We start from the raw sequence: 144,179 nt of genomic DNA, 5'->3' as shown, positions 1-144,179 counted from the left end.
GTGGAACATGTGACATTCTGTAATGATTTGCAATTGCAACTTTTTTCATCATGCTCAGGTAACAAAAGGTGCACCCACATCTGCCATAAAAATGCACATATAACAACCAGACCATTTAGTATTTTGCCATTTTGAATCTGGCCACTGAAAATCCAATATTGGTTGACCACTACAAAGAATGAAATCATGAGGAAAAATATATTAAAATGCCTTAAATCACAGTCTTATATCTAATGTTTAAAGGGTTAGTTCAACCAAAAATGGAAAAAATAAATAAATCTGTTAATCATATAAAGCGATCGTGTCTCTTCAGAAAATGTGTACTAAACCGCTCAATTCATGTGGATTAGTTTTACAATCTCTTTATGAACATTTTGAAGCGTCATAGTGGTAATTGAGTAGCTGTCAATAGAGGGACAGGAAGCTCTCAGATTTTTATAAAAAAAATCTGAATTTGTGTTTAAAAGATGAACGAAAGTCTTACAGGTCTGGAACGACATGAGGGTGAGTAAATGATGACAAAATTGCATTTTTGGGACAGTCATGTGTACCGCTCATACATCTTTTTTTTTCTAGGTAGAATATGGCAAGTCTTTTAGGCCCTGTTTTCACCTGGTATTAAGATATGTTTTGGTCGAGTTGTGCTTGGATGGGTTTTTGTTTTCACACTTGGATTGATTCTTTGGTTCAAACTAGAGTTTGACTCACAAATCAAATTCATGGGCTACTGTTATCTGGGATTTAATACTGTTTGTGTTCCAGCCCAAATTCTTAATCATTAAGCTACCAAAACCCATACATGAATGTATGTGTCTGGCTGTGCTAGATTAAATATATTTTTTTGTTAGTTTTATTCATACAAATAGTGGAGAGAAATGTGTGAACAGTCATCAGCTGGATTGGAACATGCATGCTAAACGTTATCTGAAAATGTTTGATGCTTCTAAGACTATGTTCACAGTCAGCCCATTTCTGATTATTTGTGAATCCAATTGGATTCTGATCTAAATTATCCACATTGTCCACACTGTGCATTGCAACTGTTCAGATCCAATTTGTGTGTCCCGTGGTGCTCTTTCATTTTACAGAATATCTGTGTTGGCTTATGTTTTCTATGGCAATTACATTGTGTTGGTATGGACTAGGCTTGGGCGGTATTCGAATTTTGAAACCGTCAAACCGCCTCCCTATTTTACCGGGGTATATGGTATTACCGTGACTAATTAAAAATTATGACATAATGGGCTCAGACGGCGTCACCAAACTGTTGGCTTGTGCCTACACCGTTCAGAAACTGAATGCCAGATCGGGCAAAAAAACAACAACAAAAAAATCAAGCCCAACCCCTGCACGTTGTGTCTGAGTCCGGCCGACGCATTAACTGTTATTATGAGCCGGAGCCCACCATTATTCAACATAATATCTGTGTGCGTGCAACAAGCAAGAAGTGCCTTTGTAATCCGGTGACGCGTGTCCATTGATTTTTATTAATAAAACTTTTCTGCAAAGATGGAAGTTGACGATCGCCATCTCTGTAGTGAACGCGCCTATAGAGAGAAGTGCACATCATTACACAATCAGAGAGTGGCCTTTTTCTTTTCGTTTTGAATTGTTTCGTTTAAAGAAATTGACGATCGGCATCTCGAACGCTATAGAGAGAAATGCACATCATGGATTACAGAGAGTAGGCTAGTCTATTTATTTTCGTTTTGAATGGTTTCGTTTAATGAAATTGACGATCGCATCTCCGTATGAACGCGCCTAGAGAGAAATGCACATCGTGGATTACTTAGCCTAATCAGTGAGTAGCCTATTTCTTTCGTTTTGAATTGTTACATTTAAAGAAATTGACGATCGCCATCACTGTAGTGAACGCTATAGAGAGAAATGCACACCATTGATTAATCAGACTATATTTCTTTTCGTTTTGAATTGTTTCGTTTAATGAAATTGACGATCGCATCTCTGTATGAACGAGAGAAATGCACATCATGGATTACTTAGCCTAATCAGTGAGTTGCCTATTTCTTTCGTTTTTAATTGTTTCGTTTAAAGAAATTTCAAGCTTTATTTATTTGTCATGTCTGTGAGACATAGCCTTTTTTATGAGATTTCAATGCAAGTGACAGCGGCATGCCCATCATGTCATGATTAGCCTATATTAAATCCAGGCAATATTGGTTGATGAAAATTTTATAAAAATTTAGATACAATTTATACAAAACGAAATTCGTTTTAAAGAGGCCTTTTACAAAACTAAATTTATTGAAGTGGTCAAATCGTCTGACTCCCGATGCATCCCATCTTATTTGTGCTGTTCACTTTTCATAATCAACAAAGATGGAAAAAATAACATTATAATATTTTAACAAATACGAAACTTAATGCGCTTTTGTATCCTGGCAGCAGTGAGTGGGGTTTTTTTCCGAGATGCGACGTTAGAGGTGTTTACATCTCTCGCGGTCACCTTTTTATTGCACAATTTACAAATTGCCTCGTCAGTATTTACCGCCTCTCCCTTCTCATTCGGTTGGAACCAGAAATATTGCCAAACTGCAACCACACATAAGCATTTTTTAGGCAATAAATAAATTATATATATTATAGGCTATATAAGTGCCGGTAATGACGGTATTGAAACTGATACCGGTGCTATTTTAAGATCCCGCGGTATCCGATATTACCGTAATACCGCCCAACCCTAGTATGGACGGGTTTGACTGGTTTGAAATGTTGCCTAACAATATGACGATGTAAAGCTGCAGCGCTGGGCTACTGCATCTAATGAAGAAATATAGGAGGCTGGCACGCACGGCTTTATTTTGCGCTGTCGTCTCCGTCACACAGTAAAAGAAGTGAAAACACCTCATCGCTGGACCACGAGATGTCTCCATTATATTATAATTTTCTGTGCGACCTGCACATCAACAACAATGCAACACAACCCTGCTTCTGCAACGACATCTGACGCATTTACATTTTATATGCGTGAGACAGTGAAATGCAGGCTAGCTATGTGAAATCCGGTCAGACTGATACAGACTTCCAGAAATAAGATTTGAGTTGGATTTCAAATAACATAATGTTGCTTGAAATCGGATTTCATGTGATTTTCTTGCCGTTCACACTTGCTAAATATAATCGGATATGAAAAAAAAATTGGATTTGGACTTACAGTGTGAACAAGGCTTAAGACTTAAATACTCTTGTTGACCATAACCGTGAGTATATACCTTGGTCGGAGTCGGATTTGTCGGAAGAGATGGTGGATCCCATGCTGTCCATACGTGTGCGCTCCACACCCAGCTGCTCCAGGCGTCTGCGCAGGTGCCTTTGTTCTCTTTGCAGCTGGTCTATAGCGTGCTGGGCCTTCCGCTCGCCATCTTCCAACCTCTGCAAAGACACAAATGTGCTCAAGTCTTATTGTAAAAAAGATAGTACTGCCAACAAGCCGATTTACATACACGTGTGACTGCGCATCAGTTCAATTCTGTATTTACACGTTTGAGGTCAGTAAGATAATACGTTTATTCAGAAGTTAAAGCAATTGAATTGATCAAAAGTGACATTAAAGACATTTATATTACAAAAGATTGAATAATGTAACTATTGTTACTGTATTTTTTATCAAATAAATGCAGCCTCGGTGAGCACAAGACTTTCTTCAATAAACAATTAAAAATCTTACTGACCCAAAAGTTCTGAACGGTACTGCATGCATCAGACTTCTAAAAAACATATAGTAATGAACTAACCTACTTTGTGTGCGTGTAAGAATTGTTGGTAACGGTAACAATAGTTAATGCATTAACATTAACAATGAGCATTGCATAGTTTCTGGATTGACAACCGTATTTAAATGCACAACTGAATCTAATTGACAGCGATAACCATAGCAATGGATGGAACAAAATATGATACTGTATGTCAAATACATCTGCTACTTTTTCTATGTAATGTGTTATTTTGTGGGTCATTTTATTACTAACTTTTCAAATCAGTCACTTAGTGATTTTTTTACATCTAAATTTACAGATTTTTAAATATAAATTAGTTCTAAGCACTTTGTTTTGTGATCTGTCCTGAAAGTGAGTATTTATTATTTCTTCTGTTTATTATATCTGTTTCTTTGCATTTATTTTGGATTTATTGTCAGTACTGTGTTCGCAGTTCACATGGGTAGGGTACTTCGTACTGTGTATGTGGATGACTGTGTTCGTCCGCCACCACCAAAGACCCTTTTTGACCCAGGAAAACCCTGTTAAGCTTTGGGGGCTAAAGCTCACAGGACGTTTTAAGCACTTCAGGGTCATGCCTAACAACAACACCACTTAACTGTGGTAAAATCTCAGTGCCTTGTGACTTGCTGCTTTAATATCAGATCATTGCATTTTGGTCTTCGGAGAATCGTCTTTTGCTTTTATGCACAATATGAATTGCCAAGGGGATGTTGGCACATACCTTGATGTGTTCCTTAGCCCTCATAAGTAGGCTGAGGGTTGTGTGCCTGTTTGAGTCTGGTCCTAAGGGCACGAGGGATTTCAAGCGTTCCAAACACAGTCTTAAATGTGCCCTCCTGGGTGGTTGACGTGAGGAAAAGAGAGAAAGAGAGTTAGTCATAAAAGCAGTGCAACTACAATACATTCAATAAGCAGTAGCAAACAACGTGAATCATAAAAATAGGAAGAATGTGACTGCGATCTGCAAAGTTAACACCTTTCAGTTTGTTTCTCACATAATAGTATCTTAAGAGTTCAAAAGACTAGGAATATAGTGCATGATTCATATCGACTAGTTTTATCATACTTCTATGTCATTTTTGAAGCTTGAATGCTTTAGTTCCTGTTCATTATAACTGCATGGGGGCAAAAAACAAGCACAAACTAATTCTTCCAAAAATCTGTTACACATAAGAAAACGTCATACAGATTTTGGGGAAAAAATGTTGGATGAACTATTATGCTTTTTACATTTTCAACTTTGTTTAGTGTGTAATGTTGCTGTTTAAGTATCAAAAAGACCTGCAAAGCACAATGTTCACTACAAAGGGAGTTATTCTCTATATCAGAAAGCACTGTTTCTGAACTCCCTGAAACGCCTTGATTGCAGTCATGAGTTTTCTTCCAGGAATGTTCACGTCACAATATTCTTCATTTAAATAATTCCTGCCCAAGGCATATGGACAAAAAAAGGGGGGTGGGGTGGTGGTTGCGAGGCCTAGTTTAGTTGCGTTTGTAACGTGTTCGAACTCGCAGTTATGGTGAGGGACGAGACATTTCTGCAACGCTTGACCAATCAAAACACACCTGTCCAGCCGACCAATCAGAGCACAATGTGCTTTTCTGAAGGAGGGGCTTCATAGAGACCGGAACTAAACAGAGCGTTACTGACAGACTGGGAGGAGAGGTGCTGCAACAATGTAAAATATGTGAAAATTAATGTGTTTTTTGAACATTGAAGCATGCAAACCTATTCAAGTAGACCCAAGTCTATTCAAATAAAAAAAGTGTTCAATAGGTCCTCTTTAATAATGTGAAATGCCTAAGATGCCAGTAAATAAGCCAATGAATATAACATCAATACATTATTATTCTGTCATTCACATTTAATGGTACGAATCCAACAAATAAACCTGTTATTTAAATAAGGATCATTAAGTTCATTCCTCCAAACGCTTCTCTAACTTCCTCTCCTGTGCGTGCCAAAGGGATTCACAGCTGCTGGGGTGTGGTGATGATAGGTGCCAGTGGCCACATGACCTATTATACAACCTGCCAGAAACTGCAGACTGCTTTGCTTTCCTGCTGTATTTGTATGGAGGCGTGGGTCACAACCCAACTATTTTACTGCTGCTGCTCAGCGGCTGCGTATGAACGTCTGCATGTTAGCAATGCGTGTTCTGCCAACAGATAAGTGTGTACGTGCTGGCTGTGGGCAGCTCTTTCTAAGCTACTGTAGTTAAGCATGTAATCATTTAAATATAGAAAATGAGGATGTAAAATGAAAGGTGTCATTTTGCAATATGCAAATGTTGAGAAGATCACACAAATTGTGTGGTCACAAACAAATTACTGTGAAAAAAAAACTAAAATACTATTCCTACCTTGTAGCAACAAGATTCATAACTAACTACAAAAAAATTATAATTCCAGCTGTACAGAAATACACACTAAAATACACGATAATACAGTGGAAAAAAGCTTTGCAACTGTTGCTGCAAAATTTGTTATTAATATATCTAATATTTACAAAAATATGAATAATAACTAAATAACTTGCTTTTTATAATTTACTAACATAAAATTCATATCTCAAAACTAAATGTAAAAATAATTTGAATTAAAAAAAGCGTCTGCTAAATGACTAAATGTAAATGTAAATGTAAAAATAAAATAAATCTGGTAAACACATTAATATGAAATAGTGGCCAATTGTGTTTCTCTTAAATGTTGCTGCTGCAGTTCAAGACCAGTTTAATGCAAATTATTAAAAAGAATGTGCAAACACAGGGTAAATAAGAGCAATATCATAATGCCAAAGTTCAGGTTGTGTGTACACCTGCCTCTCCAGCAACACGCGTACACATAAACATGCGCTGGAGAACACACCCAGACAAAGGGTAATGTTTGCATACAGTGCGAGGTTAAGTGGTCCGAAGGTCGGGAATGCTATTACATAACTTCAGAATTTGCCACCAAAGTGGTGACATAACCTTGGTGTTTGTTAAATACTTTGTGTGCCGTCCACCATTTACACACAATGGGTGTTGATGTCACAGGGTCACTTCATAATACGTGCAGATTTGTTTCTCTTTCTCAACCGTTTTCTCTCTTCGTACACTACTGTTTCAAATTTTAGGGTATACTATATATATATAGTATTTTTTTTTTTTTAAGAAATCAATACTTTTATTTAGCATGGAAGCATTAAACTTAGAATTTTCTGTTAATCAAAGAATCCTGAAAATTTCACAAAAATATTAGGTGTTTTCAAAAACTGTTTTCAACATTGGCAATAAGAAACATTTCTTGAGCACCAAATCAGCCTATTTCTGAAGGGAATCAGAATGATTTCTGAAGGGTCATGTGACACTGAAGACTGGAGTAATGATGCTGAAAATTCAGCTATATTGCTGCATTTTTGATCAAATAAATAATGCATTGGCGAGCATAACATTTTTCTTTTTAAATCTTAGCGACCCCAAGCTTTTAAACGTTATTGTACATGGAACAGGATATTCCCAGTCCTCAGTCATGCTGTGTCCCTATACAAAAAAGACCACCCCAGTTCTGTGGGACACCATATATCTGTTCTACCATGATCCTTTAAACAGGTCAGCCTCTATCTATTCGAGCCATATGACTTTTAGCATAAATCACCATCCTCTCCCAGCCTTTGACTTCTGACCTCTCAGTAATAGTATTAACCCCACTAGAGAACAGTACATGCCAATGCATGTGTGGTGGCCTGGAGCTCAGGTTACAGATTTAAACTCTCTCTCAAGACAAATAGGCCACTGGTATGCGATGTCCATCTTGAGAACAAACACACTGCCTCGCAGGCAAATTTAACCTGTGCTTATGTTTGAGATGGTGTGTGTCTGCTATTGTGGCTCCTGTTGACATTGGCTCCAAAGAACATTGTTAGCAGCAGTTGTTTGCATATTCTCTTAGGCAACCCTGCACTGTTAAACAAACAAACAAAAAAGTTCACTCTGCCTATAGGGTGAGTGTGTATGACATTTAGCCCATAACTGGTGCAGGGTGAAAATGCATGCCATGTGTGATATTGAGGTCACTGGGACAACTGTAACAGTTTTACATGATACAGGTGTGTGACATTTTATAAGACAGGGGCATTTCAGGTGAGATTTTAACTTCCACAACAGATTTTTTTAATTCAAATGACACAATGCTAAACTATGAGCCAGGTGCAAACAAAACTTTTCACAAACATTTAGAGATTTTCACTTGGTGGACAATAACACGGATAAAAAAAAGAAAGAAAGTAAAAACATAAAAAAAATAAAAATAATGAAATTCATATTCAGGGAAATCATATAATCATATATCACTAACCCATGAAATGGATCTGGTACAACAGTGGTCAAAAATTGGGGTCAGTAAGATTTTTTTATGCTTTCTTTTATGCTCCCCAAGTCTGTTTATTTGATCAATAATACAGTAAAAATAGTTATACTGTGAAATATTATTACAATTTAAAATAACTTTTCTATTTGAATATATTTTAAAATGTAATTTATTCCTGTGATTAAAAAGCTGAATTTTCAGGAGCCATTACATGATCCTTTAATATGCTGCTTTGGTGCTCAAGAAACAGTTCTTATTAAAATCAATGTTGAAAATGGTTGTGTTGCCTTAATATTTTTGTGGAAACCATGATACATTTTTTCCCCCAGGATTTTTTAGATGAAGAACAAAGGAACAGCATTTATTTGAAACAAAAATCTTTTGTAACATTATGTCTTTACTGTCACTTTTCATCATTTTAACGCACCCTTGCTGAATTAATGTATTCATTTTGAACAGTAATATATATCTGCTAACCAATCACAGTACTGACTTGGCAGTCGAACTGACTATGTTACAACATAAGCTGTCCAGAAATATTCATACACTGTAAAAAATTATAGTGATTTTAATGGTAAAAGACTGTAAAAATGCTAGGGTGATGGATTCCGTACTATATACGGTAAATAACTGTAATAGATCTTACCGTACATTTAGTTACATTACGGTAAAATACCATTAAATTTAACGTTTTTGGAAGTGAAAAAGAACAAAGTCATTGTATAATTTACAGTGAAAAAACATAATTTGACATTCCCAGAATTCCCTGCATGACACTTTACATTTGATGTATTTTCATTGAAATAACTGTTTCTTCTTAATTTTTTTAAATCAGTTATGCACATTAGGGTTTTTTTTTATGTCGTGTTACCTTGATGGTGTTTAGTGTTTGTGTGAATAACACTGTGCACCTTCTATATATTAGTATTTACCTTTTCTTTTGTAGGAAAGCTGCTTGTGATGAGCTTTGATTCATCATTTGACTTTCTCATCCCCACCTGTTTTTGGTGGTTGTTAGTGTATTACAAAAGGTACAAAACAGATATTAAAACGTCAATAGGTTGGTAAATTAACATTATATCAGTTAATGAATACGTCTTTTTTACTGTAAATTTAAGTAAAATCTGTAAAACCTAAAATGTTGCTACTGTATTTTTTTATGGTAAATTTCTGGAAACCACAGTTTTTTTGTTTTTTTTTACAGTGTAGCACATTGTGGTCTTCATTTATAAGTTTTACTTCTAGTTATTCTTTACTTGTAGACAACATATCTAAACATCCAAGTAATTTAACTCAGCTTATTTACAGCATCACAAACTGGATTTGATGTAATGACAAATTAATTCATAGTAATAAATTCACAGATACATGAAAAAAAAAATGAAAAAAAAAAGAAAATCATTATAGCTTACGGCCGTACCACCCTGATCTCGTCCGATCTTGCAGGGTTGGGCCTGGTTAGTACTTCGATGGGAGAAATAAAATAAAAGTAAGAGAGAAACAGTGGGAATGGAATCAGGAAAGAGCCAGATTCAAACTTGCATTTTCCGCACAAGTGCCAGGGCTTAATGTCGAAATAACATGCGCTAACTGCTCAGCTAAATTCCTACCCTTGTTATATTTTTTTTAACCAGAGAGGTTCACGGACACATGAATCATCACAACACAGCTGTGCTGGTTTCACATCAGACATGCTGGCCATTTATTCAAATCTGCATCACAAATGCACTCCCACTTGAGTTGCTTTATGAATATCAGCCCATTCTCCATTTTGAGCCAGTGTGAAACAAAAGCAGTGACGTGGGGAGCCTCGTTTTCCTTCTATGGATTTCTAAACAGTAGATGAAAGCCGCTCTTCAGAAATGAATAGCGGATCAGTTGTCTGCAGCACTATGACCTCAGAGCTTTGGTCTGATCTGATGTATACAGAGACAGACACACTTTCCTAGGCAAGAATGGGAGGGGAGTGTGACTTAAGCTGTGTGCATTGTTAGGAGTGTAAAGTCAAAGTCCAGACACCCTGGTTTTGCTCATTGCTAAGCCTGACGGCATGTATTATTCAAGGCGTTTGGCAAGCTGAGCTCAGAGCTCGGTGTGCACGTGTTACCCAAACCACATCGCGCTGGAGACGTTAAGCCTGGTTCATTAGCGAGATCTTTTGCTTTCAAAATTTCAGGTCACCCATTTATTGAGGGTTTATCTCTAGGGTCAAAGCTGAATGGATATATCAGCTGATTGACTGACCTTAATACTTATCTCTGAGCAATATCTGGGTGCTAGTGGACACACGTGAAAAGAAACGGCTCCAAAAAAGACTGAAATGAGGCATTCGGTCACATTCCCTGGTCGTTTTGCTTTCAATTATAGAGGTTTAATCTTAATCTAATCGGTAAGGATGTAATGAGGTATAATCCTGCAAGCTTACAGATAAGAACTAACAACTGTGACAATAACATGAAGGTTATATGGACATACCTGTTCTTCTCCATCTCGTTGTGTGTAGACCTGCAGAGACGGAAAGGGGGAGATGTTAGGAATCACTGTGTCTTTTTTATTAACATTTACACTTATGCATTTGACAGACTTTTTTAACTAAAGCGACTTGCATTGCATTTTATCAGTTCATGCATTCACTGGGAATCAAACTAATGAGCTAAATTGACTTGAAAATTGAATACTTGAAACCCCTAATCCTAGTATTAAACTTTAGAAAGAAACTTGCCCCACATTGTTTGTGCTACGGACATGAATGATACCTCAAATCATGCAGTTTGTAAAGGAGAGGTGCATTAATACTTTTCTAAATGATCAGACTCACAATTTTTGCCTGGTGGACTATAAAATGAGTGAAAGAATCCAACAGACTGGAATGATATAGAGACTTGAGGGAAGGCTCTTGTAATGTGAACCACCTAGCAACTACACAAAACACCCTAGCAACCATGCAGTAAAGCCCTGGCAACCACCCACAACACCCTAGCATCATATCAGCAGTTTTCTATAGAAAATTGTTAGAATATGTTTATATTCAGACCTTACTTTAAAGGAACACACCGACTTTTTGGGACTTTGGCTTATTCACCGTATCCCCAAGAGTTAGTTAAGTCCATACATACCATTTTCATCTCCGTGCGTGCTGTAACTCTGTCTGACGCACCCACCGCTAGCCTAGCTTAGCACAAAGACTGGAGGTAAACGGCTCCAGCTAGCATACTGCCTAGAGCCCTGCACGGAGCAAAACATCCAGCCCTAACCGAGACCTGGCCCGTGGTGTTCAAGCCCTAATCCGGCCCCAGCCCGAAACCGTCTGCAATTTTTCAGCCCGAACCCGACCTGAGACCAACATCAATATCACTTTAAGCTCTCTCTGACCCGCGCTCTCTGATGCGCGCTGTCTCTGCTAGACGCACACACATACACACACGCTACTAGGTAAAATTTTACAAACATAACTACCACCACCGACAATTATGCCCACAAATATTAATACAGACTGTCCATTACAGAGAAGCATAAGCATGCAGTAGAGATTATATAGCCAAATGTGATCCAGCAGTAAATAAAGATTTACGGCCTACCTTTCTTTGATGTCAAGTAACTTTACTGAAGAACAACGTTTCAAAGAACTCTTCGCCACCTGGCTAACGTTAAATAATAATAAAAATATAATAAAGAAAAAAAAAATATCCGTTGAACTGAGTAGGTTCATTCACTGTTTACTCGCGCTCGTTGTGAAGAAAAAGAATAGCATCCACTGTTGAAGGCTTCAGGCTCGGTAATCAAAACTCTTTCAAAATGCAGCTTTTCCTGAAGTATTGGGAACGTTTAGCAACTCCTTACGCTCCAACTTCTCCCTGATGCTCTGCATGGTCAACTGTCACCTAATGCGTTACTCGCGTGATCGCATATTGCGTTGCATATTTATAATATTATCAATATAACAATATTTCATACAGTAGCCTGCGCTCTGCACGTATATTATGGGCACGATGAAAGGAGAAAAGCTCAATGAGCCCGAGTTCGACCAAAGCCCAATCTGTAAAAAAAATTAATTATGCCCAATAAGTGACAAAATAACGCCAACATTTTCCTATTTACATGTTGTGATTTGTATAGTCACAGCGTGTACAAATAACATGGTCACATATTCTCAGAAGGCGAAGCACTGCTACTTGGGCGGAGTGATTTGCTCACAGCGCCTGAGAAGCCCTGTGGTGAGGAGCAGAGAGTTCGCTCAGAATTGGAGTAAATCACTCCGCAGAAGTAGCAGTGCTTCGCCTTCGGAGAATATAGTTCCCAGTATGTATACGGTTAGAAGATGGTTGTGTCTCATGTGACCTTGTTATTCGTACACACTGTGACTATACAAATCACAACATGTAAATAGGAAAATGTTGGCGTTATTTTGTCACTTATTGGGAGCAGTATGCTAGCTGGAGCCATTTACCTCCAGTCTTTGTGCTAAGCTAGGCTAGCGGTGGGTGCGTCAGACAGAGTTACGGCACGCACAGAGATGAAAAAGGTATGTATGGACTTATCTAACTCTGGGGGATACGGTGAATAAGCTAAAGTCCCAAAAAGTCGGCGTGTTCCTTTAACGAGGCAGTGAGAGAGAGGATATGAAACAGAAAATTAAAGCAAATTTTAAATTAGTTTTAAAAAAAATCTAATTTAAAATATTAAATCAAATGTTTAAGTATATAATAATATAAGAAGAAGATACATATTATATACACTGTCAACTATCAAAGAAAATATTTTGCACTTTTTTTTTAAACAATTTACAATTTGTCAATGTTATTTAACAAAAGGACAATTTAGAAGCCAATTATTGGGGGGGAATGTCTCCATGTTATCACATACTTTAAAAAAAATATATAATTTAAAAAAATAAAATAAAAATAAAAGAACTCCCCTTACAAGGGTATCCTCATATTTGGGGACTCTGAACTAATCGAAAGGCTACGGCTCCAACATCACCTCCATGTTCTTAGGTTTGAAAGGCACACAGAGAGTGTTCTGTGCTCACAGCTGACTTGAATGTTCAGTACAAAGGTGAACTGGTGTGTGTGTGTGTGTACGTGGTGTAAAGGCTATATAGGAACAAACTCCAAGATTTTAAGGGCCCCTGGGCTTGTTTAGTGGATGCAGGAGTTGCCAAAATGCTAATTGCTGATCACAAATGTACTCCGTCCTCTGTGTGTCTCTCTCTCTCTCGCTACGTTTGCAAAATACATAGAGGCTCTTGGCCCCACTTAGCAACAGTAACTAGAAACACAAGCCTGAGACAAAAGACAGCAGTGGGGGGTAGAGTCCTCACACACCATGTGAATGAAGGCTCGCTTCACAGAGGCCATTTCTAGATCAACAGAGAAGTGAAAGAGAGGCAAAGCAGAGGAGAGAAAGATGAGGAAAAAACAAGAGCTCAATAGACAACAAGTCCAATATCTTGCTTTTGCTGCCTTAAAGTCATGACAAACTGGTCAGATTCATGAGATTAGTGCAAATGATTTCCACCACAACATCATAGCTGCCATTGGGAGCTTGTTTTCCATTCAAAATGTGAATGTTGACTACAATTTAGATTATTTGGATTTTACATACAGTTGAAAACATGACACATTTCCAATGGCACCACAAGAATGATAAAACACACCAATTAAGCTTTACTTCAAATAAATGCAGATCTCTTGCTTTTCAATTTACTGTCGTCTTGCTAAAAAGCTTCCTTCTTTCGTTGGGAAGTGGAAAAGAGAAAAATACACTTTTGTTCAACAGTTTGACGTCGGTAAGATTTTTTTTTATGTTTCTGAAAGAAGTCACTTATGCTCACCAAGGTTGCAATTATTTGAGCAAAAATGCTGTAAACACAGTTATATTGTGAAATATTGTTACAATATAAAATGACTTTTCCATTTGAATATATTTTAAAATATTCATTTATTTCTGTGATGAAAGCTGAATTGTCAGCAGCCACGCTAATCTGGTGCTCAGGTGAGATTTCTTATTATCATCAGGATTATTTGATGAATAGAAAGTTCAAAAGAACAGCATTTACTTGAAATAGTCTCGTTTCATTGTAACTTGTAAAATTAGTCAGTCACTTTTGATCAATTTTAATGTGCCCTTGCTGAATAAAAATAGCAATTTCTTAAAAAAATTATAAATAAAAAAATCTTACCGACCCTAAAGTTTAGAACAGTAGTGGAAATAAAAAATTAATAAATATGATATATGTAAGAAATTCCTGCAAAAAAACGTGCAAATCACATCATAATTATGCTAATGATTTCCAAACTGAAAAGTAAGAACTTTCAGTCACACTTTAGATTCGGGTCCAATTCTGACTATTAACTAATTAAAAAGCAGCAATTAGGAGCTTATTGAGGCAAGTAGGTAACTACTTGCCTCAATAAGCTCCTAATTGCTGCTTTTTAATAGTTAGTATGGTACTTGTTAAGTTTAAGTATTGGGTGGCATTAAAGGATGTACAATATAGTCATGCATAATAAGGCATTAATATGTGCTTTATAAGTACTATTAAACAGCCAATACCCTAGTTATATGCATGCAAATAGGCAACTAGTTAATAGTGAGAATTGGACCCTAAACTAAAGTGTTACCGAACCTTTCCAGGAAATTTGAAGGCAGGATTTCTATTCATCAGCAACTCAACACTCTTGCCAAATCAAATTAGTGGACTGGAACTGGTATAAGGTGGACCTTGCACCATTGAATACTACCTGTCCAAGAGCTTACATGAGCACTAGAGCATGGGTCAGGGTTCACTGTAAACGCCACAACCTGCAAAAAGCACTGGGACTCGAAAAGGGAGCTTAGAAGGATCGTATCATCGCTCTCTCATTCATCCATCCTTCAAACTGACCTTATGACCCCTTCTACAGTAACCCTCACTCTAAAAATACCTCCAATGTTGGAGCAGAAGACATCTCATGTCAGAGTCGCACAATAACTGTACCCCTTATGCTACAGACTGTGTGATTTCGGCAATCCTATAAGATCATTACAAATTACACTGTACGACAGGGATCTAATAAACTCGGGTACGACATGTATGTAGACTGTACGTGGTTGACACCTATGGAATCGTAGGCCGATGCACGTTAGTATAGAAGAATAAAATGTCAACACTAGCATGCGCTAGTGGTAAACAAATAGAGTAAGATGAATCACATTTTGTGCGCTGAAGAAAAGAAAAGGAAGCGAAAGAGGAGAATATGGATGCGGTCAAGGCTCGGGAAAAAAGGCCAACAATGGCTAGTCAGTAGGTTGTAGCAGTAAAAACACTGTGAGATGATCATGTAAAATTTCTGACACTGTGAGAGAATTATTGCAGGCGATCTTTGGTCGCAAGACAGTGTAAACTGCCGTCTTTGAACCTCTCTCACTGTACGACTTACAACCACCGTTTAGGAGCCACGACCACAGAAATCGCCACGATTGGACTTCTTTCATCTGGGACAGCCCGGTATCGTACAATGTGTGCCAGGAATTAAAGAAAACTTCAAAACGCTTCTTATCACATTTATTGTTAATGCCCTTTGTCTGGGTAGACACCATATTTAAATTGACAAAGCTGTGAAGGATATACGGACAACAACACTGCATCTACCCTGACTACGGTCCACAATTGCACTTTGAATTTATAAACAAGCTTCCTAACATTAGCGCACCCATGCGAAGAGATCAGCTGATCTGCTCGGCTGGCATCTCGCTCGGGAGGTGGATTTTGTGGGGTCAGTGAAGGGGATCGACAGATACCAGTGACATAACAGCCCGTATCACTGTGTAACGCCAAGTTGACTCCCCTCGTTGCTACTGTCCTTGCCAGACCACCTGTTCCAACACATGAAAGGACAAGCAGTTTCTTACAATATATTTTGTCCGATTAGCTGCATATACATCCAGTTCACCATGTGATGGCCTAAAGGCATAACACTGCATTCGCACTGCAAAGAGTGCATAGTGAATACAAAAAGGACTCGAGTTGAAATATGGCACCAGTGCACACATTCATACAGGAACAAGAGGAGAACCCACGGCTGCTGCTATGTGCATTAGCCCACATACCATCTGAACGTAAGCGAGAGGTAGGAGGAGCTCTGTCATACAGTATATATAATGGGGGTGTTCAAGCTGCTCTGGTTGCCTGGATCGAGGAGAAGAGAAGTGAAGGGGGGGGAGGGGAGAGGAGGAACCAGCCCACCACTCTTACACGAACACAGATCAGGGACACACACTGCCACCCTTCCCCCACGATACATCAGGAAACGCAACCACGGAAGGCTGGAGGGGAAGGCAGGTTTGCAAGGGAGATCCACTATGTAGGAGATCCACCTGACCTACATATAATAAACACAACGTCTTGCACAACACACACTCAAACGTAAATGGCATTCCAGAGATGCTTTTCAGTAGCTCTGTCATCGAATGCACACTCAAAGCTCAAGCGACTTTCCATCCTTCAAGCGGTGAATGGACGGGAGAGCCATCTAATGAGTCAGGCGTGCAGTTGGAGAGATGTGAGGAGTTTATTCAGCGCAGAAACACCGGTTGTGCTCTAGAGCAAAAGCGCTTCATGCATGATGCATTAACACCAGTGCTGGTGTAGTGAATGTAGGTTACTTGCATATTCTGAGGCTGTGCAGATGATTTCTGATGCATTTGGTGCACTAAAACTTCTTGCTATACTAGTTTAATTTTTTTTTAATGTATGCTCAAGTTCACAGCAGCCAGATTACGATCATTTTGCACCCACTTGCTTTCCACCACCTGCTATTCTCAAAGTGCCCTTATTATGGCCCCTAATATTCCCTTTCATGCAGTGTATAATAGAGCTGTTTATGAATGTAAATTTTCTACAAAGTTGTTAAGTCGAAAGTGCACAATAAAGTTATTGTCTCCCAAAAGAAAGAATCGTCTCTGAACCTCCTAAACGAGTAATCCATATTTCGAATCCCACTGCGTTACGTTTCTACGCCTCTAGACAATATGTTTGCATAATGCCTGTCTATGTTGTACGTTGTCCGCCCGCGAACAACTTGACCAGCCCTCAAGCGTCATTACACTGACGACTGCTTCTCAAATCTCGGAGTTCCAACGTGGGATTCGCAAAACGCTTGCTCCTGAAAGATGGGTCAGAACCCAGTTTATTTGGACCAGCTTTCTCCTCAGAATCACAACCTGTAGGTATGAATAATTATTGATGTTTAAGTTTTATTCCGGGTGTTCATAATATGTAGTTTTGTTTTTTATATTGTGTAATTTTCCGGCTAACTGGCTAAATGTTATTACTGTCTTACTGAAATACTTCTGCTAAGCAGGTGTGGGCGACTATTTCCTAAAACTGTGTCTATTAATGCAGATTGACTGTCGTTATTACCACTTTGAATAAAAATAAAGGATGAAGCCAGATTTAATGTTACAACAGTCCTTCACGTTAGTCCTCGGCCAACGTATGCACCATTATTGATACAGTTCCCGCATGTGGACCGCAATATATTAGAAATATACAGATCGGTTTGTTGATGGACATACTCTTGTTAATGCTGATGGTGAGGAATTACAGTTGCATCTCATAATCTCATAATGTACCTCAAAATGAGTAGCGTCTCACTGAGAAACAGGTTCAGGTTGAATGACTAGTTCTTACAATGTTTCATTATCGGACTAGAGCTCGGATTGATATGGTCAAATCAACGTCATCGTTACTGTCTTTACAGTGTGTACAATCGCTGAGGACTGAGGAAGCATCCAGGGCTGAAATTCAGTTATGGTAATGAGCGTTTAGCTAGCAGTGGACCAATCACAACAGACTGGGCCATCTGGCCAATCAGAGCAGAATAGGCTAACGGAAAGGAGGGATTTAGAGAGACTGAATCTTCGGACGAGTTCTTTCAGAATCATTGAAAAATGTGGTGATGTGCAATGTATATTATGAGAAAATGAAAGTGTTTTTTAACTCTTGATGCATGTAAACCTGTTGTAGGAGACCTCTAAAACGAAATAAGGAACCTTTAATATAGCATAACCAGGGCACTTTAAAAGAAATGTAAAAATGTAACATGCATAGCATGCTATATGCAAATAAATGTATTGCAACATGTAATTTCCAGAAATTAAAGACATATTGTCCTGTCTGTAGCAGTTAATGGAAAGGAAACACATCATGGTACCATCATGGTTCTGTTTAAACTGCTGTGCCAAAGAGTGGAACAGGACTACAGCTTTGATACTAATAGCAACAGAAAATGTTGTGGTGAATATTAGCAATAGTCCTTTTTGTCATCCCTCTAAATGATGACGAGTACATCAAAATACAGGCTACAAAAACTGGCCATATTTTGTATATATACATGGTTAAAGTCAGCATGAAATGAAAGTTTCGAGTCTTTGCTTCCCTATTGTGATGTATATTCGAGCAGTATAATCAGCTCCTGGGATGAGAACAAATGTTGGGCGGAACTTGATTTCATCCTTGGGAATTTATTGGATCATAGGAAGTTGGGCGTTGACAACTAAATGGAAGTCAGTTGGGATATTTAGTCCCACCCTCTGCAGAGACACACGTCATGAAGAGAACAGATGTTGTTTGGAGGGGAGGTTATCGTTTTTGATTAATGATTACGAGGCCATGTGAATTAAAAATAAATAAATAATGATATGCACTGATGAATAATTTATAATAAACTGCAGCATTCTTTAAAAAAAAGAATTGTCCATTTTGATTTCATGGTGACTCTACATACTATCGATTTTTTTGTGTGTGAAAGAAATCAATACTTTTATTCAGCAAGAATGCATTAAATTAATTAAATTAATCAAAAGTTATAGTGGAGACTTTTATGTTAAACAAGACTTCTATTTCAAATTAATACTGTTCTTTTTAATTTTCTATTCACCAACGAATTCTGGGGGGGGGGGGGGGGGGGAAATAGCACTGTTTACACAAAAATATTAAGCAGCCAACTGTTTTAAATAACACACACCCCACACACATACACATATATATATATGAAGAGTTCAGATGCAAAAGCCTCTAAGTGCCATCTGAAATTTTCTTCTAGAATGATCATTTTTATTAAGCTCGTATATTTAAGTTCAGTATTTTCACTTAAATAGCAATGAAAATTACCTATTAATTGTCATTTAAGAGAAATTACTCAACTTAAATATACAAGCTTGATAAAAATGACCATTCTAGAAGAAATTTTCAGATGGCACTTAGAGGCTTTTGCATCTGAACTCTTCATATATGTGTATGTGTGTGTGTGTGTGTGTGTGTGTGTGTGTGTGTGTGTGTGTGTGTGTGTGTGTGTGTGTGTGTGTGTCTTGAGCACCAAATCAGCATATTAGAATGATTTCTGAAGGTAATGATGCTGAAAATTCAGCTTTGACATCACAGGAATAAATGATATTTTAGAATATATTAAAATTGAAAACAGTTATTTAAAAATTTTATTTTTAAAAAGAGTTTTCTAACCCCTTATAATATAAGGTGATGGCAACAAACGTTGGGTGATCACTTGTACTCTGCAATGGCATGTCATAATGAGACCTGTTACATTAAAAAGACAGCTCCTACGATTTCTTTATAAACTAAACCAACATTTAAACAACGACTTCCTCTGTACGCACCATAAGGCTGTATATAAATAGCTACAAACCCAGTGCTACCCTTGTTAGGCCTTAATATCCAGTTACAAACCACATAAACATCCAGACACAGATTAGAGTTGGGGACTGTTTTCAGCAGGGTCACACAATAACTAGATTTTTATCCAAGGTCATATTCCTAAAATCCATGATTCAGAAGCAGCAGCTTTAATGACCCTCTGCTGACCTGCTTAAGAGGAACCTTGTAGCCGTGAATCAGTGTGCAGAGTATGACAGCAACATGTGCTGTCAATCAGCTACAGTTAAAATATCTCCCCTTAGTGTAAGAATAAAGTTGATCTGTCCCTAAAGCCCTGCAAACCTTTATCAGACCAGATTCAGAGTAACACCGCATCCTAGCCAATAAGAACATATTTGATGTTTAATATACAGTTGTGTATATGGATCAATGACATTTCACTGTGGGCGGGGCTAATCAATGCAACACCACAAAAAGAGAGTGCAACAGTCAGGTTCTGTAAGTAAAAATCCAATTAATTTTCCATATAGTGGAAATGATTTTGAACAAAAACTTATAAGCCTTTAAAAGAGGACCTACTGTAAGCAACAAGCTTGTTTAACAATGGTATGTTCTTTTGTTAAAGCCATCAACCTGCATTATTTTTATTTATTTTTATAATAATAGCAGAATTCCTGATGAAAAACTACATTACCCATGATTCTGCAAAGAAAATCTCCACATATCAGTAAATCACACCCAAAACTTTAGTGTAGAAAATATATATACACTGCCTGGGCATGTTTATGTTTCTAGCATATTATATGCTTGGAAACAGTTCTTCTAACCCTAACTGATGGAGTGAGTAGCTTTTCACTTCTTAAACCACCATGTAGGAAGACACATCATGGCCATATTCCAGGATAACAATGTCAAGATTCATAAGGCTCAAATTGGTTGGAAGGAGCATGAATATATATATATATATATATATATATATATATATATATATATATATTTTGCAATAAAAAATACATTGTTTTTATATATTATTTAAATTTTCAACTTCTTTAAATCAATATATTTACATTTCGCCATCGTTTTTAATTTTATTATTTCATTTGCAAAGCTTCATGGGATTGTAGTTCCTTCACTCATAAAAGCTGTTAAGTACACAGTCTTTTAGTTTTTGTCTGATTTTTAGATACATTTTTTGCTTCAAGGTCAAACTTTGCAATGATGCTTTTTTCTAAATCACTATGGGAAAAATACTACCAGAAACAAGGCCACCAAAAACGAATGCACTCTATCGAAACCAAACAAAAACTCGTGTCATGGTTGCAGCTGCTTAGATCAAAAACCTGCATTGATATGAAAGATTTATCGCTTGTCACCTTATCAAGTTGCACCAGTTTAGAACATAGTGTAACGGAACATGTTCTAGAACGTGGAGTTTAAGATACACGGCTCACATCATAATGAGAATAGAGTTAAAGTAGGCATAACGCTGAAATACTGATGATGCTCTCCTTACAAGTTTCTCCAATGAAATGGAAGTAGTGACAGGTCTTTTTTTTTTCAGATTATCTGTTGATTGGACTTTGAGATGTGGGCGTTGCACTCAAATGTGGAGGAAAATGAAGGCAAGCCTGTGGGGTTTAAGTGGACTAAGAGAGTCGCCAGAGAGAAGCTCCAGTTATGACATTTTGATTAAACATGATCAGGTTCTGTCATGAACAGTTCTGTCTGATCAGATTCAGAAAATGGGGTGAATTTCATTTCATGCTGACTTCAAAGCATTCATTGTGACCATGTCTGCTATTGGTCTGTCTTTTGATGACTTTTTAAATGTAATTTTAGTTTAACCTCATGCTGATGTGAGCAATTACTGCCAAATTCAATACTAACGAACATAACAAAACAATCCTGAGTTTGAAGAATGGTTCACTACTGATGTAAACATAAAAACAGCATTGCCTGATAATAGGTGGTAAACAAGTCATTTACATTAAACAAAATAGTAATCAGCTCTACTTTGAAAACAATTTAAGGCAACTGATTTCACCCACTGACAGGCGACGGACAGTTCCAGGCCCACTAATCGGATGATGCTGATGAAATCTGAGGTGTTGAGTAGTGAGTGAGTAAATTGTGACTGTGTGACGTGGGTGGTGAGAGTCACAGGGAAAGAATCGAGCAGCATGTGAGTGTACGTCTCTCTCCATGTTGAACGTGGGACGGCGTGTTCTGACTGCATCTGCACGGAGATGAATCAGTGGGTGTGTTTGTGTCACGCACACACACACGGCGCAGATATGTGCATGTCTAATTTAGAAATCACTCGCGAATGATGTGTGTGAATCATATTCATGTTGGTATCCGGAGGGAGAAAAACACACACTGTACATACAGTGCACACTAATAGATCCGTCATGATGCTAATGAAATCATATTCGTTTTCGTAGAAACTAGGTGGAAGTACCTGCTGCTGCAATTTTTCTTGCTTTTGATTTTTCGTTTCAAGCCATCCCTCTCTTTGTTGCTGGTGAAGGGTAACATGGAGGCATAGCCGTGCTCCGCTTCTGCAAATTCAAACAGAGACATTTAGAAGCTCATTAGACCACAAAACACATTGACTACCTGAAAATCAAAGTGATTGATTACAAATATTGATTTTTTTTTTTTTTTTTTTTTTAGGGAGAAAAGTGGTTATTATATAAAACACAATGGGACCATTTCTAGACAAATGTATTGCTTTTGGGTCAATGATGTCATCTGAACTGGAGTAAACCCAGTAGCCAGCCGAACCACAACAGATAGGGGGGAAGGGGGATGCACAGGAAACCCTCCACTGTAAACCAACAGCAGTGCTTGAAAAATGCATTTCACTTCCACATATGCACACAAATATGTCATCAAGCACCATTAAAAATATATAAATATGCCATATACGCTTGGGTTTTTCCCTAGAGAGTGTTAACAACACATTAGTGTCCCCTGTGAAAGACAAGTGTATGGTGACTGACCATCACACAGTCTCAGACAGCTGAAGTGGACACTTCTCGATGTCTTGATCTTCCCCAAATATCATAACAACGGAAAAAACCCATCTGCATATCATGCATTCACTTCTAATAAATAGGTCGAAGCACCATTTTTCTCTATTTAGCAAACAAGCACCTTAGCAACAGTGTCAGGATTCATTTGCATGCCAAAATATAATGATATATGTGTATGTATGCGTGCATGCATATGTATATGTATATATATATGTATGTATGTATGTATGTATGTATGTATATATATATATATATATATATATATATATATATATATATCATATTACGTCACTTTACCTCTTTCTCTTCGATCAAGGTATTCAGCTGCTTCGATCAACATCTGCAGTTTCTCAATAGCCGTCATTTTAAGCAATAAACAACGATAAAAAACGACAATCCGGGTCAGAAATAAACGAGGAAAAAAACAAAACAAGCTGCAGCCTTTCGTTCCTTCACGGTTCTTCTTCCTCCAGCGTTTAGAGTAAAAAAAAATCCAGTCAGACGAATTTACAAAATGTTTTTGTACAAGGCAGCGAGGGAAATGTTTAGATATGGGGCTTGTTGATAAAATGTGCGGAAAAAAATGAAGAGAAAGAAAAAACTAACACAAATAAACACGCTGGTTTCCGAATAGCTGGATGATAAAAACCGAATAAAAATGTCCCTCAGCTGCCAAAAAATAACTAAATTAACTAGTCCTGTTCATATTAAACGAGACATTGGACATTAAATGTTAAAACTGTGAGAACACGACACGAACAACAACAACAACAACAAAAAACCTTCCAGGTTTGCAAAATCTGATAACTCTTCCTGAAAGCATGTAAGTGGTGACACTCAGGAAGGTCTAAAGACTTTTATAGATGAGCTGAAAAAGATAAGAGCTTTAGTTCTGCACTTGGTCAATTTTTAGGCTCTGATACTGACAGCAAACGCTGCTAACTAGAGACCATCGCTGAGTCTGGAAAAAATTGGCAAAAAATACTGGACTGACAGCTCGGTCAGGGCACTGGTTGCCAGATTGTATAAACTGACACTCACAAAAAAAGTGTATTTGCGCAGCTGGTGATATTATTTTTTGTTAATAATCTTTGAGCTTTGGTGCTGGTTGGAAAACAAACAGCGTTTCCTTGTTGTTGTTGTTGTTGTTAAAAAAAGAAGACAATTTAGATATGTCTGTCCAGCGAGGTGGTAGGCAATATTATGTTGTATAATAAAAAAGGAAAAAATCGTTGAAAAAGAAATGTGCTGAAAAGAGGCTTTAAAATAAAATAAACGGCCTCGAAAAGTCCAAACAATCGCTGGTTTCGATATTTCAAGCGTGACAGACGATCTGGCTACTTATTAAACAGCTCTAGTTGCACATGCTAAGCTGTGGCTGTGTGCAACTGAGGAAAATTAATCAAAAATAGGACAAAAACACACAGCTAGCGAAACCATAACGTCGTTGAGCCAGGCAGATGAGATGTTTGCTAGCTGCTGTCATGTTACTGTGTATGCCTGTCAGCAGTTCTGGGGAACAAGCGATACTATTGGATGGACGATACAGGAAGCGATCATCTCATTGGATGCGTTTGCCGTCAATCTAAATGCTCGTGTCTAGAGAGGGCCAATGGCTGAGGTGCATTATAAAACGTGAATATATGACTGCTGTAATGCGATTCCGCAAGATAATGGTGCAACTAAGCATCACTGTAGCGCCATTTTGGAGCGAAGGTACAACCTGTGCCGTAGTATTCTGGCATTTGCTCCTGAGCCAAAATGGATTATGCAAATCGTGTACTGTTGTTATGCTATGATTGGCTGGACAGTCACAGCACTGTCGCCTGTGATTGGACGCCTTTCAAATGTTCCGGAACTCATAACAGACACACCTCCCTTGTACATGCTGATAGTTAAAATGACTTCACATGATTTGTACGTTTTAAACATATAGCAATGGCATTGTTATTTCTTCGGTTGTTTTTAGACCAATTAAACACCATTAAAATATGTGATAGCCAATTTGATTGTCATATATTTTTCAATAAACACAATTACTTTAAAATTGCACAATAACAAAATAATGGACAAAATCATTCATCAAGAATTCGCCTTTATTTAGTACTGCAATGTTTTTGCTAAATAAGATATTCAAGGAAATGTATCCACAATATCAAAATCCTTTTTAAAATTAGCTACTACAAACTAAACTACATTTACATCACAGGTATCGACTGAAAAACAAAACATATGGAAAAACCACTGGAACACATATTTACATAAACTCAGGGAAGAAAAAGAAATATACATTTCATCAAAAAGACAAAGTCGTTAAAACACGGTTCCTGACGACTCCATCAAGCAATGAAATCCAAGGGTCTGTTAAAACCACCTTTCCTGTTCATGTATTGCCTGCAAGAGAAATATGATTACATCATTGATCGCCTTCCTGCACCAAAACATTACATCACTGCCCACCAATGAGAACGTTCGTCATTTAGTTGTGCAGTACCTGCAGAGGTGATTGGCCAAATACGGTGCTGTTGCTGGGATATTAACTTAAGTTAATTTTCTTAAATCAAATGCCGTTTATACATATAAAAAAAGGATAAAATTACAAAATAAAGCCAGGAATTACAAATCACAGAACTCGTATCATCAAGTGGAGGATCTGGGGTTCAGGCAGATTAACTATTTAATCTCAGAAAACAAATACTGTAAATACACAGACCTGTATTTTCTCTTCTGTGACACGTTAATTGCAAACGAAGCAACATTTCCTTCTTTCTTTTTGCCCTGTTGATTAAAAATGACAATCATACACCATACATTAATTTTTAAATGATGTAAAAATAACTCTGCATTAATTTAAAAAAAAGAAAAGAAAGTGTATAAGAATATTACAGCACAGAATATTTAAGATTTTATTTTCAAGTTAATTTGGTTTTCAACAGGAATATTTTTAGCATGCACTCTGTCTAGCTGTGCCATCTTGTGGTTATTGGGATGATCAGCTTTGCCATTTAAAGCTTTGCTTTGTGGAACAGTATGTACTTTTGCCCATGATGACCAAAGGCCAATACAGTGGCCAATGCATACTAACATACTAAACTCTATGTGATTGACAACAATACAAAATACTTATTACAAAGTGCGAAGAACATCTCGCTTGGTCGTTCTTGTAAGATGCATTCTAACATGATTTAGCAGTAAAGAAAGTGACCTCACCTTTGTGCTGTCAAAGGATCCAAAGCCCATCAGTTTCATCATCTCTATTTCCTCTTCAGTCTTTCCCTGCATGTCCTCAGCTGTACGAGCAATCAGACGAGAAAGGACATCAACTTATAAGTGCCATGCCTGGGTACATTCAAAGTTTGTTCTCAGCATCATGATATCAGAATGAAAATATATTCAAGATCAAAACCCATTTTACTTCTGTATTTTGACCCTTTTGAGGAGGGTTTTTGACTGAGAAGTGTAGGCTGAAGGTCATGTTCAAGCATGAGAGCATCTTAAAGAATGAACACTATCATTCAGTCTGGAGTCAGCTAGTTTTTTATTCAGCAAGGACACATTAAACTGATCAAAAGTGACAGTATAGGCATTTATTATGTTAAAAAACGGTTTCTATTTTAAATTAATGCCGTTCTTTTGAACTTTCTATTCACTGAAAAATAATGCATCACAGTTTCCACAAAAAATATTAAGCAGCACAACTGGCTTCAATATTGTTGAGAAGAAATGTTTCTTAAACAGAAAATCAGCATATTAGAAAGTTTTCTGAAGGATCATGTGACACTGAAGATTGGAATAATAATGCTGAAAATTCAGCTTTGCATCAAAAGCAGGAATAAATTACATTTTAAAATATATTCAAATAGAAAATGGCTATTTTAAATTGTAATATTTTACAATATTACCATTTTTACAGTATTTTTTTGCAGCCTTGGTTATTCGCTATTACTGCCATAACTTTTATTACATTATTGGGAACTAAATTACTGTGGTTGAACTATTGGAAATATTTGTTGATAAACATTATTCACAATTTTTCGCATGGTTTAGGTGTGGTTCAGTTATTTCCGAGGCAAAGCAAGTTGTAACATTTGATGAATGATTGTGAAAGACTACTTTTTCTTTGGAATAACGTGAACTGATGAATCAAGCACATTACTGGGAATGTGTAGCTGACCTGAGGGGGGAAAACACATTTCACTGCCTATGCACAACGTGTATGTGACAAATTTTATATTTTAACTTTATTAATTAAGCAAACAGTGAATATTGATGGGTCATTGACTTTAAATTATTTTCTCACCTTCCTGAAAAAAAGTTTATGTATATCATTTTGCTTAGACCGTTTAAACAGTTCTAATTTGGAAAATCCAAAGATGTAGATAATGCCGAGTTCAGACTACACGATATCAGCCCGACTGTGGCACAATTTATTTGACGGTGTTGTGGTGATTTATAAACTACAATGGGTGCAGAGGATGCAAGAATTGACTGTTATTATCTCATATAGAGCTGGTAAGTCCCGCCCCTTCCGCTAACCCCACTGGACCTCTAGGTTGAAAAATCGTCAATGCAAGTGAATGGGAGAAAATAATTATTTTCTGGTCCCGTTTGAATTGTGCCATGAATGTGAACATATGTTGTCTGTGAATTTTTTATATAATTTTTCGTGTGAAGAATGCTACAATTTAGCGGGTAGAAGTTTGATACGGTTAGACTTTGTGTGAGGGCACTTTGTGGACTACAACTCTTCGCTGCTTTCAACGAGTTTGAAACGTCACCACCATTCGCACACGGACACTAGCTCACGGATCCCGCTAAACATGGCTGTGTCTTTGGTGCACTTCACCGCCTTCTTTCAGGGAGAGGACAAAATCACGAAAACCACGGGTAAGTCAACTTTATGGGGTGACGTCACATAGGCAACATGTAGTCTTTCTCGTTATGCCTTTTCCACAACTGCTAGCCGAAGAATCATACCATATACTGTCAAACTCGTAACATGAAAAATTATATAAAAAATTCACAGACAACATATGTTCACATTCATGGCACAATTCAAACGGGACCAGAAAATAATTATTTTCTCCCATTCACTTGCATTGACGATTTTTCAACCTAGAGGTCCAGCGGGGTTTTACGGATGGGCGGGACTTACCAGCTCTATAGTGTCTCATAGTGAAAAAAAAAAAAAAAAAAATTTTAAGCATGTTTCATGACAAGTTCTGTTACATCTGTGACATTGACCAATAGGAGCAGAGAAGCTTTTCCGTACACAGCTTTCAAACATGGCGAAACGATAGAGAGAGAGATGATGGTGTTTGGTGCTGCTAGGTAGCCTAGAAATCTAGACGTGCCCTAGCGGCAGCAACATTTATTTTGCAGCCAGTGCGGTCTAACAACTCTCCGTTGACTTTCGAGCTGGAAAAACCAAACTCAGGTCAGGCCAATCACATCGTGTATAGAGTAGGCGGGGCGGGCTTAACATAATGACGACAGAGTTGCGACAGTTCCCTGCTACTTGAAAACAAAGATTGGCTGCTGCTGCTGGCGAACAGCGGTCTTTCGAATCGGCTTTGGCCGGCGACTCTGGAGGACTTGGAGTTAAGCTTTTCTTTGAGAAAAGAGCAAAGAACGGCACTTAAGTCATTTTTAAAAAAGGAAGATGTGTTCGGAGTTTTGCCGACTGGATAGGGCAAAAGTTTAATATACCAACTAGCCTTCTTCGTTGCTCTGATTGGTTGTAGCGTTATCCTATTGCGTGCAGAGGGATTTTGAGAGACAACCGTTTATCCCGCCCCTCGGATTGAGCCGTGCCAATGGCGAGTTGCCAGACCTAACATCTTGATGTAGGTCTGGCTTGCCAGGCTAGCTGCTAGGTGGAATTGTGCAATTTTCTTTATTTTTTTGGTCTTTCTGATGACAAGACAGCCAGTACACAAACCCGGCGATTCCGCAGCCGTTGTTTGTTTACACTCGTTTCTAGGCACTAGTTCCGCCTTCTCGATGACATCAAGGAGGTAGTTAAGGACGGCAAGCGATGATTAGTTGGGAATGTTGTAGTCTGGCATGTTCTTGTCCGTGACACAATAATTAATTATCTGACACAATGACTATCATAACAGAAAGTATTTTTGTAGGCTAAAACCCAGAAACGAGTTTGCATTTTAGCACTTTCGCTTCCATCATTCTGAAGTTAATGGGTTTTTGGATAAATACCAGAAATAAGGTCTGTGGTGAACACAAGCTTAAGATATTTTAATTTTATTCTACTACATAAAATTTAATTTAGGCTTTTATTCTCATTTAAACATTGATCAGCGAACATAAACAGAAGCTCAACATGCTTGAGCTTCCGTCTACCACAACTGATGTGTGAGTTGATGAATGTTTATATGTGAATAAAAGCCTAAATTAAATCTGTTCATCATATAAAGTGATCGAGTCTTCAAAATTTGGACTAAACCACTCAATTCATATGGATTAGTTTTACAATCTCTTTATGAACTTGTTAAGCTTTTGCGTATCTGTCAATGAAGGGACAGAAAGCGCTGAGATTTCATCAAAAAGATCTTCATTTGAAGATGAACGAAAGTCTTACGGGTTTGGAACGACATGAGGGTGAGTAATTAAGGACAGAATTTTCATTTTTGGGTGAACTAACCCTTTAAAGCTTTTACATCTTGAAAAAGGTGGTTGCTAACGAGTGGCTAAACGTGTGAGAATAAACTTTAGTTGGTCACAGAGCTTGTTTTCTGCAATAATCCAAACGTCAATGGAAAAATCCTATTGTTTTTGTGTCAAGGGAATCAGGGTGATGCTAACTTCACTGCAGTAATTTTATTGTAGGATAAAATAAAGTGCTGCACCTGATATCTGATGGACCTTTGCCGGCTTGTCTTTAACTTCCTTCCTGTCATCGTCCCGTCTGTCCTTCTGCCGCACTGGAGACAGAGATGAGGAGCGGTGTCGCCGTGGAGACCTACATAAAAAAGACAGGCACACAGCTGGAGGAGGGGTTATCAAAAACTAAACATTGAGCCCAGAGCTCCACTTTTTATCTAACCAGATTCACAGGCCTGTTATGTTCGACACTAATCAAATGTGTGTACAGCTAGTGTCTGATGCCACAAGCTCACCTGGATCTGCGCCTTTGGGGGGAGCGTGAGCGCGACCTTCGTCTGTCTCTGTCCCGGGACCTCTCGCGCTCCCTGCGCCTCCTCTCACGATCTCGTGAAGACGAGCGTGAACGCCGTCTCTCTGGAATGAGAAACCACAAAGCCGTTACCAACAAAAGGTTGGAACAAAAAAAGTAAAATAACCTTTATGTTTGAATATTTAAATTTGCCAGCTGCCTGCAAAGTCCATTGTACCCTTCATCTGGTTCTTCAAAAACTTAACTATAATTAAGCATTAGGATGAGGTCAACCAGTGTTTAAAAAAGCAAAACTGAATAATTACCATGATACAAATAATATCCAATGGAACTACTACACTAACCAGATTATTTTAATTTTCTCTCCATTTTTTGCATTGTTTGTGAAATAAACATTTAAGAACAAAATAAATCTCTTATAGTTAGTAATAACAAGATGTTAATAAATAACAGTCAAAGAAAAAAAGAAAAAAATCAATGTGACCTAAAAAGATACAGTTAAGAAACCAATTAAATGCTATAGGCTAATGCTAGTTTAATACTTCCACTTGTAAAATGATTATCTGTATTACATTGGGCTGTAAAAAATATCAACTCGTAGAAAGAGCTTGATGAAGAAGAAGAATGTGTATAATTATAAGTACAAGTATAATTTGATCCGTTTTTTTTTTTTGGTGCGCCAGATGCGACGTTAACAACAGTAGCCAGTCACACGTTAAGTTACCATCAATATATTTAAAGCAATAATTGAATTCAAACCTCGTCGTGGTGGTGGTGGACTTCGGCTCCTGCTTCTCACCATTATTAGATTAATATGAAGCTAACTCCTTTCTTTCAAACAGCGCTTTCACAAACTTGCAGAAATTTCCAGAATCAAACGTCTGCAGGTCGCCATCAACTGTGCGCCACAAAAAGCAATCCGGAAGCCTTCAAGGGTTCCTTGAAAATAGTTCCTATCACACATTACGCCCCTTAGTGAATGTAGTTGCGATGTCAAATGAAAATAAAACCATTATGTATTTGTTTTTCAGTTAAATACTTCGGAAATACATTAACATCAAATATGAACTGGTTGCAACATATTTGTACTTGAAAGCAAGCTCTTTAAAGTAAAAGGGTTAGTTCACCTATAGAAATTCAAATTCTGTCATCATTTGCTCACCCTCATGTTGTTCCAAACCTGTATGTATGAGTTTCTTCTGTTGAACTAAAAATATATTTTGGTAGCCATCAAGACAGTTGATGGTAGCCCTTGACTTCCATAGTAGGAAAAAAAAAAGAGACTTGAACTTGGAAGTCAATGGCTAATCTGATTACCAACATTCTTCAAAATATCTTCTTTTTAGTTCAACAGAAGAAACTCATACATACAGGTTTGAAACAACATACGGGTGAGTAAATAATGACAGAATTAAAAATGTTGGGTGAACTATCCCTTTAACATGACAAGAAAAGAAATGTCACCTCTGATTTTCTCAGTCACAATTAAGTTGGCTATTGTTTTGAAATCCACCCCAAAGACAGACTACAACAACTTCACATGGATGTGATCTTTAATGAATGGTACATCCAATCCTAGCATTTTACATTCTAATATTGACATGGAATTAAGTTTATAAACCGGCTAATGTACACACAGATGCATTTAAATAACAGTGGCTGATCATAAAAATAATTACAACTGCAAAGAAGTCTCCGGCGCACATACATACAAAATAAAGATACTAAATAATAACAATTAAAAAAAACGTATAAATAATACAGTTATGCATTTAGTGTTGAATTTTCTTTGCAGCAACAAGCCATTGTCTTGCTTATTTTGGCCTTTTGACATGTATTGTTTGCAAGCCACTGCGATCATGATTTCCAGTGAATGAAACATTTTCAATTAGTTTATCCCTGCGATTAAGTGAGATGAAGGATGTTTATAGTGGTTAAAAAAGATTTTAGTCAACAGTAATGCCACATGTAATTATATAAACATGATAATGAGCAACAATCAGAATCGATAGACGTGAACAATCAATGCTTACTCAATGCCACATTCTTTTTTTTTCTATGCAAGTACTAAGTGCAATTCATTTTAAAGCAAGGGGAAGGATCATATTCAATGTGCATTAGTGAAGCATTGTGAAATTTGCATCGGCGTGGACAGAGTGTACCGAAAACATGTTTCAAGTCACAAAACCATAATCAGAAACTCGTATGGCATGTAAAGATCGGTAAATGGATACACAGTGGATGTGAAGATGTGTTTGCGTGTAAGTATTAGTGAAGAACACTCGTCTGAGTTCAAGATTCTGCTTTCTCTTTCTGTTTCTTGCTTTTCTTTAGGAAACAGGGGGCCTTGAACTTCTTTTTTTTCTTTGAAGGAGATTTGGAAGGTGACCCCTCTGGGGTGTTTCCTGCAGGCTTGTTGGGCGGGGCAGTGGGCGGGGCCGAGGGTGTGGTTTCAGAAGTGTCAGTGGTGGACAGGGCCTTCATTTGTTTTTCTAGCTCCTCCTGCTGTTTCTTCTCATCGCCTTTATCGTTCTGCACGGCATCTGTGGCTTTCCCATCTGCGTGCGGATGCAATTGAAATAAAAAATGGAAAAGAAATAGCACAGTGAAAATAATAAAGGAAACAAAACAAAACCAGTTAGGCAGTTGTTTAGGGGTTAACCCATGGCACAGAAGCAGCTACAGTTTTTGGCCAACATGCTCGTTCAAGTTGTGTGCAATGTCTTTCTATATATACTCACTAGTGAGACAAGATCTCAGTACCAAACGACTGTCCTACAAATTATAATAGAGGGACAGAGACAGACAGACAAGGTGTGAAGACAGATGGAGACTACAGTACAGAGCTGAAAATGTCACACATAAAAATAAAAAATTATGACAGTTGAAATGAAAACACTGACACAGACTTGAATACAGACATCCCATGTTACTGTACATTACTCTAACAGTTAAAGGCATCGCTCACCCAAAAAGGAAACTTCTGTCAGTATCATTTTTAGATTCTTCCAAAAAATATTCATGGAAAATAACAGTATATGGGTAACACTTTACAGTCAGGAAATCAACCATTCTTATGTTTTTTTGTGGAATATTGCTGAATTTATTAAAAAGTATTTATCCGTGCACATTATTTAAAAAAATAAATAATAATTTAATTTTGATCTTCAATCAAAATAACTTCCCCTCCCTCTTGCAAAACTCTACTCTTCTCTGATGACGAGTTTACTGGCGCGAGGGCGATATAGATGTCGACCAATACCAAACCACAATCATCAAATCAATTCCCAATGGACAAAATAAGGTCCTGCCTTTTCACTCATATATACGTCACAATAGGGAAGAAAAGACAATCGCAACTTCCGTTTCATGCCAACTTTAACCTTAATGCATTAACTAACAATGAACAATATATGTTTACAGCATTTATAAACTTTTGTTAATGTTAGTTAATAAAAATGTTTATGTTAGTTCACATTGCATTAGCTAATTTGAACAGATATAACATCTGATCTTAAAAAAAATGTCAATGCTGAGATTAACATTAACTAAGATTAATAAATGCTTTATAAGTATTGTTCATTGTTAGTTCGTTAATTAATGTAGTAAACTAATGTTAACAAATCAAACCTTTTTGTAAAGTGTTAGCAATATATGCACATGACAAAATAGTCATTTTTGGGTAAACTATTCCTTTAAGGTCATTATTGATACCAGATTATAAAATAAATCTGCATTAAGCTACATCAGTGCATATAGAGAAAAAAAACTAACAGTAGTACATTTATTAATCTTAGTTAATTTAGGTATTTTCAACATTTACTAATACATTATTAAAAATAAAAGTGTTGTCTCTGTTAACAATATTTAATGGACCTCAGCTTACATGAACTAACAATGAAAAGTAGTATTTTTTTAACTAACATAAACAAAGATGAATAAATACTGTAACGAATGCATTGCTCATTAATGTATACCTTTTTGTAAAGTGTTACCGAAGAAAAAAGCACTACTTTTTATTTAGCTTGTAGTAACAGGGGTTGTGATGATGCAACACACAGATCAGCATGTGTGACCATAGCAGGTGTTTTTCGGCAGTGTCATGTTCTCATGCACAGGTGTGAGGGGAAGCACCACCGGGTCTCACCTGACACTGGGCTCTTTTTGGGGGAGGTAGTCGGGGAAGTCCCCGTGTCATTCACCACCTCCTCCACACCTTTTACACAACATCAGGGTAGAGGGAAGAAGAGGAGAGGAAACAGAAATAGAGGGAGATAAGGAGGAGGTGTGCAGTGAGTAATAACCAGTGTTGAGGAGTCATTTATTAAAAATAGCGTTGTTGCTAAATTAATCTTTTTTTTTTTTCAGCAGTGTGACAATTGCTCAGCTGATTTCAAAATAATGGAGCTTTTCTGGTAACAAGTTCATTTTTCCATTTGAGTCCTTGCTTGTCATTTCAATTCAATATTAATATGCCTGTATTTTATTATTATATGTGTTTAATAAAATTGTTTAATTAAGATTCCCATCGTTTTTGTACCAGAAAAAATGCTGCCAGAAACAAAATATATGTATATATGCAGTACCCTTCAAATGTTTGGGGATACAGTAAATGAATATTTTTATTCAGCAAGGATCCATCAAACTGAAAAGTAAAAGTAAAGACATTTATAATGTTACACAAGATTAATATTTTAAATAAATGCTGTTCTTTTTATCAATTAATCTAGGATAGATAGATAGAACGATCGATAGATAGATAGATAGATAGAGATAACATAGATGGATATACTGTAGATAGATAGTTACATAGATACTGTAGATAGATAGATGGATGCACAACTATTTTTAACATTTCTATAATAATAATAATCGTTTCTTGAGCACCAAATCAGCATATTAGAATGATTTCTGAAGGATCCTGTGACACTGAAGACTAGAGTAATGATGCTGGTTTTGTATTGTAATAATATTTCACAATATTACAGTTTCGACTGTTTTTTGATCAATTAAATTCAGCTTTGGTGGGACTTCTTTCAAAAACATAAACAAACAAAAAAAGGTTTACTGACCCCAAACTTTTGAACAGTAGTGTAGATTTTACTTACTGATGTAACCTGCATTTAAACAATAGTTTAACTACTTTAAGTCATGGGTAGTTTGTAGCTTGGCAAGTAACTTCCCCAACAATGGTAGTTACTGTAAAGGCGTTCTTGGATTTTAGTGTGTGTGTGGGAAGGTTGTCAGACAGGACACAGTGCAAAAAGATCAGTGCTCAGGTGCTGAACCACGAAGAAATGATGTCGGGACACAAAACCTCAAGTTAGCAGTTTCTGGAAAGATACTGAAATTCAACAACTTTAATTCATTTATTTTCAAGGCACACTTCAAAGTATTAAATACATGCATTATTTCCTTAATTAAAATATATATTGCTCCAAACGTTCATTCTTAAAAGTGGATAATAAAATAAAAAGCAAAACTTTGGTACTCAGTAGCAGTGACATCAAGTCAATATTTGTCTAAGGATGTGTGTACTGTATAAGACAGGGGGTGTTTATTGAATTCTCTTCTTTAATCCAGTGAGAAAATCAATAACACATCAGTACTTGGGTCAGAAATCAATGGGTTACAAAACTACACTGTCTAAGTCTAGTTAAGACAGTGTCAGCTCGTACCGTCCTGCTGGCCGTGTTGTTTGCGCTGCACCTCCTTGCGGTATTCCTCCAGCTCCTGATCCGTCAGCTCGTTGAAGGGATTAGGAGTGTCTGGTTCGGGTATGGCTGGGGGCTCGACAGTCTCTGGAGACTGGAAGCAGAACAATCAGGCTCACATTATGAACAAAAATATTCAATAGTCATTTCTACTGATATTTACAGGGTAGGATTAAAAGATATTACTTTATTAAACAGAACTGCCTTTAACAATTTGGTAACACTTTACAATAAGATTCATTAGTTAATGTATTAACTAACAGTGAGCAATACATTTGTTATAGTCTTCATTAATCTTGTTTAATGTTAGTTAATAAAAATTCAGCTGTTCATTGTTTGTTCATGTTAGTTCACAGTGCATTAACAAATGTGCAAGACAATCTATCTATCTATCCATCTATCGTACTTGCACTACATGTAATTTCTAAGTCTACACTAAAAATTTATAAATAATAACCATTTCTAAGTGTTTCTCTTGTTTTCCAGTAATAAATATCTAAACATCCACTATATTTGTTAGATTTACACTTGAATTAGATTTGTTTTCTCATGTCTTAAGATAAATTCTCTGAAAACGAATGTTAATAATCTTGAGTATTTTTCCTTATTAGATTAATGTCATTTTAAAGTGGCCCTGTTATGCTTTTTCAGATATTAACTTTCATGTAGTGTGTAATATAGCTGTGTTTGCACAAAGTTTCAAAGATGCATTATAATTGGGGTTATTGTCTCCCCAAAAAAGAACCGATTCTGAACTGCCTGAAATTAATGTAATGTAAATAAATGACTGTAATTTCAGTCTAATGCTGCCTTCACATGCCGTTGGACATTTCCTTCTTCCCACTGAAGTCGTGATTACGAGCTTGGAGCGTTCAAGTGCTTTGTTCTCAGACAGAATAAGGATCATGGAGGACACCAAGTTTCCTATTTCTTGGGGATATCTTATTAAAGCCATAATGTATTGAAGATATTTCATTTTGAATAAAATGTGGCTTCCCATTCATTGACAACCATATAAACATTCAATGAATCACAGCACTACCTAGCACTATTTGCTGATGATTTTGGAATTTTGTACAAAACATACAATATGCTTCAAATGGTTATTCAAAAATTAAAAACTATGTAAATATGCACTACTTTTAACAACAAGACAATGTGATGTACAGTAACTGTTGTGGAAAAAAACTAGCAATCGTACTCCCCTCCACCATGTTTAAAGTTGGAAATTTGGGTATCAAAATTATCTAGAGTTTCCCAGTTGTAAATATGACTAGAGAGGGTTCATGTCCAATTTCCAACTAAGAAACAAATATTTACGATAAATCAGATAGCAAATGAAGGGAGCATTACTCCCTGCATGAACCTAGGTAGTTTTGTAAAAAAAAAAAAAAGGCCTGGAAGAGTCTAGTGTGTCGACATGTAGAGAAGATGCTGTTTTCTGTGCTGTGAAAGCAAATCCACATTGCATGCACTTCCAAATGATGAGGAACTGATACAGTTAAACCGACGTCACCGCTACTGTTCGTATCACTGCGTATCGAGTGCTGAGGAAGCCTCCCGAGCTAAAATTCAGATTTGGTAATGGGAGTCTCATTTCTGACACGCTGCAAGTGGTAGGCCAATCATAACAGACTGGGCCATCTGACCAATCAGAGCAAAGGAAGCTCTCGGAAAGGAGGGGTTTAGAGAGCATGAATCCTTTATTGAACCGTTTCAGACACTGTGAGAAGAGAGTTGATGCTGCAATTAACATAAAAAATTAAACAAAAATGTAATTGTTTTTTGACTTTGGATTCTTCTAAACCAATTGTAGGAGACATCTAATTAGGAACCTTTAAAATAACATAATAGGGACACTTTAAGAATGTTCATGTTTTCAAGAGAAAGAATTTGAAAGGACATGTTTTAATTGTTTGAAGTGTATGAGTATGAGTATATATATGAACTGAATGACACCGTGATCTTACCGGTGGACTGTTGTCTGTGATGACACTGGCTAACACTTGAGACCGAGGTCCAGCTGTTTTCATGTCCTGACGATTCTGCTCCCTGATCTGAAACACAAATAATCAAATAATCAAATAAAATCCAGTGTATTTTGTGTTTATGTAGACATAGCTGCAATTCGACAGCTTGAACGTACTTGACATTCTCTTTGTGTGCATATTTATTGTAGTCTTGCTTCTGCATAATCTTTTAATTTTGGCTCCAAAATGAATGTCACCTAAACTAAACAACTACCAACAACTAAACATCTAGCCTAAGTTTATTTCATCATAAACTTTCTTAATAATATTATGATTTAAATTAGTATATTATAGTCTAAAAAAGTTATTTATCATCTTATAAAAGTATTTGCTGCTCTTTTCTATGCGTAAATCCAGTAATAATCCTTCAGTGACACTACTAGTCAGTGTTTGGCTTTCTTTTAAGCATTTAATTAACGCAATGTTTTCAGGATACAACATCTTCCTATTAATTAAAATATTATTTATGGAAATGTACTACAATAATAGCTAAAATTGAATCACCCTACTGTTCAAAAGTTTGGACAGTTCCAATTTCAAATAAATGCTGTTCTTTTGAACTTTCTATTAAGTGAGCTTTATGTTTTGCCTCTGTCTGACCAATCATCGTCCATTTCTTCTCTCGCTATCCTTTCTCTGCCGAATATTCTCCTCTCCCCTGTGACTATTCCCTCCTCCCATCACAGTCATCTTGGTCCCGATGGTAAAAAACTGAAACTACATGTTGCAAAACTTCTGCCACTACAAACACTCTGTCTCGCACTGTTGGTGAGACTGTAATCTCTGCCATAATACTGAGATCTGCTCTCAGTTCTGTTGGCAGTTGACAGTCATGCAGAACATCTAATGATAGTAACTGATTATGATAAAATATGTATTTTTTCTTGAATACTAAATACTAGCACACTTCACTCAGAAATCTTAGTCATCATTATTTTTCTATTTATACTATCTTTCTCCACCTGCTAGCATCTGAGTATTGCAGCTTACAGCTAAATTTGAATAACACTTCTGTTCAAAAGTTTGGATGGTTACATTGTTACAAAAAAGTATTTCAAACAAATGCTGTTACTTTCTATTCACCAAAGAATCCTCAAAAATGTATCAGTTTCTGCAAAATATTAAGCAGCACAACTGCTTTCAACATTGAAAATAATAAGAAATGTTTCTTGAGCAGCAAATCAGCATTATGATTTCTGAAGGATCATGTGACACTGAAGACTGGAATAATGATGCAAAAAATTCAGCTATCAGCACATGAATTACATTTAAACGTATTAAAATAGAAAACATTTTAAATTGTAAAAAAAGTTACTGTTTTCACTGTTTTAAATAAAATAAATGCAGCCTTGGTGAGCGAACAAGAAAAGATGCACAATTTGTCCTGATTTCAGTTTTGATATCAAATCAATAAAATCTGCAGTTTCAATAAAGGCGTTTAAACTGAAGGCTGTGGATTTTGGAATAAACCGCTGCTTCAATGTATATGTAATGAGTGATTATAATTAAGATATTAATCAATATTTTTCCTTCTAAATATCACATGAGTTGAATGACTTCTCTAGGCTTATGAGATTTTACTTTGTAGAAGTTACCAGTGTGATTACTGAAATGTTCTTTTCATGCATTATCTAATGTCTGCATTTGATATCTGAATGCAGTAACAGTGCTTGCTCATTTAGCCCGGCTTCCAGAAATGAAATATGGAAAGATGTTTTGTTTTGTTAAAAAAGGGCTTCAACATGTGTCAATAAATACATCTGTTTTTCTAGGGTACTCTGACAACTATGGTCACAAGGGTCATTGAAGTCTATAGTTTAAGGCAACCTTTCTCAGATAAAGCCTTACTTTTCATTACAGACTAAAGTGTAGGTCTCCTTGAGAGAAAGAACACATTATCTTGATGTTTTGAGAGGACTCTCCGGTTTATCGTTAGAGCCTGGCCAAATCCAACCTTGGAAAAGCTGTGTCAGTGTGTGTGTTAGTATTTTTGGTTACAGGTTAAGGAACCACTGGCATTATCGGAGATTGACTGAGTTGTTGTTCTGGACATGCTGGCGCCCAGCAATGCAGATCTGAGAACTGGAAGGTCACGACGTGCCTAACTTCAGGGTCCGAGTGTCAGCTGCATAATCTATGGAGATATGCTTCAATCTCTGTATATGTGTGGAAAATTACTATGTTTATCTATTTATTAGCCAATCAAAAACTGCAACTTGAAGCAAGGACGTAGCTTAGACCTTGGTGAAGGGTATAACTGCTGTGATCTTTGTAACTGTAAGGGGGGCGGCCTACGAAATCTTTGTGAGTATTGAAGCTGACGAAACTGCAAATATCTTCAGTAAATCTTTTATTTAATTCATTATAATTCTGACTCCGGGTCTTCATTCATCATATCTGGTTCTGGGTCTTCGACTGTAAAACCCCTTACAAAACCCAATGACAAAAAAAAAGCTTACTGTACCTTATTTCTAGTCTCAAGCACCTCCTTTGGGTTGGTGAATAGAGGGACAAACTGGTTTGGATTCTCGATTTTAATGGCCTGTCCACTGGCCAGTGCGATTTCCTCGGCCTTCTGCCACTAAAAGAAAAGAAATCAATACAGAAGAATTTCAGCTGCTTGAACGAAAGTATGTTAATCATTACTGACATCCAGCCTATGTTAAAAAGCTAACTGAGGCAGACAGTTTAAGGGAAAGATGCAAGGGAAATATGTAGCAGGTCCAAAAGGAACCAGCAGAGGGCAGTGCAAGCCCTGCAGTGAGATTTATGACAATAAAAGATCTCCCCTGCATTGCAGAGAAGCAGAAAGGGAGGTGGGTGGAACATGGTAGAAGAGACAGCCAAACTGTAGTCCTATCACAGTGATGTAACGAATACGCCATTATTCTACCAATAATATTCTGTGACTCACACTCGGACTATTTTCTGAACTGCAACACAGTCTCTGGCTTAGTCATTCAAATTGCCAATTCATTTTCAGAAGAAAAGCTACTCTGATTTCTACAATACACGGCAAGCTACACTGATTACTGGTTCACACGCTGATACTTTAGCAATGACGAGAGCAGATCACTATGATCATCAGTTATCAAAAGAGACACCGTTATCAGTTTTCAAGGTAGTAACATACTAAACAGAATTACTTTAATTCAACACGAATAGTTAGCATGTACTATATAGCAGGGCCTGAACAGGGTGCAGGATTATTTTAAACATCATTTTAAACATTCCTGAAAGTATAGTCACAAATTATGCAGTAGTTCCCACACACATATTTGAACTATACCAAATGGGTGATGGTACACCCCTATATGGATTAAAAAAATTACAATTTCAGAAAGCACATACGTTATGCTCAAAATGAGCCTATAATGCAAAATAATAAGCCTAATTAGGGATAGTAATGATCCATTTCCAAAAGCACACACATAAAAGAACAGCCACACTTTAGTTTAGGGTCCAATTCTCACTATTAACTAACTTTTAAATATGACTTTTGCCTCAAACTCCTAATAACTGCTTAATAGTTAGTAAGGTAGTTGTTAAGTTTAGGTACTGGGTAAGATTAAGGGAAGTGGAATATGATTATGCAGAATAAGGCATTAATATGTGCTTTATAAGTACTAATAAACAGCCTATATCCTAGTAATATGCATGCTAATAAGCAACTAGTTAATAGTGAGAATTGGACTCTAAACTAAAGAGTTACCAAAATAATATTTGAAAAGTAAAAATAGTTGTTACTGTTTACAGTATATTCAGCTTGTGAAAATGAAAATATGAATACATTTAGAAAATGTTTAGAGTTTTATTTGTATATACAATAATAACAAAAATAAAAATATGAGAACATAGTATGTTTTTGTGAAGTCATATTTAAAAAAACATATATATACACACAATACTGATTTGCTATATTTGCAATGGTTACCATTTACTATTTTTCAGAGTGTGATTTTGATTAATTGTATTAAAACCAGTTATGTTTTGTTTGGCTTGCTAACATCAAAATAATGATATATTTTTAATAATAATATCTGGTACCGACAACAATTAAAAAACAAAAACATTGTATTAGTTAAAATAGTATTTAGTAAATAGTATTGTCCCCATTTTGTAATTCATGGATGATAAGTTAGATTTCAATGATATTTTGACCATACTAGAAAATGTCCCCGGTTTCAGTATCAGAAATCTGGTCACCTTAGGTCACACAATTTGAAATATGTTGCATGAGTTACATGCCAAAATTAGCATTATTATTAGTGTCTTAAGTATGCGCACAACTTGGCGGTCAGTGCTAATAATCAAGTTCAGATCTCATTATTAGAATAGACATTTTGGATACTATATAAAGTTTACACAAGCTATATGAGATCTCTCTCACCGTAGTCCGATGTCCCGGGCTGGCCTGGTCCTGGTTGACTTTCTGATAGACATTTGGGGTGTTCAGCCATCTAGTCTTCTGCTGTTGTCTCTGGGTGTGGGGATTGAGACGAGGGTGGGGTTGAACCCCATCGTCATGAAAAGAAAATGATGTGACGGAGGCAGGTACCTCCACCTCTCTCCTGGTTCTGGTGCGCTCCAACAGCACTGGGAAACGGTAGGCGTATCCTGTACGGTAACCCTATAAAATGATGATCAGATGTTCTAAAGTCAAGTATAATAGCAATACAATTAGAATTAGGTAAATTGCTCTGGTCTGGACAGTCTCCATTGTTTTAGATAAATTTAGACTTTAACATCCACGTACATACAATCACAGTATTTTTTCTCTTCACAATGTCTTGATAAATGTCTATTTTATATTATATACATTTATTATTTCTTTATCTTATTTTTATTCATAACTTAGTACCTTATTTGAATACTTTTCTGTTGTTGTTTGCTATTGTCATTTTGTATTTTTCTTTTTCTTGTTGTTACTTGTTTCTTGTTAATGCTTTGGCAATACTGTATGCAAATAAAGTGCCCTATTATGCTTTTTCAGACATTACCTTTCATGTAGTAGTGTGCAATATAGTTGTTTGTGAATGTAAAAGGTCTACAAAGTTTCAAAGATCAAAGTGCACGATAAATGGAGTTATTGTCTCCAAAAAGAAAAGAAAAAAACGATTCTGAACTGCCTGAAACGAGTCGTCAGTAATTCCAGTCTTACTTTCGTCACAAACCTATGTAGGTTTGTAATACATTTACATAATGCCCATCTAGGGTCTTCATTGGCTGCCTGTAAACGACGTCTAATTGACTGGAAGAGTTTGGTTTGTGTTGGCGACATATCAAGAAGATGCTATTTTGTATTTTCTGCACTGCAAATTCAGGTATGGTAAAAAGCGTTTGGTTTCCGACACACGCTGTATAAGCGGTGACCAATCACAACATACTGGGCCATCTGACCAATCAGAGCAGAGTAGGCTCTCGGAAAGGAGGGGTTTAGTGAGACTGAATCCATTATCAAACTGTTTCAGACACTGTGAGAAAAGGGGTGATGCTACAATGTATATGAGAAATGAGAAAAAATAATAATAATTTGACCTTGGATGCATGTAAACCTATTGTAGGAGACCTCCGAAACAAAATTAGGAACCTTTAAAATAACATAATAGCACTTTAAATTGGAATCAACTAACCAGATTGTCCAGCGTCCTCATCAATGCTTCAAACTCATGTTCTCCCAGCCTGCTCTTGTGCATGGGGCCGAAGGTGGATCCAGCCCAGCCCACAGTGCCTGTGACGACGGGCCTGTGAATGTTGCGGTCCAGCATAATTAGGTTTTGTTCCCCTCCAGCGCTACACAGTGCTGCCACCTGCCAGGACAACACACCACTGCAGCATGACTCAGTGTGAACAAACAGCATACTGAACACTCCAGCTAACAATACAACTATTCTCAACCCGTGCACGTCTTTCAGTTTTCACAATCCTTTTTATTGTCTTTCTGTCATGGGTCCCAGAGTTTTGACTAATGAATTTAAAAGACTTTTCCATGACCTTTCCAGTCATTCCTGAAATGGTTTAAAATTCATTTGATACTGTGAATGATAAAATATATTGCAAAGCAAAAACTAGAAAAATGTATATTTACTATAAATATTTACACTACAGAAAAAGTTTGTGGTCACTATGATTTAAAAAAAGAAAATAAATGAAAATACAGAAAATACATTAGCAATTTTACTAAAGATTTCTATTTCAAATAAATGCTGTTCTTCTGATCTTTCTATTAATCAAACAATACGGAAAATAAAAAGGGTTTTTTGAGCACCAAATCAGCTTTAAACTGATTTCTGAAGGATAATTTGGCACTGAAAACTGGAGTAATGATGCTGAAAATTCAGCTGTGCCATCACAGGAATAAATTATGTTTTAAAAATGTAATCAAAATAGAAAACACATCTTTTAACTTGTAATAATATTTTACTGTTTTTACAGTACTTTTGATCAAATAAATGCAACTTTGAAACATAACGCTTCTTTTTAAAAACATTTAAAAAATCTTATCGACCCCTAACTTTTAGTGTATATTTACTATAAATATTTATATTATAATATACATATTTATATTTATAGTAATATGCATATTTATACTACAAATATGACTTTTCTGTGATTTCTCTTGCAAACACCCTTTCACTGGCTCTCTCAGTCTCTGAACACTAGCATTCTCTCTCTTCACTCCTACTGTCCCACTGTCCACTCTTCCATGTTTTGCCATCATGGGAAGGGCTGTAACTTTTGTTGTTGTTGCCTACCTGTGTTTGACAGGCGGTCTGGATGTGGTAGATTGTGTAGAAGGCCTCCTCCACTGACTCTCCCAGTGCCACGATTCCATGGTTCCTCAACACCAACACCTGTACAATAACAACATTTCATCAACCCCTTTTCGACCTTACGGGCCTCATAACATCATGTTCTGAGGGAAGTCTCTGCAACCGAGGATCTAACCTTGCATGTAGGGCCGAGGCTCTTCTGGAGTTCCACTCTGTCCTCTTCGTCCTCCATTACTCCATTATAGTCATAATAAGCTACCTCACCCACCAGCAAAGCCTCATGGGATAGCGGTAGCAGGCCACACTTCATGGCTGATACCTACATGAAAGATTAATAGCAGTTATAGAAGATGTTTGTTGCTAGAATAATAAAATCCACCAATTAAGATGAATGAGAGAATGCAGTATGAAGTATCTTCAACAGACGTCAGCTCTCAGGTTTGTAGGTCATTTGAGACAACGGAGACAACGCTTCTAAAAGAATAGTGATATAAATTATTTTTAATAATGCAATAAGTATTTTTGTGGTCAGTGGAAGGCAGGACCAGATAGATAGATAGATAGATAGATAGATAGATAGATAGATAGATAGATAGATAGATAGATAGATAGATAGATAGATAGATAGATAGATAGATAGATAGATAGACAGACAGACAGATAGATGGATCAAATTAACAAAACAACATAAACAACAAATAGATAAATACATTCATTTATGGCATATAAATATGAAACAATTGGTAAAAACAAACCAAAATTTATTTTTAGATGAATATTTTGTACAAATATTAAATATATTTGCTTAAATGTTATTCTGTTTGATCAGAGACTCAAGAAACTCTAGAAAACAATGGCCTTCTCCTCCACTGTAAGTTTCAGCACTGTGGACTGTTCTCAGGTCAGTGTGTGTCGTACCGCAGCTGTGGCAGGAGTGTGGAGGTGCAGCAGACACCGGACGTCCGGTCGGGCAGAGTAGATCGCAGAGTGAAGACTGAACGCAGACAGATCCACTCCCAGAGTAGTGCTGCCTTTCTCCACCACCTCCCCCAGAATGTTCACCTTCACCTGGACATCACACAACCGTACGTCAAGTTTAGGCTTACAACCAGGGTTAGGTGCTTCCACATCAGTGTCATTCCCCTATCAGTTCCCTCTGATAACTTATGGAGTAGGCTTAAGTTTAGGGGTAGGGATATGGTTAGGATAACATTTTCGGACAGGAATGTTGTTCCAGGATCAACAAACTCAGGACGAGTGCATAATTTACTACTATTTTATTATGTATAAATATAAATGTATTTTTTAAATATAGATATAAAAATAAATGTAATACATATAGTAAATAAAATATCTAAATTACTCCATTATCCCTTCAGTAGACCAAAACTTTGAACTGCATTTTTTTCTTATTTTATTCATTACAAGGTACAATTGTAAACATGCATGGACATGAGAAATTTTTCATGAGTAACAATTTTAATACCTTCTTTTTTGCAACAATGTACAAAATATGCCCAGAAAAATGCTGAACACACTGAATCTTTCAGTTTTTATAAGCAAATAATACACACAGTCTCAAACTGTGATGGCACTCCTGTTTCTAGTGACCTTCATTTGAACGCTTTAGCACAGTGAAACGCTATCATCAGGAGACATCTTGCAGGACACAAGAGGAACGTGTTTGGTGTGTGTGTGTGTGTGGAAAAGTCTCTCACCAGACTGGACGCAGTCACCTCCCCACAGGCCAGACCATTCGGCAACACAAGGAAATGTTCCTGTTCTTTACTAACACGCATCTGCAGAGAGAAAGAGATGCTTATGGTGCCTAACTTTATGGTGCAGTCGTGTTATGTTTTATTCACATTTGGATAACTTTTTAGGAATGAAATAGCTTCAACATTCTGCTTAATATCTCTTTTTGTGTTCCATGAAAGAAAATAAGTCCTAAGGGTTTAAAATGACATGAGAGAAAGCAATACCAGACTTGATCACAAAACTACTTCCTATTTTTAAAACAGTCAAATCCCTATAGACTGAGCGAAGGAGAAATAGGAGACATGAATAAGTATGCTAATGTAAATGCATACAAAATTATTCAGTATTTTTAATCAGCTTAATGCGCCCAGAAGTAATAGACTGGCAGCCGTGAGCAGTTATTTAAAGTCGCTATATGTGAACTTACTTTTTTTTTAAATCATAAGCATGAGTTATATAACAGTTAATAAGCAGACTCATACAATGCTGTTCAAAATAAGGTCAGTAAGATTTTTTTTTTTCAGTAAGAAATACTTTTATTCAGCAAGGATACATTAAATGGACAGTAAAGACATTTATAATGTTACAAAATAATTTTATTTTAAATAAATGCTGCTCTTTTGAACTTTCTACTCAAAGAATCTGGACGAGACGTCTCACAGTTTCCATAGATAGAGCAAAAACATTTTTTTTCAACATTGGTTATAATAAGAAGTGTTTCTTGAGCAGCAAGAATGTTAGAATGATTTCTGAAGGATTCAGTAATGTCTGCTGAAAATTCAACATGAATAAATTACATTTTAATATAAAATGTATATAAATGCAGCTTCGGTGAGCATAAGAATCCAAAACCCTAAACTTTTGAACCTTATAATTTAATCCCATTTCAACCTTCACTCGAGCGCCTGTTTAATCAATCAAGCTCTAAGTTAAAAGTTGCGCAGGGAGCACTTCTCAGGATTCTTGGCATACTGACAGAAGTGTTTATGGGTGTGTTTTCTTACTGTGAGGCACGTGTTGGCCAGCTGGGCCCAGCCGTACAGATCCACCAGACGGTGAACACTAGCCAGTTTGCAGCGCATCAGTCTCTCCCCCTTCACCATGGAGCCCGGCTCCCATCCCTGCACATCGTTAATCGGCGTCACCATGGTAACGGCTGCACGGGCATGAGGAACAAGAGAAACAGCACAAGTGTGTGTGTCAATGAACGTCTCAGTCATGAAAGGCTGTGTAAAAAGAGCAGCACTACTTAGTCTACTGCAGTTTAAGTGGTGCGACAGCCTTTTTATCAAAGAAACTGTGTGAACTGTTTAGTTTGACTGAATTCAACTGAATTCACTTTCTCACAATTAAATTCATTAAGTTTGAAACTATAACTCCTCTAACTTGAAAGTGTCTGGATAAAAGAATAATGTTATATGATATGCGCATGAACACTGAATAAAATGGAAACTCTACCTTTTTGTATTAGCGCAGCACGATTTTATTCACGCTGCTTGGCAGCCTGGACACCATGGACCAGATTTTCCCCTCAAAAAGGGAACCAATCACAGAACGGGGAGGGAGCAGCAAGACGATGACGACGTCTATGCGACACACCGAAGCAGTTTGTTTATATCTATGGATCCAACATGGCATCAGACGCGAAGTTACCTTTCGATGCAGCCTTAGACAGTGTTCCAAGTAGTTTAGAACGCAAGTTTATTTCGTCTTTTTCCTCGTCGAATTTCTGTCGCTCTACATACGTCATCTGGTATAATTGAAACGATTGGCTATGAGCTACGTACAGGCGCATTTGATAGACATTCATAGCGCCCAATAAACGGCTCTGGGCATTCGTAAACCACGCCTCAAATACGAGAAAATGAACATGTGGTTCCCAGACCACGTCTCAATGAGAAAAAGGTCTGACGTTAGCCAGGCTAGAAAGACAGATAACTAAGATAAGAAAATAACTAAGCAGAGAAATGTGCAGCATTTATATGAAATAGTGTAAACATCCGGCTTTATTTATGAAATACAAGTAAATCATTCATAAATCACTCTTGACTCATGCTTCTTAAAAAATAAAGGTAAAAATAAAGGTTCTTGAAAAAAGGTTCCAAAAATGTTTTTTTTTTGCAGCAAAGAACCATTTGTGGAACCTTTTTTGTTTTTTTAAAGAAACTTTCAGTGCAGTTCTTAAAAGTAAAACATTTTTTTCTTACATTTGAATAATATACAGTAAATTAGAGCTGCATGATTCTAGATAAACTGAGAATCACCTTTTTTTTGTTTAAAATAGAGATCACGATTCTGAATAGAAATCTAAACAATAAAATGTAAGTTCTGACAAAATGTTAATTGCTGCAGACTGTGAAAATATGTAAATAATTTAAATAAATATTTTTTAAATCAGTTTGAATGAATGATTCAATGACTCACTCATAAAGACTTCAATTGTTTCTTTACAGGATGAATCAGCATATTTGAACAAATAGTCTGGAATGTATTCAATGGCAAATCTCGTGTGGTTGAAAAGACTGTTTGTGAAGCTGTTTCATACCTATACATGACAACTGCTCTCTCTAGTTCAGCAGCAGCACCAACTCAGATCTGAATGTTCAATGTATCAAAAATTGAATAGACATAGCCGAATCGTTGTCATTTAGGAATAAGATTGTGTGGGTGTTTTGAATCGAGATTGCAATCTTTTAACGATTAATAGTGCATCTAAATAATCTTTTTCCACTAAAGAACCTTTTCTGCATTTGAAAGTTTCCGTGGATGTTAAAGTTCCTTCGTGGAACCATCAATGACAATAAAGAACCTTTATTTTTAAGAGTATATGTAAATTATGGCATGCGTTACAGTACGTACTGGATTGAGCGACGGGCAGGGCGGCCGGAGATCCGTGAGTGGCCATGAAGTCTACGATCTGTCTGAGAGCCCACAGATTGGAGGAACTTCCTTCTTTCTTCATCTGCTCCTGAATCAACGCATCCAGCTCCTCTCTAAAGGACTAACACACACAAATAAGATTCAGTCATTAAACAGCACCATGCACTAATACAAACAAATAAAGGAAAATGCACATTATGCACATTGGTGGTTGATAAATAAACAATGTCCATGATTTTTTTCTTCTTTTTTGTGCATTTTAGGTGAAAATGTATATGTATATTTCAGGAAAGGTGTCATTACAGAATGTAACTGGTAACCTTTTTTTTTTTTTTTTTTTTTGTTCTTTTGCATTTCACTTAAATGGTCCATTGAAATGCAATGATACATGAATTAAAAAAGTATCATGGAAAAGTACACTACTGTTCAAAAGATCAAAAATACAGTAAAAATAGTTCTATTATAAATAAACTGCTTTTATGTGAGCAGTTTTAAATATATTTTCAGCATCATTACTCCAGTCTTCAGTGTCACATGATCCTTCAGAAATCATTATAATATGCTGATTTGATGCTCAAGAAACGTTTCTTATAATTATCAATGTTGAGCTGTGCTACCTAATTTTTTTTTTTTTTTTGGGGGGGAATCTTTGATGAATAGAATGTTTAAAAGCACAGCATTAATTTGAAATATTTACAATTTACATTTACAATGTTAAAGTATTCTCTGTCACTTTTGATCAATTTAATGCACCCATGGCTGAATAAGAGTATTATTATTTTATTTTATTTTTTTAAACAACAAACCCTGATCTCAGAAGTTTGAATGGTAGTGTATATTCCATAATTAATGTAAAAAACTTACTGTATACTGTAACCATATTTCCAGTACCAGTGCTTGCAATCTAGCAAAAGAACAGTATTAAAGTTTCACAAGTTTAGCTTTTAGGCTTTGGTTAAAAGAAATGCTGCATTAGAGCCTTTTCTTTTTTTCTACATGATAATGAACACATAATGTAACAGTTTTTGCAGAGTATATATATATATATATATATATATATATATATATATATATATATATATATATATATAAGCATTACATTTTGAATGCTGAAAATTCTATGCTGAATAAATCGAAGTCTAACACTGATACTTTTTAATGTTTAAAGTTCTTAGAAAGTGTGAAGTTTAAAATAAACAGATGAAAAAAATCTTCAAAACAACGTTTGAATTGTTTAAGCTTTAAACGGTTCTGGCTAAATTAATTGTACGTTTGATACTGAATGTCAGGAGTTTATAATAAAGTTTACAATAAACTAACTAGAATGTTTGAGGAATACCAAGATAGTTTTAACTTGTAAGCACTGTAATTATTATTATAGAATCAGAAATTGTTTTTAAAAAGTTTTAAATTAAGCATTAAACACCGCTGTCACTGCTTCAAACATAATGCCACACACAAACACAGTATAACAGACATAAAGCCCAAATAAAACAATACATTTATAAACATACGGAAACAAACAGCAGGAAGAATATGTGAGTTACAGGTTCCAGTACAATCCACAACAGAGAAAGACTGAATTAATCATCCTCATTTGGAACGTTGAGCTCTTCAGTTCTGTCCTTCATTCAACACGTTCCCTCCATTCTGAGAGGTTTTTTCAAATTGTTTTGCACCAACACAAAACTCCCTGCTCGCTCTCTCTCTCTCTCTCTCTCTCTCTCTCTCTCTCTCTCTCTCTCTCTCTCTCTCGCTGCAGCTGTCAGTGGTGATTCAGGGCAGATTATATCTGAGCTGTGGAGATAATCATATCTTTGGGAACCTAATGAGGGGGAAGGGGAGAGAGGACATAGGGATTGGGAGGCAGGACATTAAAGGGTGGATAGAAACAGGCGAATAAAAGCAGGCAAACCGATGTGGGTCTCCCAGACATGGGAGAGATGCCACTTTGAATGCCTGTTCACTTTTACAACCTCACTCGTTGTCATTATCATATCATTCCCATTAGAGTGCAAAAGCAGCATTCTAGAAGTAAAAATGCCATTCATTCTTTTCCATAGAGAAATGTACTGATGGTGATGATGTTTAAAGGGGTGGTTGATTATGATTTCACTTTTCCAACTTTAGTTAGTGTGTAATGTTGCTGTTTGAGCATAAACAACATCTGTATTTGAGATATTTGCTTTTAAAGAAATCGTTTTTTAAGGACTACAGCAAACGGCTGGTAGGGACTACACAAGCTTCCTCCCGGGTTAGTGACGTCGCTAACCCTAAAACTGACATAAATCCCGCCCCCACAACACGATTTATAGATTATCATGACAGAATATGCTAATCAATGATTAGAAGATAACTACACATAAGCTAAGTTACATAAATTCATCAACTAACCATTCAGAAATGTTGTCTACATGTTGTCACTTCTTCTTGAGTCTCTCCATCTTTCTGACTTCGGTTTGAACATTAAAGGCTAAAGGGTTTTGAAATTTCCAGTGCATGTCTGTGTGAGGTAAAAGAACAGGAGCAGCTTCTCATTTGCATTTAAAGGGACACACACAAAAGCGGTGCGTTTTTGCTCATCCTCAAAAATTGACAACTTTAACATGCTATTTCAAAATATCTGTGGGGTATTAGGAGCTAAAACTTCACATACACACTCTGGGGACATCAGATATTTATTTTTACATCTTGTGAAAAGGGCATTATACCACCCCTTTAAAGCCTTCAAAACAAAGATACCAGAAGCACTTACTTATAATCAATGAATGTAAGTCAACAGTTTTAGGTATTGTGATTTAATTGAGTTCAGATTGTCATATTTTTTGCTCTGACTCAAATGTTGCAATGGAAATATATTAAATTTGAGGAAAACAGAGCAGGTTTCTTTAAATAATAATACAAGTAATTTCAAATAATAATATTTTATTAATAAATACACATAATTGTATTCATATAGTATCATTGAAATGTTAGTAATATTAAAATATTAACAATATTCATTATTTCTATATACGTAATGAAGTAATCTGCTTTAATATTGTCTTTTTGTTCAGATATTATACACATTAATTTTGCGATTCATCTCAGCGGTGGTTGTTTTAAACTCTTTCTTGAATCCCTATGGAGAAAATCAATGGGAAAAATGCTTTCGGAATAAAAGCTGCTGAAAAATTAAACAATCAGCTCTTTAAACCCATAAGGCTATAACACAAATCTGTGTCATGTTTCAAATGCAAATTTATGTGCTTCACTCAGTAGTGCACACTTCATTTACTCACAGGGCTTTGCAGGAGACTGGAAACACGTTTCTTGAGGCCGCTGGATGGCGTTGACTGCTGGGGAGACTGGACCATTTCTCCTTCCAGACATTCCCCGTCTACAGGGGTGGGAGACCTACTCATCTTCTTTTCCCCAGTGTGGAATAGAGGAGAAGGATAGACAGAAAACAGAGAAAAGGGAAAAGATAGGCAAAGTAGGGCCAGGCGAGATTGCTAGATGGAGGGATTGAACAAAAAAAAAAGAAAATTAATATGTATATAATTCAGTTATAATCTGGAGTTATGGTAATGAAATATCCCCATCATGCACATCATGGAAGGGTTCTTTTACATATATGTGCATGAGGATATAATAGTGATGTGCACATATTAATAATAGACACACATGCAAAAGCACACAGGCAGTCCTGCAAATACTAGATAAGTATTTCTGCACACCACACCCAAAGTCATGTGGGGGCCGCACTAACTGTCATATATACACACACACAGCACAAGTAGTGCTGACAGCAAGATATAGCTCTTTATGTGCATTAGTAAATGCGATCGATTAGTTTGCTTGTTTAGTCAAGGAAGGTCTATTTAATACATTACATTTAGAGAAATCAGTCTATCACTGTTCCAGGATGCATAACAGATGATTGATGGCACATAATCTAAGACTTTGATCCTGAATATCTTTTATTTCTCCTTCAACATCGTACTCCTATTCACATAATGTATAAATAAACGCTCTTTCAGCTTGCACAATAAAATTATGGCAGTGGACTGGAAACATCACCTCAACTAAATATTCAACCGTGTCTGAACTTCCGTGCTTAATCTTACTTTAATCTCCAAGGCAATTAGAAGTAAGCCACTGTAAGTTCAATTCTCAAAAGTGTAACCACTTTTGTTTGAAAAGCCCAGCATGGCAGTATCGGTCTGTATGAAAATTATTATTATTGTTGTTATATGGCTATTACAATCAGACTTACACTTCAGCTTTGAACCGGCTGGATGAAAAATCAGGCAAAAACAATAAATAAAATAAAAACATGGCAGAGACTTGGTGGTGGACTCTTGACCAGTAACAAAAACACTTAGCAATCCCTCAAAACACTCTAGAAACCATAAAGCACATAGCAAATATAGAACATTTTATAGCAAATGTCTTGTTGCTGCCAGAGGAGAATGGCCAGACTGATTACAACCGAGGTCTGCAGAAGAACATCTCCGAACGCACAACACATCAAACCTTGAAGCAGAAGAGCTACAGAAGCAGAAGACACACACACTCCTCTCAGGTAAGAACAGCAAACTGAGGCTACAATTCACACAGGCTCGCCAAAATTGGACAATAGAAGATTGGAAAAACGCTGCCTGGTCTGATGAGTTTCAACATTCAGATGGTAGGGTCAGAATTTGACGTTCACAATATGAAAGCATGGACCCATCCTGCCATGTATCAACCGTTAAGGCTGCTGGTGGTGTAATGGTGTGATTGGATATTGTCTTGGCCTCTTAGTACCAACTGAGCATCGTTTAAACGCCACAGCCTACCTATTGAGTATTGTTGCTGACCATGTCCATCTCTTTTATGACCACAGTGAACCCATCTTCTGATGGCTACTTTCAACAGAATAACTCAATGTCACAAAGCTCAAATCATCTCAAAATGGTTTCTTGAACATGACAATGAGTTCACTATTCTCAAATGGCCTCCACGGTCACCAGATCTCAATCCAATAAAGCACCTTTGGGATGTGCTGGAACGGGAGATTCCCATCATGGATGTGCAGCCGAGAAATCTGCAGCAGCTGCATGATGTTATCATGTCGTGTGTGTGTGTGTGTGTGTAAAGGGTGTGGAAAAACAGTAAATATGAATTTTTGTCTTCAGTGTCACATGACCTTCAGAAATCAATCAACAGTTGTGCTGCTTTGTTAATGAATAGAAAGTTCAAATGAACAGTGTTGATTTGAAATGGAAATATTTTGTAATTATAAATGTCTTTACTGTCACTTTTGTTCAAATTAATGTATCCTTGCTGAATAAAAAAAAACAGTAATATGCTAAACTTTTCTATTTTAAATGTAATTTTCCAAAATACAACACTGACATCTCCAAAGTGTCTGAGTTAATGCACTAGCAGTCACAGCATCTTCGTGTTTGTTAGTCTGTCAGGGGCTCAGGTGCTCTGGGACCCCTACTGAGAGGTCTTCTCTCTGGGGAGACTGTATAATGAGTGGGGCCCCTTTGGATCCAAACTGGTGCCGCCCTGTCCCTGGATCAGTTTCAAGCACAGTTTCTCCTCGAGTGGATCCAAATTAATCAGGTCCCGCTGCATAACAGCAAACATCATCAGTCTGCAATTATTCTAGTCTTCAACCTACACTTTTTAATCTCAAAAACTTGAACTTTGGCTTCTGCTACAAGCAGGATTTTTATGTCAATCTGAGGAGGGATGAAAGACAAGTACACGTGTCTGTTACTTATTGATTGGTCTGAAACAGAGCTTTCCTGACCGGATGAGGGTTTTCTCCCCCACTGAGAGATCTTAATGCTTGTAGGAAGTGGGGGGAGAGAGAGAGAGAAGAATATGAGAGGGATGTATAATGGTTAAAGTGATGCTGGATTGATTTGAAAAGAATCTTATAATTAAGTTAATGTGTGGTTCTGGGTGCATTCACTTCTGTATAATGCGCTGAGAAATCAGTGACCCATGCACAAAAAAAAAGCATGCTTTTTAAAACCAACAATGAATTGGAACATTTTCCACAAAAAAAAAAAAAAAAGAAAAAAGAAAAAAGCACTTTATATGCGTGAGTTTTGAAATGGGTGTTGTACACTCTCTGAATCCGTTTCCAATGCAATACTAAATCCACACAATGAAAGGCCTTTTTTTCCATGTTTGAACAAGATTGTGAACAAATTTGTCAAAATTGTTTCCATGATTTTAATGTGGCACTAAAATTACACTAATAATACACTTATTTACTTTAAATGCAACCACAAAAATTACAAAAGAGAGATAAACAGTCAACATTAAAGTGCACGTTACATTACATTTAAATATTTTTTATTTTTATACAAATGTTTCTTTTAAAAAATATTTTAGCCAAGGGTATCCCAACCTGGGGATCTGCAGGGGAGTGAGACTTGATGAGAAGCTAATTAATTAGCTAAATAATAAAGATGCATAATAAAGCAATAAATTTGTTACGGAGTTTGTTAATCTTTGTTAGCGTTAGTTACATGAACAACCAACGAACTGCTGTATTTATATTAAGCAATGTTACAAATAAAATTTTGGATTTTAATAATGTATTAGTAAATGTCAAAATTTACATTAACAAAGATTAATAAATGCTGTAAAAGTGCAGTTCATTATTAGTTCATGTTAACTAATGAAACCTTATTGTAAAGCGTTACCACCAGATTATTGTTAATTTAGTTAAAATCTGTAGTGGAAAAAAGGATAGTCTAAGATCTAAGACTATTCCCCCCACCCCACATCATTTAAATCATTCCTTCACCCCTGCAGCTAAACCTCATGGAAACAGCAAATTAAATGAATACATTATGATAATATCCATTAGTTCTTGGTGCACAAAAAGATGATTAAAAGGAAAAGTAGTCAGCCGACCCTAATAAAAAAGGGTCATATCGTCTCGTCTATTTGGCAAACGTATTAGGATTTTAGGACGGCTGTGGATTGAGCAGAGAGGGCCTGTGCCACCCTCTCTTTCTCTCTAGGGCTTATATTCCAGGGGGAAAGAGTCCTGTGTCACGCCCACTTCTTCTACAGCAAAACAACACCCAGTTTGAACTGCTATGAGAGGGGGTAGACGTGCATCAGCTGGTGACAAAAGCACCATCTTAACTGTTAAAAGAAATGATACTAGAAATGCTGCTTTCTTGTAAAAAAGGCATTTATGCATTCATTAATTTATAAAGCATTATGAACCGTGCTGTGTCGAATGTTTTGTGCAGTAGCCCGTGCTCGCGCGGCAGGGCCTGTACGCGGCTGCCTAGCAACAACACGAGCCCCGCTGCATCATCAGCACCAGCAGCGCGAGGCTCAGCCTCCGGTCATCAGTACAAGAGCCCACTGGGAAAATTAAACAGTTTTGAAGGGAGCATGACATGTTACAGAACACAATCACATATCAAAACGCAGCACAAATTACATAAGAGTGCTTGAATTACTCCAATACTTTAAAAAAAGAAAAGACAAAAAACGCGAAACTCCCAATATTATGGCGCCTGAAAGCTGAAGCGTCATAACCTCGTACAATCACTAACGCTTAAATGAAAACAAAGCTCCAAGGCGTCTGATTAATAAAATACAATATCGTTTACTTAATATTCAGATTAGCCTACATCACAAACAACCGTCTTTAAACTATAGTCTTAACACATTCTGGTTCCATTTTCTTTAGTGCCAAGTGTTTAACCTCTATACTGTTCCCGATTATGGTGTTATAATGTAAACTTGTAATATATTCGTGCAATCATACAATATCATGGCAGTCCAGCATCACGGTCACCGTGATGGATGCGTGGGGTCCAAAATTCCTCCATACACAAGTTCAAGCACTATTGATTAAACCCCAGGAAATCTCAACTATCGACTGAAATTGTGATGGAGAAATTAAACGAGGCAAGAGATGCTTACCTTACAACATCCTCTCCTCTTTGTCCTTTACGCACAGTCGCCCTATGAATCTACACTGCAATGAGACAAAACAGCCGCGTGCACCAAGCAATCGAGAATTAGTCTAGTTTTCCAGTATGAATGGTATTGTTTTGGGTCTGTGTTTTCCCAGACCTTCGCATCCCCTCTGTTTTTGACGTTTATTGCAGGCTGGACCAGCCCACGACCACGCCTGCCAGATTCATGACCTCCTCACTGTCTACATCCAGATCCCGCTCGTATTTTTTTACGAGAACCTTGAGTTTGTTCGCCTCAAGTGGAAAAATACTAGCACAGGTATATAAAACGAAAAGAGCAGGACGGTTTTCCCCCACCGCAGAGCATTTAATATCGTGGATTTGTCGGGATCACAGATTATTTATTCTGGATGTCTTTCCCAGCTAAATGATGCAGCTGTGGCTTAAAGACGCGGGCACTGGCTCCATCTGCTGGTGTTTTATGATATTAAAGGGTTAGTTCACCCAAAAATTCAAATTCTGTCATTATTTACTCACCCTCATGTTGTTTACTCACCCATCTTCTGATGAACAAAAAAGATGATATTTTGAAGAATGTTCGTAACCAGACAGTTGACAGTAGGTTTGGAACAACATAAGGGTGAGTGATGGATTTTTTTTTTTTTTTTTTTACTATCCCATGAGGCCATGGGAGAGGATTTATGAATGGCATTGAAGCAACGCAACTGACACTGCTAGGTCACATGATAATGACAACATGACGATTGTAGTACGTCTAGATTAGTCAGAATTCTGTATAAATTATTATTATTATTATTATTATATGTATTTTTTTTTTTTGGCTTCTGGTTCAGGTCTTTTGTATGTGTTTCGTTAAAGGGGTCATATAATGCCATTTTTGTACAAGCTAATATGATTCTTTAGGGTCTAAATTAAAAGTTTGTAATATACTTTAATTAAAAATTCTCATTAGTATTGTAAGAAAACACTCATTTTACCTGGTCAAAAACAGCTCTGTTTTCAGCACGCCGTTTAAGTGCATGTGTCTTTAAATGATAAAGCTTTGCTCACCCCGCCCCTCTGTTCTGTGCATACACTGTAACACAATAACACAATAACCATAACGTGCTGTTCATTATAAACGTGGGATTATGAATTATATTGAGAACGTCATACATAGAAAACATGCCGTAATGTACCCTGAGTGTAAACAGCCGCATTCATCGTGAAGCGTGCAAGCGATTTGCAAAGATTAATATAAATATTAATATTAATATAAAGGTTAATAAAACATTACACTCACTTCAGTTATTCTGGAGGTGCAGCAGGAACACGAATAGTTGGTACCGATCCTTTTTTCAGGAGCAACTTCTTAGCAAAACCAGCTTTACTGACCCTCGTTTGTAAAGCAGTCTGGTGTGTGAAGTGATTCGCGCAAACATGAAAGCATTGACGTTGATCGTGGGGAATATTCCCATCGAAAACAAAACTCAGCCACTGTGTCTTCAGCGGTTCGGATTTAGGAACATCAAAATGACTGCTGTGTTCGTTATTACACCCAAGAACAGAACACTACAATCGCTTAGACCCATTCTGCTCATATGGCGCTTTTCCACTGCATGGTACGGTACGGCTCGGTTCGGTACGGCTCACTTATGGCGCATTTCCACTGCATGGTACGGTACGGCTCGGTTCGGTACGGCTCACTTATGGCGCATTTCCACTGCATGGTACGGTACGGCTCACTTATGGCGCATTTCCACTGCATGGTACGGTACGGTTTGCTTCGGCTCGCTTTAAATGGTACCACCTCTGTTGAGGTTCCAAGCGTACCATACCGATACTAAAATGTGACGTGAAACACTGCAGATCACTGATTGGTCAGACAGAATCATCACTACCAGCGTCATTGTATTTACGACACTTAACCCGCTAGATTTAAATAGCCAGTAGACAAAACAAAGCCAACACTGTAGCGCCTGTTTTAAAAGTATTTGCTTAAAAAAAAGAAAAAAAAAGAAGGAGTATAAACTTCGAAAAAAGAAATGGCTGAATCGTGGTCAGTGGACGAGGTGCAGACGTTCCTCTCTTTGGTTGCCGAGGAGTGGATGGGGAAATACGGAATGAAAAATTTGCATTTAATATGATGATGCCATGGCAGTAGAGACAGCAACTATTCACGATCAGTCGGTGGCACTTTGAAGCGGTACTAACTGCAGTGGAAAAGCAAACGAGCTAAAGCGAGCCGAGCCGTGCCGTACCGAGTCGAGTCGTACCACGCAGTGGAAAAGCGAAGCGAGCCGAACCGTTCCGCGCCGAGTCGAACCGTACCGAGCCGAACCGAGCCGTACCATGCAGTGGAAAAGCGCCAATAGACAGTGCTCCAGCGTACCAACAATGACCGCGCGGACTATGATTGACAGCTCGCTCACGAGCGAGGGCGGGTCTGTGTTGAAACGCTGCTGTCAATCAACAATCATGGGAGGGGCGTCGATTTTGTGACGTCACAAAATCGAACGGCTTGATTTGAGAGAGGGGAAAACATAATATGAAGATTAAAAAAAAAAAACACTGGATGGATTTTTATCATTTTATGATGGTTGTGTACAGGCACTGCCAACACACATTTCAGTACAATCAACTTGTAAAAGTGCATGTACCATTATATGACCCCTTTAAATATAGAGCCATTTTCCTCAAGACACCTTTAAAAGGAGCGAACAAAAGCCGCTTTCCGACCAAGTAGTTACAGGAACTTAGTTCTAGGAACTGTCCACTTCTAAACAGTTCTAAGAACTACTCTCCCCCAAACTCAGTTTTGCTGTTTGCGTTCGCACTGGCCAAGTGGCCATAGGAACTGGTAGGAGGGGTAAGGGAGTGACGCAGGCACGGTGACCTTTATTTTGGCGGCGCTGAGAACGCCAGAGCAAACAATGCTCGCATTCTCTGTGTTTATTAGTTAGCGATCTGTCTAACAGTACTGTTTAATATGTTATTAGATAGAACTGTTATAGAAAGTAGACAGTATATGAAAAAAAGGTTATTAGCCTACGCCGTGTGGTTGATGTCCAGTGTTGTTAGCTGGGCAGATAAACATAATCATGTTTGGCTTGCCCTCAAAAGTTGCGTTGGATTTTCTCTTAAGCATAAAGGTTTAGAGACCCATCTATCACTGTTTTCCATGTTTGTATAGATAGTTTCTGGAGTAAATATAGGCTATAATCTGTGTGTTTACATTCTAGCTGTTTTAAAAATGGCGGGTGCTGGTGTTCCTAACGTCACGGGTAGTTCCTATAGTGCTGGTTTAGACCCTACTCTGAAGTAGGACCTAAATTAGTTCCTCCAAATGGAGTTCCTAGAACTAAAAATCGTTCCTAGTTCCTGCGGTGCGAACACGCCGACATCCGGGTACTTTAGCCAATAGTTCTACGAACTGTGAAAAGGTTCCTCCGGTCGGAAAGCGGCTTTTTGCAGTGCGTAACTGATCCGCTGCTGTAGGCTGTACCACAAACACACAAACATACTCACTATTTGTATTTCAAATCCAGAAGTTATCAGCAACTTTTATTTAAAAAAAAACAAGGCAACATAATGAACTTCAACAAGGCAACATAATGAACAACACTCGTCTCATTCGTGGAAGTGAAAAGCAAGTTCTTTGTGACATGTAAGATTTATTTTATTAAAATTTAAATGGAAAAGAAAAGGCATGAGAGTCGGCTGTTTTTGTCTATTTTCAGTTAAATCAGTTAAAGTAATGCATGGAATAATAGCCCTGCGTTGTTTAAATTGTGCTTAAACGTGCATGCGTCCATTATAGAGTGTAGCCTATATGTGTACAAAGAGAATCGCAATGCTGACAAAAGCGTAACTTCTGGATTTTAAATAAAAATAGTGTTTGTGATACTGCCGTGAATCAGTTATTCACTGCAAACGCATCATACTGTATGTGAAGCACTATAGCGCGTGCTGCTCCTGCACCGCACACACACTGCACACGGAGTATGTGTGAAACGGCCGTTAGATCCACCTACAGTTCTTAGAAACTTATGTGTCACGCACATTATATCTCTTTATTTCGTACAACAGCAGCACTCATCTTGTTTGTTTATTGCGGATGCCGATGAAGACAGTCGTAAACCGGAAACTGATATGCCAACTTCTGACAATAGCGGAAGTTCGTCGCGACGCTTGTTCACATAGCCCATAGATCCAAAGGCCATGTTCGGCACGACGGTAACGGCTATGCGTCAGCAGTGTGACCTGCGGAAGAAAGAGGGAGAAGCTTTCCAGGTCTGTCTCCCCAGAAAGCCAGCTGCTCGGCCTTATCACCCAAGCCGGCCGAATTTCAGACCCTCAGGGTCAGGGAGAGGAGGACACTCTGATTATCAGCCTTCCCGCCCCTCGCCACCGCAACAGCAGGGCAATGCGGCTCCACAGTCTAAGCCCGGTTTCGTTCGGCCGAAACAGTCGTTCGCGGCCGCAGCTGCGAAACACCGATCGGCTGCCCCCCAGGGGAATAAGAAGAGGCGGTCTACCTCCACACACTCCCTATGTGTGGAGTGTGTGGAGATTGACTGTTTTCAATCTATCAAATATCACTCTAATCCTCTTTTTTTCTTCATCTTGCTCCAGGTACCCGTGTCAGGGAGCCTCTAATCCAACCTGTTCCACAATATTGAGTGAAGATATTGCTGGAATATCCTCAAAATCTTGTTTGTTTGGAGTGAGGTCCGGGGCCTGTACCATGAAGGTAGCTGAACAAACTCGGGGTTACAGGATTGGTTTTGAGTTGACAAATCCAAACCGATGCGATCAGGCTTTATTGGTACCATGATGCAGCTCATCAACTTTCTCTGTCAACTCAGGCTTTGATCTTTAAAGGGGACATATCATGCCAGATGCACTTTTTTAGCCCTTAAATGCATTTTGTTGTATATTTGGAGTGTTTAGAAGTACAGAAAATATGAAATTATTCTCTTCAGGTGCTTCGTTGATATCTTTATATTCTGGTTTGGTCATATTTTTCAACCTGTTCCGATTTTTCTGTTATCTATGACGTTTTTTGAACTATTACGTCACAGTATTTGCAGCGGAACTGCCAAATAAGGACATTGACTTCCGGCCCAACACTTCGAGCAATCCGCCATTTTTATTTCTAGCTGCAATTTTGTAGTCCAAGCTAAAGGATGCAGAAGTTACGAGAGGGTAAGTTAAAATGTTCGGTTGTTGGATGTAGTAACCCACACGCTTCATTACACGGTCTAATGTAGATAAACTGCTTGTGACAAGGGCGCATGTTTAACTGAAAGAATGAGCAGAGAGAGAGACCCGGTCGCGCGCGCGCGCTCTCTCTCTTGGGAGCCAGGCGAAAGTGTAAACAAGACATCACCGTCTCCAAACTAGACGCTGTCTTGCTCTCTCTCCCTCGCACATATTAATCAAAATAAATCGACACGGTGGTAAAAGGTCGGAAGACCAAAGTTTCATGTGTAAATACAGTAACACACCAGTGCGATACATCCATATGAAGACGTTGTTCTACAGGTTCGTCGTGTTCATTTTCATCTCGCTCCTGCTCCGACTCTGGCTCGAACATGTAAGGCTGGCTGGACAAGTCTTCCGTTGTTGACATTTTGTTAATAACGTGTGAATAAAAAGTTTATGTGCCGCTAGATAATCGTATCTCTGCTATCAAACTACAAAAATGGCCGAACGGGGTGGAGTTGAACCTCTGCAACCTGGAGAGGGGGCGGGGTATGAAGTGTCTCAATTGTATTTAAAGAGACCGCACCAAAACGAGTTGCTTTCAGACGCACATCAGAAAAGTGGTAGAAAAGGGGCCTGTGGAGCTATAATGAAGAATTCAGACCCAAGCATTGCAGTTCCGCTTTATATAGACTACAAATGTATGATTTATATGTAAAAAGGAACAATTTAAAAGCATGATATGTCTCCTTTAAGCTATGATTACTCCACGCGCGCGTGCACATAAAAGAGTGACGTCGACACTGAACAGCCAATCGCGGATAGTAGAGCGAGAGCGTTATATTTTTCCGCGGAGGAGCAAGAGATAATTATTCAGAATTACGATGAATTTAAATATGTATTTCAAGCTCGAAACACTACGGTCTCTGCTGCCAAAGCAAGAGAAGACTGTTGGAGAAAGATTGCAGATTGTTAATGTGTAAGTTAAACAAATAGCCTACGTTCTATATTTATGTAAAATTATGTATAATGTATAGCCTATACGTGTAATATAGTAATATACTATAGCCTATTTTTATAATATATAAAAATGTGCATGTACTAGATTAATATTCATGGATTTTTAGATGCAACCCCAACTCCAAATGTTCTTGGCAGCAGATAAAGACAAAATATAAAAATATAATTCAAAGTGGTGAGTATTTACCACAATCTTTTATTATTTTTGTGAACATTTTATCACAAACACTTGTTTGCAGCAAACAGAAATAAAGAGTTAAATTCAGAAAACCAGAATACACTGGCGGAGGAGTTGGCTCTGAGTAGGCAATAAGGGACGGCCGATTATGGATGGGATTACAGGTGCTGTACAATCTGACCCTGGTGCTGGCTCCTCTAAGCAAGTAACACTGGGTGTGCAATACATTACCACTTTTTTAAGTTTTAAATATGGCTGACTGGATGTTCTGCAGTAGAGGGAAATACAGTGTCCCTGTTGAACCCAGCACACATACACACAGTCTCCCACACAGAGGTCAGTATGCAGCAGACAGAACACCAAACATAACCTGCTTTACAACAGTTATGCTTTATTTTGGCCTATTTTTATTTATTAGGGTGGAGGAAATGATGAAGATACTCTGTCTGTGTGTTCTCAGACAGTTGCTGATGTGAATGCACAGGGCTTTTTATTATGCCAAACATTTAAATGTGTGGCATAAAAAAGGGACTGGCCCTTACACATCTCTTTTATTGTAGAATTTTTCACAACCTGCCCCAGAAACTGAGGCCTCTACCTCAATGGCCTTCAGAAGAAATGTGTAAGGATTTAAAACCCTTGACATAAATTACAGTCAGTCCTGTGTTTGTAGGAAGTCAAGGAACTTTTTGTGATTTGATTAGCCTCCAGAAAACTTGTAATGATCATGTTTGTGGTGGAATTATGTTTCAGGTGGAAACAGACTCAGTCAGGGCCCTGTACAAAAGGAGACTTGAACTAGACTGCACACTAAACTAGCTCTCTGGGCCTGGCCCGTGAGAGGTGTGAATCTGAGCGCAGCCAGGTTACCTCCGAGAGTTATTGAGACAATTCAGAACGCGAGGGCTGCCTCGGCACGTTCTTTATATAATCTCAAATGGGGAATTTGAGGAATGGTGCGCAGATAAGAACATTGTTCCTTTTCTGTGTTCTGTTTCGGACGTGCTGTGTTTCCTTCAGGACCTCCTGGATAAAGGCAGAGCTTTTTCCACGGTTAAGGTTTATCTGTCCGCTATCTCGGCATGTCATGTGGGTATTGATTCAGGCACTATGGGCCAACACCCCCTGGTTTGTAGATTCATGAGAGGGGCACGCAGATTGCACCCAGTATCAAAGCCACTGGTCCCGCCATGGGATTTGTCTGTGGTCCTGGACGCGCTCTCTAAACCCCCTTTCGAGCCCATTGATAAGATGGACTTAAAGCTGCTCGCTTTAAAGACGGCTCTACTACTCGCTCTTACAACAGCAAAGAGGGTGAGTGAACTACATGCGTTATCAGTTCACCCCTCATGTATGAGGTTCGCTCCGGGTGGTCAAAGAGTATTTTTCAGAACTAACCCGGCGTTCGTGGCCAAGGTTTACGATCGTGCGGATAGAGTAAGATCAGTGGACTTGTTGGCTTTTCATCTCCGGAGGAGGAGAGGCTACACTGTTTATGTCCGGTTCGTACGCTGTATGTACAGAGAACCCGCACATTGCGTAAGAGCAACCAGCTGTTTGTCTCGTGGGCTGACTCTTACAAGGGAAAACCTATCTCCCGTCAACGCCTTTCCCACTGGGTGGTAAAGGCTATCATGTTATGTTACAATAGCATGAATTTAGAGCCCCCAGTAGGTGTACGAGCGCATTCTACTAGAGGCATGTCTACATCCTGGGCTCTATTTAAAGGCATTTCGATTCAAGAAATTTGCACGGCAGCCAGCTGGTCCTCTCCGCACACATTTATTCGTTTCTATAGACTGGATGTGACAGAACCCTCTCTGGCCCACTCAGTTCTGGGAGTGAGCAGTCAGGTGGTATAAGGTGGTTCTATAAGGGCGGATTTCTCAGACTATTCTGTTTCTCCGTCTGGGTCAGTGATGCAGTTTTATACTTTAACCCTCTCGTCTTCAGTCTGCTTCGTCAGCATATCGGCAATACGGGAGTTGTCTATAATATATCCCATAGTGAGATACCGAACGAATGTTAGAAAGAGAACAATTAGGTTACTGACGTAACCCAGGTTCTCTGATAACATGAAGTGAGGTATCTCACAACATTGCCCTCCTTGCCTTTTCGCACGGAGAAGAGATATGCGGAGAATGACGAAGGCAGGTAGCTACGGTTTATATACAGGGAGGCGGGACTCCCTGATCGCTGCAGCAATTGGTCTGCCATGGTTGGCAGACGTGGTGTAATTGGTGCTTCCGCGATCGGTCACGCCCAGACGCGTTCCCATAGTGAGATACCTCACTTCATGTTATCAGAGAACATGGGTTACGTCAGTAACCTAATCGATTTTGCACACACAAGTTGTATTGTATTAGTTGAAATGTAGTGACGCACATTTGTGAATTTGTCAAATAAATGGGTAGTTGTGCACACATTAATAATTAGCACCAGGCCTATTAATTTGTAGTTGTTTGTGTGTGGGTTGTGAAATGCTTAAAAACCGCGAAAGGAAAGTCTCAAAATCCAAATGAATGAAATGATATTGACTCAGAAAAGACGTCAATGAATGCACGTGTGTCACCTGATCCACAAACACACATGTTCTTTGTTGCATGCGCAAATTATGATACACTAATACAAAAGAAAACATTTGTGTTCACAAAAAAAAAAAAGTCTCTATTTGTACAAATTGCTACACATTCATTCAATTTTGAATTTTACACAAGCAAGTTGAAAGGCATTTGATTGTAGATAGTAAAACATCTGCAACCTTTATCAAGTTCATGCATGCATTATAGTGCTTGCACGTGTTAATCATTTTGATACTATATTCAACCCATACTAATTTGCATATTCATCGAACTGCATATACTAAATGAGGCAAGGGTGTAGGGTTACATACAGCTTTTTAAAGCATGAAGAATTTTTCTTCAAGAAAAAAGCGTTTAAATATGTAATTTTTGTGATCAAATATGAGTTTTAAGGGATAAAATTGACTACAGGGGGATTTTAAATCGAATAAAACAAAAATAAAAATAGCTAGGTTAGCCAATCGCTATCAGTGGATGCAATGAGACCAGTTTCCTGTTTGTTCATGTGACGCATAAAGCCTAGATGATTCATTTCCCCCATTTTAAAAAGTACAAAATGGGGAATAAAAGTATAGATTTGTAATTGCGCATAATTGTAAGTCATAAAAAAAAAAAAAAAAAAAAAAAGAGATTAAGAAAACTAAAGTGCGTAGACTTGATTTTTACAGCTTTTTCGCAGAAATGTTTTTTAGCTATATAAAATTCAACATGCAAAGACATATTTTCTAAGATAATATTGAACCTCATTAGTCATTGACATATGCCTTTTAACCTTGATGTTTAAAAATTGTAATAATGATTAAAACGCATTAATTAGCATTTACAATTTATTCATGTTTGTAAACCATAAAGCAGCAGAAAAGACTCAAAATAAACTCTATAGAGATTTTCCTCCCATAATTAATGGAGTTTACATTTATGAAAAAATAAATAATCCAACAAAATAAAGTCTCATGAGAGCTCAGCATCAGTCAACCATCCAACTCATCTTGGCTGACATTTCAAATATTTTAGTAATATTAGTGATAAAGGGCACAAATAGCATGAAGTGAAGATCTTGAAGTCACATACAGAAAAATGTGAGTGATTCAAAGCACCAAAAGAAGGCACTAAGACGAGTGTGTACTCGTTACCACCGATTGTTCTGAGCCGACCTGAACAATGTACATTGGTACGACACACTGTACTGTCATGTTGTTGAGATCAATGTCATCGTCCGCTCCTGTCGCCATGGTGACCAGTGGGGCAGCCAAGCTCACGTCCTCAGATAGAAAGGGATTCAACTCCAGGGCCTGAGGAGGAGATCGAGGCGATACAGTGATAGCATGCAGAGATTTCAGAGGAAAAAAGGAAGAAGAAATAATAAATGTTTTTTGAGCAGCAAATCAGCATATTAGAATGATTTCTGAAGGATCATGAGACTGAAGACTGGATTAATTATGCTTAAAATAAAGCTTTGACATCCTAGGAATACAACTTTCTTCTCCAATATATTCAACTAGAAAACTGTAATATTTTATTTTACAATAATACCAGTGTTGGGGAAGCTACTCTGAAACTGTAGTTTGTAGTTTGACAATATATAAAAGTAGTTAAGATACAGTCTAACTACTCTTTTGAAAAAGTAAAACTACTTAGAATTTTTTTATTTTTTTTACAGTGACATTGTATATTACAAACAACTGAATAATTGTTAATGAAGAACGATTCTTTTTCGATTGACAGATGGTTTGCCAAAGCAATGGTGCCAAACACAACGTCGTTATAAAACTGTGGCGGGACAGATTAAACAGATTTAGGTCATCATAAAATCTGAAATATGCAATAAAGCAGGACAATTAATTTTAAAAGGCTATGATTCACCTGTAAATGCACAGACAGTGTTTTTAATCTTTGGCTTGCATATTCATAACTAGCTCACTGGAAAAACTACACTGCTTTAAAAGCAATTTAGCTCCTGTCAAGCTACTGAAAATTTTGTTTAGTAGCATTGCTACTTGCAGTTAGCTACTCCCCAACACTGAATATTACAGATTTACTGTATTTTTGATCCAACATACACAGCCTTGGTGGCCAAGAGAGAGAGGGGAACAAAAACATCCAAACTTTTGAATGTTAGTGTGACATCTGATTGAAAGCATTTACTTAAAACACATTTTACACACTTCTAGAACATTTCTTCAGTGTACTCACATCCTCCATGCTCCAGAGATCAGAAGAGTCACTCTCCATGCTTGAGTAATTGATTCCAGTGTCCAGGAAAACATTTGCATTCCCATTTCCCTGCAAAACACACACACACGTACTTTGCACTCGTACTGTATATGAATGGTCTTGTAATATCTTCTAGGACAAAAGGGAATGGCGTGGGGCTTGACTCACAGTGGCAGAGGTGTGATTGAGGACCGCTGAGAGGAGCCGGATGTACTCCGTTGCAGCCTTCAGCATGTCCACTTTACTGGGCTTTCGATCTCGCGGCATCACAGGCACAATACGGCGAAGGTACGAGAACATGCTGTTCAGGCTCCTCACCTGAGTGGAGCAGCAGATGACACCATTAACAGGTAACATTTCACATGGTTAGTGTAGGCCTATAGTAGGCTGTGTTATGTATCCTGATTGACTTTATGATTAGTTAAATCTGTTTTACACATGCATCGCCACAGAGTTAACCATTTCAGACAGTACCGGACAGCCTCTGTCTCGTTCACTTAACGTCTGTGGGCGTTACGTACGCACAGCCGCTCCAATTTACCTTCAATTAAATCTATATCAAAACGCATCGAAAGAGGCAATGCATTTACGCAGAGCAGGGTCATAAACGCGCAGAAAACGTGGCCGTGTGTGTCTGGAGTTCAGCGAGCTCCACGGACCGCTCTAAAGTCAACAGCGCTGAATGAATGATGATCTGCTTTTATGTAATTTTTCCTTTTTTTATTCAGAATATTCACAAATGTGTTAGCTATGGCATGAAATATCTGATATTCCGATTGTCAAATACATGCAAGTGGAAGTGTATTGTTGTTTAAATGTGACAAGTGTTCCTAACTAATACAAGGTTTACAATAGTCTGTTATATTAATGGTTATAACGCCCGCCCTGTTCCAACGTCTATGCCCACCTCCACCCACTCACACCAGTTTAGAGATCCAGTCGTTGACAATCACACTTTAACGTGATTGGTTACAAGGTAGTTAACACCAGCAATATCAAATTGTGTTTTTGAGACTGTCTTTGGTTCACTGCAGTTTTAAGGAGAAAATATTCAGCAATGGTGTTGATTTATGAATTTGTACATGGCCTGTATTAAAAACACCACATAGACATAAACAACATTAAAAGCTTGATTTTCACCAGGGGAACTTTAAGACCTGCCATTTGAACATTTATTTCTGTCAAAGCTGTAGTTATTAAAATAAAAATGCATTTTCTTAAATGCCAAAGAACATTGTTCCAGCTGAAGCAGGAAGGCCTTTATTACACCATTACTGGCCCTGAGATTTTGAATCTTTCAGGTGCAAGTCAATAAAAGAAAAGAAAAAAAGAACTGCCTTTCTGTAAAGCCATAAAAAAACAACGAGGTTAACAAAAGGACTGATTAGCACATGCATTTTGATTGAAACAAACGGATTTTGTCTCTCTTTTGTTACGGTTTACTTCATATTAAAACTGGAAACTTGCTCCATCGATGATTTTACTGCACCAGGAAAGACTAGTCTTAAAAAGACGACAAGCCATCACAAAGGACAAAAAATAAAAAAATAAAATAATAATAAAAAAATAAAAAAATAAATAATTTTATATATATAAAATAATAATAATAATGCCATTTTTACACAAATTCCAAGTAGGCTATTTTAGTTGTGCTTGCCTTGCACCCTAAAGTCAGGGCCGGCGCGGCAATTGCCTAGAGCGGCACTTTTGTAAGGGCGGCAAAATGTGTGCCAATCGGGAATGAACAATTCACAAAATAGGCTATATGATTTGCTGAGCTGCCGCTGCCCCGCCCCGCCCCCTGCTCTCACGAGTCATGACTCATGAGTCATGACTGAGTGATGGGAAGTTCGGATCATTTTACTTTTCATCAAAATGAACGAATCTTTGAGTCATTTCGTTAATTTAAGTGGCTTTAAATGTTATACTTTTAACAGCCAAATTCCTCGATCACATCCACCTACGCATATAGTATATGTATATATATTTGCTTCCTCTTGGCCTACTAAAGTGTTCCTGCAACGGGAGTATTCTCTGGCTATGCGCAGAACAGCGGAGTTTGTTTGGACAGAAGTGCATGCCTGAGCTTGTATTTTGGGTTAAGCTGCGTTGCTTTGACATTGTGGAAAATAAGATAATAGAAACAAAATGTAGCCTATTAGCCTTTTTACCCGTTATTATCAATCTAAATTAATCTCGGTTTTAATTTAACTTAATTTCGTTTTTCTTTATTTCAATTTAGTTTTTCTTTAGTTAAATTTCGTTTTTTCTTTATTTAAATTTCGTTTTTTCTTTATTTAAATTTTGTTTTTCTTTATTTAAATTTTGTTTTTCTTTATTTAAATCTACCTTTTACTGTGTCAGTAATTTGTTAGTCAGAAGAATATTAGACTACCTTAAAAGTATTGCTTAAGTTAACAGACCTGTGTGTGCGTTTTCACTAGTGCAGTGTCTGTTCTAGGAGCATATAAGCCCTGCCCGCGTGAGGCGCGCCGCTTCCCGCTCGCGCTGTTCTGTAGTTTACTAAAAGTGTATTAATTCTGAATGTGTGGCGTCTCGCGTGTCTAAGTATCTATATTGCACCAAATGCACACTGCACTCCCTTGTGAAGTCGATTGGATGAACGGTTCTCGAAATAATCAAAATGCAAACGGACAGACAGACACATACAGATTCCTGCCTTTATTAGAGAGAAGAAAATGTTCAGCACCCTCTCTCCGAAGCTCAAAAAAAATTGTATTTGGACCAGCCCTAGGGGCGGCACAATTGTTTTTCGCCTAGAGCGGCAGTGGTGCACTCGCCGGTCCTGCCTAAAGTTTTATCAAAAGTTATAGTGTATTTGGAGCCATTACCATGGAAAGAGAGTCAGCGAAGAGCAAAGGATGAGATGAGACTTGGGAAGGAATATTTTTGACCAGTAGCTTATTTTTCAGTCAAGCTGTAATTGGAAACATTATCCAAAAAGGGCAAAACATTTATTTTTACCATTACTTTTGGCAAGTCTGTCGATTTATTCGAGAAACGTAAAGTTTCCATCACAGAATGGCATCAAGTAAAACAGCACCGTAACTTACAGAACTAATAAACTAATGAACTGCAGCGCTTTACTCGCCAAAAGAGGGCAGCAATGTACAAATGCTGGAAACAAATTATGCCTGCTGTCGTGAACTTTGCAAACACTCACCCGAAGTCTCTCCTTTGCGTTTGCAAGCTGTCGTCTCTTAACAGCTTTATCTCGGTCCTCCGTATCGAGGTACTGGCCGTCGTCCAAACGGACAAATTTACCAATATTCACGTGAACGGGAAGTGAAGGTTCAGCGCTCTCGCACAACAAAATATCGCCCATAAGCTCGCGCTCTGGAACTTTCATGAGACCCACTATGGACCTGAACTTCTTGCCGGTCATTTCACCTGACATTCGTGTATTTTCTTTAAAATACTAAATGAGAAAATTGCTCAGCAGGCCTATGGTCTAAAATAACACAGGTAAAGCAAATGATATGTTTGGAAAGAAAAAAATATTGTAATTGATCATAGGCTACTGTAGAATCTATTGGTCTAGAAGTTGGTCAAATGACTCATTAAAAATCTAATTCTAACTGATAGCACCTGTGCGACAAACTCCTGCCTGACTGATGTAGATTAGGTGCTTTTCAGGCTTCACCGCTAGATGGCAGTGCAGGGTATTATCTCTTGAATCTGCATGAAAAGTAATTTTACCCTGAATCACGTGGGGAAGTTCAGTTGTCACAAGAACTGTAGCCTATAAACTTCACTTGAATACATGAAGATTGAATTGCGATCCCATCTTACCCTTATTCCGTGCGATGCCTTCTCCTTTGTTTCAAACTTTCAACAACAGTGTTTCGATTTTCATTAAACAACAGCAACAACAATAGATAAGTTGTTCATGTCTGTGAGGTCACGTTTTTGTAGCATACCAAAATACAAGCATGAATGCACTGTCTGCAGCAGATCTCATTTGCATAAACATTGCATCATCATTCATATTATTTTGTTGTTGCATTTCTTCCCTTTCAGTATACTACTTCAGATCCATCCCCACTTCTTGACTCAGTGAAACTGTACAACATAATTGTCACTGGTCATAAACATATTCACTGAGAATAATTACACACTTACACAAATACGCTCCTTATAGCCTTCAGTCTGAGTCGCGAGTGGCATTGTACTGAACACATACTGTCTATCACCTTTCTTTTGTAAGAAATCATCCTTTATGAACCAGTTAGTGGAAATGCATCATACTGGTGAGTCATTTGTCTGCCTTACTTAATCGTATACTTTTTAAAACAATATCCTTTTTCAGAGAGAAGATGTATAAAAACGTGGATTAAACATATTCCTTGCAAAATTCAATAATAAATAGCTAAACATCTTAGTGTGGTGATGTCTGAAAATAATCCAATGTAAACATCCTGTTCATCTTCATTACTTCCTTGTTAAATCATAAAACCACAACTAACTTTTATGAATTGAAAACCTAATGACGCATCACGTAATCACCAGATTGAGAGTGGATAAAGTTGTCCTGTTCTTATCGGTCTTACATCACACAACATACATCGGTCATACATCAGTCTGACTGACATAACCGTTCTGTAAAAGATTTGATTCAGTGTATTATTTGCTGTTTTTCCCCATGACAAAGAACTCTTATCACACTTCTTTTGAACATAAAATGAAATAAAAAGAAGCAAACAATGTCTCTAACTCAGTCTGCTGGACAGTAATCTGTAATTATCTCCATAATTCACAACTATAATGGCCTAATATCCTAATTTCCAATGCCAAGTGTGAAAGACATCAAATAGATTTTTCTTTTCTGTTTTTGGCTGTTATTATTTTTTTACTTTATATATCTATATATCTATGTAAACAAGAAGAAACAAGAAGTGTTATGAAAACATTCATCACAGAAGACTTTCATATGTTGCATTCGTTTCAGCAAGTAAAGATTTACAGCTTGCTCATGCAAGAGACTGTAGTTGCCCTCACGATAATGATTTTGAGAACAACTGAGGCACAATTGTGGGTTTGGAATCTGATCAGCTGCTGTCTTACATTAATGTGCCTGTGGGATGTCAGGAACTCAATTCATGCTTATCTGATAACAGGGAACCAGCTCTCTCCAAAGACATTCTGTGAATTCATAATCGTACTAACCCAAATAATAGGCAAAGTGGTGTTGTGGGTATTTCAAAAGTGAGCTTCAGTGAAAGGAGGAGTACTAACAACATTAGTCACTTGAAAAACTAATTTCTTTTGTACAACATCTTGTTGACACATAACAGTAAAATACTTAATGTTAAGGTCTGAATGGAACCCATTTAGGCTACCCATGAGCATTAATACATAGAGGCAGGAAGAAGTACTTTAGAAACCAGCCTTTATTAATTTTTAAGAGATTGAGTTTGGGGCTGGGTCCGTGGGACTGTTTCTGGGGGACGAGTCTGAGGGAAGAACAGTAGACAATGGTAAGGAGAATGCAGAAGAAAAAAAGTAGGCAAAATAAAAAGTGAATCCCCAGAAACAGTCCCACGGACCCAGCCCCAAACCCCATCTCTGCAATAATAATTAATAGAGGCTGGTTTCTAAAGTACTTCTTCCTGACTCTATCTAGCCTATTCATGCTCATGGATAGCCTAAATGGGTTCCATTCAGACCTTAACATTAAGTATTTTATTGTTATGTGTCAACAAGATTCAACAAGACATTTTCACCTGGCTATACCAATGTTTAGATCTGTTGTGGTATTTATGCAAATTAGCACATACGTAATTAAATTATGCACCGTTTGTCCATGTTAACAAACCATTTTTTTTTTTTTGTCTTGATGTAAGCAATCAACTCAGTAATTTTCATGATGATATCTAAAGGTTAAATTTTTTAACCTATTCACATTAAAAAAAAGAGTGAATAGGCGTATGAATAGGCTATATTTGGGTCTTTTTCGAAACTTTCCCCTAATGGGATTCTTCGGGGCTTTTTTTTCCCTTACTCATGACATATTGAGGATACGAAATCAGTTGAGTTTGCTTCTGTTGCAATTTGTTCAACCTTTTTTTCATAAAATGACTGGACTTCTATGGAAAACATCTTTTAGACTCCCAAATGTGTAGGGGGACAAATGCAAAGTTTGCAGTCAAGAGACTGTTTCTAAAGAAGTCATGATGAAACTATTGCTGTGTGTGTCATACAAGGAGACGTGCCAAGTTGCACATCTAGTTCTAGGTTGTGTCATACAGACAAAATGAACGAATTCAGATGAAGAGCACGTACTCTTGCTGCAACCTAGACTCCTTTATTCTTAAATACATAAAAACATCATCCCATTATGCTGTTTAACCAGAGCTTTCACTGACAAATGATCTTGAATTACAGTAAATTGCTATTTTTATCATGTCTTTTTTGATGCATGGTTTGATCAAACTCCTAAAAAATGAAGACATATGTTAGCCTACAGAAAATTGGATTAAAAAAAAGACAAAATTATAATTTTATTATATCATAAATGATGCTGGGATTGGTTGAGAGTCTGGATGGGGGTGTCCCAGAGTCTGTAAAGTTTGACACGCCTTCTTTGCGGCCAATCAGCAGCAAGAATCTCAGTGACGTAAAACTACTCAAATTACTAGTGTGAAGTGGGTGGAATTAATAGTGACATCACTTTGCATCATCATCATCGTACCGGATAGCGCAAGTCCAAGAAAGAGTTTGAGAAACTTGAAGAACATGAGCTCGCACTCAAAGTGACTTACAATCAGTTCAGATCACATTCAACACACTTAAGAAGTTTAAGACAGCCCAAGCTGACAGAAGACGATGATTGCCTCTCATTTACTGGCATACTACTTCACTGAGCTTCATCATGACCACGTCCAGAAAGTAAGTAGCCTACTACTGTAGCCGGCTTGCGCTAAATCGACATCTCACATTGTATATTGACTTAATCAGGCAGATGGACGAGTGAAGATCATTATCGGTCAGTTACAATGTTCGTTTGTTGGTTTTTAATGTAGCAGCTAAGTCGTTCACATCCTTTCGCATCTACTACACGTGTGTGTGACAGCGAGGTCAGCTTTACATCACTTGACACAAGATAATATCACGATCCTAACGTTACTTATAACAGGCTTTGAGATCCTGTAGTTTATTGAATATTCCGTTAGGCCTATGTTGATTTCCTTTTCTAAATTTCCCCTACATCGAGTATTTCCACGAGTTCCGTGCGTCAGTAGCAAAACGTCAGTTTCCGCATTTTTGAAGTATGAAGAGTAACGTTACGTAGTTTGGGAGTTGGGAGCTGCTCCATACCAATAATAACATTAGATGATATTCGTGTCCATAATATAGGCTATATTTTTAGTATATAACATAACCGTATGTCTGCCAGTTCGAAATAATGGTCTATATAAACAATGATAATAAAGGTAAAAATTATATTGGATAAACTAGCTGGGCGAGTTTTCGTGGCGCTTCCTGCCACGACGTACCTTTAACTGAGCGAGTGTTGCTCTGGTAACCTGAGACAGTAGCGCCCTGCTAGTCACGTGTGTCACCTTCTGGGCGCGCGACTTCAGTAAATTCCATTATGACAAAAGCATGCAGTGTCTTCTCTGTGACCTCTGACAAGTAGGCTACATTGTAACACTTAAAAAAAAAAACCGGTAAGTTAATTTGATGTGATGTCCTCCATACTCTTCAGAGCAACTCAGGAATTGACAAGATGTTCATATTTCATGCCTTCATATTCATTGTGATATATAGGCCTACGCCAAAACTTAATCTGTATTTGTTCACACATTAGCAGATTACAGTTGACAGCCCTTTTTTATATACGTAGTGTTTGATTCTAAACAAGACTATCAACTGCATTCTTTTACTGACCTGACTCACCTTTGTTTGGTTAACTAGTGTTGCGTGAATGAAACTGCACTGGATGAATAGTTGTCTGACAAGTCAGCTATTAGGCCTACCCTCAGTGTCTTATAGCCTACGTTATCAACAAATGGCCAAATGAATGGGATCATTGTACAAACAACAAACTGTATGAAATTAATATACCCTGGTTAAAAGCTGCATTTTTATTTTCAACTGTCTGGGATCAGATGATATACACAATGCTGAATAGAACATTCCAGAATCAAACACAAATTCTTAATACCAAATGAAGAACCACTGCCATGTTCCTCATGCCCGAGTTGAGTAGGCTATCTCTTAAACATATTTTGATATGTGGCAAGCTCACAAAAATCTTATTAGTAGAGACTACTAACATCTATCATGAATAATTCAAATATGTTATGATAAATTATTCTTAGAAATATCATCAAATCAGCGTTATATCTTTCCAGAGTTATTGGTCTATATGAAAAATTATAATATTTTCATTGCATTTAAGCACTGCAATCTCTGACCAAATAACACATGTCAGTTTAACACAGAAAGAACGAAGACTTAGTTACTTTTTTGTCCATCCTTCTTTGAATTTTCGGTCTACATTATTGTCTTCTGTGTATCAGATCAGTAATTCATCGTGTCATCGCATTCATAATCAGATGTACCGTAGTATCAGTATCCTTATTTGAACATATCATATATTTAATTTGAAGAAGACATGATGAAATATGTCTGTGTGCGCATACACAGTGCTGGTTCATGTTTGGAGCACTAGGAATGAAATCTGTCTTAAAAAACTTGAAACATGCTTTCTCTGTTCCAGTTATGAACTATGATCCGCATTGCGAGTATTGTTAAGGGCTGTCTGAAGGACAGCAACACAAAGCTGAACAGGCAGATTTGAACGAACAGTGCTGAAACTGTCTTTTGTTGACATTTAAAGGTCCCATTGCATGAAAATTTCACTTTATAAGGTTTTTTAACCTTAAAGTCCCTGTAAAGGCAATTCTAAAAAAATAAAATAAACACATTATAAGTGTTAGAAATGTATTGCTAAAACATATTACAAAGACTGTGAACTGTGAAGTACTGAATTGTGGAGTTAGACTGTTAAAAGGTTTTTTAACCTTAATATGAGTTTCCCTAGCCTGCCTATGATCCCCCAGTGGCTAGACGGTTTGATGGGTGTAAACCATAGACTGTAAAAAAAATATGCACGTAGTGTCCGTGACGTCACTCGTTGGTTTCTGAAGACCGTTTTTGAAGCCTAAAGTGGGCGTGGCCGACCGTCGCCATCTTGGTAGCGCGTCACTCCCGAATTTATTTATTTTTACAGTCAGACAATTAGCTGAGGTAACGTGACGGCTAACAAACAGCAGATAAACGGCTAATGATGACCACTGCAGCGGGAATCCACCTGTCACTCAAAAGTGGACACCCTTAATTATGCAGAACTTTAAGGCTTAATATAATGTAAACGGATGAGTTATAAAAAAATCACCCCCCTCACAGTTGTCATGAAGGGAAAAATAAGCTATATAGACCAAAGCCACTTTTTGCACCAGGCTGTAAACGTGTTTTTTTTCTGCTGTAAAGTTGGGTATTTTAACATGGGGGAGATACAGATTTGACTCACTTCTGCACCCAGCCTCAAGCGGCCAGTCGATGAATTGCCGTTGAATTCACTTCCGTGCTGGTTTCAAGAGAGAGACAGGGAGGTTGCCGCTTGGTGTAAACGAAGCCCTGGGTATTTTTGAGAAAATGAAAGCTCAGACAGGCGAATCTAGAAATCTTCCCCTTATGTCGTCATAAGGGGAAAGGTTACCTCCCCTTTCTCTTCTTTTCCCGTAAAGAGAATTTGGCCTGCCCATGAGAAAATGAGCTGCGCGAGTGCGATATTGTTTTTTCCTCAAAAGACATCATGGCTTGCAAACGAGCGAAGCGTGGCAGTTGCTCAGTGTTTGGATGTACAAATGAACACAAAAGTATTTTTTTAGTTCCTTCATCCGAGCCTCTGAAGAACCAGTGGGTTATGTGATTTTCTGATGTGTAATTGTTCAAGTTCAGACAGATAATCTTTCTCTTAAAGTCGTTCAATACTGTTTATGCATCAGTAAATCAAGCCAGTGACTAAACGATCAACTTCACGTCGTTTCTCTTAGTAGGATGAAAATAATCTTACTTAAACTGTGATTAATATATATACAGAAAGCGATCAAAGAACAATCCCTTTCCAATCGCCCAAGCTGTCAATCACACAGCGCGAGTTTATCTGGACACTTGCTGTTACACTGCACAACGAAGCTCTTACTGTACTTACCTCATGTTTGCATTGGTGAAATCATTAGCGAGAGTGCAGAAACTGCGTTGCAATGATAAGATCTTCATTCACGCGATCAAAAGGCTGTCATCTGCTCAGTGCTCATCACTGCAACCTTTTATGTGAAGGGAATAGATCTAAATACTTAAACTTCTCACGATTCATTAATCCCGATAGCTGTAATAGTAAAAACGTATAATAGCTGTAATAGTAAAAGTTTTCGAGAGAGTTCCACATGTAATGCTAGATATTTCATATGCAAGCATGTCAGCCAATCAAAGCAGTGGGCGTTTACACTAAAGTCTCTCAGCAGACACGCCCCTTCAAACAGAGCGTTCAAATCCGAGGCTAAAATCAGGCTAGGAAATATGCCTTTTATTTCTAAATTATGACAACTTTTGATCTAAAAAACATACTAACATTATAAGGGCACCCCAGGAAACATTCTAAAATAATAAAATAATCCATGCAATGGGACCTTTAAATTATCTTCTGTAATGTGATCTCATATGGCACATTGATTGGATTAAAAGAGTTAATTCCTATGAATAATGCAGAGAAAAGCTCAGAAATTGATGACAGATGCTCTCCAGACACGGCACCACTCTGAATTAACGCATATACCGCAATTTTTGTGACTTTCATTTAATCCGACATGTTTAAACTGACATGCAAAATGATAAACTTTCACTCTATGATGGTTAAAGTTTGCAATTAATCTGAGAATCACGTGCGTTTCGAACCATGGTGTCTGGTCCGTACAGATCAACAACAATACTTCCCATTATGAAGGCTGGGACACAGTCATTGTATTTTTTTTTCTTCTTTTTTTTTCTTCTTGTGGTGGAGCAAGAAATGTACTCATCAGTGCTTGGGCGTTCCAGATTACGAAATGTCCAAAATTACCCTGATTCATCCTATTACAATTATAATTTCATAAAAAAAAATACCCTTGTGACTGTTTGGTAAAAGTCATTCAATATTGGCTAGGAAAAGTAAAGTTTAGTTGACAAAAGGTTTAATGAAATGAAACTCACAGTTTCAAAATGCTGTTCGAGGCCAATGTGGGAGTAATGTGAATAAGAGCCCTGTCTAACGTTGAGATTTAAAAGAACTTGTATAAGCAAATGTGGTTTAAGCTCTTCTGATTTATGTTGCAACATCTTGTCTTTGTTGTATTTGTGGAGCTGTCTGTACATAAGGCAGTAAAAATCTCACTGGGATTCAGATTCCTATTTAGATCATTAAATGCACGCACTCTGACCTTTTTCATATCCTCATGTTATCACTCACTTGTCTTGCATTCAAGAGTTCTGAAATGTCTTGTGCAAATGACTCGTTTCCGGCCTCCTAAGAGTTCTCTTTTCTTTTGTATTGACAGTACATTCAGAACCTCATTAAAGTGTCCTCGCATGCGTTGGAGTCAAAAGCAGGTGAAATTGGTGGTGTTGAAATTGGCATGTAATTGGAAAGGTGTTCAGTTCAGCCCCAAATAGAAGTGACCCCAGGGCAAGACATTCATTGAAATAATGAATTACCCTTTCAACATTATTGTAGGCCTATTGAACAGTCAGTGTTCATAAACATTTATGCTACAGTAGGGTGAAATAACCTGGGATATTTTTTGAACTCACAAAAAGTGTCAACTACATACTGAATACAGCTGGGCGATGCAGCTGAAACCTCACACATATCTGATGTATGTCAGTATTTGCACTGAAAAGGCTTTAAAAAAAACGTAAAAAATAAAATAAAAATTAACATTTTATATTGAGATTATTTATAGCATTACACTTTATTAAAGTAATGATCAAGATATGTTTTTCACTAAATAAGAACAACGAAGTATATTTATGAATCTGCTCTTCAAATGTCATTGAAATGAATCATTGAATCAGAGTTTTAAATAGATTTTTTTCTTTTTCTTTTTAAATTGAAGTTTCTTTTTAAGCAGACAGTTTGAGTTGATTCACAGAAATGAATCAAATGTAACAACTGCAAAACTGTGTTTGCACTAGCAGTTTAAACCAGAATATAATAGCGTCTATCTCTGTCTTAACGCGATAATTATAAACTTGTTTATCATAGCACTGTGTACTGTTACATCCAGTATGTCCTGGACAGGACCTTGAGACCAGCCTGGACTTAGACAAGTTTGACTCCATAATGCAGATTGTACTGCGTGTGTGTGTGTGTGACTTTATACAGTAGTCTGCACTGTATCAGTGCCTCCGAAGTCCTATTTGCCTTTTATATTTACATGATTTTTAATCAAAACAAGCTTCTTTTTTAATTCATTTTCACATAAATTGTTTAATTTTGTTGTTCTTTCAAATAATCAATAAGAAATAGCCTATATTTTTTATTCATGCTCTTAAGCCCTGTTGAACCCTGTGTATTAGGCGACAGGTTGATATGTTTCCCATGTGATCTTGGCACCATATTTCTTATGGTGGGCAGCTGTGTGAATGATTCTGTCCCTCTGTTATGTCAAATGTCATATTATAGAAACAGCCATATGAGTTTCACATCTTACATAAGTTCTTAGTATTCACCAAGACAGGCCATTTCTCCTGCTGAGGTGGATATGTGTGATTGTGAATGCTGTATGCTTTTGTAGGTATTGCGCCTCGGTACAGTGCTCTGTTCATGCTGTTCATCAGGGTGTATTCATCACAGCGAATCGAACCATTATTGATCTAGAATTGCGAACAACACTTGTTCCATTGTCAATCATTAAATATGATACTGCAGACCTCAGAGAGAGAGCTGCAATTATTTTACAATCTGGAAGGATGTTGCTTTAAGATACTCTTTCTTTCTTCATCTTTATTTAACTGCTTTTAAGAGCTTCTCTTATGAAGTCAGCATCTGACCTTTGAGTGAAAGCTAGTACGGGACATTCCAGCTTCCCTTTCTTGTAAAAGATTCTTCACACTGGTATCAGGACTGTAAGAATAAACGGATGGCCTCAAGTTACTATTGGCCTTCAAAGAAAAGCAGGTCTTTGTGATTGCCAGTGTCAGATAGTGACCCAGAGCAGCCTTTATGTATATAGGCCTATATATTTATTAGAGCCCGACCGATAAAGGATTTTGAAGGCCGATACCGATACAAATATTTGTTGGTTTTAAAATCCGATATTCCGATATATCGGCCGATATATATATATATTTTTTTTTTCAGAAACGCACAACAAAACATTAACAGATTTCCCTAACATTAGTTATTTATTTATGAGTTTTAACTAAAATAATATGATAATGCATTTTAAAAAGAAACTTGTTTCTTTTATTGTCACATCAGAACAGAGGAACATCAAAATATAAAATAATGATGACATTATTACTATCATCATCATTTATATTATCATTAAACAAGATAAAGGTCACTCCTAAATGTTTGTGTGCGTGTGTAATAATTAGTCCCTACATTGCCTTATAAGCTACCTTATAATTACAATGTCAGCTTGCTTATCCCTTTACCTGCACTTTTTAAATTCTTTCCATCAAGCTACATCAAACCATTTTCAATCATCAGTTGCTGCCTGCCTTCTAAAACCTACTATTTAGCGATCTAAATCCATTATGTGACTCGTTAATGCTGCGGCTGAACGACAGTCTGCAACGCACACTTGGCGTCATTGGATTTCACACACGTGTAAAAGAAAAGCTAACTTTTATGCACAAGCTACGTTTGATACTTTTTCTCTATGTCTAAATGTTCACTCCTCGCAAGTCTAACTTACATTTTACAATGCAGGGACTGTAACTAGAGATATGCTAGTTATAAATACAGTAATCATTACTTTATTTAGGCAGAATAAGTTCGTTGTGGTTTCCAAGCTCATTAATGTTAACGTTAGCGGTCTTCCACTGATAGTGGCATTAGCTAGCTTTGTGGTTAGCTAGTCTATGATGAGCCATAATTTAGCAATGGATAACGTCATACTGCAAATTGTAAAACATACATTTTCAATATAACAGGCCAAGGAGAGATGATACGTCTCATTGCTATAACTGTCACGCTATTAAAGAAATACTTCAGTCACGATTGTCAAAAGTTAAAAGGACAGTCAGTCAACTACACTGTAACAACGTAACGTAATTACTAGCTAATTCCACTTCACTCTCGGCTTATTTAACAGCAGCAAAACTGGACATTATAGTCACGAATTTTGTCATGCTTATTTGAGTTAAGAGAACTGATGGGGATGTTCTTTTAATTGTTATTCAAGCAATGTATGTCTCGTGACCAACTCACCATGAACACACTTCACCGATGATCTCACTCGCGGATAACTGGTTCTCTCTGGCTGGATCAGCAGGTTGCAGGATGTGTGGCGCGTTATACACGAGTGTTGCCAACAGGGACGGTGTAGAGTGCCCTCTGGTGGACAAACTATACAACGCCAACACTCATGACATGGTTGAAGGGTGTTTCGTCCGTTTTTATTTTATTTTTGAAATATTCATTTATCGGCCATTATAAATGCCGATACCGATAGTTTGGAAAATGCCTAATATCGGCCGATAATATCGGCCTGCCGATAAATCGGTCGGGCTCTAATATTTAGATACTGTATAATGCAGGATGTAATTCCATTCTGAACGGAACCATAGGCACAAAATCAGACAGACTTTCGATTTTATAAAATCAAAAGCTAAAATACAACAGCACGTTCAGCCTTCCTGATTACATTTTGAACAGAAAGTTACTCTGTGTTCGAAATGTAATCAGTAAGGCTGAATGTACTATTTTATGCTGTTGTATTTTAGCTCAGATTTGATAAAGTCGAGTCTGTCTTTCACATTTTGGTCTTACAGCTATGTCCAGAAGGGATGTGCCTACTGCATTTATAAATTTGGAAATCATGGTAATTTGGTTATTGAGTAAAAAAAAAAAAAAATAAGTGAATTTTAAAGTTGCGATATCCAGGCCTGGAAAATACGCTCAGATGTATAGTTTGTGATATTTGCTCACTTTTTGACAAAAGCTCTTTTGGCTTTTATTATTTTAGAAATAAAAACTTGTGTTAAAGTTATGCAAATGGTTAATTATTTTTATGACTACATCACTAAGATTCAAGTCTTGTAAAAGCATTAGATTAAAAACATTGCAATTTCATAAAGTGTGTAAATAATAGAAACGCAGTTCAAAATGGCCTTTCTTTAAATGCAAATGTTCTTTGAGAACTTAATTTGTGAGGGTAAAGCATGTACTCACTATACTCCTAATTACAAAAAGAAAAAACTGCTCTTAAACTGTGTGTGTGACAGGCTGTAGAATGGGGTTTGCCCGAGGGAAAATTTCCAGTCAAAAGTTTCAGTTTTTTTTTTGCTTTAACCCCGTACCTAGAATGATTTCCAGTTCAGTGAGTATGTGTACCTAAACTATTTCATGCCTTTTTGTGAGTGCTTTATGAAATCATTTAAAATAAAATTCTTACCCATTTTGTGAGCACCCTGGTTAGTCTTATTGCATGCTTGCAAAAAAAATTGTGGAGAGTTAATATGTCATGTTGCAAAGTTATTATGAGTAGTATAATAGTTTGCCATTATGATCATACCCCATGCCATGTTGTACATTTGTATGAGAATATGTATAGTGATATTTGTCAAAAACGAATAAAAAGGGTGTGATAATGAGTAAACCAAATAGTAAATCGGTGTTGTTCAGTAGAAGTACAGTTCTTTATTTAATTAGACCTATATAAAAAAGAAAATAGGAAAATGTAGTGATTTTTCACCCTTCATTTGGTTTTCTCAGGTGGATAAGTACCTGTATCACATGCGACTGTCTGATGAGAACCTGATGGATGTCTCCAAGCGGTTCAGAAGGGAGATGGATAAAGGACTGGGCAGAGACACTAACCCAACTGCAGCCGTCAAGATGCTCCCCACCTTCGTCCGCTCCACACCTGACGGCACAGGTGATAATGAGATTTTGACCTATACAGATGGAAAAAGGCATCATCAAAATAGCCTAAGACATTCAAGTTTAGCTTTTTAAAACCACAAAAGGTACCTGAAAACAGTTACGCACTTAGAAATGTAGTATGAATTCAGGTAAAATAGGCCACTTTTAGCCCAATTTCCCAAAAAGTGTCCCACTTTAGCTGAATCCATTGAATTTCAATGCATTTTGAAAAGTAAAAAAATCAAACCAAGCAACACCTACAAACATATAATTCAAGAGTTTTTCTCAGAACTGACTTTATTTTTCTTTTGACCTTTCACCAACTGACCTCAAGGTCATTTTTAGATGTATGAAGTCTGTTCTCCTCAAGTTCACATACAGTAGGTAGCAGAGTAACCACAGGTGGACACTACCTTTCAAACTGAACAAACATCTTTTTGTGAAATGTTTTGCTTAAAATGTTATTCCTGATATGTAATGTAACAGCATGTATTTTTTGTGAGTGTGGCTTAAGTATCCAAATCCATTTTAAGGCATTTGTATGTCAACAACTTTTATTACAAATTCTTAATCTAATTATAATGAGAGGGAAAAATGAATTGAATATTGTGAATGAAAAGCATTTGTACCCTTTGGGAATGTGTTGGCATCAGGTTCCGTGCGGGTCATGTCATGGGCAGAGGTATATTGTTGTCTTTAGTGGCAAGCATCCTGTGGAGCACATATTGTTCTGTCCTGGAAGTGGTTCCTTTTTGTTGTGAGAAGGTGAAGAAATGATTGATACAGCTCTCCAGGTGTGTTATTATCAGCCCTCATAACTGTTGATGTGTTTGAGTGTGTGTTTCTGTCACAGTGACTGACACCAACCCAATGCTGTCACTGGCATCAAGTGTTTGACTGTGCACGTGGGATGAGACAATGTCTCAAGTGGAGTGTGAAAAGAATAACTGTTTTCGGGTTCCTGGAAAGAATGCCTGCACACAGAAAAGTAGTCATGTGGGTGTGAGCCACAAAAGAGTGCTAGGAAGTGTTGCCAAGGGAACGATATTGATCTGAGACCAAGGTGGTTTTGTGTCCAAATGGATGTTTGCCATCCCCCCTTACTCAGGGACTTTATTCTCATGTCATGATTCAGCGGTTGAGGTGTTTCTGCTTGCTTTCTCTTGAAGAGATACATTTCTTGTTGCATGGTTGTAGATTAAAGCAACTTCCTTGTAACAAAACATTTTGTTTGCAAAGGCTATGTTTATCATGTCGTATTGAAGTGAGATCTTTGGGTGCATGAAAGCCTGTTGTTATACTGACATTGTACGCCAAGGCAGAAGGTCACGCCTGTACTGACAGACATCTGTCCTCACCTTGAGAGTTTAACAAATGCTTTCTGAAAGACCTTTAATGTGTGTTAAGCATAGAAAAGCATGCAAAGAATAGTTCCGAAGAGGCCATATCTTGAAAAATCCTTGGAGATAAAAAGTACTTCATATTCAAAGTACTGTGAGCTTTCAAAAATCGGAAATTCCTCCAACACACTAGCCCCAGTTATAAGGACATTATAATTAGTGTGACAGCCTTTTAATGCCACATTAAACAATGTAACATTACAAAGTCATAAAGGGTTGAGAAACAAGTCATAATGGTTAATCTAGTAATAATTATAATCATGCGTTACATTTAGCGCCTTTTCTTGGCACTCAAAGTGCTTACATTTGAAAGGAGGGAATCTGCTCAACTACCACCAATGTGCAGCATCCACCTGGATGATGCGACGGCAGCCATATTGCGCCACACACCGTTTTTTTAACGTATAGTGTCCCCATCACTATTCTGGAGCGTTAGGATCACACAGACCACAGGATGAGCGCCCCCTGCTGGCCTCACTAACACCTCTTCCAGCAGCAACCTGGTTTTCCCAGGAAGTCTCTTGTCCAGGTACTGACCCGGCTCAACCCTGCTGAGCTTCAAGTCTTGGGCTACAGGGTGATTATGGCTGCTGGCATAATGCAGGTTTAATAAACAAGTATTGTCTGAGAACAGCTTTGTTCTCATAACAAACAACTTTTTTTTTTGGTAACATTTTATTTTAAGGTGACAGTTACACACGTTACATGTACTTACTTTAGTAATAATAGTAAATTATGCATAATTACAAGCAGCTAACCCTAACCATAACCCCTATAGTAAGAACATGTAGTTAATTAATATTACTCAGTACTTAACAATATCACCTTAAAATCGTAATCTTTTATTCCCATAATTTTTGTTTTATTCTCAAAATACTGTTTGTTCTGATGGTTTGACTTCATTGTCAAAACTTGGACTATTTGTAAAATATTAATGTTGTAAAATTCTTATAATGTGATTATTCTTGAGCCATGACCTCTTTGTTCTTGTAATGTTGTCTTTATTGTTATGCTGATGACACTCAAATATATATTTCATCACGGCCAGATGAAAACGCTAATTTATCCAAATTGACGGAGTGTGTTAAAGATATAAAAGATTGGATGACGCGTAATTTTCTTTTATTAAATCCAGACAAGACAGAGGTATTACTTATCGGTTCAAAAAACCGCCCACAAAACCTCTCGCAATACAACTTTAACATCGTAGGATGTCCTGTTACTTTATCCTCTACAGTAAAAGACCTGGGTGTTATACTCGATTGCATCCTGTCTTTCGAAAATCATATTTCGTATGTTACAAAAACAGCCTTTTTCCACCTTAGAAACATTGCTAAGCTACGTAATATGCTATCAGTTTCTGATGCAGAAAAGTTAGTTCATGCATTCATGACCTCGAGACTAGATTACTGTAATGCTTTATTAGCTGGTTGTCCTGCATCCTCAATAAACAAGCTACAGTTAGTCCAAAATGCCACCGCTAGAGTTCTTACTAGATCAAGAAAATATGATCATATAACACCGATTTTATCATCACTGCATTGGTTACATATAAAGTTCCGTATTAATTACAAGGTATTGCTACTGACTTATAAAGCCCTAAACGGCTTATCTCCAGTCTATTTAACGGATCTTCTATCACCCTATAATCCATCGGGCTCTTTAAGATCACTAAATTCAAGGCTTTTGGTCATACCTAGGATATCCAGAACCACCAAAGGAGGGAGAGCATTTTCACATTTAGCCCCAAAACTCTGGAATAGTCTTCCTGATACTGTTCGTTGCTCAGACTCGCTCTCCCAGTTTAAAACTAGATTAAAGTCGCATCTCTTCAGCCAGGCATTCATATAAAATTTTTAATCTTACAGTTCAAACTACAATCCGGCCTCTAGTTCATAAATGCCAGAGGAGAACTGGCCCCCGACTGAGCCTGGGTTCTTCGGTTCCTTGCCACTGTTGCCTTTGGCTTGCTCAGTTGGGGATATTTTGGGGATATTTAATTTGATTTTATCAATCAATAAATTCCACTAGAAACAAACCTTGTTGTATTATTTTAATTTAATACTGTGAAGCTGCTTTGATACAATCTGTATTGTGAAAAGCGCTATACAAATATACTTGACTTGACTTGACTTTATTCTCGAAATCTATTCTCTTGAGTTAAATTTACATTACATTTGTTTGTAGAAACGGGCGACTTCCTCGCCCTGGACTTGGGAGGAACCAATTTCCGGGTTCTGCTTGTCAGAGTGTCCAGTAATGGGAAACAGACGGTGGAGATGGAGAACCAGATCTATGCCATTCCAGAGAACATCATGAGGGGAACTGGGACAGAGGTGAGGAGTGTGTGCGCAAGCCTGTTGAATTCTTTCTTTTGCGGGTCTTCGTTTTTTTTTTTTGTGAGTGTTTCTTACTCGGATCTCATTTTAGGCTTTGCTAGCCTGTCTTTGAAAATTCTTGTTGCGATCTTTAAAGGTCTAGGAGATGGAACGCAATGCAATATTCAGATATCACACTACTGCTGGTAGATGGGATACAGCTGAAAGAAACATGAATAGAATACACAAAGTGTTGTAAACGTGATAATTTATTACAAAAAGCCGAAGCCACTAGATACAGTGAGTGAGCTATGTACAATGTAAATGAAAACACACAAAAGGAAACGAACATACAAATAATTATAGGGAAAAGGAACTTAAGTGGTGCCAAATTAAAGAACCAAATATAACAAAATAATTCCCTTAAACTACCCCCACAACCTCTAACCTAATAAAATAAAATGTGAAAAATAAACCGAATTCTTCAGCGTATTCGACGCCCTAAAATCCTTCTCTAACTAAGAAAACAAAAATACAAAGGATGGCGCACACTTCTTACCTAGTGTGTCTAACACCTGACATTACTACGGGCACAATGTATATCGCGCAATCCACTGACCTGCTCTCTTTTCCCACATAGACCTAAAGCCCATTAAACTCAGAACATTGGCGTAAAGCACAAAATAACACTAAGGAAATAAATATTAGACTACACATGCACAAGTGGGATTGGATTAAATTGATACAAAGTACGCAACTCAGGACACTGAACAAACAATTCTCATGCAGAAAGTTCTAACGTGAAAGTTCTTATGCATAAATCATGATGCAGAAATCTTGATTCATTATTAGGTGTATTATTTTTAGAGGGATACATATCACCTATATGAAAATTCTGTCATTTTCTCACCCTAAATTTGTTCCAAACCTGTATGACTTACTTTCTTCTGCGGGACATAGAAAAACATATTTTGATGGTTGTCCAAGTTTTTTTTGTTTTTTTTGGCTAGACAATGGAAGTCAATGGTAACCCAGACTGTCAAATTTCAAAATAACATCAGGAATGATGTGAGTCAATGATAACAGAATTCAAATTTTCACATTTGAATTTCAAATTCAAATGTTCAAATTTCTAAATTCAACATTTTGGGTGAAGTAACCCTATTCCAAAGTAACAAATATGATTTATATGATATACATGTGTGGTCTGGTAAAGGTTCTACAAAACTTTTTCTGTTGCTCAAACAGCAGAGGTCATGGGTTCGATTCCCGGGGAAAGCAAGAAATGTTAAAAAATGTAAAATGCGTGCCTTGAATGCAAAGTAATTCGCTTTGGATAAAAGCATCTGTCAAATGCATTAATGTAATTGTATGTAAATAACAATCTGGCCAACCACATATATCTAGGCCTAATAGACAGTGTAATTTAGAGTATGCACCTGAAAGTTTTGCATGAGAACGTTTTAACACCTAAGAACAAAGTAAATGAGACCCACTGTATCTCTGCACATGAACATTTAACCAATTAACCATAACGCACAAGGAATCTGTTTTTATCTCGGGGCCTGGTTGAAAAATTGAAAATATTTTAATTATGCATTATTAAAGGGATAGATTATTAAAAAATCTTTCTTGAATTTCTTTGGTTACCGAAATTCTTCAAAATATCCTTATTGTGTTCAGCTGAAGAAAGAAATTCATACAGGTTTGGAACTTGAGGGTGATTAAATGATAGAATTTTCATCTTTGGGTAAACTATCCCTTTAACTTTGTCTTTTAGACAATTTGATCATGTATAATGGGTGCTGCTTTAATTGCAAAATCCAAAGTTAACAGATTGTGAAGATGTAGAAATGGATTCATCTGAATTTATTAAATGGTTTAACATTTCTCTTATTTCATCTTGCAGTAGATAATAATGTTCTCACTTTAAGTGTCTCTGTCTCTGCATGAAATTTCCATTTTAGGCAAAGGCCAAATGAATGTGCGTCATAAGAAATTCATTTTAATGCACTTTCTTTCTTATACACTTGTTCACTGTTAAATAAAGTATTAATACTTAAACACATTTCAAATGGTTTAATCCTAAATGTATAAAACAGACATGTCTGTTTGTTTTATTTTTTATAAATATGCTGTTATGCAAAGAATTATATCTTCTTTCTAAGACAGAAAACAGTCATTTGTATATTATTAAGCAAACAAAAAAAAGCAATTTGAGATACTACAACTAACTTTTCATCATAATAATCATATAAACTGCCATAAAAATAAAAATAATTGTGTCTCGTAGGTGGGAACTGAATCATGTCTGAGGTAAAACTAAACCAATTTTCATCTCTACTTCTCCGTGTTAGTTTGGCAGTGGATGTGTTCACTATTTGGACTTCAATCATTGCAATTCGGCCACAAGAGTCCTTTATAAGAGTGCATGACCAGAGGGTGGAAGATATAGTTGGAACCCAGCTGTCAGAAAATTATGAGTTGCACCTGGTTCCTCACACACACCCCACCATGGCATTATGGCGTTGTGATTTCAATATAGAATGTATGGCCTGAGGAGACTGTACGACATATTGATTGTCTGTCCGCATCCGAACTTTTCACTTTCGGTAGATTTTCTGAGGCTTGTTTCCACTTAAGTTTTCTTATACTGTGCTTATGATTTTGTAGCCTTCAAAAATGTCATATTTAAGAGATGAAAATAACAACACCTTTGGACTAACTTGCGCTTTGTAAGATTACCTTTTTTCCTTTTACATAGACTTGTGATCCACCTAATTTGTTTGCTATTGAACATATTGGGCTATATTTAGACATTTTGGTGTGGGTCACTTTTGACTGTAATGGGTTCTTAATCTTAGCTAAGCAATGTAATTTAAATGTCTTTTTTTCTTTACTTTTCCAGCTCTTCGATCACATAGCCGAATGCTTGGCCAATTTCCTTGAAAAATTGGGCATCAAAGAGAAGAAGCTGCCTCTAGGCTTTACCTTTTCATTTCCTTGCCAGCAGACTAAACTGGATGAGGTGAGATGAGAGAGAAAAAAATTTAAAGGAAGAAGAATACATCAAAATAAGGAGCTCTTTAGCGATAAATGCCATGTTATTTCTGTGCAGAGTTTTCTGGTGTCGTGGACCAAAGGTTTTAAGGCGAGTGGAGTGGAGGGGAGAGATGTTGTGGGCCTTTTGAGAAAAGCCATCAAGAAGAGAGGGGTGAGTGTATGAATCAGTGTGTCATGCTTTTACATGCTAAAGCCATTGGTTTAATAGACCCTGTCCCAAATGGCACACTTCATATGCACTTACTTACAGTGGCCAATGCGTGCGCGTTAGAGCTGCACGATTAATCGTTAAAAGATTGCGATCTCGAATATCACGTCACTCCTCTCCTCACAAAATTGCACTGGTTGCCAGTTGCCGCTCGCATCAAATTCAAGTCACTGACGTTTGCCTACAGAACAACCACTGACTCTGCTCCGTTTTACCTAAACTCATTACTTCAGACCTACGTGCCATCCAGAAACTTGTGCTCTGCAAGTGAACACCGTCGTGTGGTGCCACCTCAAAGAGGCACAAAATCTCTTTCTCTGACCTTTTCGTGGTCTGTTCCCTGCTGGTGGAATGACCTGCCCAACTCAACCAGAGCGGCTGAGTCCGTGTCCATTTGCAAGAAACGGCTGAAGACGCGTCTTTTTCGGCAGCACTTGATCCATTAATACTAACACTTTATCTTCTATTCTATATCTATTATCTTTATAAAAAAATTTAAAAATACATGTACTGTGTTAGATTATACTGGGAAGGGTCATAGCACTTGCATATTGTTGTCCTATTGTTAATTTAACTGCTTCTATTGTTCTCATTTGTAAGTCGCTTTGGATAAAAGCGTCTGCTAAATGAATAAATGTAAATGTAAAACTTCAACCTTTTCAAAGTCTTTTGTCTTTTCAACCTCACAGTATGATTATTTCCGTTTTACAATAATTTAAATGATCACAGAAGTACTGGGATAAGTTTTATAGTTCGGATTTCAACACTGATGTCTACATTAGCGATCAAAATAGAGTAAATAGAGTAAAGGCACTTCAAATAACGATTGTATCGATTACATCTTTACACCACCAGGTGGTGACAAGTGACTGTTAAAAAATGTATTTGTCATTGAATCATTCATTCAAGAGATTCGTTTAAAAACACTGATTCATTCAGTAATAAAAGTATTTGTGACCCATGCTGGCAAAATGAGTCAGAATGAGCAAATAAAAAAAAAACAAGTGCTTGTTATTGTGCAAGTGCATGATTCATTTAATGTTATGCTCCATTGAAAAACCTGGAGCATACAAATTGGACAAACAATGAATGAGCTACACCTGTTTGAAGTCGATAGAGTCAGTGTAAGCTCACGCTCGACTGGCCCAAAGTCCGGCATCCGACCAGCGCGGAAGGTCTCTACGTGTTACTGTCTTTTCTCGAGGCAAAGTATTTTTTATGATTAAATGCCATACATTTGAATATGTATTCTCTCGTTATTTCATCTGACTCCATAAATGAAAAAGTTGTAATGATATCTGTGCATCATTAAATCTGAGCAAATGTTTGACTATTCCTTTTAACTCTTTAATCAAAATAATGTCAAAGATGGTTAGAATAATCAAATGTAACTATTTATTATGTCAGGTAAATGTATCATGCCAATTTCATAATCAATTCAAAGATAATTGATACAAAACATCAAATGCTCTGGAATAAAGAGAAGAGATGCGAACCCAACATTAAAATACATGATGCTGAAATCTTTGAGGTCCTTCAACATCATGGGCTCATCGGAGTAACAGAAGGCCCGAACCCTTTGCTGCATTCCATTATATAGACAGAACCTCTTTCACATGGAAACATGTGCTAACAATGGAAATCTTCATTCAGAGGTTACACCTTTTGGGGGTATAAGACCATTTGCCTGGAGACCAACCCTCCTTTGTGTGCCAGTTATCTCTAAACTCTTAAAACCTTATTACCTTTTGTTTTACTTATTTGGAAATGAGACATTTGTACCAGTCGCACTGAGACATTTCAAATGATACCAAAAATGTACAATACTCGATGATAATCATTCACATTAAAACTATGTATTTTCTTGGGTGAATTCAGGTGATCTGAGTATGAGAGAGAGAGGGGGTGAGGGATGAGGGAATGAAATGTAGATTAGGATGACTCGGAGGTGAGACTTTTGTCTCAAATGGTGAGTTCAAATGGTAATTTCCAGCAGGATCCTGTCTTCTTAACCAGACTGTCCGGCATTTTCAAATTTCTCAAGTCTTACATCAGCAACGTCAATTTTGAGAAAAATCGTATTGAATTTTTCTGAATCATCGGAGAATCATGATCTCAGTTTGAAACAAAAACAATTGTGATTCTCAATTTATCCAGACTCGTGTTGTCCACAAGACCGTTGGCTGTCTCATTTGTCATTTTAGGTTTTAGAAGGCTGCTCCTCAGTGCCCCCTTTGAGGTTGATATGCACCCTCGATGCACACTTTTGCCTAGTCCGCACTAAAGCGAGCTTTGCAGCAGACTTTTTCCTGACAGTCAAAGTGACATTACGTCGTGAAAGTGCAGACTTGTAGGAAGACGGCGAGTGTTTAGGGTGCCATTTAGGACAGGGCCATAGTCTTTATTGTACAGTCCTAATGATGCTTGAAATGTCTGTACTGCGTACTGCACAGGACACTCCTTCCCTCTGTAGTGCTAGGGTCTTCCCCTTGGGCAAGAGAGAACAACCATCAAGCCTCCCTTGCTAGGGTCACAGTTATTTTTAATTACTAATACATTCCTTTATGCCTTGGTAGAACCCTTTTTCACATCACTCCATTGGGACCCGGAGTATAATATATCCTTATCACTATATTGTTATTAGAAACAAGAAAAGGGACGACTCGTTTGCCATTAGTTGTGTTGGTGGAGGAAGAGATCCTGGTCCCTGAGAAATGTGGTTTGCTGCAGCTTCCATTATTTCAACATGGTATTTTGGCTCCTACTTCAACCGATTGATGGATCAAGCCATTCCAACCTACCGTCTAGCTGGTCAAAGCATACCCTGGGAATACTCTGAGATAACTGTAGAGCAAAGCAATACTTGATAGTTGATGGTTATTATTTACTGAGGGATGTGCATCCATATTGACCAGTATGTCCAGCCAATCAACATTTTAAATGCAATATAGCCTATAAATCAATAGTCAATGTAATTACATTGCTTTCCATCTTGCTTCATTGCAGTGGTGTAACTAAACTGACTTGGAGACTAGATAATCATTGTCTTGTTTTAAAAGTATGTGCGCCTATAATGAGTAGTGCCATCACGGCCATATATTGTACTGGTCCCCACAGTTGTTTTGCTGGAAAGTGCGCGTTTCATTTCGTGCACGCGCATATTTGTATTTTTTTGAATAACTATACCTGGCTCTCGGCATAATAGCCATATGTAGCCAACATAGCCATAGAATAGTCAATAAAGTCTTGTTTGTATTTTAAAGAGAAGTGATACTTCTGTTATGTGCTTACGAATTTAATGTCTTAAACTGCTGATCTAAGTTACCTTGCTAAAAAACAGTGTTTTCACTAGTTTGGATATTTATATCCGCCATTACGGCCCGTTCAAATGAACGCTGGACGAGTCATTTGCTCGGCCGTAATAAGTGATTCTTTCAAATTCCCTATAAATTAATTATTAATTCTCTTTGAGCTAAATTGACCTTTCTGACCCTTACAAACCGCTCGGCTCCGAAGCGAAAAGCTTAAGAATGCGTTGCACCTGCTTCTTATTATATGCTTGTGCCGCGATGCAGCGCAGCTGATGCAATTTCCGCATGCCAATGTGCGTTGGCTCGTTTTAGTTACACTCGAAGTAGATTGGCCTCTCTAGCGAGATTCCTATTCGTCGGTCTCCGACGTAACGCAGAGAGTGACTGACTGAAAGGGAACTTAAAACAGAAAACACAGAAGTTGGTAGGCCAAAAAATAAAATGGAATTTGTGGAAATGGAAAACAAAATAAAACTTTTAATAAATTGTTGTTAAATTGCATACATTTCATGATTTCAATTAATTAGACATACTTTTTAAATGCTAAAATTGAATTTAACCCTTAAAATTTAAATTAACCTACCTGAAAAACCTGTAAAGCATGTTTATTTTATTTGCATCTTTGCTCTATTGTATTTATAATCCTTGTAGCTTGATTATTTCTTCTTGATTTTCTTTATTCTTATTTGACAGTAGTCCTTTTCCCACCTGAACATAGCAAATACTGAAACGTACTGAAACCATGACCCTTAAACCGTGATTGAATGCGTGAGTAATGTGAACCGTTACACCCCTATTGCAGACTTAACAATGTAAATAATGCTCTTGAGCACATATTTCTGCATACAGGTTTTTTTAACCAACATTTATAAATGTCATTATTATTGTTAAGAATTGTTTTTAGAGGTGTAGTTACAAAATCTACCAGCAGGGGTTAACTGAGCCATGAAAACCAGCCAACCCTTCAAGTCCATTTTCGGTTTAAATTCACCCTTTAACCCATTAAAATTGCAGTAAAATATAGGCTAGCTTCACGTGTTTATTTGACCTTTAATTAATTTTTTTTCAAATACCAAACAACATTTTATTTTTTCTCTCTTCAGGACTTTGACATAGACATTGTTGCTGTGATCAATGACACCGTTGGCACCATGATGACCTGTGGCTATGACGACCATCACTGTGAGATTGGTCTCATTGTCGGTGAGTCATTGACTGTCTTACTTTTGCACTCATATTCTAGCTGATATCAGTGGGAAATATCAGCCAGGGTGTAAGCAATTATTGTCATGCAAGTGATCTGCTTGGTGTGAATGAAAGGTGCTTTATTCAGACACAGACATTTTGTTCTGTCACTTAATTTGTTTAGGTTATTGGTTGAGGGAATACTAAAGCACACATTTCAGGCATTTTATAGCCTGTTCAGGCCTATTATTATGGCCTAACAAAATTATTTTTTGCGGCATCTTGACAATTATAATCCTCACACTTCACTTAACGAACTCATTATTTTGATTCATTTCCCCAATAGTGTGTCAAATATGTGTAATTATAGAGGCTAGAGCAGATGCTCCCTGAGTCCTTCACAACAACTTTGCATGCCATGCATGCACAGCCTCAGTTATTATACTCGCAAATTTGTACATCATTTTAACAGTCTTTCACATAAGATGACAATTACAGTGGGCTAAATGTATTCTTGGTGATGTGGAAATACAGCCAAAGAGCGAGAACAGCGGGATTTTATTTCTGTTCATTTTCATTTTTTTTCTGTTAGGTAGTATGTGTGTGTGTGTGTATATATATATATATATATATATATATATATATATATATATATATATATATATATATATATATATAGTGTGTTTTTGTGATTGTGTGTGTATATGTGTATAATATAAAGATCTGAACGACTTTGACAAGGGCCAAATTGTTATGGCAAGGTGACTGGGTCGGAGAATCTCTGAAATGGCAAGGCTTGTGGGTTGCCCCTGGTCAGTGGTCCAAGGAGGGACAAACCACAAACCAGCGACAGGTTGTTGGGCACCCAAAGCTCAGCAATGCATGAAGGCAATGAATACTATCCCGTCTGGTCCGAGCCAACAGTATATCTACTGTGGCGCAAGTCACACAAAAATTTGTATGACTACACACTGCATCGCACTCTGCTACAAACCAATCAGTGTGCCTATGATGACCACTGTCCACCTTCGAAAGCACCTACAATAGGCTCTATGCATGATCGCCTCCGCGTTTTGTCTCAGCCTGCCCAGTTACTTCCGTGCTGCGTCGGAAGCCGTTTTTGCATTCGGTGGAGATAATGGCAAATTACACTCGCTGTTTACAAGAACTTCCAGCGGTTAACGTGAATGATGTTAACAATATTGTGAGGCAGTTAGCTGTCACACCTAAGAGTAAGAAAGAGAAGTGCTTTAAATTGCTTTAAATGCGTAAAAAAAAAGCACTTCCCTGTTGCTCAAACAGTAGAGCGTTGGCGCTTGCGACGCCAAGGGTCATGGGTTCGATTCCTAGGGAAAGCAAGAACTGATAAGAATGTAAATGTGAACAGTAAAACTTTGAAATGCAATGTAAGTCACTTTGGATAAAAGCGTCCACCAAATGTGTAAATGTAAATGTAAAATTATATATTTCGGTCTACATCGACAACTTTGAGGGTGAGTATTCTCTCATATCATGCGAAATCCGACTAGCGAATCGGTTTCTAAAACCTTTGTCTCCGTTTCTGAGAAAATGAATTTTATGAAAGTTTTGCCGCTAGTACACTTCGCTATAGAATGCGCTATGCGGAAGAAATATAGACACGCACATGTCGGAACTGGACCTTGGAGCAATGGAAGAATGCCGCCTGGTCCGATGAGTCCCGTTTTCTTTTACGTCACGAAGACTGCAGTGTACATGTGCCAGGGTTGCCAACTTTGGGACTTTGGCTGGAGTGAGACTCTGTAAAACTTCAGTCCGTGCGCGCGCGGATCAATTTTTTCCCAACCCTAACCCTAATTTTAAAAATATCAGTCCTTGTTTACTTCGTATAAACCCTGATTTATGGGAAAAAAAGACAAAAACCTAATAGAATGGTACAATTAATTTGATTGATCGATTGATATAAAAAAATTAAGATAGAGGTGATTAAATAACAAACATGTAAAACAACAACATCAAAACAATAAGAAATCTCAAAACAAAAGGGACACATAATAGTTACTCAACCTCCCCAGAAAACCACAACACAAAAGTTTCACACATTAGGCCTGTTGTAGCCTATGCCACAGTGGCAGTTTGGCCTGCTTTCACCACCTCTGCAGGAGGCTCGTATCTGAAGCAGGGTTCGATCCGTTCATGAACCGTAATGCGTCAGTCACGTGACAAATGAACGAAAGACTCGGAAGGTAAAGTAAGTAGCCTATTTATGTTCCCTGTAAATTATTTTTGACTGCATTATAATGATTTCTTAATTCAGAATATGATAAAGACTGCCTAGACTGTGTTCGTGGAATTTGGCTGTTAAAAGTATAACATTTAAAGCCCCTTAAATGAACGAAATGACTCGAAAAAAGATTCGTTCATTTTAATGAACGAGGTAGAACAAGCGAGTCAGTAAAATGATCCGAACTTCCCATCACTCACAGGGTGCCATCAAGTGACAGTCTGTTCCTGGTGTCAGTCTTGTTTAGGCCAATAACTGAAAAGCTTCGCTCCGCATTTGACTGTGGCAGACACCAACACAATCTAGGCAACCTTTCATAATTTGGGGAATTTTAAAATGCCACTTGCCCGATTTGACAAAACGTCATTTGTACCATGAGCCTATTTTTATTGAGCAAATAGCTAGCCCACATAACGCACGTCAGACAACGTTTGCAACTATAGTTGAAGTCTGTACTCTCGGCAAACAGACTGATTAGTCAAGGCTACGTCTGTAGTGACAAGGCACATCATTTTATTATCAGCTTACCTTGATTGTCATCCAAACTTTCAAACGCGCATCAGTGGCTCCGACTCCGAACCTATGCTCCGAAGTTCAAACTCTCTCTGAACTTTTCACACGCAACTGACGTATCAGGTTTCAGCGAATCAATGATCAGAGAATACTCCAGTGAGAACGTTGTAGGCAGATGTTACAGCTGTGTGCCTTAAACTCCTCTCCTGTCATTAATACGCTGTGGTCTAGTATAGTCATCAACAGAAAATGAACAGATTGAGAGGGGAGAAACGTGGATTTTGGCGTGACATTTCTTGCGTGTGCGTGAGAGCGTGAGATTGATGCTGAAAGCATGAGTGTCACGCCAGATGCGTGAGAGTTGGCAACCCTGATGTGCGCCGTTTACCTGGGGAAGTGATGGAACCAAGATACATTGTGGGGGGATGACAAGCCGCTGGAGGGAGAGTGATGCTCTGGGCAATATTCTGCTGGGAACCCCTGGGTCTGGCCATTCATGTGGACGTAGATTTGACACATGCCACCTACCTAAACATTGTTGCAGACCAGGCACACCCCTTCATGATAATGGTGTTCCCTGGTGAAAGAAAAAATGTTGACAAATATTTTTGTTGTCTAATAGCCATTCAATGACCATAAAACTCAGTAGTTAAGAAAGATTAACTCTATAGAGATATTATAACATTATTATCATAAAACTGCATTATATGCAATTGTAGACAAATCAGTTGTTAATTCTAACCTTTAATATTATAGTAATGTACAGCTTACTGTCCAGCCTAAATAAAAACACAGTATCAGTCATTAGTTACATTTCCATTCAAAGTTGCGAATTTAAAATTGGAATATCATAAAGCATTTGTGCAAGCTACAATTAGTAGCCTATGGGCTACTATGAAAACAGAATCGTCTCTTCTTGGGAAATTGGCCACTGTGGCTCTTTTTTCCTACATCGTAAATTAGGCTACTTGCGTCTCAGAGCGCACAGGCATTCAGATGCCAGAGTAGTACCAAATCATTTTGATGACAGAATTTGGCTAAGGCATTTCAGAATTATCAAAACAACATTTGAGACGCTGTGCAATTAAATTGGTTTTATGATCACTCCAGTTATCCAATCACATCCTTTGTTGAGGCAAAGTCACTTGAGAGTTTTTTGTTGCACATCGAATTTATGTGCATGTCGTATCTGCCTCAATTTAGCGCACAAGTGTTTTATGCATATTTTTAGAATTTATGCACATTTTGCCGTTTCCATCCAGAGTTTTTTCATGCAATATTCGAAGATGCGCATAAAAATAGGTGGATGGAAACCGTGTTTGAATGATGAAAAATGATGGAAATCATTTTTGAGTCCAAAATTGTCATGGTCATTTTCCAAGCTTCAGAATGTTTAGGATACAAATGAATAAGATAAGAGCTGTTACTATCATTCAAATGGGGAACGTCCTGTATATTTGAAGGCAGCGGGTTTATTTTGAATTCAAAGACAGTGTTGAGAGACTACAGTAAGCTTACTGATAGCTGGGCTAATAAAACAAGCTTACCCAAGGCTTACCTTGTCATCTTCCAAAAAGCCAGACTAGCACTGTTGTGTACTATTGATACAATGTTTGAAGATCTAATGTAAATTCGTAAATTCCCTTGTAAAAGTAAATTCCCTTGCCTGCACCTTTGAACGTGTGTTTTTATTATTTAAGGATTTGTAGGAATCTGTTGAGATGGTGCTTAGAAAACACACGGGCTGCAGTGGATTTTAAAGTGGAATTGCATTGCAGAAGATGTGCGTGACTTACTTTGTTTGCATTTGCATTTGCATTCATTTTAGAATATTAGCTTTAGCAGAAAGAATTGGCCACCGTTTTAGCACTGGTCATTCACACCTCAGATTTGAAAAAAAAAAAAAAACGAAATAAATAGGTGTGTGTGTGTAAAGCTGTGGAAAAGTGGGAGTGTAAAGGGCGGGAAGAGGGGAGACAACAACCAATAAAACACAGACCAACAACATGCTCATTTTATGGACAAATGAATATTAATATATGTGCAAAGAAAAAATAAACAACAGTTTGTTGGGGCACCTTGATGTATTTTAATAATACAACCCCATGACTACAAACTCAGAAAAATCTTGAGACTACTAACAACTATCATGAACAAATCAAATACATTCTGGTAATTTATTCTTAGAAATACAGTATCAACAAATCAGCATTGCCTATGTAACAGTTTTACTCTGGTTGTGTTTGTTGTTCTCGTCAATAACGATAATGTCGATGGAAGAGGTCTCAAGATGCTTTATTCGCTGCAGAAATACACAGATCACAGAGAATTATTTGGGATACACGTCTCTCTCCTTCAGTCAGCACGCTTGTTAGAGGAGCGAGAGAAAGCACACCCAAACCCGTCAATGGCAAATGTGCTTCTAAAGATGGCGCTGTTAGCACATCGCACATCGGCGTTATCATGTGTGTCACCAATATGTGCCCCTTATAAAACATTCTGCATGAATGGTTCCCAATTGAATTAATTATGTACATTGTACCTTATAACTCAGAACACAAATAAAAAAGAATCAATTATGATGGAGTTCATTATATTTTATACTTTTTGAACAAGCTACACAGAGCTATAATAATATTTTCATTACGTTTTCTAGCACTACAATCACAACAAATTTCACACATCAGTATAAGGACACAGAAATAATAAAGACACAGTTACTTTTTTGTCCACTCTTCTTTGAATTCTCAGTCTACATCATTGTCTTCTGTGTATCAGAATAATTAATTGTCATCGCATTCATGATCAGACGTACCGCTGTATCAGTGTTATTTGTTATTTGGAGAGTATATGAAATATGTCCATAAAAACTTGAAACACGCTTGCTTTGTTCCGGATATGAACTTAATTTAATTTAATTTAATTTTGTATAGCGCCTTTTACAATACATATTGTTTCAAAGCTATCAGAGGTGACTATGTCCAAGTTGTGTGTTTCAGAAATGTACACATACAAATCACACAGTTAGCTAATAATGTATTCATTTAAAGGTATAGTGGAGGATTTTCCCGAATTTTAGAAAAGAACCGCCCTCTCCACTTTTTGAAAAAATGCACATGCGCAACACTCTACCTGCTCCCGAGAGGGAACGCCTATTAAACGTGTGCACGAGAGAGCATGCACGAGCCTAGTTCTCCTCGTGCACACTCTGTTTACAAGTTGCTGTCGGCATGGCTCATACAAGCCTACTGTCTGCGCGGTGCGTGACTTGTGCCAGGGCTAGCATCGCTAATCATAGCTTACATTAACTTTTACTAGCAGTGATTTTAAATGGATTTCTCCAAATAGCATGCCAAACTTTACCTGTCGAGTAGAAACTTCGCGACTGAGGCATCAGTGGGAAGCCCAACCTGTGCTTTTAGCGCACGCCAGCGTGTGAAATATTCTCCCAAAAACACTCTGGTCTTGTTTCTTTCTTCAGAGGCCTTTCTCTTCTTGTCATACAATTCGTAGACACTTTTTCTCTTGCGACCCTCAGACATTTCGAAAAAACCCGGTGAGAACGGCGAGCTTCAATGAATGGCTGAAACCGTAGCTCACCACACATATACACCTGAAAGTGCGCATGCGCAGAAAGTGAAAACTACCTAGGGACGAGCACGTACGACGGCCTTACGTAAACATATCACCAGAATGATTGACAACTAGGAGGACCAATAGTCTTGATGATCCACCCGGAAAAAGAAAATCCTCCACTATACCTTTAAACAATGTATTAATTTAAGGCAGAAACAATGAGCTTATTGAAGTAATGAATACATGCTTGTTAACAAATTAATAGGATATATAGTAAAATGTAGCATTGGGCCATGATTCCTAGCTTGCTTCATCTGAAGTCTTCGCAGGAGCTTAGTTGGCGCTCTCTCTTCACAGGTGTTGGGTCATCTGAAGTCTTCATAAGAGGCTGGATATAGGTAGCCAGTGTAGAGATGTTAAAATTGGTGTATATGATCATACTTTCCTAGTAAGAACTCTAGCAGCTGCATTTTGGACTAATTGTAGCTTGTTTATTGAGGATGCAGGACAACCAGCTAGTAATGCATTACAGTAATCTTGTCTAGAGGTCATGAATGAATGAACTAACTTTTCTGCATCAGAAACAGATAGCATGTTCCATAGCTTAGCGATGTTTCTGAGGTGGAAGAAGGCTATTTTTGTGACATATAAAATATGATTTTCGAACACCCAGGTCTTTAACTGAAGAGGATGAAGTTACAGTACATTCTTCTAAATGCATATTGTATTCTAAGAGATTCTCTGTACAGGTTTCTGGTCCAATAAGTAGTATAATTTAGGGTTAGGGTTAGGCTAACCTAACCTCGTGAAATTCTTATCTGAATTTAATAGAAGAAAATTACAGGTCATCCAATATTTTATATCTTTAACACACTCTGTCAACTTGGATAATTTAGATATTTCATCTGGTCATGATGAAATATATAACTGAGTATCATCGGCATAACAGTGGAAACTAATTCCATGTTTTCTTATAATATTACCAAGTGGCAGCAAATAAATTTAAAATAGCAGAGGGCCTAACACAGATCCTTGCGGCACTCCATTTACTGACGTTATCTTAGATTTTTCCCCGTTTAAAAAGACAAAATGGTAATGGTCTGATAGGTACGATCTCAGCGCAGTGATTGGATTAAAAGAGCTTATTCTTATGAATAATGCAGAAAAAAGCTCAGAAACTGATAACGGAGATGCTCAAATTAGTGCTTATACCTCACTTTTCATGACGTTGGTACAACTTTGCTTTTTAAACCGGAAGAATGAAATTGCTTGGAAAAACTAAAAAAGAACCACTTTTCCCTAAGTAAAAAACATGAGTGCTATTGTTGTTTTTATTCATGTGCAACCTGTATATAACTGTTAACAAAAAAACAAACAAAAAAATAATTCCGTTTTATGGTTTCATGACCCTTTAATTCTCTCATAATATACAGTACATTGCAGCATCACCTCTTTTCTCACAGTGTTTGAAACATTTTGATCAATCTCTGTTTAAAACGTTTTGATAGGTCTCTATAAATCCCTCCTTTCTGGGTTATATTACATGAAAGTTAATATCTGAAAAAGCTTAATAGGGGGCAGTGCACTTTAAGGAGAGTTTACGCAAAAAATATCGTTCATGTTGTTCAATGCCATTTCATGTTGGCTTTAGGACTTAAAATTTTTTTTGCCATTCCTTTAAAGGTTCTATCTGTGATTTCAGGCCCAATTTTTTTTTTTGCAACAATTGTTTTTGTGTGCAGATCTCAGAGCCTAGGCTGCCTACAGAGACGCGTTTTTTTTTGACAGCATGCTTATGGGGCGGACAGCTAGCGGACCGTTAGGAAAGATTAGATGAATGTGATCTTTTTTTGGGGGGGGCCTGAAATCACTGATTCAACCTTTAAGCAGTCCTAATCTTTAAAAAAGCTTTCTGACCTTAACATGTGTCATGCTTCTGTCATTGCTGGACAGATTTAGCATGTTGACAAGGTTTATACATAATGATTTACACATAATAAATTGAACACACCCATTTCTTTTATTGCTCATGCTTTTTTTGCAAAGACTGAGAAAACATTCTTTATAATAAGCCACAAAGAGCTCCTATACCATGAAATATTCAACATTATTCTGTTGAGATATTCTTTTTATAGGCTTTTATGTATACACATTTTGTAGGGTAACACCAGAGTCTGGGTTATACATCAGATTTCTTAATGCTATCTTAAAATAGAAAATTAATTTGAGGAAATCTCAGGAAAGAAGAAGGTATTTGAAACAGGGTTCCCACAGTCAAAGAAAATCTTAGGCCTGGAAAAGTCATTGAAATATAAAACTGTTAAAAAGTTATGGAAATGTATATTGTTAATGTAAATTTCTGTTAATGCTCTGCATGGAGTCTCTGAAATTTCAATCCTGCATTGAGCCTTATTCAAATCTCAGGTCAATTTTTTCTCTTTGTGGAGATATTTAAAATGCATTAAATTTGAAAAGGTCACCAGTAAATGCCTATGGAATCCTATGGAAAGTTAGCCTGGGTTACCCCATGCTGCCTTGCGCGCAGCGCGATTTTATTCATGCTGCTAGGCAGCCTGGACACCATGGACCAGATTTTCCCCTCAAAAAGGGAACCAATCACAGAACGGGGAGGGAGCAGCAAGACGATGACGACGTCTATGCGACACACCGAAGCAGTTTGTTTATATCTATGGATCCAACATGGCAGTAGACGCGAAGTTACCTTTCGATGCAGCCTTCGATAGTGTTCTAAGTAGTTTAGAACGCAAGTTTATTTCGTCTTCTTCCTCATCGAGTTTCTGTCGCTCTACATACGTCATCTGGTATAATTGAAACGATTGGCTATGAGCTACGTACAGGCGCATTTGATAGACATTAGTAGCGCCCAATAAACGGCTCTGGGCATTCATAAACCACGCCTCAAATACGAGAAAATGAACATGTGGTTCCCAGACCACGTCTCAATGAGACGAGGTCTGACGTTAGCCAGGCTAATGGAAAGTACTTATACATTAATCATGAACTACTGGATAATCATGGAAATTCATTGGTCAAGAAGGGTGGGAACACTGTTTTAAGTGTCATGAAAACACCCTTTTGTCAGCATGGGTCAGTTCTCTTCAAGTAATGTTACCCATAGGACTTTTTAAATTCCATTTAAAATAAGACAGAACTGCTTTTTTAGGCTACTAATGTGACTGAGTGAGTATGAATATGAGTCTTCATTTCGTGGTAGTGTACATTATTATTTATTTGTGTAAAACATTTTTTATGAGGGAAAAATTTCTCAGTGCTCCTTTAAAATGCAGCACACGTTTGCATGCAACATGTAACGTCATGCAAAATTTCCAGGAATCTTCAATGTGAACAAGTTGCGTGTGTTTTACAGGGACAGGCACCAACGCGTGCTACATGGAGGAGATGCGGCACTTGGAGCTGGTGGACGGTGATGAGGGTCGCATGTGTGTGAACATGGAGTGGGGTGCTTTCGGCGACGATGGCACCCTGGATGACATCCGCACCGAATTTGACAGAGAGATTGATGCTGGCTCCCTAAACCCCGGCAAACAGCTGTGAGTGACAGTCCTGCACCTGACAGTTAGTGCCTCTCCCGACAGTTCTTTTGTTGACACAAAAAGCCATTGTGGCCTTTTTCCTTAGAGGGCAGCTGTGTCAGCAACGCAGCAACGGTTAACAAGGTTAAAAATAAGAAAAAAAAAAAAAAATCTATATTTATTTTTTTATGTTTTTGCTATAAATAAACTGGAAAAAGTAAAGTAAGTAAATGATGACTTCATATTGTGTTTCACTGCACAGCACAAATGAAAACTACTTTTCAGTTGTTGTTTTTTTCATTGTTGTTAAGAGTTCTTATCCATGGGAGCAAGAACATGTTTGCAGTACTCGATCTGGACATAGTCTAAACATTCATCATGTCTCTAGGCTAACGGTTAAGAAGGTTGTCACCATGGCGACACCAAGTCACAGCATTCTTGCATCCGCATTTGTTTTTAGAAAGCAAATGCGAACGTTGTTAGGTGGACCATATGTTCCTGCTGCAACTGCTAGAAAGTGAGTCACATCATTCACTGTACGTTAGCCTGCTTTTCTGAACAGATATTACAGGTCTTGGGAGGTTTAAAGCTACTTTTCCTGTCCCTAGTCGCTGCGACTCCACATGCGCTTTCATTTCACTGTGAAGAACCAGCACTTTGAAAGCTCAGAAAATGCAGAACTGTAATCAAATGCCATTATGCCGTGAGTGCTTGTGGCTGAGCTCTCTACATGCTGTCAGTGGTGGAGTTTGGCAATCGATTGCCTTATCAGATTTGCACATGCACATTCACTGTTGTCTTTTTAGAGCTGCTTAATAGCAGAATTTGAACTTCTCATCTTTACGTACGCCGTTTCTTTAGAGTCGCAAGTCACTTTTATTGTTCTCTCGCATACACTGCTCTCTGAGACATGATGAACTTTAGACTAATGTTCTTGCTCCCATGGATAAGAACTCTTAACAACAATGGAAAAAAAAACAACAACTGAAAATTAGTTTTCATTTGTGCTGTGCAGTGAAGCGCAATATGAAGTCATCATTTACTTACTGTACTTTTTCCAGTTTATTTATAGCAAAACCATAAATAAATATAATAAATATAGCCTGGTTTTTAGCCTTAACTGACAGACTACTACAAATCTGCCTCCTTTTCGTTGTATAAACATCATAGACACTACCGTTCAAAAGCTTAGGGTCGATAAGATTATTTAAAAATGTCACTTATGCTCACCAAGGCTGCATTTATTTGATAAAAATACGGTAAAAACAGCAAAAATATGATTTTAAAATCTAATTTATTCCTGGCAAAGCTGAATTTTCTGCAGTCTTCTGTGTCACATGATCATTCTAATATGCTAATTTGGTGCTCAAGAAACATTTATTATTATTATAAATGATGAAAACTGTTGTGCTGGGCACTTATGTGGCATTTTATTTTGAAGGATAGGTCACTTTTCAAATAAAATATTTCACAAAAATATGTTTGTTAGGTTTAAAATGAAATGTCATGCCCTAATGTGGCTGAGGGAATGAAGGAACACATAAAATAGATGAATCAATTCCCAGATCTTTTAACCCTGGTAGAAGTTCTCAATGTGCTAGTACAAAAATAACACAAGAATAGTTTCAATAGAGAAAAGGAAGAGATCCATTTACTCTCAATAAAGCATATGGTTACACTCAATTAAGAGGGGGGAAAAAACAGAAATGCCTATCAAAGGGAGTAGGAACTACCCTGGAAATTCGGAGTTCTTGCGAGAGCACAATTTGAATTTGCTCAGCGAGTCACTCTGGCATTGAGTAATGATGCTCATTAACTATACCCTTGTAGCCGAGCTGCAACAATCACATCGGTGTATCTGATATAGGCGGGCCAGAGGTGAGATGACGACAGCGATGCGACGTCAAAGTCATTAGTAAACATTGCAAGAATGGCTATGGATGAACACCAGTTGTTTGAAACGGCTTTGGCCGCTACAATGAACGAGTTAGACTTGGCTTTTTATCTAAAAGAGGAACAGAAGACGGCGCTCGAATCGTTTCTGTGCAAGAACGACGTTTTTGCTGTTTTGCCGACCGGATACGGCAAGAGTCTAATCTACCAGTTAGCTCCGCTGGTAGCTAAGCGTATGGGGCTCTGGATACATCACCCCGTGTGTTGTTGTGATTGGTCGTAGTGTTATCCAATTGCGTGCAGTGAAATTTTTCAAATACATGCTTGGTGCCGCCCCTCGAGTTGGCCCGATTTTCATTACTCAGTGCCAGACCCTTAATCTTTCGGATTTGGGTCTGGATTTCCAGGCTGAGTAGGAACCTGAGTGTCATCTAAATCAAAGACAGTAATGAAAACAAAACCCACACTTCAACTACATCCCATTCCCAATAAACTACCTAACACAATAAGAAAAGAAAACAAACAAGTAACAAAAAAGTCTTTCCGTTCAACCCCTACATAACCTAGTCTAACTGAGGGAAAGCCAAACCATTACAATGGCATACAATAGCTCCTTGCCTAATGTGTTAACAATGCAATTCCCTAGGTGTTGTGAGATGAAAGTCACGTGACATGCTTTCCTGTTCACTACTCCCTGGTCTGTTGTCAAAAAGAAAGTAACAAAAGAAAAACAAACCACCGGGAGGAAAAAAAACGATTTAGCTCAAAGCAAAAATCATACACACAGGGAGCAAACCAATGAGTCAAAAAGAAAAAAAAAAGAAACGACAATAACAAAGTGTGACAGGAAAAGACTCCGCTCCCTTTTCCTTTCATTTCCGGTTGACGTCTGCCTTTTATCAGAGGGATGCCCATTCAGGTGTCAACGCTAATGTGATAACAGACAGCATTACCTGACAATAGCACTGCCCTGAGAAAGTGAAAGTAAAAACAACAGCGCACCATATCCTCTGAGCACCTAACATGATAAAACAATCAATTATTTTGTCACATTTTGCTTGTCAAGTGTTAGTGGAACATGTTCAGACATAATTATTTGAAATGAGTCAAATCCTTTTCTTTATTGATCAGGAATCATTTTCAACCAGTTACATTTTTTTATATCGGCATCAAACCGTAGTTTCAATAGACCTTTCTTCCCTTTTGTGAAATCCCAGTGAAACAGCTTCTCAATCAAGAAAAAAAGTAAGGCAGGACTTGATTTTGGTCATCAGAAATTGATTGGATCGTTGTGGTTTGCTATTGGTTGATCTCATGTGAGTGACAGGTTGTCCCGCCCTCACACCAGTAAACATGTCATCAGAGAAGAGAAGAGATGCTGTTGCAAGAGGAAGAGGAACTTATTTTGATTAAAGAAGTACAAGGGCACATGCATTTTTAAATGATGCTGTGCACAGATAAATGAATATTGCAATATTCCATAAAAAACATTTCATGGTGACTTTAGTTTCAAACTAATTAAATTCTTTAATTAAATTCATTAAATTATTGTTGCAAGTGACCCCTGTCTCCACTACATTAATTACTTTCAAGGCCATGTCTCTAGAGTTTTAAGTAAGGAATAATTGACGACAGGCTGTTGAATTAATAGAAAAATAATGCACACCGTGACCCGAGGTGGCCGTTACACCTCGGGTGTGCATTATTTGTCTATTAATTCAACAGCCCGTCATCAATTATTCTGCTTATACTACAGTTACCACACCTCAAAACATTGTTCAGATGATGTATTTCAAGACATTTGTCAGGTTTTTGTCCTTAAAATGCTCTTGTGTGTCAGACTAATTTCTTATGCATCCCATCTCAAGCCTCCGTTGCTAATTCCAAAACGTCATTTTAGAGCTAGTAACGGAGGCTTCAGCCACTGATAGTAGACTAATGCAGTTATCAATGTAGTAGAGAGAGAGAAAGAGAGAGAGTTATCAATTATGAGTTATCAATGTATGAATCACCCGAGTCTCTGCGTCTCTCAACAGTGTTCGGCTTCAGCAGCGTCTCTAATAGTGAAACTTTGAGTTAATCTGCTCCAAGAACAGCGCCATTATTACCTTGCTAGTGAGAAATTACATGTAGCTTTTAAGTTGTTTAAACTATTTTACTGATAAAATCGTCTGAGCAGCACTGACAACATGTTTCTGTGGGAGGGTGTGTTCGTACTGTATATGTGCGCGTTTGAGTGGGAGAGAGAGAGTGAGTATATGCTGTCCGTAAATAATAAAATGTAATTTTGCAGCAAAAAAACATGGAAATAATTTAAAATGTTTAACCTATTGTTGACTATACTTATTTGCTTGGTCAGTGTCATTGTGTGTTTTGGTTCTTTTGCTGTTGTAGTCTGTAAGGACCTTTAAAAAAAACTGAAAACATTTGCCGAAGTGATATGGAACTGTAATGTGGTCGAGACCTGCCTGGAACTACTTTAGCCCTGCATTTCCCTGAAAATAACGTTCCTGAACCAATCAGATTCAAGCATTCAATAGCCCAGTAGTAAAAAAATGAATAATCAACACTAGAATGTACCCTGTGAATGTACCCTCTCTTTCTTTTCTTTTTTTCCACAAATATTTCCTACACCCCTGATTAAGGGACGGTCACCCTAAAGTGTCTCACTCAAGTGAATAATAGTGATTGGGTTCACTGGTTGCCCCAGCATGGGATCAATAACCTCTAGGCGACCATCGTCCCATACCGCCACACTGCATCATGTTCATCATGGTCACTCATCAGCCTGACTCTACGTGCTGCGTGTTTTGTTTTCATGCAGGTTTGAGAAGATGATAAGTGGGATGTACATGGGGGAGCTGGTCAGACTCATCCTGGTGAAGATGGCCAAAGACGCTCTGCTGTTCCAGGGACACACCACTCCAGATCTGCTCACCACCGGACACTTCCAGACCTCCTTTGTCTCTGCCATCGAAAATAGAAAGTCAGTACCTTTTTGTGCTTGTGTTTTTCTACAGTAGCTCTACTAAAATGGCTGCAGAAGTAAGCCGAATCTGATAGTTACAATGAGGTCTCTTTTGTTAACATTAGTTAATGCATTAGCTAACATGATCTAACAATGAGCAATATATTTTTTACAGCATTTATTAATCTTTGCTAATGTTAGTTTATAAAAATACAATTCTTCATTGTTTGTTCATGTTAGCTCACAGCACATTAATTAATGTTAACAAATAACTTTTGATTTAAAAAATGTATTACTAAATGTTGAAATTAACATTAACTAGTGCAAAATGCCCGTGCAAAAGAAGTTTTTAAGTGTGTTTTTAGTAATTGTTGGTTTGGTGTGTTTGAGTGCACATTGTTACAATTGCGCAGCAAATGTTTAGTGACATTTTTATTTGTGCATGGTAGAAAGCACACGGTATTAAGCCATATAATATTCAGAAGTAAATAGCATAGCTGACTTATAGATTCAGTTTACATCCACAAATGAATAAGCGCGTAGATTCAGGGAGCAATGCAAAGTGCCCGTGCAAAATCAGTTTTTGTGAGCTGATCGCCGTCAAAAAAGTTCAGGAGATATTTATTAGCGATGGCTGATTTCAACAGTGCCAATATGATAAAAAATAACTTTTATATTGATTCAATGGATTAATTGCATTTTGAAAAAAAAAAGTGTCATGAATTTATTGCATTTTTGGGGAAAAATAATCCGTTTTAATAATAATTCTTTGAAAATCAAAATTTTTTATGTTATTATAACTCAAAGATGCTATGTGAAAGTTTGAAACAGAAAATAGTGGTTTTCATCTTGCCACTCTCTTGGTAAAGAAAACACATTTTTGCTCAAATTAATCAAAATGGATTTATCACGTTCTGGAACCAAACTATAATATTCAGAAGTAAACATTGTAGCTGACTGAGTGTTTATGCCAGAATGTTTATTTTTAAACCACAACCTTCTTGGGGCTTCTTTGACCGATACAACCCTCTAATGTCAGAATGTTTATTTTTAAACCACAACCTTATAAAAATGATATATTTAACGATATCTTTTGCATTTCTCATCCAAACAACGTCAAACTTGGCACTGCACTTACTCGTGCCCGTGGCAAGACACCTGTCGAATTTGAAATCCATCGGACCAACGGTTCGAGAGATATGTGGTTAACAAACACACACACAGACAGACAGACAGACAGACAGACAGACAGACAGACAGACAGACAGACAGACAGACGTTTCTGTAATTTATAGATAGATATTAACAAATGCTGTAGAAGTATTGTTTATTGTTCGTTCATGTCTAATAGTGTAGTTAATGTTAATAAATGAAAAGTTGTTAAAGTAAACAAAAGAAAAAAATAGCTATATCCTGGGGCTGTATTCACAAAGAATTTTATCTCACCACTAAGGGTTTCTGCCTAGGAGTTTTAGCTTAAAACCTATTCACAAAACTCTTCTGAGCAAGTTTTACAAAGGAACTCTTCAATATATGAGTAAGGCCGGGTTGACCTCATTTCTCTGGATGATGCCACTTTTTTTGTATATATGGCTACATGAAAGCAAACAGTTTGTGTGTGTGTGTGTGTGTGTGTGTGTGTTTGTCTGTGTGTGTGTGTGTGTGTGTGTGTGTGTGTGTGTGTGTGTGTCTGATTTCTATCCCGGTGGGGACTTCAACCTGAATGCACACTGACTCTTGGGGAGTCGTCATGTCACAGTGGGGACCTAAATTGAGGTCCCCATGAGGAAACAAGCTTATAAATCATAAAGAATGAGCTTTTTAAAAAAAAAATTATATATATATATATATATATATATATAAAAATGCGGAACGTTTTCTGTGATGGGTAGGTTTAGGAGTAGGGTTAGTGTAAGGGGGCAGAATATCCAGTTTGTACAGTATAAAAACCATTACGTCTATGGAGAGTCCCCACAAAGATAGCGAACCAGACTTGTGTGTGTGTGTGTGTGTGTGTGTTTACTAGAACATTATCAAGTGTTGAGTAGCCTATAGCATACATTATGTTTAACATAATCAAGTATTACACTCACGGCTAATTCTATTCATTATCTCTTAATCAATTAAATGGCTAACACTTTTCAAAAACACAGTACGCATATAGTGATGTATAATACAGAACCACCAAAGATAAGACAAAGAAAGGAAAACTGGACTACGTTTAAAACTAAGAAAACACTTTCGCGATACAGGTGATACCTTTTTAAAAGGTCGATGTCATTGTAATATTATTGTAAGGTCATTGTCTGCGTCAGGAGGAACTTTTATCCTTAACATTTTTTGTGAATACAGCCGCTGGTTTTTAAGGTTGTAATTTGTACAAATGGCACCAGCTGATTCTTTGCCATGCTGCTCATTATTTTCATTGTTATATTCTAGGCTGTCAATTTTAGGTTAAAAAATAAAATAAATCTCAGAATTTTTCATAAAATAAAAAAGGCCCAGGTGTAATTATTAGATCTGCAATTTGTGTAGCGGATATTCATGGTGTAATTTTATACAGCAGTGCTCTTTACAGTCTCACATAATGTCACTCTGAGTAAATGTGTTAAAGCATTCTTTGTCTACTTTTTGTTATGCAATGGAATGTAATTTATAAATAACTTATGTATTATAATTTTGTATTACTTTGTGTGAAGAGTTTGCTTTAGGTGTATGGGTAGGATTTACATTTAGTATTGAACTAACTTTATTAGTTCATTATTATTATAGGAATAATATTATTGGTGACAGTTGTTTGTATGCTGCTCCAGAACTGAGTTGGGAGAGCACCTCCCACAGAAGTAATTAGCTTCTCAAAATTACCTTCTTGCCAGACCCACCATCAGGTCACAGACTGAGCACAAATGAGTGTTAAATTTGTATGGTGGGTATAACAGTATTAACCTTCTCAGATATCAGATTTTTTGTTGGCAGAAAAGCAATGTGCTCATTTAAATTTTTAACTACAGTTGTTAATTGTAAATAATGAAAATGTAATTAAATTAAATTAGAGCTTGAATTAGTTATGCCAATTAAGCCACCTGGGATGCACATTCTTGATGTGTTGCTAAATATCACATCTTCTTACCAAGAAACATATGTGTCTGTGAATATCTACTGTCGGGTCCAAATTCTCAGACCACAAGTGAAAATATTTTTTTGTCCCTACAAATAAGATCAGCATAACAATTTGATTGAAAAGTTGAAATATACAATGTTTTAGCATTTAATGTGTCACTCTTTTGATTTAATGACAGCAACACAAGGACACAAACTTCACAAGTTAGATCAAAACCTTATGAATCCATTTCATTCCTGTATAATTTGATCTTAAGGTCTCAATTTTTAAAAGAAGTCTCTTATGCTCACCAAGGCTGCTTTTATTTAATCAGAAATACAGCAAAAACAATAACATTGTGGAATATTATTACAATTTCGAAATTAAATGTAATAATATAATTAAAATTTATTCCTTTAGGGCAAAGCTGACTTTTCAGCATCATTATCCAGCATCACATGATCCTTCAGAAATCATTCTAATATGCTGATTTGGGGCTCAAGGAACATCTCTTATTATTATCAATGTTGGAAACAGTTATTTACATTTTTATTTCAGGATTCTTTGATGAATAGAAAGTTCAAAAGAACAACATTTACTTGAATTTTATTTGTGATGTAAAAGTTTTTACTGTCACTTTTGATCAACTGTCATCCTTGCAAAATAAGTCCTTTCCTTCTTTAAAAAAACCTTGCAGTTACTGAACAGAAACTTTTAAACAGTGTCCAAAAATGTTCCAAGAAACATTCAAAATCTGAAAGTGAACCATCTTGCAACAGTGTGTATTATACCAGCATCTGCAGCTTAAGTCTTTAATACCCTGTTTTTGTTGCTTAGAAATAATATTTGCTGCTAGGAAGGATTAATTGGTTTACTGTTTATTTGTATTTTCCTTTTTTATTATTATTCTAATTTATATTTTGATTGCAATGTAATTAGAAAGATAGCTGTCGGGAAGAAGCTTTTTGTTATTTGCGTTGCTCTTTACATCTTTTGCGTTTAAGTGCAGAACTGTCCCTCAGTAGTTTCGATTTGAGCCATTCACATGCTGTAGGCATTTGGTTGATATTAATTAAAACCTCCAAATAAATCAGAATCAACATTGTCTCTTCTGCAGGAATAACGAAGGTCTGGTGAGTGCAGATCAGGTGTTAAGAGGACTCGGACTGGACCCGTCCCCTGAAGACAGTGTGGCCACGCAGCGTGTGTGTCAGATTGTGTCTACGCGTGCGGCCCATCTCTGTGCTGCCACGCTGGCGGCTGTGCTGCGGCAGATCCGAGATAACAAAGCCCTAGAGAAATTGCGCACCACTATTGGCGTGGATGGATCGGTCTACAAAAACCACCCACAGTGAGTCCATTGTCCGGTACTTGTGTGAGATTGTTGTGGTACCAAATGATTACCATAGGCATACACCATGCCATTGTACTTAAAAGAATACCATGGGAAATGTTATGTAGATGTTAGATTTCCATATTTTTCTGTTTCTTCTCAGTTGTTCAGATTATTCTAACTCAACAAAATACTCAAAAGCTCATTATTGTAAGGTTGGACCCCTTGTAAGTGGTAAATGCGTTTCAGTATAGCTCTTGAGGCTGTAATTGAAATTAAAAGCAAGACAGAGAAAAACAGTTACAAGTGTACAAGACAAACAAGTAGTTTGGGCAAACTATCCCCCAAATATGAAATAATTGTTTTAATGAGGTGATACTCTAAACAAGAAACTAGAACTGCCAGTGATGGTAAATGTCTAAATGAGAAAGTCAATGAGTCATTCATTTGATTCGTTCACACGGCTGATTCATTCAGGAATTAAGTTAATAGCTCTCTTTATGAGTAGGCCATTGAATCATTGGTTCACCCGACGGATTCGCTCAATACCCGAATTAATTCAGAAACGAAACATAAGGTGTGTTTTACTTGAAGTGACACTGCGCAGGTACTGTATATACTGTAGATTACAAAAATTCTAAATTGATTCAAAGTTATAATTTTTTTTCTTTTTCAAAACGCTATAAATCCATCCATTTTTTTCAAAACACTATAAAAAATTGATGATTTGTCTTAAAAAAAAAAAAGGCAAGTCAGTCAGTAATAAATACATTGGCATTCAGTAAAGTGTCGAACCCATAAAAAGTAGAACCATTGTCCACTTTACATAAAACAAATCAAGACATGACCTTGTGTGAGTGAGAGAGTGAGTGAGTGGCGTTCACACCAAACGCGAATAGAGCGTCTGGCGCAAGTGATTTTCATGTTAAGTCAATGTAAAGACGCGTTTACACGCATCTGGAGGTCCTGCGGCGCGAATGAGGCGTTTAGCGCGGACGCGCGAGTGATTTGAGGGTGAGAGAGAGAGAGAGAATTCTGATTAGTCCAGAGGATGTATCGCGTTTAGGCTAAAAATAGGTTCGCCGCTTATCGCGGTTTGGAAAGGAACTGCATCTTGCAGTACATTTTAAACAAGGAAATATAGCGATTTGGCATGAAACGTTGATGGAGCAGTGAATAGGTTCAGTACACAGCAAAATGACATGACAGACACATTTTTTTTTTTAAATGCCGTTTATCGCGTTTTGGAAAAGAGCTCTTCATATATTGCATACAGTGCCTTAAGAAAGTATTAAAACCCCTTAATTTTTTTCTCATTTTGTTATGTTGCTCCCTTATGTTCAATTACTTTTAATTACTTCAAAAAACCTCTCTTTTTTTGGAGGGTTTGTTACACTTACCAACTGTTATTTCTGAAATCTGGCCCCTGACTGAGCCTGTTTTTTTCTCCACTACTGTGACCTGCTGGAGTTTTGGCTCTGTGCCACTGTCGCCTTTGTCTGGCTCAGTTGAGGTTTAAAAGAAAATTAATATTCAGTTATATTATCGATTTAACTGCAGTGACTGATTGGATAAGAACAAATCTGAACTGAAATGAGCTGTCATACTGTCATACTCCCCGATTGAAGACTGAAAAAGCTGACAGACTAAACAACCTCTGTTGTGGATTGACAAGAAAATAGACTTGACAGCAGTAGACTAATCTAGACTGATCTTCAAATAGGATTTATTGTTATAAAAAACATAGATCGTTCTGTGTCCGCATTTATACTTTACTTCTCAATTAAGTGCTTGACAATGCTAGACATTTTTTTTGTTTACCAATTGGCCATGGATAATCGCTGTGGTAAAAGCAGGACGACGGTTCGTCAGTTCATTCATGAACTCATTGGTCACTACACAAGAGCCCATTTCACGGACTCAGTGACACTTCCTGAATGTTGTCAGAGAGTTTGGCAATGTCATAAACGCAGCAAGGAGTTGAAATTCTGGGGGCTTTTAACAACCACCCGCTGAGACGCGGCTGCATACATCAAAATCCTATGATTCCTCAACGACTATGTAAATGAAGCGTATGACTAAAAAATTACTGTAAATCTGTGCTCTGCAATGATGCGTATAGCCATTTTCCTAGAAAACGTGATTATGAATTTTTATTGCTTGGAATTTCATTTATTAATATAATAACTTTCATTTTCAGTTATTGTTGATAATTTTATATTAAAGGAACTTAACGTCTGATTTTTTAAATTTTATTTAACATGCATGCATCTATCTCTATATCTGTCTGTCTGTCTATATAATGTATGTATATATAAAATTTTTATTCTAATTATTTACATGATGTTCTAATTAATTAATCTACTTAATCATCAAATTTGGCTGAGAAATTACCACCAAAAGATCATTTAAAGTCATTATTGTGTTAAATGAGAAACACATAACAGACATTGCAAAAAGTAGCTTTAGAAAGACAGAATTTATTACACATAAACTTTTAAGCTACAATGGCCATGTTTTTTTTTTTCTCCAGAAGCTGCATCTGAATTGTTATTTAGATATAATTATTTACAGTGCTATGCATAAGTTTAGACACCCATGCTAAAGTTGACTAAAAAGAGGAATAAAAAATCATCTTTTGGAAATTGAACTTAATGCCTTAATTTAAAATTTTTGGAAAAATCCAACCTTTAAGGACACCAATTTTCTTTGTGAATGAATAATGTATCGTAAATAAATAAATGTTCTTCCTTAAAATACAGGGTGCATAAGTTTGGACACCCCTATGTTAAATTCCCATAGAGGCAGGCAGATTTTTTTTTTTAAGTATTTTTTTTAATTTATTTTTTAGGATACTATGCATCCTGATAAAGTTCCCTTGGCCTTTGGAATTAAAATAGCCCCACATCATCACATAGCCTTCACCATACCTAGAGATTAGGCTAACTGAAATAAAACCATGCCAATCTCTAGGTATGGTGAATGCTATGTGATGATGTGGGGCTATTTTAATTCCAAAGGCCAAGGGAACTTTATCAGGATGCATAGTATCCTGGATCCATGAAGTAACTGGCCTTTAAAAATAAAAATCTGCCTGCCTCTATGGGAATTTAACATAGGGGGGTCCAAACTTATGCACCCTGTATTTTAAGGAAGAACATTTATTTATTTACGATACATTATTCATTCACAAAGAAAATTGGTGTCCTTAAAGGTTGGATTTTTCCTAATTTTTTTAATTAAGGCATTAAGTTCAATTTCCAAAAGATGATTTTTATTCCTCTTTTTAGTCAACTTTAGCATGGGTGTCTAAACTTATGCATAGCACTGTATATATACACAAACCAAAACCGTTTGGTTACCAGCATTTTTCAAAATACCTTCTTTTATGTTCCGCAAAAGAAAGTCATACAGATTTGAAATGACATGAGGATGAGTAAATGATAACAGAATTTTAATTTTGGGTGAACTATCCTTTTCCTCGGTGTTGTGCAGAGCACTTATTTACATGGCTTATGCTTTATTCAGTTAAAGCAATCTACAAGCATCAACGTCAATTAGTTGTGTTCTATTTTAATCTGCACACCCAACTTGGGTTCACAGCTTTCATCACCTGGGGTGCTAACATACATTCATAGAAAGGGATCATGCTCGAACCTTTTCTAAAGGTGTGGATGGCACTTTCAGAGATTGGCTGCGCACAAGTGCCATAACAAGCCAGTCATATGCAGTTTATTTTGGTATGTGTAGGTAGATGTAGAGCAAAGATGACATAGCTCAGTTAGCCTCAAGACAACTTTCTTTAAAGGGAAAGTCAACAATAATGAGATTGAAACAAAGAAATAGTGAACTTTCTACCTCCTATACTCATATATCTACAATCAAAGTTACACTTGGAGTGAAAACAAAACAACTTCATTAACTGCAATGGAAGCAATCTAGTTTTTTCACATTATGCTGCGGCTTGTACTTCCAGTGTATATTAGATCTGTAAATTAGTTTTCAACCTGTGGAGCACCTGTTAATAAAGAAGCATACACTCGAGTGAAACAGCTGTAAATGTGAGATTTAACTAGCAAATCTTTAGTCATGCACTAAAGGGGGCAATTTGACTATTGTCCAGCTAATCATTGGCTATGGTTACTGCAGATTTGGCGCAACTGAATTTGAGCAAAAACAACTAAAAACAAAATGGACGGGTGGCTTGTAAAAAACAAGAATACCAGAGATTATCAAACGGTTAAACTGAGTGATAAACAAGCTCAGCCTCACACTAAATTTGGTAGGCATAATACTAAAATGTAAATATAATGACTATATATACATTTTACACTATACAATATAATTGTATATACAATAAACACTATAATGGAAATAAAAATGTACTTAATACATTTAATTTATTATTATTTTTATTTTATTTATTAAATTTGAAGATCATTGTGTTTGCAAGTCTAGGGCTTATCCAACTTTTTTCTCCAAAAAATGAAAAATGTCAAAAATCCACACCATCACACATTATTCCAAAATCCACTTGAAGATTGATCAAGACCCTGGTCAGATCTTTATTCCAGGACATGTTAAATGTTTTATATAGTTCATATATAATTTAACTGAAGAATCACCAAACTACAATTGCAAACATTGCATCACCACTCAGTAGTTGTTCTCAAACCTTTAATTGTACTCTCTACCATGCAACCAACTATTTTATTATGAGCTAATGTTATTTTCTCCTGTTCCCCATCTTGTGCATCTTTCACCTTTTCCTTTCTTCTTCTTTCTTTGCTTTTAAACCCTTTTCTCTCTCTCATTCACAAACACACTCTTTTGCGCTGTTTTTTTTTTCGGTAGGTTTGCCCGGCGACTGAATAAAATGGTTCGATCATTGGTGCCTGACTGCGACGTGCGTTTCTTGCGCTCTGAGGATGGCAGCGGCAAAGGGGCTGCCATGGTTACAGCCGTGGCATACCGGTTGGCAAAGCAGCATGCAGAACGTCAGCGTATCCTGGACACCTTACGTCTCAATCAGGATCAACTCCTGGAGGTGAAGAAAAGGATGGAGGGGGAGATGAACCGAGGCCTGGCTAAAAATACACACCCCGAAGCCACTGTTAAAATGCTGCCCAGCTTTGTGCGCTCTACACCGGATGGAACAGGTTAGAGTTAGAAACTGAATTGTTTTTTCTAATAATTTGAGCAAACTAAAAGAAGTCATAATGCCATAATCTTTTATTCACCCTGTGTTCCAAAACCAGATTTATTTTGTGAAAGCAAAATTGTACAAAAAAAAACATTTTAACAATTCATAGTGAGCACATCTGTCGAGCTCTAAAATGAACATAAAGCACGATGAAAGCACAATAATTGTGCTCCATATGACTACAGCACAGTATATTCCAAGTATACTGAAGTGTGAAGAACAGACCAGAATTTACTGCAAGTTGCCTAGGATTCCAAAATGGTTTGATGTTATTCACACCAAAATAGCATTGGTTTTTGCACATTGTTTATTTATTTATTTAGCATTTACCTTTTTATTTATTTTGCATTTTACTCACTGATTTAATTGTTTTACATTTTATGTGTTTATTGATTTGTTTTGCATTTGATTGATTTATTTGTTTGTATTTTAATTATTTATTTGTTTTACATTTTACGTAACACTTTAGTTTAGGGTCCAATTCTCACCATTAACTAGTTGCTTATTAGCATGCATATTACTAGGTATATTAGTACTCCTAAAGCACATATTAAAGCAACACCAAAGATTCTTTTGTACCTTAAAATAATGTTTCCAAAATTGTTTCAGTGGTTCATCAACTCATAACAGGGTGAACGGCACTTCTGCATTCGCTTTGCGACCCTCTATCGGCTATAACCGCACTGTGCAAGTTTGCCAGATCGGGTAGCGGATCTGTAGTTCGAATGAGACATAAGAAACTACAAATTTGACTTGCTTTACGGCAAGCGTTTCTAGAGCCGATAGATGGAGCCTATATAAAAAATAGCCGTTTCTGATGTCGCAATACATCATACTTTCATAAAATCATGCAACATACTCTACCTTGTCTGTGGACATTGTTATTTCCAAAGCCGGTGCTGGAGAAACAAATAGCCTGCGTGTGACGTTAGGCTGCGGTAGGCTAAATTATTTACGACAGCGGTAATGGACAATTCCGCTTCCAACCTAATTATTGATTTGTTTAGCATTTGACTTATTTATTGATTTGTTTTGCATTTTACTGATTGATTTGTTTTGTATTTTACTTATTATTTTATTTTTAATCTGGACATTTATTCGACTACATACAACCTCTGGTGGATCTGATTCATCGTTGTCGTTTTTTTTTTTCGATCCTCTTTGAAACCCATTGATAGATGTTGTCACTATGAACTGTTTAAGAAAGCCGCTGCAAAAATGAATGCTTGTTTGCTCGTGGAAAAAATACCAGTAACAGCTTTGAAGATCTGATCACAAATGGGAATGTATTGCATGCAAAATAAGATGTCATTCCATCTTGCCAAAGAATCAAAGAGAATTTGCAGGGGAAAGTGTTTGAATATAAATGGCAGCTGTGCGTAATGCATCATATACCGAGAGTGTTATCAGTGCATGATTCAAGCTTGCTCGAGAATGTTTCCATGCATAATTTCATTCAATTCTATCCCTGACTGTGTACAGTACGTGGGCAGAGATAAATCATACAAAACAGAAAGTGTCCATGGTAACATAAATTGCTCCCCTGTCTTGCCTAAACTTGACCACAGGATCTCACAGTATCTCACTTCACTCCCATTGATAGTACCTGTATCACATTGCTTCTTGTTTGCATAAAGAGTTTCTCGATTGCCAATGGACTCTCTCACCTGTGTTGCTTCAAATCGCAGTCTTTTCTTTAAAATAGTTTGCTTTAAATCAACAAAATGATTGCTAACATTGGTGAAGCAGAAACACTTTGTCTCCTTCACCACTCACTGTAGGTTTTGAAAGACTACTTGAAAAACACATCTGTGTTGCATTTTAAATAGTTTCATCAGCATTATAATTTGATTTAATTTGATCATTTGTTTTTAAGAAAATACATTGAGAAATTTATATTTTTATTCAGCAAGGATGCATTAAATTGATCGAATTGAGAGTAAAGACATTTTTGCTGCTCTTTTGACACTTCTATTCATCAAAGAAGCCTGAAAAAAATGCATCATGGTTGCCACAAAAATATTAAGCAGCAGTTGATAACACTGCTTGATGATAATAATAAATGTTTCTTGAGCACTAAATCAGAATAGTAGAATGATTTCTGAAGGATCATGTTACACTGAAGGCTGGGGTAATGATGATAAATTCATTTAAAATATATTTAATATAACATTTCTTTGTATCTAATTTGCATATTTATGTGTTCTTGGGGCAGCATGTAATGAAAAAAGAAGCGTAATAATGGGAGTAGTAATTGGCAAGATTTTCATTAGAATAATATCTAATATTTCATAGGAATATTGAAATATAATTCACTTTTATTGTCTCCCAAAAAGCCTGATAAACATGATTTAAGTCCTGGTGCCCTCTACAGTGGACATGTATGAAATCGATGTCTTGTTTCGTAACAGAAAGTCATATTTTGATTTGAAACCCCATAACATTTTCCTGAGATGTTTATTTCTGACAAAAAAATAAAATAAAGTCAGTTTTAAATAATTACAAAATATTGTCATATTTCTATAAGAGTGTTAAATTTGATCACTAAATTAATGTCAGTAATTTTTAAGTCCAAGGAGAGGCAGTTGTCATTGTGAAACTTCCAAACGTATGGTATCTCTGGAAAGCCCTGAATTTGCTCTTTACAGGACACCCAGACTTTTAAAACTCCTTGTTAGTGTGCTGATACAGCTTAAATGCTGGTGACATGGAGTGACAAAGGAGAATTGTGACTAATCTGAATATAAGTCAAAAACTGCTTTGACCAATGCATTGGCAAATAAAATAAAAGATAAACTAGACTGTATGTAAGACCCTGACTGGGATAAGACACAAATCAATTACCCCTCTATATCTGCTCTGTACCACCTCCATAATTAGACTGTTCCAAATCTCCTGAGCCTAGATGAAAAAGTTGATTGGTGTGTGAGTGCACGTCTGAACAAGATGAAGTGTGCTCTGTGTGTGTGTGTGTGTGTGTGTGAGAGTCATTTCGGTCTCTGAATCTCTTGTGCATGCTCTACAGAGCGTGGTGACTTTTTGGCACTGGATCTGGGCGGCACAAACTTCAGGGTGCTCTTGGTGCGTGTTCGAAGTGGAAAACGACGGAGTGTGGAGATGCATAATAAGATCTACACTATCCCCCAAGACATTACGCAGGGCACTGGCGAGGAGGTACGCCCACTAATCATATTTTACATCATTAAAACCCGTTCAAGATGTGAATTTGGTACATGGTGGATTCCTTTCACTTGCCAGTATTTTCTCAACTGAGCTGCTGAATTGAAATGAAAGTGCAGCTCAGTTGACACTCTAACACATGATGATATTGTATGTCTTGGATTGCTAGTCAAGCACACTAGAGGTACTATGCACCTAATAAAGATATCCCTGTTTTTGAACCTGAAAAACACTCACCTATTTGCAATTTATTTAAAAGGGGTCACTGGCAGCACTCGAGTGCTACTAGTCTGCTGCATACATAGTGGTGTATTGTATTCCATATTGGCATGAAATTAATGGAAGTTGTTGTGATAAGTACATGTCATGGATAATGGACTTTGTATAAGAATGATCTTTTGTCTTCACCTACTTATGTGTTGTCTGTGTGTGTGTGTGTGTGTGTGTGTGTGTGTGTGTGTGTGTGTGTGTGTGTGTGTGTGTGTGTGTGTGAATGGTTCTCTGCAGCTGTTTGATCATATTGTGCACTGTATAGCTGACTTCTTGGAGTATATGGGTTTGAAGGGGGCATCCCTGCCTCTTGGTTTCACCTTCTCATTTCCCTGCAATCAGACCCGACTGGACCAGGCAAGTACACACATACACACGCATATTTGACGCAGTAGAGGATGTCAAGACCTCTGATGTTAGCCAGCCTAAAATCGTTATTTTAAGTGAAGTTACATTTTAGCTTTGGTAATTTTATATTATATAGTAGACAGTGTAATAGATCGCTCTATTAATAGATTCCTATTTTCGCTTAAAAAATATAATGGGAGACCAATTTGTACCCTATTCATGGAAAGTTGCACATTATTCAGGTAATTTTTCTTTTAAGATGATGTACCCAAAATGAGGTTTTATCAGATAACGTCTTGAATAAAAAAATAAAAAAAACCTCTCTCAAAAAAAATTGTCTACAGTGTTGTCCTGTGTCCACTATATTCCCATCTCTCTTCCTCACAGGGTATCCTGATAAAGTGGACGAAGGGCTTCAAGGCATCAGGCTGTGAGGGAGAGGACGTGGCCACACTGCTGAAAGACGCCATCCATCGCAGTGAGGTCAGCACTATCACTCTACATTGCTCTACTGCTGCGAGAGCAATTTCTGCAGTTATTAGCCACAATTACCCTGCCTTTTATAGCAAGATGTAATTAGTAGATGTTCAGTCAGATGAATCGTGTCCTGAAAGGCATTGATGGTGGATTTGCTCTGCCTTGCTGGTAATACTTCTCTCTCTCTCTCTCTGTATGTCTTTTGTTCCTCAAAGGAATTTGATTTAGATGTGGTTGCTGTGGTGAATGACACTGTGGGGACGATGATGACATGTGGGTACGAGGATCCACAATGTGAAGTTGGACTCATTGTCGGTGGGTGTGATTTCTTGGCCTATGTGCCTCTGATTAGCCTGTTTTTTCTAGATGACTTTAATGCCGCAAAAGGTTGAGTGATTATCTAGTTGGCTCAATAATTATTTGAACAACAAAGTCTTAATTTCAGTGTGCATTAGATAATGAAATCTAATGAAATAATAAAGCTAGGTAGCATACAAATCATGCATTTTGCAGAACCAAAACTTTTTTGAGCCATTTTTTGCAATTAGCTTTAAGCAACTGGTGTCAAGGTGATTTTTAGAGAATGCATAAAGTCGGATCTCCTCACTGGTTTGACTACTGCAAACTGCTGAAACAAAATTACTAAAATTGTATCTACATTTTCAATAGTGTTTTTTTTTTTTTTTTTTTTAAAGCATAACACACTTCTTTTAATTCAGATCTGTGCCTTTGCTATCTTAATTATTAAGCAAGTCGATATTCTGATCATATTTTTTTCCAAGCACATTTTTCCAATTCCAAGCTGCGTCAAGCTTACTAATTACGATTAATTTTGTATGTAATCATTTATAAGTGATTATATAATTGTTAATGAGGGCTGGAAGTGAAAAACAGCTTATATTCAGAAGGTTTTTTATTTAGCAGGTTTTCTTTTAAAGGTTATTGGGACAAAAAGTATATTTAACTCACACTGAAAATGTAGCTTTGCTTTCCATTTTATTACTCTCAGCACACTAAGTACTTCGATACCACAGCAAAACCTACTAGCCTAACTAATAAAGTTCAAACATTATTAAAGGCAAGTGAACAGTCAGTAATACACTAACTACATGCATAGATAAATACAGTATAACAAAATGATAAATAAAGGAAGGTCTAACTGTAGTTTATTCATATACAGACATGTAATAATTAGGCCTAAATGTAAAATAACACTATAGTACTCACTGTATTAATTAAATGTAGATTAATCTTTGTTAAAGTTGTTTTTTGTTGTATCATTAACATTAATGACTTGGACAGCAACAGGTATTTAAAGGTTGCTGTCACTTTAAGACCAAATACACGAATCCAATATAATGATACACATCCAATTTCTTTCTCAACTGCACAGCGCCGCTTCAAGTCAAACACACCATTGTGTATCTGTGTACGGCACATTTAAATGTGTTTTTTTCTTCACCCTATAGGCACAGGGACTAACGCATGCTACATGGAGGAGATGTCAAACATTGAGCTGGTGGATGGAGATGAGGGCCTTATGTGTGTGAACATGGAGTGGGGAGCGTTCGGGGACAGTGGAGAGCTGGATGATGTTTGCACAGAGTTTGATCGAGCTGTGGATGACCAGTCCACTTACCCTGGGAAACAGCGGTAAGAGTTCAAAACTAGATCCCTTTATGCAATGTTGTCAACTTCCCGTTAGAGAAATGTCCATATCTAATGGGGTTTCACATTTGAGGCCCAGGATGGTGCCGCTCATATGAAATTCTGCTGTTTGAATCACCCTAGACTTCAGGTTTTTGCATTGGCTTCCAGTCACACATGAAATAGATTTTTAAAGTGCTATTACTAATTTATAGATGACTCAATCAAAATACATTATGGATATGCTTGCAGGATTTAAACCTAATGGACCTCTTAGATCATTCGATTCAGGTCAGCTTAGTGCAATGCCTAGAATTCATTTTAAATATGATGCAACAGCGTTTAACTTCCAAACTGCCTGCAGCTGGAACCAACTTCAAGAGGATCTTAAATGTCAGTTTCCCATAAGTAGTCAGACTGTAGTCTAAACTGTAAACACATCTTTTTATTTTTGCATTCTCCATCATATGAATAGTTTACATATCCAAGCTACAATTAGATACAAAAACCGTATATGTATGTTACATATAGCTACAGTAGATAGAAAATAAATAAATAAGGAAGGAAGTCTTGCCATTGTCCTCAAATCACATTTACACTTGTGCACATTCATACCACAAGGGAATGAGATATGAGAGTAATGGCATGATTTTCTGTGTGTTTACAAACGCATGACTATTTGCGTTCCAAGGAAGAAAGAAATTCAGACTTCTTTTTAACAGCATAAATATGAGTAAATTATATTAATTTAGGTGAACCGTCCCTTTAAGATTCTGGAAAAAGTTGGATGGATTGATAAATTGGTCATAAAAGTTGTAGTTGTAGATGTGTGGTCTAAATGTTGTCTTGAGATCATGCCGAAGCATCTCGGTCAGGATGCCAGAAGGCGTATTTTCTTCTGTTGATACCATTCTGTTGTTGGTTTACTCGTGTGCTTTGGTTTGTTGTCCTGTTGCATCATTTAGTGTCTGTTGGGATTCATTTGGCAGACAGATGGCCTTACATTCACCTGCCAAATGTCCTGATAAACTCAGTATTTTTCCATTGGTGATGGCTAGCTGTCTGATACTGAGGCAGCAAGCAATGTTGCCCCAAACCATTATGGCTCCATCATACTTTATAGTTGGGATGAGGTTTGATGTTGGTTTGCTCTGACGTTTTTGGTACTGAACAGCTAAACTTTGGATTTTATTTTTTGATGTTACTGAAAGAAGTCTCTTATGCTCACCAAGGCTGTATTTATTTTATCAAAAATACTGTAAAAACAATAATATTGTGAAATTTAAAATAGCTGTTTTCTATTTGAATATATTTTACAATGTAATTTATTCCTGCCACATATATATACATTGAATACATTCATAATGCATAATACATAAAGGTATAGCCACAAGACAGTTAATGTATTAAATTATACATTATACAAATTGCCTTTCCTGTGCAAAGTTGTAATCCAATATTTTCACTCATCACTTCAAACTTTTGCAGCAATATGCATTATTGAGGGTCAAGGAATAATTTCCTTGTTTCTTTCTGTCACTTTCAGGTATGAGAAGATGATCAGTGGGATGTATCTTGGAGAGATCGTCAGAAACGTACTCTTGGACTTCACTGCCAAAGGTCTGCTTTTCCGTGGTAAACTTTCAGAGAGACTGAAAACTCGTGGAATCTTCGAGACCAAGTTCCTGTCGCAGATTGAAAGGTGTGTAAGAACAGTCCTGCAAAAGACTGCATGAATTGTTAACATTTGTGTCTGAGCCCCAGGGGCTTCTCTGTTGGAAGCATGCTGATTATGTCCAATATTATTTGATGAGCCTAAAGGCATCTTGGCAAATATAATTAGATGTGCTGTTTTCTTTTATGCTTAATCATAAAGGTAATATTCCAAGTGAGGGCTGCCTGCAAATTTTGGTTTGATTTGACAATTCTTGCATATCTATGCTGTAGTATTTGTATTCCATCTCTGTGCCTTGGATAAAAAATAAAATAAATTGCAAACGTAATGTTTGTTAACCTTGATTTAATTAAACTACTTGTCATGTAGGAGGAGATATGCAATACAATTTGTTCTGTGACTATTGATTAATAAAAGGCAGTGATGGGAATAACGGCGTTATAAATAAACGGCGTTATTTTTTTCAGTAACGAGTAATCAAACTAATTACTGCTTCCTCTATTACAACGCCGTTACCGTTACTGTCAATAAAAATGCGGCGTTACTATAGTTGAGCTCACTGAAGCGGTTTTCATCCGAGTAGGCTCTCTCTCAGCCATAGGAGCTGCAAAGTTTTTTCTCTGGTGTGTGTGTTTATGAGGCGCCGGACTGGACAAAAGCAAGGCGAATGTCGCGAGCGCGCTCGACAGTGCGCGAGAGAGACCGAGTGTGTCCGAGAACGCGTTTGACAGTGCGCGGCAGAGACCGAATGTGTCCGAGAACGCGCTCGACAGTGCGCGAGAGAGACCGAATGTGTCCCAGCATAAATACTTTATTTATAAATAAATTACACATTTCAGCATTAGAATAATATATGTGGCATATTGGTATCATATGCAATGTTTTAATTAGTTTATATAACATAAACTCCAAAATAACCTGCAGGGAACGTTCAAACATATTTGTTTGACAGTTGTGAACACGTGCGGCAAACATGACTAGAATTTGGCTAAAATAAATAACCTCTGATGATGACGTTCTCTGTAGGTTATAAAAATAAACCCACAAAAGATTATATTGTATTATTATTATTTATGTTGATACATTGTTCAGTATTATATTGAGAGCACTTTTTGTTAAACTTACTATTGTGAGGAAGAAAATACTTCAAGTAGGCTATGAATGTCTACCAGTTGTAAAGGTGTGTGAGTTTTATCATTTTAATTATATGCACTAGTGTATGTGTATGAATATTTTTATAAGGCTACTATTTATTTATTTTTGGTACATTTCTTAAGAAGCATGATTTATTTTTAGACTTATTTGTTGGCCAGTTGTGGTCTGTGCAATAAATATTAAAAGTTCTAAACCATCTATTATTTTGTTGTTCCACTATAGTAATGATAATATTTTAATATTTAAGTTAATCGGTGTCTCTCACATTGTCCCACAGCAACATTAAAATAGTGTAGATTAGTGTACAATGTTTAATAATAATAAGATGTTCTATTTAGTGTCCATTTCATTCATTTAACATTTCATATTGGGGGTATCCAAGAAATTTCTTATATAAAATTATTATTTTTTTTTTTTAAGTAACGCAATAGTTACTTTCCCCAGTAATTAGTTACTTTTGTAATGATGTAATTCAGTTACTAACGCAGTTACTTTTTGTGAGAAGTAACTAGTAACTATAACTAATTACTTTTTTTAAGTAACTTACCCAACACTGTTAAAAGGATCGTATTTTTACATTTTTATTTTCTTACCTGTGTAACATTGATTGCGGTTTGAGCATGATAAGCACAAAGTCACTCCAAAGAGAGTTATTCTCTACAACAGTAAGCCCTGTTTTAAAACTTCCTGAAACGCATCGATTGCAGTCTTGAGTTTTCTTCTGAGAATTTTCACGTCACAATATTCCTCATTTAAATAATTCCCGCCCAAGACAAACGCAAAAAAAAGGGGCCAGGTCTGTTTGAGTTGCGTTAGAAGTGTGTTGAAAGAAACTCGTGGTTATGGTATTGGGTGTGACATTTCTGAAGCATGCTCAAAGCGGTTGACCAATCACAACACACTGGTAGCCGACCAATCAGAGAAAACTGAGTGTTACAGACAGACTGTGAAGAGAGGTGCTGCAATAATGTAAAATATGTGAAAAATGTGTTTTTTGAACATTAAAGCATGAAAACCTATTTTAGTAGACCCTTTGAAAAGGGTCCCTTTTAATCAACATAATTAATCTGTTTCTTTCTCACAGCGATCGTTTGGCACTGAGGCAGGTCCGTTCCATCCTGCAGCACTTGGGCTTGACCAGCAGTACGTGCGACGACAGTATTCTTGTGAAGGAGGTTTGCAGCGTGGTGTCTAGACGGGCTGCCCAGTTGTGCGGAGCCGGTCTGGCTGCTGTGGTGGACAAGATACGGCGGAACCGTGGCCTCGAGCAACTCAACATCACAGTAGGAGTGGACGGCACGCTCTACAAACTCCACCCACAGTGAGTGGCCACACAGCACGATTATGGGATAAGAGCAAAAGCAAGACCATGAATCTCTTTTGCAGCTAATATTTGCCCCTGATTACTAAATTAGTGGTTTTCAAGCTATGGGTTGACATTCTACTTGTAGCATGTGGGCTTTTGTGAGGGGTGTACAGTAAAGGGAGGAAAAAAATTTGCTTATGTAAGGCAAGAACAATTTAATTATACCACAGGAGCCTGAAATTAAAAATTGTCAGTGCCCAATGCCGCTTGTTAATGTAGCAGAGGCGTTAAAGCTGAGCCATAAATCACAGGCGTTGCTAGACCTATTTGTGAGGGCTTGAGCGTCTATCTGTAACTGAGGCCAACTAGTAAGAGCTGGGTGAGTAAACCTCACTCCCCTGGCCTCAAGAGGTGCACTAGCGACTGAGGCTAGAGACGCAGGTTTGAATCTCGCCCAGAGCAGGTCGAGTAGGATTGGTTGCATTGGTGCTGTGACCAGGATCGAAGTGAGGTTTAGGTGGGTGAGTGTAACGGAGGCCAGCTAGTTAGAGCTGTGCGAGTAAACCTCACTCCCCTTGCCTTCAAAAAGTGCAGGAACAGATTTAATTTGGCAGAACCTTTAAATAATGTGCTATCTTGTAGATACTAGCTAACTTACCAAAGCCAGTTTTTACTAGCCAGTGTTTGTTTTGGACCCTGTCTATGCTGCTTACTTTATGGTAAATATAATTATGTGATATATATATATATATATATATATATATATATATATATATATATATATATATATATATATATGTATATGAGCAATGGCCTCCAGTTCAATAATATTCTTGAGGTTTACTATGGGGTTCAAGTCAGGTGACTGATGGCCACTGTATAATCTTCCAGAACTTCTTCTGCAACCAAGCCTTGGTGGAATTTGAGGTATGCTTGGGAGGTATGCATTGTCCTTTTGGAAGATCCAAATGATGCCCAAGCTTCAGCTTCCTCACTGACAGCATGACGTTTTTCCTAGGATATCCAGATACATTTTGCCTTCCACATGCTGGTTTCCAGTGCCAGAGGATGCAAAGCAGTACCAGAGCATCACCAAGCCCCACCATGTAGACAGAGTGTTCTTTTCAGTATATGCTTCATTCTTCTTCCTCCAGACATACCGCTGATCCATAGGGCCGAAAAGTTCCAGTTTTGTTTAATCGCTCCACAGAACAGAATCCCCAAACTTCTGTAGCTTATTTAGATCATTTTTAGCACTTTTCTTGTGCTTTTGGGTCAGTAGTGGTTGTATGTATTGGAGTTTTGTCATGGAAAACTGCATGTGTTTAGTACGCGCCTTACTGTGCAAGCTGAAACCTCAGTGACTGTTGCCACCAAGTCTTGCTGCAGGTCTTTTGCAGTCACTCAAGGGTTTTTCTGAACCTGTCTTCTCAGAAATCTGGTTGCAGCCATTGATAGCTTCCTTTTTCTACCCTGTCCAGGTAGTGTAACCACTGTTCCTTTAACTTTGAACTTGTGAACTATGCTTCCAATTAGGGCTGCACGATATTGGAAAAAAATTACATTGCGATATTTTTTTTCCCAACGATATATATCGCGATATTGCAAGCCATCAATCCAGGCTAAAGTCAATAATTACCATTCCATGTTATTAATAATTTCACTAATAAGCAAGCTTCATTACAAGTAAAAAAAAAAGGCCACTTAATATTTTATTCCAGAAACATATTTCTCTCAGAATTCGGTGAACGTTCTTCACAGGACCTAACGTTCTTCAGGTTCTAGGACCCGAAAAATTATGTTTTCTGTGCTGATTCAGTGACGCGTTCATGTAAACGGCACCTATAACCAGCAAAAGTAATGATTAATAATATGTAAAATATTGCGATGTGACATTTTAATTGTTTATTAATAAACAAGTGTTTTCTGTAAAGATTAAGTTGACAATACTGACTCGCGATCTTCGCAGCAGTGATCGGGAGAAATGCACTTTTCATACAGATTAGGATATTATTTTATTTTTTTTAATGGTTCTGTTTAAAAGTAGAGATTTCTGTAGATAATAGTAATATTTCTATTTTATTATTATTATTATTATTAGTAGTAGTAGTATTAGGTGTGTGAGGCGAGTAGGCTACCTTTTATGCTGAGTTGCGGTTCATGGATGATAGCTTATAATCTCCTGTTCAGGCGCTGGCTGCTATAGGCTATTTAATATTTATTTATTAAATCCAGGAAATTGGATAATGAAATACTGATTAAAATTAAGATACAATTAATACGAAACGAAATTCGTTTTAAAGAAAGGCTGTGTGCTTTCTGTTTGAGGTATCTGTGAAAGTTTTAAAGCAGTCTTTTACTGCCGCTTTCATAACGGTCGCGTCCGTAATAACATTGTTTTTTCCTCATAAATGCGAACACGAAAAATAAACGACTTAAAAAAAAAAAAACATCCACAACTTTATAACACTCCAGCAAAGTAGCCTACCTCTTTTTGGTCAACATCCTCCTTTTTGTAGACGAAATAGGCTAGTCCCAAATAGCTGATTTTGACTTTTTTTGCGGCGGATCCTCTTCGTAGCGCATTTTTAGCTATAGGATTGCCAGTGAATGTTGGCTGTGAGCGCGGTGAGCTGCGGCACAGCGAACCAATCACTGTGCAGCCACGCGGATCGTGTATGTCACCCCAGCAAAAAGCCATACAACAATCTCGTGTTTACTGTGTGCTACTAACGTTACCCTTCACATCGCATGTTCCGGCGATGTGACTATCGCTCATTCGCACATCGCGATGTCGATGTTAAAACAGAATATCGTTCAGCCCTACTTCCAATGGTGTCTCTAGGAACCTTTAATGTCTTTTGCTATCTTTTAGTATCCTGTTCCTTGTTTGTGAAATGCGACGATATCTTCTCTTAACTCTTTGGACCATTCTTTTGATTTAGCCATATTTCTAACATGCAGTCAAACATGACATTCAACAAACCTAGGCCCTGTCCACACGAATACGGGTATTTTCAAAATCTGTGCTTTGGCCGTTCGTCCACACGCAAACGCAGTATCAGGTCACTGAAACCTAACCTTTTTGAAAACTCCTGCCAGGGTGAAGATTTTCAGAAACTCCGGTTGCAGTGTTGTCGTGTAGCCGATGAAACCTGGAGATTTTGGCTTGTGACGTCGTAGTGCTCGCTGTTATCTCCTTTATTTGACATCAGATTGTGCGATGCTATTTCCTTTGTTTACATGAGGCGAGTCTGTGCCCTAGCGGACGTAGCCAAAATATTGCTGCTAATAGGGCTTGTAACGTATGCAGATACATGCACAGTTCTCCCATTATATTGCGGAACAGAGATGTCAGAATGCAATACTACGCAGGTCACTGTGTATGACAACTTCTGATTGGCCAACATGGCTTTACGGTTAGGGTGATATCGCCACCTGTTGGTTTGGCATGCGCTTGACAGCGCTTCATAGCGTGTTTTTGCGTTTTCATGTGGATGGAGAAAACCTGTGTACGTGTAGACTAGGCCCTAGCCAGCTCACATATTTCATGTGTTCTAGCTCAAGCACACCTGGTGCACCTAATGAAGCCCTTGATGAGTTGCATCAGGTGTTCTTGAGACAACACCTGTTTTGCAGATTTGTGCTGTTGTGAGGGATTCTATTCAGGGGGTTGAATTTGTTCTTTGCAAACAGTTGAAAGTCTGTAAATTTTGCCAATAAATCTGATTTGCAATGGGGGTTGAATAATTTCGATTACAACTGTGTGTGTTTGTGTGTACAGTATGCTTCCTTGTGCAATATCAGGAGTTTAATTAACAATTTGATGCAAGTGTCAATGACTGTAGACTGTCAAGCTTTTGATCAAATGACTACAAAAACAGCCTAAACCTCGCTGGAGGAATGTACTGTGCTTTTAAATATAGTTTTAAATAGTTTAAAATTTGTGAACTTTAATAGTAGTAGTTTTATTTTATTTTATTTTATTATATTATATCATATTAATAGAAAAGGGAGTTTCGAAAAGTGCCGATTTTTTTAATGTAAAAAATTGGGAAAACAAAATGGGGAAACAATTTTTTTTTTCTATGGGAAAACAAAAAAAGCCCAATAAATGCACAAAAGAGCAGATTTTGCTCATACTCCGATTTCTTCATTCAGATGTTCTGTTGTCTCCTCTTTTATCTCATCAGCTTTGCCACCATCATGCGGGAGACCTTAAGAGACCTGGCGCCCAACTGTGAGGTCACTCTCGTCCAATCAGAAGATGGCAGCGGAAAAGGTGCCGCCCTCATCACGGCTGTGGCTTGTCGATTAAGAGATGCGGGAAAGTAGTGACTGAACGGAATAATATAAAGGGGAAAAGATAATGAGGAAAAAAGAAAATTATGTACTGAGCTTCCAGATTTTTTTTTAAATCTTATTTTCTGTGCAACAATGTGACCTTACTGAAGAAACACTCCTGTCTGTACAAGAATGTATTTTATTTATTTTTGTTTGTTTGTTTTGCTTTAGGTCATTCATTGCAAGGGCTTCGTGGGGTTGTTTGTAGAAAAGGGAATATCAAGCAGAAGAAAAACCAAGAACTAGTCTAGATCCTCTTGCAGATATATATTATCATATTGTTACTGATTTGAAAAAAGCACAAAGAGATTTTATTCACCTTTTGACTTGTGAATGATGTAATTTATGTTTGTACCTAACTAGAGTCCATGCATGTGATTAAAGGAATAATTGTAAGTGAAGTAGGTGAGTATTTTTGGGTGAACTGTTCCTTTAAATACATTTATAGATGATTCTCATGTGAGGATGCTCTTTAGTTTAATCTTAATTTGTGTCGTGCAGCTCTTCCTGTTACTAAAGCACAGTCCCGCTGCTACTAGACAGAGATGAAGCTAATCTCATTAGTTTTCTGAACAGGTCCAGTGCTGGTTTGAGGAAAGCTGTCAGGTGAGGTGCTTTTTAAGAGCTAACTTGATGTTGTGAGCTGAAAATTGACTCTAAGTGCTGTACTGTACGTTTATGTGCAGTGACCAAACTGAATTTGATCTTTTAGAATATCTAGGCCTACTAAAAAGTGCATGCAATCCAAAACATACAAATGGAATTATACAATCGTGCTCTTTTTTTTTTTTTTTATCCACAATTTACTGTAAATTGCATTGGAACGTTTTGGGTTGGGAATGACAGGTGAAATGATCATTTTTAGATGTCAAAAGAGACTCGCACTGTGAAAATGAATGTGTCTTTTCTTGCAGCTCTGGTAGGATATTTATTATTGATGAATGTCGCCATTGCTGATCAGAGCTGTGCATCACTGTTTATCATGTTGTGGATAATGTCAGGGTGTAAGGTGTAATTTTCTCACAGCAGACACTGAACGAGTGCCATTTTGTCAGACTGTCAGTAATGAACCTTCTGCAAACTTTTAGTCTAGTAATCAAATAAGATCAAGCTGGTCATTTTATTTTTTTATATGATTTCACTTATTTATCTCCTTGATTGAATTGCTTGTAGGTTGGATTAATTTTACAGTGTAATTTCTGCAAATTCACACAAATTCTTTTGCACAAGAATGGTGCCGGACAATAAAGACTAACATCACTGGTTACCACCGATATAGTGCATTACAAATTGACTGAATTGAAGTGGCCTACTACAAAATGTTAGGTTAGCTATTTTTCCTAAGTAATTGCAGTCTGCACACAAAGGCAGATCAGGAATATAAATATCCCTCAGAGAATGAGCACTGAGGTTCTGGGGAATATATTCAATTCAATTCACATTTATTTGTATAGATGTATACTGTAATTTAACAATGTAATAATTAAAGGCAGAAACAATGAGCTCATTGAAGTAATGAATACTTGTTGTTAACAAATTTTTTATTTTTTATAAAATAAATTTTAATTAATAAATTTTAGTTAATACATTTTTTATTTTTTAAATCGTAACAATATTTCATAACATTACCTTTTTTCTTTTTTTTTTGATCACACAGGTGCCGCCTTATATGTTTGTTAACAAATGATTATGACATTTAGAAAAATGTTGCATTGGTGCATGTTGATTCAGAGTTTGCGTCATCTGAAGTTATATATATATATAACTTCAGATGACGCAAACTCTGAATCAACATGCACCAATGCAACATTTTTCTAAATGTCATAATCATTTGTTAACAAACATATAAGGCGCCACGGCACCTGTGTGATAAAAAAAAAGAAAAAAGGTAATGTTATGAAATATTGTTACGATTTAAAAAATAAAAAATTACACCCAATTACAATTTTAATATAAAAAATATAATGTACAATAGAATAAACTTTCAACTTCCTTGTAAGGTAGCAAAACATGTTGCTCATGTTTAAAAATGGAACGTATACCTCGTGCTTACACATGGTTCAATCCACTATCCCTCTGTGTATACATTAGTGGTACATTTGCATCAGTTGAAACACATTCCTTTCCTTGTAAAGAACATACCACCTGTACACATTTGAAGTATCATCATCATCGGAACATCTCTGCTCAGTGAACGTTGCATTGCACACATATACCTCTGAGCAAAATATATAGCCTAACTCTCCCAGCTCCCTGCTCAGCACACATGTACAACATACTCTGACTCATAAAATACATTATGAAATTGTTATGAAAATGAATAAAGAAAAATAATACAAAAAAATAACATTAAACAGTACATTTTTAGTCTTCAAATGCATTCGAAATCACATAAAATGTAGTGTAAAGAGCAGGCCTGAATTTAAATTGAACATACTGTATGGTTAGAGTTTGGTTTAGGGTTAGTTGCATGTAATTATGCATAATAATTACTACAATAAGTACAAGGACACAGTAAAATGTTACCAAGTGTTTCCCTTGAACGACATGAGTAATTAATAAAAAAAAATTGTTTTGAACCTAACCCTATAGCCGTCCATATGCTTCTGGCAACTTGACAAATGAACAAATATCAGCATCTTGAATGCTTTGATGGTGGCATCTTAAAAATACACATTTATATCCAGAAGGTGAAATATTCATAAATCTTTTCTCATTGCGTTAAGAACTTTGCGTGCTGTATATTGGTTCTGTCATTGCCGCTTGCATGCATTTTCTCAAAAGACTGTCACTCACTTAGATTGATTCGTATGGATTTATGAATAACACATTTTCTGTTCTGTGTACCGGTCCATTCTGTGCCTGTGAGCAGTCTACTTATTCTAGTAAGGCTTCAGGGACAATAACTCATGAATTTTAAGGTCAAATCAGGTCTGATATGCTACAGCTTTCAAATGTTCTTTGTGGCACTTGCACCTAAACACTACCTTTTGCAGGGGAATTTTCGCATATTCAGTGTGTCCATGTTAAAGGCCATTTCAGAAATGCAATGGACAAGCAAAGGAGGAATGACCTTTAACACCTGGTGAATATCTCTGTAAGCGTTGTATTTTGGTTTTAAGTAAAGCCCCCTGCAACCAACCCCACATATATGCAAAATACTCAAATTCATAGTGTTGTTGTTTTGTAATAAATGTTTTTGAGTTTATTAATAATTCATAATTGGGTTTCTTCATCACCAGGGCTTTTTTTAATAAAAGGTTACCAGTCAAAAGTTTTAGATCAGTAGGAATTTTTATGTTTTTAAAAGAAGCCTCTTCTGCTCATCAAAGGCTGCATTTATTTGCTTAAAAATACAATAATAATAATAATATTGTGAAATATTATGACAACTGTTTTAATGTATTTTAAAAATGAATTTATCCCTGTGATGCAAAGCTTTTAACTTTTTATGTCTTTACTTTATGTCTTAAATTATGTCTTTAACTTTTGATCAATTGAATTCATCCTTGATGAAAAAAGTATTGATTTCTTTTATTTCTTTCCCCCAAAAAATAAAATAAAAATTCTTACTGACCCCAAACTTTTGAATGGTAGTGTTTAATGTTACAAAAGCTGTCTATTTCAAATAAATGCTGTTCTTTTGAACTTTCTATTCATCAAAGAGAGTCCTGAAATAAAAATTTAAATAACTGTTTTCAACATTGATAATAATGAGAAATAATATTAGAATGATTTCTGAAGGATCATGTGACACTGAAGACTGGAGTAATGATGCTGAAAATTCAGCTTTGATCACAGGAATAAATTACACTTTACTATATATTCACATAGAAAACAGCTGTTTTAAATAGTAATAATATTTCACGATATGTGAAAATATACAGCTGCATTGAAAAGCACAAGCACACTGTTGAAGCTATTGACACTTTCAGCATGAACCTACACAATGACAGCAGCTGAGTCATTTTTTATTTATTGATTTTGTCACAACTGATCTTAAAAAAAAAACCATATCATAATGTACAAAAAAAGAAACCCCTGGCAAAAAGTTGCTATCTTTTGAACTTGAAATACTTTTGGGCCAGACTACCATTCAACAGTTTGGAGAAGATAATGAGTCAAATTAAAAGTATCTTTCAAAATAACTGTCGGAATAGATTTTTCCTGCAGCCAGCTTTGATTTGTGTGCTTTGACTATGTCCAAAATAAATAACACGTTGTCGTTGAGTTGTTAAAAGAAGGATTTCTGACATTTAAAAGGAATGTCAGGTGTCTGCTTTTGAAATGTCTGAATGAAATGTTTCTCATCTAGCTGCATCAAATGTTGCAATACTTTTATTGTACAGTCTTGTGCTGTACAAGTGATAGAGGATTGTCTGCAAGCTTTTATAATGTACTTTTTTTAATTGACTGCATAACCGAAAGTCAGGCATGTAAAAGTACAAACTATAAATGAGTCTTCCGGTGTAACCAGTGAAGTCCTGATATCCAACAGTTATTTGACGCACGAAGGAATAGAACAGAATCTGCGGAAGTTGCTTTGAGCTCCACTTCCCTCTTAAATCACGAATCCAACTATGCCATTCTGCTACTGTTATTTAACTTGTGTGTTAACATTATGCTAGTGTTTTTAACGTTGCTACCTAATCACTGTATCACTTCACTTCGCTACCTTAGTGGTCAATTTGACACATTTTTTTTCATGATTTTTTTTTTTTTTTTTTTTTTTTTGCACTGAGGTGCAAATAACTACAAGTGTAAATAGTATCTAATATTATTTATACTGCACAGTCAAAAAATCTGTCAAAGGATGTTTTTGGTTAGGTTTTTTTTTTGGATCTCAATTACTAGACTGTTGCAACATTGAAAAGATGTTTGAAATCCCCAATTTACACTCTCAAGGGCTTGAGAACCAGACAGACAGTAACAAAAGGGCAGAAGTGCAAATAACAAGAATTTCCTTTGGATGATTCAGAAGAGGAGTCTTCGATTTCAAGTAAACTTTGAGTCTTGAATTTTTTTATTTATTATTTTTTTTCATGCATTTCATATTTTAGTGTAAGGTTACAAAAGTTACAGCCAAATTTGTACAGCCTTTCCAAAACACATCTATGTTTCGAAATTTGCATTCACATCCATGACCCTAAATAGGAAATATTGACAAAGTTGTAATATATATATTCTATGTATATAAATATATGTATATGTGTATATATATATACACTCACCTAAAGGATTATTAGGAACACCATACTAATACTGTGTTTGACCCCCTTTCGCCTTCAGAACTGCCTTAATTCTACGTGGTATTGATTCAACAAGGTGCTGAAAGCATTCTTTAGAAATGTTGGCCCATATTGATAGGATAGCATCTTGCAGTTGATGGAGATTTGTGGGATGCACATCCAGGGCACGAAGCTCCCGTTCCACCACATCCCAAAGATGCTCTATTGGGTTGAGATCTGGTGACTGTGGGGGCCATTTTAGTACAGTGAACTCATTGTCATGTTCAAGAAACCAATTTGAAATGATTCGAGCTTTGTGACATGGTGCATTATCCTGCTGGAAGTAGCCATCAGAGGATGGGTACATGGTGGTCATAAAGGGATGGACATGGTCAGAAACAATGCTCAGGTAGGCCGTGGCATTTAAACGATGCCCAATTGGCACTAAGGGGCCTAAAGTGTGCCAAGAAAACATCCCCCACACCATTACACCACCACCACCAGCCTGCACAGTGGTGACGGAGGGCTATTGTGATTTATTTATTACATTTTCTTTCATAACTTATAAACATTAGAAACAAACAGTAATGCTACTTTAATGTTTTTTATTAGGAAAGACGTAGGATGTCATGTAATGTACTCTCATGTCATTACTTGTATTACTTGCACAAGCACTTTGTTGAAGCTTTTGACACTTTCTACATGAACCCACTTAATGAGTACAAAGACAGCAGCTAAGTCATTTTTTATTTATTTTGTGTCACAATCAGTCTAGTCTATCTGTGCAAACTAGAAATCCACATACCCATTTCCAAAGTTATCAAGACAATTTCATTGAAGTTACTACAAAATAAAATAAAATTAACACAGAAATCTGAGTTTAAATTATACACACAGTATTACGTTTATTTAATGATCAACATTATTGTCAGCAGAACTCTATGTTTGCAACTTCAACAGGATCTCTGAATTACTTATCCAGTTAGTGTGTTTTCTGTAGCTGATTCAGTTCTGTATTCATGAGCTCACTGTGCACTCCAAGGCCCTTTGTGTCATGTATTTGAAAAAGGATTTTATAAATCACATTAAACACAAAAGGGCCACAATGGAGAATAAATCTGGCCGAAGAGTTGTGGATGCGTCATGCTGAATTGAGGATTAACTCCCCTGAGACAGAACCTTGGATTTCTTTGACTGCTCTGAGACAATCCATTAAAAATATCTGTTTGTTGAACTCCAGTGAGACTCTTGCTTGATTTCAAGCAATTGTGATGCTGTATTGTGCATTCACGACTGCGAAACCCTCAGATCAAGAATAAATATTCCTCAGTATGTATTCAGTGTAAATACAGACACTTCTGAGCAGTACATCTTGTTACAGTAGGTGTGTGTCAATCAGCTCCCTATAGGTCATGAATCCAGATATGTACACAAATTTGGGCACTGGTAAGGACTCTGGTTTACCTCACATTGGGACTTTGATGACTCTACTTTTCTGCTAGACATTTTTGACATTGAGCACGTTTACCATACTGCATTTGTTCGCTACTTTTGGGTTTGGGTGTCTTATATAAAACATTTACCTGACTGTATTGTAGGTTATTTTTTTCGGACAGCAGGGTGAAAAGACTCAAACAAAGAAAAAACATTGGAGACCACTTACAAAAAGGTTAGGTTAGTAAGGTATAAATCATATATAGGCAATAATCCAAAATATTTATTTTTTTATTACAAGTTTCTCTAACAACCATTCAAAAGATTGGAGTCAGTGAGATTTTTGAAAGAAATTAATACTTTTAAGACATTTATAACGTTACAAAAGATTTATATTTCAAATAAATGCAGTTCTTTCAAAGAATCCTGAAAAATGCATCATGGTTTCACAAAAAAAAAAAAGAAGAAGCTATTTTCAACATGTTTCTTGAGCAGCAAATCAGCATAGAATGATTTCTGAAGGATCATGTGACAATGATGCTGAAAATTCAGCTTACCAACACAAGAATAAATGACATTCTAAAATACAGTAGTCAATATTTGAAGTGGATCAAAAAAGTTAATCAAAGTTGTCCTAAGACAAGAACATGAGTATGTAGCAGAAGAATAGGCAAGCTTTGGGACATACTAATTTGTCATAACTGCATCTTTAACAGACAGCTCTGTCATTTATGCTCCATTCACACCCTGTCGGAATTACTGTAGGCTCGAGATGACGACAACACATTACGTTTTGCTCTGCGTCCTATGCGTTTCTGTGGAGAATGAGATACTATTAAATGTGCAGCGTTCAGGTGGTACAGTGGTGACTTGGTACAAGTAGGAGCTCTCAGAAATGCCCCATCTTACAAGTTGTAATTACGAGCTCTACAATAACTATTTACAAGTTGAAACCTCGAAATTACGGTAATTTTCAACATGGCGTGAATGCACATTCAGTTGTGCATCCTGTCACCGTTTAAACTGCCCTTTCAATCATCTTGTCACAGTTAAAATCCTCCACATTCAATGCAATTTAATTTCATACCGTTTTGGAGAGAAATGTAGTATCACGTTGATGCCAGTCGTGGGTCTTTCATGCAGTGACTTTCCTCGTGTGTTTGCAATTTGAATAATGATGTCTTTAAAAGTAAATGACCAAACTTATCTTTAAAAAAGTTCACAATGGTTAGATATACTGATTATTAATCACTCAAAACTCATTTTGTCTAAACTTCTCTACATAACCGTCGGACTCACACATCTTAGATGTTAAAAGTGTGCACGGATCTGCACTTCGCATTCTAACCGGAAAAGACCATCTGGGTATCTTTGGAATACTCATTTTGACATGGCCTATGATTTGGGGACGCTCATTCTAATTTCGAATATATTTAGAAGGGATAGTATATAAAATTGGGATGCAGCAGTTAACTCAAGGAAGCACGCTGATGAGATATTCTGTACAAATGTTCACCAATTATTTCATCATCATGTGTGAGTGTCTCTAACAGTGACAGTCCCAGAATCCTCCCAAACAAGAGGTGTGTTTGTTGAACACATCATTCTGATTCTCCCTCCTGAGATAGAGTTGCACAAACCAGTTTTTAGATACCTTAAGTTTATAAAATTTTTATTTTATGAAGTCAATGAAATTCAGTGCAAGAAGAGCTTTCTTGTTGATGCCAGATGTGCAGGTTTGAATGTTATCTTTCAAAAGTTTCTCTCTGTCACACACACACACACACACACACACACACACACACACACACACACACACACACACACACACACACACACACACACACACACACACACACACACACACACACACACACACACACAAACACACACAGGAGGACGGACACCTGCTCAAACCTGGCCAGGGCTGCTGTCCGCTGGGAGATTAAGAACATAGACTCCAGGAGGTTAGGTCGAATAATGACATCTGGGCCTGGAGCATAATGAGGAGACATTTCAACCCTTTTCAGTCCGGGGGCAGGATCCAGTGGAAGTCTGAAGCATGCTGATTATTTCACTGAATACTGAGCAGAAGCTGCGACCCAGAGCACAGGATTAGAAGTAGGGTTTCATCCCAATGCAACGAGAACCCTCTCTGGCATAGAATGACTGCATTTAATTGAACCATATAATTCCAGGTAGTTTAGGAGAAGCAACATCATTATGTGCACATTCAAGGCACAGATCGTGATGAAAACAAAGCTGCTCCTTTGTTTAAATGTGATGCGGCATACAAACAGGCTTTTCGCCTTCAGAATGGGCTAGTCAGTCATATTGTCCTCGATGTTTATTTCTGAGTTTCAATTTCCAGAATGTGCCAGAATTTGCATCTATTGAGGATCTCTTAAATGGAGGGACTTCAGTTCAGTTGTCACACAATAAGATGGCAGATGGCAGCTTTTGAAGTAGCCTACTTTGCACAGATTATCAGAAGCAGAATGTCTCAGAGTATTTCAGAATTCATTGCAGTCTTGTCACCTAGAACAAAAACATCACTTACTGTCACCTAGTTTGCTTAGAGCTCACTCAGAGCTGTGGAATGCTGGTTTTCTCATTTTTGATGCACGGATTAAAAATGTCAGATTTATGTCAACACAAGCAGAAGTTGATTTGTACTTTTTTTTTTCTTTGTTTGCAGGATAATTTAAGTGTTTGCTATGGTTGTGTTGGATATCAGATGTTAAATATATCCAAAGTTCGTTGGTGTTGCAGAAACTTGATGGCGTGTCTGATTAAAACACGGAACAAATACCAGTCCTTTGCTCTCTTTTATT

At 37.2% G+C, this 144,179-nt stretch overlaps 5 protein-coding genes across 13 annotated transcripts in view; 1 reads left to right on the top strand and 4 right to left on the bottom strand.

Annotated features, from left to right (window-relative positions):
- mxd1 (MAX dimerization protein 1) overlaps window positions 1-24,286 on the bottom strand; it is a 27,584-nt gene extending 3,298 nt beyond the window's left edge. Inside the window, exons 1-5 of the mRNA XM_084413452.1 lie at window positions 23,082-24,286; window positions 22,208-22,307; window positions 10,566-10,595; window positions 4,462-4,576; window positions 3,234-3,393 (exon numbers count right to left, since the gene is read on the bottom strand). Of these exons, the coding sequence (XP_084269578.1) occupies window positions 3,234-3,393; window positions 4,462-4,576; window positions 10,566-10,595; window positions 22,208-22,307; window positions 23,082-23,148 (472 nt within the window). The 5' untranslated portion in view covers window positions 23,149-24,286. The remainder of the gene's footprint in view (window positions 1-3,233; window positions 3,394-4,461; window positions 4,577-10,565; window positions 10,596-22,207; window positions 22,308-23,081) is intronic.
- Window positions 24,287-24,862: 576 nt separating this feature from the next.
- On the bottom strand, window positions 24,863-30,909 carry snrnp27 (small nuclear ribonucleoprotein 27 (U4/U6.U5)). The gene is made up of 6 exons (XM_084415398.1): window positions 30,697-30,909; window positions 29,921-30,041; window positions 29,651-29,763; window positions 25,995-26,074; window positions 25,498-25,562; window positions 24,863-25,178 (listed from the first exon to the last, which is right to left on the bottom strand). Exons 1-6 carry the CDS (start codon window positions 30,737-30,739, stop codon window positions 25,124-25,126), a joined length of 477 nt encoding a protein of 158 aa, XP_084271524.1. The 5' UTR covers window positions 30,740-30,909; the 3' UTR covers window positions 24,863-25,123.
- A 563-nt stretch (window positions 30,910-31,472) lies between these two features.
- add2 (adducin 2 (beta)) lies at window positions 31,473-57,469 on the bottom strand. Of its 9 annotated transcripts, XM_084414552.1 has the most exons (16): window positions 57,034-57,246; window positions 52,374-52,586; window positions 49,072-49,213; window positions 47,217-47,368; window positions 46,173-46,253; window positions 45,373-45,522; window positions 44,630-44,773; window positions 44,437-44,535; window positions 43,315-43,491; window positions 42,072-42,311; window positions 40,146-40,262; window positions 37,622-37,708; window positions 35,616-35,745; window positions 34,085-34,153; window positions 32,679-32,712; window positions 31,473-32,495 (listed from the first exon to the last, which is right to left on the bottom strand). In XM_084414552.1, coding segments are annotated over exons 2-16 (1,746 nt in total). In that variant the 5' UTR covers window positions 52,497-52,586; window positions 57,034-57,246; the 3' UTR covers window positions 31,473-32,494. The 9 variants fall into 9 exon arrangements, with proteins under 9 accessions (XP_084270678.1, XP_084270673.1, XP_084270680.1 ...); XM_084414547.1 differs by lacking the exon at window positions 32,679-32,712 and having other exon boundaries at window positions 57,034-57,437; XM_084414554.1 differs by lacking the exons at window positions 52,374-52,586; window positions 57,034-57,246 and adding an exon at window positions 50,607-50,747.
- Window positions 57,470-66,831: 9,362 nt separating this feature from the next.
- figla (folliculogenesis specific bHLH transcription factor) lies at window positions 66,832-71,893 on the bottom strand. The gene is made up of 4 exons (XM_084413186.1): window positions 71,416-71,893; window positions 68,400-68,549; window positions 68,211-68,300; window positions 66,832-67,309 (listed from the first exon to the last, which is right to left on the bottom strand). Exons 1-4 carry the CDS (start codon window positions 71,647-71,649, stop codon window positions 67,127-67,129), a joined length of 657 nt encoding a protein of 218 aa, XP_084269312.1. The 5' UTR covers window positions 71,650-71,893; the 3' UTR covers window positions 66,832-67,126.
- Window positions 71,894-74,902: 3,009 nt separating this feature from the next.
- hk2 (hexokinase 2) lies at window positions 74,903-135,957 on the top strand. Its single transcript, XM_084413828.1, has 18 exons — window positions 74,903-75,140; window positions 84,244-84,406; window positions 87,981-88,129; window positions 91,020-91,139; window positions 91,230-91,325; window positions 95,797-95,896; window positions 105,619-105,802; window positions 110,502-110,663; window positions 114,863-115,096; window positions 119,933-120,237; window positions 123,307-123,455; window positions 123,969-124,088; window positions 124,467-124,562; window positions 124,772-124,871; window positions 126,026-126,209; window positions 127,750-127,905; window positions 130,118-130,354; window positions 134,533-135,957. Exons 1-18 carry the CDS (start codon window positions 75,078-75,080, stop codon window positions 134,672-134,674), a joined length of 2,760 nt encoding a protein of 919 aa, XP_084269954.1. The 5' UTR covers window positions 74,903-75,077; the 3' UTR covers window positions 134,675-135,957.
- Window positions 135,958-144,179: the final 8,222 nt, after the last annotated feature.

Source organism: Rutilus rutilus (genome assembly GCF_951802725.1).
Source record: "Rutilus rutilus genome assembly, chromosome: 7".
NCBI classification, from domain to species: domain Eukaryota; kingdom Metazoa; phylum Chordata; class Actinopteri; order Cypriniformes; family Leuciscidae; genus Rutilus; species Rutilus rutilus.
The sequence above is the reverse complement of the archived record's forward strand: the minus strand, read 5'-3'. Positions and strand labels throughout refer to the sequence as shown.

Bases quoted from the DNA above. Each gene is read 5' to 3' on its own strand.
- snrnp27 (XM_084415398.1), bottom strand. From the start codon at position 30,739: ATGGTGAGAAGCAGGAGCCGAAGTCCACCACCACCACGACGAG. The intron at 30,042-30,696 runs GTTTGAATTCAA...TTCTCATTCCAG, and splicing joins TCCACCACCACCACGACGAG to AGAGACGGCGTTCACGCTCG. The intron at 26,075-29,650 runs GTGCAGCACTTT...TTGCTCGTACAG, and splicing joins AAAGGTCCATCAGATATCAG to CTGAGGACATGCAGGGAAAG.
- add2 (XM_084414547.1), bottom strand. From the start codon at position 52,496: ATGAGTAGGTCTCCCACCCCTGTAGACGGGGAATGTCTGGAAGGAGAA. The intron at 44,774-45,372 runs GTACGACACACA...TCTTTCATGTAG, and splicing joins ACACTCCTGCCACAGCTGCG to GTATCAGCCATGAAGTGTGG. The intron at 35,746-37,621 runs GTAAGATCACGG...TTCTGCTTCCAG, and splicing joins TCACAGACAACAGTCCACCG to TCTCCAGAGACTGTCGAGCC.
- figla (XM_084413186.1), bottom strand. From the start codon at position 71,649: ATGTCAGGTGAAATGACCGGCAAGAAGTTCAGGTCCATAGTGGGTCTC. The intron at 68,550-71,415 runs GTGAGTGTTTGC...TGCTCCACTCAG, and splicing joins ACGCAAAGGAGAGACTTCGG to GTGAGGAGCCTGAACAGCAT. The intron at 67,310-68,210 runs GTGAGTACACTG...TCTCCTCCTCAG, and splicing joins ATCTCTGGAGCATGGAGGAT to GCCCTGGAGTTGAATCCCTT.
- hk2 (XM_084413828.1), top strand. From the start codon at position 75,078: ATGATTGCCTCTCATTTACTGGCATACTACTTCACTGAGCTTCATCAT. The intron at 75,141-84,243 runs GTAAGTAGCCTA...TGGTTTTCTCAG, and splicing joins ATCATGACCACGTCCAGAAA to GTGGATAAGTACCTGTATCA. The intron at 88,130-91,019 runs GTGAGGAGTGTG...TTACTTTTCCAG, and splicing joins TGAGGGGAACTGGGACAGAG to CTCTTCGATCACATAGCCGA.